We start from the raw sequence: 123398 nt of genomic DNA on the forward strand, positions 1-123398 counted from the left end.
ATGACTGAGCTGGTAGACCAATGGGAAAACAGTGAATGTGTCTTTTATGCATAAAGACATTTTCTGAAGTACGAATCTTGACTTACAGATTTGTGGATCTCAAGGTGTGTATTTCTATATCTCATTCCATGGATACAAATCCTCCCATGGGTGGGAAAGTAAAAATTTCACATATATTAGTTTATGTATTTTATGTGAATATTTGTGCAAAATCACATTTGTAAATTCTTTTTTAGCACAAAGTCATTCTCTCAAGTACAAATCTTGTTTTGCAAGTACAAATCTTGATGTGCAAAATTCTGGATCTCGAGGGAATTCTTGTAAATATTTAAGACTGAGAAAATAAATATCTTGCACATGGTAACAGCAACAAAACGATTTCCATTATATCTATGGCTGCTTTATTTAGGGCTCAGTTGATCTGTGATTCACAGTTGTCAGAGTTAGAGGTGTTTACTGTTTACTCTCTCAGAGATGTATTGTCTTTCTTTTTACAAAGTACTCTTTTAAAATACATGATCTTAGTTGAGCAAATGAAAGAAGTAAAGAAAAAAACAGATTGAGATATTGATATACTGAGGGGGAAGATATGTAATTCTCTTGTCTTTCTCACTCTATATACAATACAATCTCTTTATCCATAATGACCTGCAACCTCTTAGGTTGCAGATAAGTTAAACCTTCAAGGTTTTAACTTATTTTAACTTATTTAACTTAAGTTGTTTGTGTTCACATATTTTAAATTTTTCTATCAAACAACACAAAGGTAAACAGCAACACAATATTTTATGTTACAAAACTTCTGAAGCAATGTTGTGGTTAGTAATATTAATAAAACAACGTAGTGCACCTCATAGAACAGTATTTGACAGAACATATATTTTATTTAAAATGTGTTCACTGCTCCACATATACATACATACAGAAAAACACACAGTGTATTTCTTTACTGTACATCTCAATGAAAGAAATCAAAAACACTTTAATAAACAAAGAATAAACAATTGACGTCTCTGTAACTCACAATTCTGTTTTCCTAGCACAAAATATGTCAGTTATGACCTATGACCTCCAACACCATCAAACACTTGACATGAAAAATAGTTGATGTTTTTTATTATAATAAAACAGCCAGCCTTATTGTTTCTGTTGGTGAAAATACACTAATTAAGTTATAGGCACAAAGTTTCAACCTTTTAATGTCAGAAGCTTTAAAATGTTTTAAAAATGTTTTGTTTTTGCTCACTGTAAAGTCAGGCTATTTAGTCTGAGAAAAAACAACCAAGTCATCTTTTAATAGTGAAGTAAATCTACTGAACTGAATCATGTTTTCTTTATTTTTGTAAAGAAGTAACATATCATTCTACATAGTTCATAAATGATACAGGAAACAAAAATTTATTAATAAAATAGAATTCACAATGCAGCTGCTATATTCACATGCTCATTCATGTCTCATTTCTACTGGACAAAACTTCATCAAATTTGTGAAGGAAAAAAATCTATAAAACTAAGTGGACAGTGATATTAGTGAAACAACAGGCAATGTACGCTGTATCTAAGAAGAGATCAAAAGACTTAGAACAGTAATATACATTTAATTTGGTTACACAACTTATTGTCTGAAATCATGTCACATAAATTATCTGGCATCTATTTAAACTCTGAACAATTGAAAAAGAAAAAGAAAAAGAAAAAGAAAAAGAAAATAATTTAGTAGCATATAGTAAATGCATTTAGTTTTTTAAATTGACAAAGGCAGCAAAAGACAAATGTATTGTCATCAATCATTCAGTCAAAATGCAGTTATTATTTTCTTTCTTTTCCTTTTCTTCTCTTTTGAAGAAACAGAAACACCCAGGAGTTTTGGTTTTTTCCTTTGTTGCTTTGGTTTTTACTTTGCTGTTTTTCCTCTTTCTGCTAAGCTTGAAGCGATCCTTGAATTGCTGCCCTTTCCTTTCCTTGTCACCTCTCTTGTCACTTGGATGTGTTGTTTTATCAGCTTGTTCTCGTACATATATGTCACCATCATTTAAATGAATTATACTTTCATTCTCTTCTGCTTTGTCAATGTTTCCCTTGATTCTTTTATTCTTTGGATTTGACTTAATTTTTAACGTGCTGACCCCTTTTACCAAAGTATCTGTGCTTCGATCACTAGCAGAAGAGCTTATCTGACTCCTTTTCTTCTTGTTGCCATGTGAGGTTTCCTCCACTGTTTCTGTCTTTCTCTTACATTGGTGCTTTAAATGTGCTTTACTTTTTATCCCTTCTCCCAATGTGGATTGTGCATCTGGTTGAGTTTCCTCTGGTTTTCTCACATGTTCAATGGCTTCTTCCCAGTTGCCTACGCATTCCCTGCCTTCTCTCACTCCTTCTCTTCCAAGAATATGTTCATTATCTTCTTTCTTTTCTTGTTTGTTATGTTTCTTTGAACCAAGATCTTTACATCTGATGATATTTACATCCTGTTGCATTTGCTCATGTGTCCTGTCTTTTCTAACATCATCCGGACCCTTTACATCCTCACCACAGTATCTTTCTGAAGTTCTTCTCCTTTGTTCATCATTTCTCTTACCACCCTCTTTTTCTTCTCTATACCCGTCCAAACATTTTCCTGAATCTAAATCACTGATTTCTACTTTGTGGTCCTGAATATTATGCAAACAATGTTTATTAACTTTCTTAATTTTATATATTATTACATCTTCCTTTTCCCTCTGTTCTTCACCAACACATTCAAGTGTATTGTTTCTATCGTGTTGATTCTCTACACCTTCATGACAGTGAACCTTTAAGGTGGACTTTCCTCTCCCTGGTTCATGTCCATTTTCTTCCCTAACATCCCCCGTGTCTCTCTGTTGTTCATGGTTTCCATGAGCTTTCAGTTTTCCATCGGGATCTTTATTTGTGCTCTTTCTATTGTCATCTAATCCTTCACTGCCCTGTTTCTTTGGATCCCTGTTGAGATTTTCTGTCAAAGGCTGTTCATCTCCTACAGTATGTCCATATCTGACTTTGTTCACATCAATTAATCTCCTCGGTGCATCACTCAGCTCATCTGTTTTATTAAGAGGATCAATATTTTGAAGCCTGTTACTGTTTTCCTGTTCAAAATCATGCACAATATCCATTCTTCTCTGTCTATTATTATATAGTCCTGTATTGACATTGTGCTGGCCCTCTACATTCTCTTCAATTTGAGTTATTTCAGGGAAAGTTTCTCTCTCTAATGACTGCTCATTAATTTCATTTCCTTCCATTTCCTTATCATATCTGATTATTTTCCCTTCATCTATCTCTTTTTCATGAGTATGTTGATGAGCATGCAAATCATTCATTCCCTCATTAGACTCCTGAGGATTTTGTTTTTCACTCTGTCTGACATTAACTCCATTGTTCTGATCCTTTACATTATGGCATGGATCAGATGTTTCTTCAGTGTCATAAACCGCTTCTGCTTTTTCCTCACTTTCCTGACTCTTCAAAATCTCTTCAGTATCTTGACTTTGGTCATAGTTGCCACTGGTAGCAGGTAGGAGACCTTCACAGGTGGACTCATTTCTGATGTTTTGACTCCAAGTGTCTGTAGCTTGGGACAAAAGTTATAGGTATTAATTAAATTCAGACAAAGTGTCAAGGAGTTGCTGTAGTCATTATTGTACATGTGAGGAAACATAAAGAAAATACTTCTTACTTTTCTGCTTCCTGTAAAAAAGAAGATGAGCAGTCTGGGATCTAGTCAGAAAATATGAAAGGAAAAAGTAGTTTGTTTTTATATTGAGGAAAATGTATGGTGGGAAAAAAGATAGATGAAAACTTACTTATGAATGCTATCCACTTGGAATAGCTGGTAAGTTAGCTGTTAATAAAAAAACAAAAAAAAAAAACAATAATTGTATGATTAAATCTTTTTATGCATTCAACCAACATAGTGTTTTTTAACTGATCATTTTAAACAATTTTTACAACATCACCAAAGCAAAGCTGATCAATCTTACCAATGTGACAGTGGTATCATTGAAGTTATACCACTGCTCATCATTGTCATCCTGCGACTGGATTGTTGCAGCATAATGTCCACCTCTAAGATCTCCATAATGATCCACAACTGCATATAGTTCATATGTCTGATTCTGATCACCAGAGGAAAAATTACAATTATGTATTAGGATCAGGCATAAAAAAGAAATGTGTTATAATATCATACTCAAATATACAGTAAATATACCTTTGGAATCTGTATAGTGTGGGGGACATCCACAAAGCGGTTGTTTTTGACATATCTCATGTAACTGTAGTGAAACTCAAACCTCTTCAGCAGCAGCACTAAAACCTCTGGATGATGTTTCACTTCACATTTCTGAATGAAACACAGAAGCTGCCAAAATTGTAATTGTGTCGTTTTGATCCTGTCATTATAAAACCAGTCACGTTAGATGAATAACAAAGAATCTCGTTACTCACAATAGTTACATCAACTTTCTCATCACACTGGTCACAGTACATCTGGTCTAGTCCACTGAAATGGGAATCTCTGAAATAATCTTCAATGCCATCCACCTGAGAAGTATACATTTGGTATTTACATCAAAACATTTAAATAACCTAATGCTAAACATGACAGAAGTAATTTAAATGAGGCAGCCTCATTAAGGTCCATCTCTTTTAATAAATCTGAGAAAAATATTTGCTAAGCAAAGGACCAGAAAACAAGAACAGCACATAGACTGACAGCACAGTAAAAAGCCCTTTAAAAACCCCTATACTGTTAAAATGAGACAAGAAAAGCTTTAAATGGAAAGAGCAGTGCATGTTCTTAAAAAGGTACACAGTACCTAAAATTAGTCAACTGCCAAAAGTAACGGATAAATATATAGCATATCTGAAGTACTGGATCACATACTGTAGTTGCAGGATTTATATAAATACCATGCGTGGATTATTCCTACTAGTCAATAAGGAAGTTTATCTAAGTGTAAGGTACAGAGTGCAGTGATAATCAGTCATAAAGTGTAACACAGTGTAATAAACAGGTTTGACAGAAAAATGATTACGCAGTGTTATACAGTTTCAAGTGAGTTTGAAAACTCAGCGTTAGTGTTACACTTTAAAAGGCAGCCTTGAGTTCTTTCAGGATCTCTGTGCTGGACTTCTCTTTCCCTCTTCTCTGTCAGTGCAGAACTACAGATGAATTTAAAGTCCACAAGTGCCTTGCCTGTCTTTCAAGTGGAGATGTGGTCATGTGACATCGTGGATGGTGACATCAACTATAAAAGCTGCTTGACATACTCTGAACCATATTTTACTATTTATGTTGTCATCCTAATATTCCACTTTGTAAGTTTTTCTGTTTCCATGTTCTGGGAAGTTATTCCTTATTTCAATCAAGTGTCTAAGGAAAGTGTGTTTTCTATGGTGTACAGATTGCAGAGTAGGCTGAATAAATAGATAAAACTGACTTGGAGAATAGAACATTTAAAATTGTATAATCTCAAAAATGGATGTTGAATTCTCGTATGAAAGAATACTATTATATTGTATACTGACAAGCAAATAGGAGTAGACTAGTAATACTGTAGGCCTCTGTGACCAAGTCAGTTCAACATGATCTACAGACCGTACAGTTGTTTAAGCAGTGTCCCAGCAGGGTTTCATCATGTGTTACATCAAAACACCTGCTGACACAACTGACCAATAAGGTGCCACAGGTTCAACACATTGTAGTGAACATAGCAGCAACATTTGTCAGTGGGCCTCAGCAAGAAAGGCCACAACTTGGTAGAAGTTTTGTTAAAAAACATAATACATCCCTGACCCACACTTGTGAAATAGATCTGTTTTTCACAACCTTGGTCCTCAAGGCCCCCTGACACGCTTGCTTACCACTAGCTTACTTCAGATTATGTTCAAATCTCAATCTCAGTCTATGCCTAGTTAAGCTTTTAGATACACTGCAAATCAGCTGACACTGTATATGATGATATGAATACTCCTGTTAATGGTGTTTAACTCAAACTGATGAGATCTGTGACTCAAATGCTAATCTGCAAATAGCATGTGGTGTTTACTCGGTATTTCGGGGCAAGAGAAAAATGCTGTAAAGTTTGCAGGTTGTCAGATCTTACCACACTATATTGTTGACTGTAGGAATCCATCAGTGAAAGGGGAAGATGCCACATTGGCGCATCGTTGGTTTTCTCTATTTTACATTGAGAACAGATGGTCTTGTGTGTCAACTGTACGTGAAAGATCTGAAAAACAGACAAGTATAGAGACCAGATGTTTACATACACTGCATAAAAAGACACATGACCATTTTTTTCACTGTCTGACATTAAATCAGAGTAAACTTTTTCTGTTTTAGGTCAGTTAAAATTATTACAATTATTTCTACCTGCTAAATGCCTTTTCAGCTCTGCCTACAAATTTTCTATAGCATTAAGATCAGGACTTTGTAATGGCCACTCCAAAACATTGACTTGGTTGTCCGTAAGCCAATTTGTATTTCGCAGTATTCTTAGGGTCATTGTCCATTTGGAAGACCCAATTGCACCCAAGCCTTAACTTCCTGGCTGGTGTCTTGAAATGTTGCTTCAATATTTCTACATCATCTTCTTTTCTCGCGATACCCTGGCCTTTCACACCATGTCGGTACAGGACTTGTTTCACTCTGGATAATGACACTCTCTTATCAGCTTCACCCAGCATCTTTACGAGTTGTTTTGCTTTTGTTCTGGGATTGATACGCACATTTGACAAAGCACGTTCATCTCTGGGACACAGAACCCATCTCCTTCCTGACTGGTATGATGGCTAAGCATTCTCAGTGTTTATAGTTGCATATAATAGTTTAAACAGATGAACATGGCACCTTTGGGCATCTGTCAATTGTACCCAAGGTTGAAGCAGACTCTTCCTGACAAAAGGAAGCAGTGTGTTTGAGGTGTGCCCTAAAAATACATCCACAGGTGTGCCTCCAATTAATTCAAATGTTGTCAATTAACCTATCAGAAGCTTCCAAAGCCATGACATCATCATCTGGGCTTTTCCAAATTGTTTAAAGGCATGGTGATCCTAGTGTATGTAAATTTTTGGCCTTGAAGAATATAATAAAAAAATTCTCTCTCATTATTCTGGCATTTAGCAAATTGAAATAATTTTTAATAATTCTAACTGTCCTAAAACAGAAAAAGTTTAGCCTGATTTAATGTCAAACAGTAAGAAAAAAAGGTTATGTGTCTTTTTATACAGGGTATGTAAACATCCAGTTTCAACTGTTAGCATGTTCTGTTTTTTATGTAATGCACAGATTCTTTGATACTCATATCTTTACCTTTGAAGCTTCAGGACTAGTCTGAGTTAAAATCTTCTCAAAGTACTCAGCGGCATCACGTTGTTCATTCACTGAAGTATAAGGGAGCAGAAATCGTTGTGGACTTCACCAGCAGAATAGATTTTAAATAGTCATATGAGTTTTAGTATAAGGTAAAATATAAAACACTTAGGGCACTCTCAATCTTTTTGACTGCATTTTAACACTTGCACAGAATACAAATCAGAATCACAAAATATTATAGTAGGACATTTGTCTGTATAAAATCTACTCAATATAAACTGAACAAATTATCCTAAGAATCTATTTTGGTCTGCATGTAGCCTCTTCAGAGAATCCATGTTGTTCTACAGGTATGTCTTAACATACTGTACCTGTGTCGATGTTCAACTTGTTTGTGATGTCATAAGTGCGTGCTGTGCAGCTCTTTAACTGATCAAACAAGGTTTTAAGATGATGATCAACATTGTCAGGGTTGTTACAGGGGTTCCTAAACAAAAGTGTAGGCATAATGGTCAGCATTAAAAATGGGCAGTTCATGGCCTCAATTAAGTTTAAACCTGTTATATTGTATAATATTCCGAACCTTTCCAAGGCCTCTCTGAAGTCTTTGGTCATGAACAGCACCTGCAGTACGCTGTTCAGGTAACATGTCGCTCCTTGGTTAAACAAGCCGTGGTATTTGATATTTCCTGTTGGGTAGAGATTCGCAATAATTAATTTAGGTTTCAGAATTGTCTACATAGCACTATTCTGTATGATAAACAGGAAAAACGGCACGTACCCGGAGAGCATAAAGAAGTGTACATTTCTCGACCATAATGCAAAAGATTCATTGTAAGCTGTAAAGGATTTGCATTGCGACATCAATTGTTAAAAATCAATCAATGGCAGTTGTTTTGAATGCAAAAGCAAGAAGAACATTTTAACCCACCAGTAGTTTTAAGAATCAAAGTTTCGCGACATTCCGGTAGATTCTTGTTAAATTACTCCTCTGTGTTTCTTATAAACTCACACAAGCAGTCTCTATGTCTTGCGCTGTTATATCCTCGTAAGACTTTCTCTTTCTCTTTAGGCGAGTCTGTTGGAGTGCTGCAGTCAGGATGTGCCGGAAATTCCCCCTAACTAGTGAAGGTCATCTAAAAATAATACAGTAACTAAACTAATTGCAAGATATACAAATCTGCAAAAGGTACTTTTTTAATATAGTTCAATTTTGACATTCTGTAAAATTTGATTTTAAACACTTTTTGAAGGTTTAGGTTTCACACATTACAAAATACATAAGGACATCACATAGTGAAGTGATAAGTAATGGTTTCACAAGTTGTACACCCGTTGAAAAGAATACCAAAGCCGTGCCCCACTAGCAGCTGTACAGCAAATTCCACGTCAGATTTTTAGTGATGTTATTCTTATGTTTTATGTGGGTGCACCTTATCGCTGTCTCCAGCTTCCCGTTTTATTCAAGGCACTAATCCATTCATTTTAACAATTGCTTTGCAATATTTTTTATTGTCTTCTGAAATGCTTCAGTTTAACAAAAACTCGTTTGACTGATTATTTTCCTTTTTTTTTAAAGGAACAAAAGTCTTAGAAGTACTGTGTGAGAGGTAAAACTCTCCACTGAATCTTCCCTTTGTAGCTTGAAGAAAAACTCATTGAGTGTCTTTAATACATGTTCTTTTTTTTCCACAATAACAGTGAGGTTTGCGTTTAATTCCCCACCTAACACCAAACCTAACATTTTATTAAAGTTATTGGGAGATGCTTAACATGAAGTCTTTGCACAAACTCAAGCAGGACCAGCTGTGAGTTCATTGTGTCAAATAAACAATATGCTTCCTTTTCTCTGTTTGAAACGTTATATTCAAGCTTCAAAATCTACATAACCAGAACTTGTTAAATAAGTAACTTTTATTCAAACACAATTTTATTTAAGTGGCATGACACAAATTTATTAGTTCAGACATATTCCTAAGTAAGTGAAAGTGAAAAAATAAAAATAAACCAAACAAGACAAACATTTACACAACATGCAGCATGTGAAGTACATATGTAGATGTATGTAGTATGTACATGTCTCTTTATTTTGGCAGCCTTTTTACACTTTTAAGTTTAACTATCAAGTTGTAATTTACAGCGCAGAACCATTTGATCTTAGGTAGCATAACAAAATTGAATGATTATTGCGGTAAAACCCCCCCAAAAAGCAACTTTAAGATTTGTAAACAGTGTCGGACGTCTTGCTTTTATACGAAGCAACACTGGCAGCAGAAGGAGATGTCTCTATTAATCAGTGAGTCCTCCAGGAACTTTCACCACCATGTGGATGACGGACATGTGCTGGATTCCATATTCAGACAGCAGCTTGTAGTCTCCATCCAGCATCTGGTCTGTGAAGATCAGACGCAGAGCGTCTTCTCCTGCACACACACAAAGAGGGACACAGAGACAAACAGACAAGAGTTAGTGCGGTTTCTCCTCAGAATGATTGGTGGCAAATTTACCTCTTCAGCTTTTACGCTTCAAATAAACTTGTAATTAATCGGTGGAGGAAAACAACTCCGTAAAGTAACTTTGTACTACAGTACTTAAATTTTCATTCAATCTTCCTTCATTTGAAAAGATGAACAAATAACAATATAACATTCAAAATTCAAAGATATCAATACTAACTAGACTATTGTTGTTAAAGCATCTAACAAATAAGTCAGCAGCTTATTTATCAAGACATAGAAGCCAGAAGGGCGCCGTTCTGCATAGTTTCACTTTCGCTGATTTTGCTGGCAAAAATTTATAATAAACTATGAAGCTTTGTCATATAGATAAATACCTTCACTGAAATTAAAAACAATTTTGTTTGCACGTCTCCTGACAGGCAAACAAAACCGAAGTTCCAAATATATATATATATATATATATAACGTCACTGACTATTGCAAATTTGTTATGGCTTACAGTATAGTATGACAGTTATGGCTATTTTCATTTCTCACTCCCTTTACCTGCGGTGTGGGGAAGCCTCTGTGCGATCTTTTCCTTCAGCTGCAGCACTGTCATTTTCTGCATCTGCTCCTCTGTGTTGCAGAGGTCGATTATCATCTTCTCACTCCGCAGACCGTGAACAACAACCTGAAAGATTTTCCCCATATCGTGCCGTTTCTGAGCTCACTCTGCTGCTGAGTGTTGAAGACTCTTCAGGGGGAATTTGTCTCTCATAAGGGTCTGACGTCAGGGCCCAGGATGCTTTCACTTCCACTTTACTCCTATTATTATCCTGTTATTATCAAGTGGTAGGATTATTTTTCACGCGTTGCCTTGTTTTTGTGCAGGTAGTGTATCCTATATTATTTTCATTTACTAATATTGTAGACCACAATGTCTACCACTATTACTACTACTAGCTTCTCTATCCACGCCTTGTTAAAACAGCTGTGAATGTTCCAAGCCAGCAGCTACTAACAAGATGTCTATTAAAATGAACAATGCAATAAGAAAATACTACAAAATTGATCTATCAGTCAATGTAATAAAATAGACAAAATGAAACATAATAATACAGATTTGCCAGATCACATTCACGTGACTTCTTGAAATCCCCGGGTGCAAAACTGAAAGCGTCCAAAAACAAATGTGAAAGTAACACAGCGGACTGATGCAGTGTTTATGCCCATATCAGTACGAAAAGTTTGAGGACGGAGAGCAGATCTGTTCTGACACAACATGACCACACAGGGTCAGGACGAGAAGAGATACGATCCCCGAGACACTACTCTGAAATTTGTCAATAGACCAGATGATCTGGATCCGCTTCGTAAGTCAACCTTTGATTGTAAAGCCTTTATATGCCGAGGCTTTAAAAATGGGACGTGTGCATTATGTCAGTTATAAGACAGGTTGAGATGTGATGTAGGTGTAGGTCCGTTTTGTTCCAGTTGTTTGTGACTGTACTACAGTTTTATTTGTTCTTATTATTGTTGTCCTCAGCCCCCGAGGATGGAGACCAGGGTCTCCGTGCAGAAATGTCCTGCGGTCACGCTGTGACCCCAGAGTCTCTCACCGGTTGGTGTCGCAGTCTGCTTGATCAGGTACTTTCCATCCTCTCATCCGCAGCGCACAAAGATCTGTTTTCAAATTCATGGACAATGTTAGAGAGATTTGTCCTCAAACATTCGCCGACAACTTCCTTAATCATGGCGCCAGATCTACAATGCAGCGCTGCCTCATTCTCATCTGCCTCTGGTATAAAGGCTGATGCACAAAGTCCCCTCAACACAGATTTCCTGCCCACATCAGGTGCATGTGTGCGTTTGTGTGTAATAAGGATTGCTTTTTGTCGTGAGCAACAAAAAATGATCACCTTGATCTGCTTTTGTCTTGTTCTGTCCATCCTGTCTTTCATTTAGTTCTCATGAAGCTCAAACGTGTATTCCCATAACACTGTGCTTTAATGTTTTCTCCTATATTTAGATTTGTACCTCAATTGTTAGTGTCTTTGGATGAAAGCATTTGCCAAATTACTAAATGTAAGTGTAATGTGAGCGTAAGTCATTACAATTTTCTCAAACCTAGATTCAGGGAATTTATTCTGTTTTTCCTGACAAAATATCTCAAGCTCCATCTGTGTAACTGAGTTTGGCTGAATTGCCAACACTTCAATGAAGTTGTACACATGTAAAAAAGATAAAATAAAGTAACCGAGTTTGCCCACATTCTATACTGAAAAGCAACCTGTCCTCTCAATTTCAGGGCCAGCACAAGTTTAAATGTCCTGCTTTGAAGGACGGCACCTTGCAGAAGTGTGATAAGGTGTGGTCTTACCAAGAGGTGCGCAAACTGGCAGTACTGACAACTGAGGAGATGCAGTACTTTGAAGAAAACATGGCCCGTCTGGCTGCTACAGAATACTGTGAATTTAAAACAGTGAGTGTCCCAGTGTCTGGTTCAGTAAAAACATAAGCAGAGTATGTCTGTTTGCATATGTATAAAATAATATACTAAGGAATGTACTTATTCACTACTTGCATAGTTAGATGAAATAATTGACATCACGCTTGTATCTGTCGAGTAGCTTAGTTTAACACAAACACTTGAATCTTATGTACAGGTGTCTTGTTTATTGAATCCATACATATAAAGAGTAACATTGGAAAGAATATGTTAGTGGTGACTGATGGAAAGAAACTGGCAGAACAGGACGTGGGGCCCTGGTGTTGTGGTTTAGCACAGCCTCTGAGCCACAGGAGATTCCCTTTAAAAAATTACACTTGTAAGAGATGCATTCTGAGATGTAGATCTTCATCATCACTACACTTCAAAATATGATATGGGGGTGATGGATCATTCCATCTGCAGCTTCAATTTGCTCTAATTCTTTCTATTTTTGCATAAAGGAACATAGACCGGTTAGAGAAAAGAAACCCAAATAAATATGAGACAAGAACAGAAAGTGGTTTATGCAGAAATAGTGACAAAAATGAAGTTTGACACAGCACTTTGATCCAGCGTTCTCAGACAGAAAACCGATGATTATGTTTTTGTCATGTCTCTATTCCTTTAAATGGTTCTTACACCTTTTTCCTATAGTGTCCTGGGTGCAAAACCTATTTGGAGAGAGAGGATCTGACAAACCTCAATGTTCAGTGCATAGTCTGCACTGCAGATAAGAAGAAAGATTACAACTTTTGCTGGCAGTGTCTGAAGGACTGGAAAGGTCCAGCTCCCCGCTCTGATCGCTGTGACAACGATGGCTGCATCAACCACGACCTCGAGCTTCTGAAGAACTGTAAGGACACCAACCTCCCACAGGTAGAGGGGATTGACAAGTGTCCCTCCATCCGGGCCTGTCCCACCTGCGGTCAGAGAGTGGAGCACGACAAAACAGGCTGCAAGAACATCATTTGTCCTCGCTGCCAGGTCGAGTTCTGCTTTGTTTGTCTGAAGCCCACTCCTGAGTGTCTGAAGACGAGCTCGTACTTCATCCCCTGCAGTGCTGGTGTGGCCCCCAGACAAACCTCTATACCTGTGTGGCACAGAAACTAATTCACTTCCCAACTTGTATGCTAATAGTCTTATTCTGTCACATTCTATTAGTTCTTATACTCCAACAGTCTTGAAAATAACTATCATATGCTCTTACAAGTTTAATTTTCAGTGTTTGCTTCACAGAAATTATCTCTGCTTAGTGATGATGATCATTAACACCTGCATCATCTAATAAAACTTTACCTTTATATTAATGCTGAATGTCCGTTTGATATTTTACCTACATGTATGTGTGCAGAAAAAGTCCATCTGAGTAGCATTTATCCATGCAATAAAAAAAAACTAACCTAACAAAGCCTCTAGCACCATCTATAGGTTGATCTTAAAATACCCCCACACCCTGATGATGCAACAGACTTTCCTTTAAGTGGAAAAGTGGTTTAACAAACTAAAGGAAAGAAAAGAAAAGATACAACTTTTAATATTCTTATCAACTCCAAGATAAAAACAGTAGCTTTAACCACATATTGGCACATAAAAATAAATGAAAGTTTCTAAGCTTAATATGTACATTAATATTTATATTAATATTTATTATATTATATAATATATATGTATATAATATTTAAACATAATATTTCAGAAAACACAGGAAATGTGTTAGTATTGATATTGAGGCCCAGGAAATCCAGCTTGTGTAAAGCAAAGGACATTAACAGAAGACCTGGCACAACCTATTTCAACTATTCAGCGTAGACATGCCAAAAAAGTTCTCAAGTTTTTCTTGACACAAACATCCTCAGCCTGCTGTAAATCATTTAAAGAAACTGTGGGGCCATACATATAGGGGTGTGGTGGTTCATATTCAAATGGATGATCATTTACTTTGCAGCCAAATCAGTTGGTCACACATCAGTTAATATAACAATAAACACTATTTAACACTGCATAAACACAGCTCGCTCCTAATCATCTAAAATAATTTACTTTACACTTGGGTTGCTGAAGTGCAGCTCTAGGGTGTTGCTAACAATGTCCCAGGTGACATATATAAATCAAATACTTTTATCATCTAACAACGTTTCCAAAAACCTTTACTCTCTAGATTCTAGCTATTGTGGACTGTTTTTGTTGTGTGTGAACTGCTGTGCTATAGACTGAGGAAACTTATCTTTTTACTGTCAACATGTTCAATCCATCTGCATCTTTACATAGTGTCACTGACATTTGATATCCTGTAACCCACATGTTTGACATGACAGCAGAGCAGTGTTGTTTAGAGAAGATTTTATTTTCTATTTTGTTCTGCAATTTATTGATGATTCTTTAGAAACAACAGGTAGTGAATATTGCAGAGTGTAAACCCACTTGAGACATATTATGTAAAGAGCTTTTTTTTTCAATTTTGGAGGTAAAATAGATTATTGAAAGAATCATTGCGCCAAAATATCTGTGTGAGGTGTGAGGCTGCCCTCATTTAGTTGATGTAAAGTAAAATTAAAATCTACATTTAAATGTTTGTTTTATTGATTATTTATGCCAATATTTGAATATGTTTAGTTTAGTATTATTTTTTTTATTCATATGATTTCTGATAACTAGCGACAATAATGAAAGTGAAATCTAGCAAACAGGCAGTGTATGCACTACCACAAAGGGACTATGACTTATAAAAATATTGAACTTCCGCATGTTTCCACGGTGTTGCGTTTGCGTGAATGGGTAAAACTCTACTTGATATTACACCCTGCAAATGTTACACATCCAAAACACCATCTGCGTTTATGTTCTCAAGTTTCGTTGCATAAATCTTAATATTTCAACCATTTAGTAAATTGCAGCATTAGCTTGACCATTTCAATTATGTTGAAGCAGTTTAATGAGAGACAAAGACAGAGCCTCTAATAACTGAGACTACGGATTATACCGACCATCTTCATCTCGCGACCTTGATGAGACTGTGCATTTATGCGTCAAAAGCGCAACATTCAGCACCAAAATTCACAGAAACACATATGATGCACATGATGCTCAAAAGGCAAATAAAGTATGTCTGAAACTTTCATTCTTTTATTTTATGATCTTCTAACTGTGTCATTAAATGCAATCTCTCGTTATGTTGTGCCGATAAGGACGTGATATTTCGTAAAGGTCCCCTGACTGAAATTAAAAACAGCAGACTGTTCATGATGAAAACTAGTCCACATGAAACCGAAAGTTCTGATTCTGTTGTTTGTTAATGTTTCACATAAAAAATGAACACAGCGCCATAACATGGGCTCACATCTGACAACTACACAGGAGAAGTGTTATGATCCTCGGGACTCCACACTTACATTTGTGGACAGAGAGGATGAGCTGGATTGTAAGTAGCTGACTCCTCGATCAATTCCTTTCCAAATTCCGCAGATAGGTACATTTCAGAAATACACATTTTCAGTAGATCTACTTTTACATTATACCGTATTGGTTTATGAGGACCCATTTTCTAACATCATGCCATTTTGTTTTAGCTTAATTTGATTTTTTGTTTCTTTGTTTTATTAGTTTTGTGTGAAGGTTTCCAGTCTCGCAGAGCTTTGATGTCCTGTGGTCATGCTGTCACGCCGATGTCTCTCACCAACTGGTGTCGCAGGCTGTTGGACGAGGTAGGTAATTGTCAGTGAACAGTGGACTATGACCTTTATTTACTGTCTTTTCACAAGAGATGTTTTACAAAATTTCACAAAACAAAATCTATTTTGCTGCTTTATTTTCAGGGTCAGCAGCCGAAATAGGTCTATTAATAAAGCACATTTAGTTAAGTAATGAAATAATCCTACACACTCCACCACATGTAATTGAGAATTACACAGGAGCAAATACCTTTGTGGTTTGCCTTGAGTGTGTCCAAGTGTATTTTTCAATTATGTGGCTCAGGGAACACTAATTTAGGAAATCTGTGAGAACAAGTAAAGAGGGTCTTTTTAAGTTTTCTTACACAAAATTCAATAAAAAAATGAATATAGGGAGCTATTACATGATTGTTTATTTGGCTGCATGTGCAACTCAAAAATATTTTTGACAATATTATGATTATTTTTTAAAGTACCAATAACATTTATAGTCTTCAGAATACCGTTTTGTTTATTTAACTAAACTACAGCTCATCCAAACTTCTAGGATGCAGCTCTTTGAGGCTAACAGGTTGGAAGTGGCCCTGTCTTTAGGAGTATTAAGAATTTGCACAGTGTCTAGTATTTTGTTTCCAACCAGTGACAGTGATGAGTAATTTACTCTCCAATGTTTCATAAAGGGGAAAAGCAGGTTTGTGTGTGGCCAAAGTGGCTGTAACGTTGAGTGGCCTTATGCTGAGGTTTGTAAAATGGCTCTTCTGACCCCTGAAGAAATGAAGTACTTTAAAAAAGCCATGGCCTCCAACTCTACCAGTGGTTACTTTGAAACAAAAAGAGTAAGTGTCTCAGTGAACATTTACTTGGAAACTAAATTGACAAACAATTTTCTCTTCATGCTAATAAAATGGTGAAATAGAAAAAATAACAGTTGCTTCTCCTTTCACCATGTATTCTTCCAGCAGTGTTTGAGGGAGAGGATGCGTCAAAATCCACATTCACACCACTATGGTAACACCAAGGAGTCACTAAAAACACTGAGAAGCTGTGCGGATATCACCCCTAAATGTGTGAGAGGTTTCACTGCATGTCCCTCCATTCGAGCCTGCCCCACCTGTGGCATATTGCTGCATTATGACAATACTATGTGTAAAAACGTTACCTGTCCCCGCTGTAAGGTGAAGTTTTGTTTTGTGTGCCTGAAGCTCACTACAGAGTGTATGAAAACAAGTCAAAATTACATGAATTGTTTAAGTGGTGTCGCCCCCAGACAGACGTCTATACCTGTGTGGCAGAAGAAATAATATGAACTGTGAACTATGTTGTTCATTGTTTTCTCAAGTAAAATTGATTTTTTTTTTCTTTTACCTGTGGGAAAAAACTAATAGTAAAATAATCTTCTTTCAGACATATGTAATCATAACAACATGTATGTTTAAAGCACTTACGAGTACATGTGAAAATAGGTCTATGATCTAATATCTTTTCATATAACATTTAGTAATTTGTTAATATTTTTTATGTCAGTTTTCATTTAATCTCAATAATGCCACACAAAGCTGTGTTTTCTTTTGTCTTGTGCCATCATTATGCTATTGCTTGGGAGACTTTCTTGTTTGAGGATATAATATGTTTTACAGTGTGTAAAGCTTTTTGAGGCAAATTTGCGATTTGTGACACTGCATTATGTATGTAGTACAAACAAAAAAACTTCATGGTCATTAATGCTTGAGAATTTGTTATATTGAACATACTGGACCACTGAGCAGAGAAGAGCAGAGGAGACCCCTGAAGCTCTGACCGAACCAGAGTTAAAGCCTGTGCATTTTTTCTTAAGCATTTCCAAATATATGCTATAATAAATTATTCAATATCTTCATCTTCACGGTGCTGTCATCTCATATTCCAATGTTAATACTGAGATCAGAGCAGTTTTTGTGAGGAAAAGATGGTTTTATCTTTTCCAATGCAGTGTTTGCGAAGCATGATTCATTTGACATAAAGCAGCAGAGGAGCAAAGAGTAAGTAATTATACTTCATAATTCAGTAATGCTTTCAGAAATGTTTGCAATGTGTGACTGAATCTAAAAATATAGATAAGTCCAAAACCAGCCTATATCTTCTAACGCTGGCGTTTAAGTATTTTTCGCAAAAGAAGCAAAAGGCTTTTGTTTGAAAAAGACTCATGGGCTGATATGTTCAGAATAACTATGCTCATGGTGGGAAACAGAAGTTGACGCGCCTCTGGAGACGGAAACGCCGTCGGGACAGAAACAGAAACTACTTCTTCAGCTGCCACAATACTTGTCCGGAGAGTGAAGCTGAGAGGAGACTCGCCGACAAAGCGAAGAAAATGTGGAACAGGTCGTTTATGGTCAATAGACCAACAGGTGAGAAGAAGGAGAACGAAAATGGGCGAACACACCTGACACGGTTGAACTATAAGATTAAAGTTAATGTTGTGTTTCGTCTGTGATGATCGTCACTTCTTCCTACTGTGTGTTGAGCTTTATTCAGTAGCTGCATCTTAAGTTATATAAATGTTCATTGCACATATTTGAGTATCTCTCTCACCAACTCTATCCTCCCATTACATTTCTGTGTAGGACACCGTGTGGAAGATTTTCCGCTGATGTTCGGGGCCAGGACACGGAACGACGCGGAACGACCGTCTGTAATTAGAGTCCTGCCTTTGCCCGTCTTTCAGTATGTTCAGCCTCTGTACCCGATAAGACCTGATTGGGGTAAGCGAGCTGATATGATGTTTTCAAGAAGGGTAAATATCTGTTAGCAATGCTTTATGTTTTAAAAGAAATGCATTTTTAGATCTGTTAACTATATTGCACACTTCAATAACACACAGAGCTGCACTTCAACGGGCAAGAGTCTTTTTGTTATACTGGTGCATTCAAAACATCAGGGAAACATCCCGGCTTGCTTGACTTTGCTGAATTTATTAAAACTGATTTATTGTTTAACACAAAATGACGACAGTACAATGGAAATAGCAGGAATATATTGCAGTGAATGTGTAAAGCAACAGGTCAAGAGATGATGTTAAACAAAACAGACCAGAGCAACTGCAGCAGGAGATCAGACATAAAGCTCCTGGTATAAAGGAACAAGTCAAAAAGAAAGGAAAGAAGTAAATTACATTCAATATTGACACTAATGTTAAATTAACCACTCTGTTTTACCTGCTGCTCTTCCTTTTGTTATTTCACCGTAGAAATCCACAAAGCAATAAGCACAACTGCCCAGGAGAAATGCTACAACCCTTATGACCCCACACTGGCATTTGTGGATGCAGACGATGATTTAGATTGTAAGTAGAAGAGTGTTTTCAAAATGCCATTGATAAAGATCATGCATTACAGTGATTTGGGTTAAATTGTAGGTTTTGCATGATAAATTATTTTACAATCAAACACAGAGAAAGTCTGATGCCATTTATTCTCATTTAACATTCTTTTTATTTCTTTATGCGTTTCTCTCAGTTTTGTGTGAAGGTTTCCAGTCTCGCAGAGCTCTGATGTCCTGTGGTCATGCTGTCACACCGATGTCTCTCACCAACTGGTGTCGCAGGCTGTTGGATGAGGTAGGTTGACACATGCATTATATAAAAAATATGGTTCATCTTCTTTTTTGGACATTTGGAGTTTTATATCTGTCTTGGGTCAGGATCTGTTCCCCACTGAGATGTTTTTCTACCCGACTCTATCATTATCTTGTGTTTCTGTAGCATGTTGGATTCGTTTCCAACCTTTGACTCTATAGGAATAATTCATTTTTCAATGTTTTCATAAAGGGTAAAAGCCACTTTGTGTGTGGCCAAAGTGGCTGTAACATTGAGTGGTCTTTCGCTGAAGTTTGTAAAATGGCTCTTCTGACCCCTGAAGAAAAGGAGTATTTTGAAAAAGCCATGGCCTCCAATGCTGCCAGAGGTTCTACTAAATTAGTAAGTGTTTCATTGAAATTGTAACATTTATTGCCTGTACCTGAAAACTACATTTCTATCAGAACCTGATAGAATGCAAAACAAAAAAATAAAATAAAAAAAAAGACAGTTTTTCCTCTATTTTCTCCACACCAGTGCCCCAAATGCAAATCTTCTGTGGTGAGAAAGAACCCATCTAATCTGAGAGTCCGCTGCACAGTGTGCCCCACTAAAAAAAGACGGTACTACACATTCTGCTGGCAGTGTTTGAGGGATTGGAAGGGTCCAGCTCCACGTTCAGACAGCTGTGGAAATGACGGCTGTACCAACGAGTCACTAAAAACACTGAGGAACTGTCCAGATATGTACCTTTGGTCTGTGAAATGTCCCTCCATCCGTGCCTGTCCCACCTGTGGCATATTGCTCCAACATGACAACATTTCATGTAAAAATGTTCACTGTCCTCGTTGTCAGGTGCCGTTCTGTTTTGTGTGCTTAAAGCTGGCCAATCCTTGGTCCACCACGTGTTCATATATCGCATGCAGTGTTGCCGCTCCCAGACAGACATCTATACCTGTGTGGCAGAAGAAATAATATAAACAGAAGACTGTGCTCTTCAGAAAAATGTTTAGCTGAAAATAATAATAATTACGATTAAAAAAATCATCTTTGTGTTAGCGGGACATTTTCAGCCATATTTCATCATCATAACAACATGTATGTTTGAAACCCAATTCATATATTAATATATCAATCATATATCAATTTAGATGCAACATACTGTGTATTTATACTCAGTATATACTCAGTTATACTATTACATGTAGGTATTTGTTCATCTTTTGTTATGTAATGTCAGATCATTGGTACTTAGCCATTGTGACCTTAATATTGCAACCCATTTTTTTACTGCATTTTTACCCATTCTTCTCTTGTTTTATCATTACGATGTAATGTTGTTTTGTCCACTGGAGTTTGTCCAATAGCTTACATCATAATGCCTGGGCAGTGTTTCTGTGTGAACACATTTCCTTATTTGAGTTCACCAAGTATTGTTGTCTGTAATCACAGGAATGATAGTGGGAAATTACCTGATGTTCCACCAGCTTTATTTAGCAAGTAACTAGTCGACTGTTTGTATAAGACCTTCTGACACCCTGTTGGTTTTATTCAGAGCTTCTGTGAAACAATTTATCAATGAAATTGGAAAAGACAGGTAATTAAATATTCACAGTATTTTCAAGTGAATATATTGAGCTTGTATATTGAAAACAATGCAGACATGAAAATGGTCAATACAACAGTTCAATAAGGGATAAAAACCTGGGTTGTTAACAGCATTATAGTGTTGAAAGGTAAATCAAATCAAATAGAAATATATAGATGGGGAGTTCAGATGCCTTCACGTGACTTCTTTTAACTGCCAAAGTGAAACTGAAAGTAGGCACCCACAATGTTAACAAGTCCCACATCTGAATCAAGTGTTCAGAGTCATGTATATGATTGTCTCGTTTGTGTCCTCTTTTTCGTACAACATATCATCATCATATCAGTGTAGTTCAAGAGTTTTTACTAAGCACAGAGGATATAATTGTAAAGCTTCTAAGTCAGATCTGTGGTTTGTGTTATTGAAGTACAGTAGGTTACATCAGGTCGTACAAAAAAACTCTATGGTCATTAAGGTTGACCAGTTACGCTGTCCCTAATGTGTCAGAAACTATATGTTCGCATCATCCTGCATCAATCCATGTTCACCTCTCACAAACTTTGAGAGAGTTAACCTGTCTGTCATTCATACCACACACCTCACTGCTGTTATACATCTCCTGTACCAATCTTACATACTTCTCTGCCACTCCTGACTTCCTCATGCAGTACCATGACTCTTGTCTCATCGCTCCCTGTACATCAACACTCTCAAAGCAAACATTGGTGCTCTTTCTTGGCATGAAACATATTGCAGATAACTGGTGGTCACCTCTCTTCTCAGCCTAACTTCCACAGCTCTTTCCCACAGTTTCATGGTTTGGCTGATCAACTTTACTCCTCTGTAGTTGCTGGATTTCTGAAAATTGGAACAAATACACATCCTCTCACTTTGCAGAATTGTGTTAAACAATCTGGTTAACCACTCCACTGCCATTCCTCCTCAGCATGTCCACGCCTCCACTGGTGTATCATCTGGACTGCTTTCCTGTTTTCATCCTCTTTGTTATTTTCCTAACCATATTTTACAAATTGCCTGCACTTCCCTGTGCAGCATGTCTGCTTCCTCTAACCTTCTCTCTCTCTCTCATTTTCTACATTTATTAGGTCCTCAAAGTTCTTAAAGTCAGACAGTAGACCACCATCCAGTGCTGCTACACTGTCCCCTGCCACCACTTTATAGTCTCTGATCTCTTTTGCGTTGCATGTCCTGCAAAGAATGTAGTCCACCTGTGTGTAACTTCATCCATCTTGTAGGTCACCCTGTGGTCCTCCCTCTTAAAATATGTTTAAAATATATTTTATCATATCAGCCAACTCTGCCATTGTAATAACTTTCAAGGTTCCTATTATTACCTCAACACTTCTGTTTTTTGCTAACCTTGTTGTTGACTGATCCGGTGTAGTAATCTCATTAATGATCTGCACATTTGGTTTGGCACATTTTACGCTGGATTCCTGTCACAATCCTCCACATCCATCTGGGGTTGGTACCAGCAGCAAGGAGTGCACTGGCTTGTGCAGCTCTAGTGGCTGAGATAAAGACTGCAGAGGGGTGAGGAGTATAAATATTGATAAAAACTATTTGACCCATAATTCCTGGATACGTATGCATTCCTCCTCTACATGCATCAGGCTATAATTAGACGAAGAATCGTGCATTTTTATTCTGATTTTTTGAGAGTTTGCACATATAGGTTTTCCCCATTTTTGAGAAAGCTGTTTTAGAGGAGTCAGTCTACAGCAAGAATCATGCTAGACGTAGCATTATTGAAAATGTTTACATTTTATGTCCTATATTTGTACTAGACAATTGCTTGTGTTATGAATTGTGCAGATGGATAAAAAAATATTTCTAAATATAAAGTCCATAATTCCAGCCAAGAAAAAAAAGTTCTTGTCTAGTGGAGTCACACAAAGATATCATTTTTGACAAGTTTGGAATTTAAAGTCCCAAATCAGTCAGTCATTGGTTCTGTTATGAAGGTTTGGGCACTGTGGTCCATAGACCACAGATACAGAACGAATCAAACATTTTTAATGTATAATTCAATTTTTATAGCCCAACACGTGTACTCAAAAAGTCCTTCTTTTATGAATTCTGGGGCAAGTTAAAAACACATTCATCCATAATTTCTGGATGTGACTGACATATGTGTATTTTAGAGGAGTCAAACTGCAGGTGCAGAAATTATCAAATATTTTAGTAAAATGTAATGAAAATTTGTTATATATGATTGAAATATCATCTTGACCATGTCCCCATGCCTAAATGCATTCAGATGCTGCCATGTAATTTGCAGAATTGGATATTTGAATTAACAAGCAGTCAATCAACATTTCTTTAAGTAGCACCTTTCCTGCAGTTTAATGTAAATAAAAGTGCTTTGCATATGATACAACAAACAAGCACCAAACAAGGACAATAATATAGTAATAATATAGCACACAGAAAGAAGAATTTTAAAAACCTATGTGAGAAGTTGACAACAAGACACACCAAACAGGGCAAAAAGACAACAAGACTAATAGACTAAAAATAAAATTAAAATAAGGATTGTGACAAATAAGAAAATCTAAATATGGATTGTTAAATATAGATAAAAAAATATACAAACAATGATAAATAAAACATCAGTGAAAAACCCCATAAGACTCATATGGCCACAAAGATAAATAAGAAGGGGTTCTCCTGAAGTGTTTATCCACACAGGCTTTTATTTAGTGATGAGAAAGCGATAACGAAAGTGTAATTACTTCACTGAAGTTCCTGTTTATAAAACAAATAGATGATATTCAGCTCTCATAACCCTTAAGACAGCGAACCTGAAAGGACCCTTACAAAGACTGCAAACAATATGTGCGACAGAGACGGACAATTCTGGGCGTATGGCTCCACTGGTGAGTAGACATGGATCCACCTATAGGACAACATGAAGACGGTAAAGCAGCTTAAGGAGAAAATAGTGGAGCAGTTATCATGGACACATTTTAATAACACAGAGATCTGATCTAAAATGGACCACAGTTGTCATGTTATAGTTGTGCATTACATTTATCAGGGAGGTAGGAGAATGGTAGGAGTTACAACCAACATGTTCTCATATCACAGCATCAAACTGTGATTTATTTTACACCCTTTATGCATCATTATGGGACGCCCCGAGATTGCGTCTCCTTGTCGGACCCCTCACCATGACATGCTCTGCTACAGTTGTGTACAGTTGTGCTACAGTTGTTGGGTTTGGTTGACTTTTCGCACAGACAGAGCTTTAGTAGTCATCAGCATCAGCTCAGAGAGGGATGAGATGTTAGACAGAAAATAATTTAAGATCAATAACAGAAAACTACACACAAGAATTGCTTACAACTAATTTTAATGTTAAAACAAAAAGTAGACAGCACAATAGCGAATAACAGGAATATACTGTGGTGCATGAGTAAAGCATCAGATCAATAGAGATGATGTTACACAAAACAGAAAGGGAACAAGTCGAAGTGAAAGAAAGAAAAGAATTACATTCAATATTGACACAACTGTTAATTAACCTGTGTGTTTGTGTTTGCCTTTCAACTGCTGCTCTTCCAATAGAAGTCTTCGGTTTGACAACTGCTCAGAAGAAATGTTACAACCCTTCTGACCCCACACTGAAATTTGTGGATGCAGATGATGATTTAGATTGTAAGTAGAAGAGTGTTTTTAAAATGTCCACGTTAAAGATCATGCTTTACGGTGATATAGATGAAATTATAGGTCTTTTGCATGTGGCACGGCTTTGTTCTTTGTGCATGTTTCTCTCAGTTTTGTGTGAAGGTTTCCAGTCTCGCAGAGCTCTGATGTCCTGTGGTCATGCTGTCACGCCAATGTCTATCACCAACTGGTGTCGCAGACTGTTGGACGAGGCAGGTTGTTTATAATAAGTGTTGAGCCTTTCATTTAATTTCATTCTTTCGACATCTTAATGTCACATTAGCAAAGCCCATGTCTTACCAAATTGTAAAATAATGACAGTTTTGAGACCAATATTATACAAAGGTTTAACCACAAATGAATTTATAGTATGATCAACATTTTGCAATAAAAGTCTAGATTGCCTCTAAAGATATTTTAGTGTGTGACAGTAACAAAGTCCATGTGTTGCTGGATTGTAAAATGATAGCTACTTAAGGCCCTGTTACTGTGCAAAGGTTTAGAACTTCGTAAGTAAATAGGTGCACTACTAATTCCAGCAGTTAGAAATCATTCTATTTAATTCATTAACCGGGAAAAACATACACAAGTTTTATATAAAAAACCAAATGGTTCATCTTCTTTTCCTGTCATTCCCAGTTTTATACCTGTCTTGGGTTGATATCTGTTCCCCATTGTGATAAGTTCCCCTTACATTACCTTGTGTTTCTATAGCATGTTGGATTGTGTTCAGCGGTTCATTTCCAACCTTTGACTCTATAGGAATAATTAATTTTTCAATGTTTTCATAAATTGTAAAAGCCACTTTGTGTGTGGCCAAAGTGGCTGTAACGTTGAGTGGCCTTACGCTGAGGTTTGTAAAATGGCTCTTCTGGCCCCCAGAGAAAAGGAATATTTTAAAAAAGCCATGGCCTCCAATGCTGCCAGAGGTTCTACTAAATTAGTAAGTGTTTCATTGAAATTGTAACATTTATTACCTGTACCTGAAAACTACATTTGTAACTTAAAATCCTTCTGCATGCTAAAAAATAAAATAAGACTGTTTTTCCACATCTTTCCCCATGTACCACACCAGTGCCCCAAATGCAAATCTTCTGTGGTGAGAAAAAAACCATCTAATCTGAGAGTCTGCTGCACAGTGTGCCCCACTAAAAAAGGACGGTACTACACATTCTGCTGGCAGTGTTTGAGGGACTGGAAGGTTCCAGCTCCACGTTCAGACAGCTGTGGAAATGACGGCTGTACCAACGAGTCACTAAAAACACTGAGGAACTGTCCAGATATGTACCTTGGGTCTGTGAAATGTCCCTCCATCCGTGCCTGTCCCACCTGTGGCATATTGCTGCAACATGACAACACTTTATGTAAAAACGTTGACTGTCCTCGTTGTCAGGTACCGTTCTGTTTTGTGTGCTTGAAGCTGTGTTTGTGTTTCACATGCAGTGTTGCTGCGCCAAGACAGGCGTCTATACCTGTGTGGGACAAGAAATAATATAAACAACAGCAGACTGTGTTCTCTTAAGTCATACCTTAAATCTTTTTCCTTGAGAAAATTATTTGCCTGGAAAAAAAACGTTATGTTAATATTGATTTAAAAATCATCTTTGTATTAGTGGGACATTTTTAGCCATATCTCATCATCATAACAACATGTATGTTTGAAACACCCATCAGTTCATAAATTTTAATTTAGATAGAACATACTGTGTTCTACTGTTCTACTGTACTCTAATATGCTATGGGGACGGGGAATGGTCTCCACCTGTACACTTATTTTAGAGTGTCTACTAACCTCTGTAAGTTATTAATTTAGTAACAATTATTAATCAATACAATTAATCAAAGTGTGAGCCCAGACATCAGAGCTAAGTGGTGGATATCTACTGACCCTATGACCATATTAGAGGCCACATGTTTGCTAATATTACTGCAACCAGCCAATGCACTTGTTCTAATTACAAGCAGACATGCAGGTGTATCACTCCAGGTAAATTATGTTTGAAATGAAAATTCCTTAAAAACTATCTTTGACACTGAAAAGTTTCACAGCAGCACTGAATCATATCACACCAAAACATCACTTACCACTTACATACCAGATCCACTGGAGTTTGTCCAATAGCTTACATCATAATGCCTGGGCAGTGTTTCTGTGTGAACACATTTCCTTGTTTGAGTTCACCAAGTATTGTTGTCTGTAATCACAGGAATGATAGTGGGAAATTACCTGATGTTCCACCAGCTTTATTTAGCAAGCAACCAGTCGACTGTTTGTCTAACACCTTCTGACACCCTGTTGGTTTTATTCAGAGCTTCTGGGAAACGATTTATCAATGAAATTAAAAAGACAGGTAATTAAATATTCACAGTATTTTAAAGTGAATATATTGAGTTTGTATATTGAAAACAATGCAGACATGAAAATGGTCAATACAACAGTTCAATAAGGGATAAAAACCTGGGTTGTTAACAGCATTATAGTGTTGAAAGGTAAATCAAATCAAATAGAAATATATAGATGGGGAGTTCAAATGCATTCACGTGACTTCTTTTATCTGCCAAAGAGAAACTGAAAGTAGGCAGACACAATGTTAACATGTCCCACATCTGAATCAAGTGTTCAGAGTCATGTATGTGATTTTCTCATTTGTTTCCTATTTCTCGTACAACATATCATCATCATATCAGTGTAGTTCAAGAGTTTTTACTAAGCACAGAGGATATAATTGTAAAGCTTCTATGCAGATTTGTGGTTTCAAAAAACTCTATGGTCATTAATGTTGGAGGACTTGTCGGGATGTCCTTAATGTATCAAATACTACTGTATATATTCTCTAAAGTTAGTATCAGATTGATGTTTTTCTTCTGCATATGATCCTGATTGATCCTGATTGTATTTCCGAACAATGAATGCAGAACAAAACAATGAAATGACGTGTCCACATGACCAGCTACCTACTCCAAAAAACAAACAAATCCTTCATGTACTCCAGATAAACCTGATAAAGTTTATGTATTGTAGATTGAGACTTTATTTGTATCTTGCTGATTAAGGCTGCAACAACTGAGTCTTCCTCAGTCGTGGGGATCAGGTTTTGCAGATTAAGACCAGAGACTTTAACCAGTGCCGAAGACACTGTTCTATACCCCAGTTCTGGCGTTAGAGGTGTAAGTATGTGTATTTAAATCCAATTGAACCCAGGACAGGTTTATAAAATTTAACTTACATATCACGACATTAGCCAACACAAAAGACAGGGGAAATACCTACTGGACACACATTTTTTATTCTGAGCACTTCCATGTGCTAAGTAACAGATGTCTTTAACTTCCAAATCTTGTCAGCAGATATTCGAATGTTTATCATGAGACCAGAACAGTGTTTGATTTTAAAAGATGATTTTATTTTCTGTCACAATTATCGTTGCAGGATTGTTTACAAAACATATGAATGTGAAAATTGCAGTCTGTATCAAGCAGGTCTTAATTCATGTGATGTAAGAAGGCAACAGAAGAACAAAGAGATGATGATTATAAACAGCAACTGACTTTTAATACATTTGTAGAAGCATAAAGCAACATAATATAAATATATAATTTCAACAATCTTATATGAAGCAGGTGAGATGGAGGGTCTCGGTCAAGCTGTCTACCCTCCATGAACCTTCAAAACCAGGTGAATAGTAGAAGTTGGCAGAAATTTACAGTCAAACAACGGGGTGGATTCCTCCAGCATCCTGCCATCTAAGGTCAGCTGGACATTGTCCTCACTCTGTCCTACACGCAGATACAGTGGAGAAAAGACAGAGACGGAGTCAGATATCTGCGCATAACAATAAACATTAGTATCACTTAAAAAGGATGGAAAATCATTTTTGGAGGATGTTGGTGATAATCTGTACACTAAAACTCCAGAGACTGATAACAGAAAACATGATTAGCTAAATGTAAAATATGTAAAATATAAAATTATACATATTGTAAGACTTCTGGTAATTTAGTGAGGGAAATACGTTTACACCTTTAGGTTTTGTTTTTATCTTGTTCATGGTGGTTTATTTATTACCTGGGATACAGGGTAAATTCTTCACTGCTTTCTCCTTCAGCTGCTTCACCGTGAGGTAGCTGATGTTGATGTCCATCATTTGGATCCACGTGTGTGCACCTGTGGGTCCGAAAACCTGTACCGATCCGTTGCTCATTTTCTTTGCTCTATTCGAGACGCTCCTCTCAGGCTCGCTGTCTTCAGGGTTTTGACGAGTGAAGGTGCTTTATTTGCTTATTAGGGGATAAACTTCCACTTTCGTTATCGCCTTATCAGCGTGATGAAATAAAGCTGTGGAAAGCACCAGCATGTTCATTTGTTTCCTGTTTGACATACTAACATTTTTAACCCCACTTAAATATTGTTTTAACTGCAATATTTAAAAAACAAAAAACAAAAGACAGTCTGTCTGTAACATTACTTCATTGATTTTGAAATAACTGGGTTTTCTGTACAGTTTCAAAACAATCCAGCCATAAAATTACTACAATCTACAAAATAGCGTCTATTAAGGGCTTTTTATATGTAAGCTTACTCACAGATGCGGTCGAAGAATTATGTGGAGAAGATGCTGGATTACTCACAATGATGGCTTGGCCAGCTCAATCAGCAGATCTTACCCCACTAAGCTGGTGTGGGAGAAGCTTAGAAGAGTGGGAGAAGAGTTCATCCAGCACAGCAGGCTTTTGAGAAATTATGCAGAACTCTTGGGATGACATCACACCTGAATAGCTGCAAAAACTGATCAGTAAAATTACACAGATTTGTCAAGCAGATATTGCTGCACATGGCAGTTTTTGATGAAAGTAAAGTTTAACATGGAAATTATTCTGTCTTCAAATATCCCTTTTCTTGCCAATGAAATCCATGGATTTTCGTTTTGTTTGAGCGCGTCACAGTCAGTACCGAGTGGACTTAACATGGGCTGATATGTTCAGAATAACGCTAATGGTGTAATGGTGAATACCGCTGATAATGCTCGTGGTGGGAACAGAAGTTGACGCCCCTCTGAGGGCGGAGACACTGTAGGGACAGAAACAGAAACAACAGCTTCAGCTATCACAATAATCGTTAGGAGAGTAAAGCTGAGAGGAGACTTAAAGACAAAGCGAAGAAAATGTGGAACAGTCCAACAGGTGAGAAGAATGAGAATGAAAGGTGGTTAAAGTTACCGTACAATGGGCGAACACACCTGACAATCTTGAGTGTTAAAGTAAATGTCCTGACGACGTTCGCATTTTATTGTTTTAAGCGTAGCAGATAAATTATGAACGACCCAAGAAGAACTATTACATGTGGAGTTTTGGGAGGTTGTCTATGATGATTTTCACTACTTGCAGGATTTTCAGACAGTAGGAGAGAGTTGTTCAGAGTCCTGCATCGGCATATTCACCGGAGAAGACTTGATGAGGCTAAGAGAGCTGGTATGATGCCTTAATATATTTATGCTTTATGTTTTAAAATATACCCACTTTAAATGTGTTACCTCCTGAGACACGGCTGCACTTCAGCGGGCCAGAAGGCTTTTAGTGCATACATTCAATACATCAGGGAGGGGCCACCATTGCAGGTTTACAGCCTGCAAACATCGATAACAGGAAACCTTACATAGTTCAGAGGATCAAGATGATATTAACCTTGACAGAACACAGGGAGCATTATCTTAAAAGGTGAAAAGTGAACTCAGTGGTTCCTTAAAAAAGATTTTAAGAAAACAAAACATTAGATGATGTTAGACCAAACAGACCATGAATGTGTTTGTCCAAACTCACCTGCTGCTCTTGCTTTTGTCATTTAATGGTAGAAATCCACACACCCATAAGGGACTTCAGTTTGACAACAGCCCAAGAGAAGTGTTACAACCCCTTTGACCCCACACTGACCTTTGTGGATGCAGAGGATGATTTAGATTGTAAGTAGAAGGATGTGTTTAAAATGTCAATTTTAATGAGTCACAGACTGTAAGATGTGGATTGTCAAACTATTTGAAAGTCAAATTCCATTTGTCAACAGGCCAATAGAGAAAACACACTGTATCAGTCTTATTTCACAGTTGTTTCATGTTTTTTTAGTTTTGTGTGAAGGTTTCCAGTCTCGCAGAGCTCTGATGTCCTGTGGTCATGCTGTGACGCCAATGTCTCTCACCAACTGGTGTCGCAGGCTGTTGGATGAGGTACAATACGTTTTTTTTATTAAGTGGTTCATTTCACAATAAAAAGCTTTAATGTCACTTTAACAAAGCCTATTTGTTGCCAAATTGCATAACATTGACAGTTTTCAACCAAATATTATGCAAAGGTTTACCAACTAAGTATCTATAAATACAACAGTTAGCAATGATTCATGTAAAATGATTAATTAGGCTAAAATTACACAAGCATTAAATCAAAAAATATGTCCTGTTCTGGCCATTCAGAGTTTTATACTTGTTTTGTGTTGATATGTGTTGAGATGTTTTGCACCTTTAACTTTTTTTTCATGTACTGTAGCGTGTTGCATAGTGTTCAGTGGTTTGTTTCAAACCTTTGACTCTATAGGAATAATTCATTTTTCAATATTTTCCTAAAGGGTGAAAGCAGGTTTGTGTGTGGCCAAAGTGGCTGTAACGTTGAGTGGCCTTACGCTGAGGTTTGTAAAATGGCTCTTCTGACCCCCGAAGAAAAGGAGTATTTCCAAAAAACCATGTCCTCCAATGCCACCAGGGGTTTCACCAAATCAGTAAGTGTCTCTCATTGAATTGTAATTATTATTATCTGTGTTTGAAAACTAAACTTTTTATTTTCTCTGCATGTCAATAAAACTAAATAACTAAAAAATCCTCTGTTTTGCCTTTTCTTTCTCCAACTCACATCACATCAGTGTCCTGGATGCAAATCTTCTGTGGTGAGACTGAATGAATCTGATCTGAATGTTTGTTGCACAGTGTGCACAGCTAACAGAGGACGGGTCTATGAATTCTGCTGGCAGTGTTTGAGGGAGTGGAAGGGTCCAGCTCCACGTTCAGACCACTGTGGAAACTTCGGCTGCTGCAATGAGTCACTCAAAACTTTGAAAACCTGTCCAGATGCCATCTTTGGGTCTGTAGAATGGGTCACAGGATGTCCCTCGATCCGTGCCTGTCCCACCTGTGGCATACTGCTGAATCATGACAATACCGAGTGTAAACATGTTGTCTGTCCCCGTTGTAAGATGGAGTTCTGTTTCGTGTGTCTGAAACTCAGTGAAAATTGTTTGAAAACAAGTGATGAATACATACGATGTTTTGGTGGTGTTGCACCTAGACAAACCTCTTTACCTGTGTGGCAGAGATAAGCGTTAAATCAAATAACATAAAAGTACTTATATTTATGTTTTTTCTCAAGTAGGATCTGAAATCTTAATTCTTCACAGAAGTAACTACAGTATCTGGCTATATCTAAAAGGATAAAAAAGAGGTAATTCCTTTTTTTTTTCTCTTTACTTTAGACCTTGGTACAGCAAAAAGCATATGACCAAAGTGCAGTAGAAGGTGATTTAAGAGATGTAGAAGGTCACAGATTTTAATCAAATTTGAACAATCTTAGTTTTGATTTCATTTAAGAAAATTTACCTCCATGCTTTGATGTTAGCCCAGTAAAATATTGATAGACTTCTTAATATGCTTGTGCCTCTGTGATAAGTAAATATGTGGGCAGTGTACAGTGAAAAAAGATGCCATCTTTGTTTTATTATATACCATAAAGGAAGCATAGAGGAAACCAAGACAAACCAGCAAAGCTGGTTTAAAAAGTTTTGTTTATCATAGGATAGAAACCAGTTTAAAGCAGATCACTGGATAGCACAGGAAATAAGAATGCAGTGGTCCACAGTATCAGTTACAGCACTGAGCTCTACAAGCAGCAGAGTCCCTAGAGTTGGTTATTGAAGAAAGACAAATTAAAACTCACTTTATAGCCAAGATCATGGACACATGCATCTTTATGCATGGGTAGTACTTCTGTGGGACTATATTTGGTCATTGTGTTTAACTTAGTGAAGTAGGAATGCGATCAGCCCAGTTTACCAGCTTCTTATCATCTTGTTGTTCTCGTTAAAAGCTTCTTTGAATGAAAAAATAACAATACAAAACAACAATGCAATAACAAAAATAGTACAGTAAGGAGTCATCACTCTATGAGTAAGGAAATAAATACACTGAATATAAAAGTAAATAAAGTGAAATATGAAATTGTACATCCAGATCCAAGAGACTTATAATTTTCAAGTAGAAAATTAAAGTTTCACAGAAAGAGAAAGTATTTTCCTTATCCAGGTGAAGGTGTACTGCTGATTCTGGTCTTGAGGTGTTGCATCTCTCGTGCAGTCTGTCCTTCTGTGTAGACACTGTTTAGTTTCTCTGTTGTATAAACTCTTCATGGCTTTGGACAGTGCATACACCATTTGCTCTTCTTGTGTTTTGCTGTGCCGTCTTTCAAGTTGACGAGTGTCTGTCACAGTGTGTTAGTGTTTGAAACTAACATAAAGGTTTTTCCTTCGACACTGTCCCGGCTCCGGCTCTTTTTTGCTGGATGTCAATTATGTTTGAGGCACACTTAGGATAACCACCGGTCTTGACAGATGTCCCCAGCTACCTGTCTTGCTTCTTTTTGGTTTCAATGGAGGCGGGGGTGTTTTTTGCCTTGTGGTGCAGGATCCTGATGACTCCTGGTTTGTGTTGCAGTGAGAGGTGGGAGGTGGTGGTAACAATATTTAAAAGAATGAGGTGGCCAAAACATTAGAACATGTTCTTATAATGCACTCCAGTATGACAGTTTCAACCTAGATATTGAGAAATTATAACCTTGTCAAAGTACAATTCATGGCAGACCTGGTGTTTTTGATCGCATTAAGTTTTACACGTGGTCATAATGTTATGCCTATTGGTGTATGTCCACTGTTTTTATTTGGTCAGTTAAAGCCTTTACTTATAAATCTTAATCTTCTGCCAGGTGTCATCTACATATCTGAACAACTGTTTGGGAGGGAGTTGAGCGCTTTCTTCACTTCCTGCACGTACTGTACAGGTTGGCAACAACAGGTGACACTGGGGAACCGATGGCATAGCCATGTTTTTTTCTTTAAAAGTCTTTAGAAGTCCAGTATTTTATATTCTGAAACTAAGCTCATGGCTACTTTATGTGGAATGGCATGCTGATGAGAAAGTGCCATCTGGTCAAAGCTATTGTGTGCATCCCATTCTTCAGATTTGGAAACTGAAACTTCAACTCTGCTGCACCTTGCTGAAACTAAACTGAACAGCCTAAATGTCGTCTAAAGGTCACAGTGTACATCTGTAACAGGAAAACATTTTTCATATGCAGCAAATGGTCAGAATAAACATAGTTGATTATAGCTGCAATTTTCCATCACAACACCACCACAGATTATACATGCAGGGTCAAAACTACACATATATCCACTCTAATTGTTCAAAGTGCCAGAATTTGCAGGTGGGGTTTGATGGTTCCAGGTTGCTGGATGAGGCTGTAGGTGGAGGGTTGGGCTAAAGGCATTTGCCAGAATCTGCGTTTTAAATTGGCATCTGCAGTTTGAGTAATAAATAAATAATATAAAAATTATTATGTACATTTAAGGTGTTTTCATCAACAACAACAAAAAATACATACTCTATACTTATTAAATTAAATAGATGATGGTGGTAGTACTGTTGTCAGCAGATACCTCAACATGTAGCCAATAATCAATCCCCAGGGTTGCCAGGTTGTTCTACCCACTTATCCACAATTACATACTTGTCATTTTTTACATATGACAAACACTTTTAAATGCATATTATTGTTGTTGTATTATTCTATTACATCAAGTAATAATAATAATATAAAGTTTATAGGAAAATGTTGTTAAATTTTATTTTAAAATCTGATTTTCAAAATGCACCACCCTATTTTGAGTTTGTATCCCAGTCTTGTCCAGATCTGCCTCTGTGAGAACGAAAGTGGAAGTCTTTCTGTGAGGGCGGATACTGTTTATAGACAAAAAGTTCATCTTCACTTCCTATAACCATTGAGAAAGCGAAGCTGAAAGGAGCCTCACAAACCAATCAAATAAAATGTAGCGTAGATTGAATCGCTGGTTTGCAGATGATCAGATGACGAGCAACAATGTGAGGGCGCAGGGGACAGCTGTGGGGTTGCCCAGGATCCCAGGTAATGAAAAGCTTAAATTACACAGCTGACCAACCTTTCTATGATCAGCCCAAGAAGAAGCTTGATCTGTTAAGATTTCCTGTGATAGATTTTACAATTTTTTCCTGAGGCTTTAAACAATTTCTCACATTGATGATTTTCATTGCCCACTCTAGTCTCTGGACCCTTATGCAACTTTTAACTTGCAATTTAACAGCAAGAACAATTTTAACATATGAATCTACATTCGTTGCAAATATTTGATTTCCTCTCTCTTTACGAATCGTGTCTGTGCAGGACAGAACATAAATTATGTGCATTTGGCTTTAGAGGACAGAACCCTGGATGACCCTCTGTTTGAAGGAGATTCTTATTTCAAATTGCTTCGAAGTGGACATGATGGAAGACATAACCTGGGTAAGGGATAGGATGGATAACTAGATCGGTAAAAATTTAAGTATGGTAATGTTCGACAGGGGGGCATTCCTTGCCAAACTTACGAACCAGTTAATGACCTTAGACCTGGTTGTTTTGTGGGGAGCAACACAGAGAGCCCACTCTCAGGTTTGAAGGCAGACAGAAGCTGTAAACATAAGTATTTCTTTGATGCATAGGCTTTTCACCTGTGTGTGTTGGTTTACAGTAACAATCAGGCAGCTTTGAAAATAAAATATGACCAGTGATAAAAAGCTGCAAAGATAAAAAAAAAAAACTAAAAGCAGCAGTTGGAGGTGTGTGTTGTGTCAAAAGTTTTCAGTCCTTGGTCAAATCAGAAGTTTCTTCTCAAAAGCAGTCAAAATTTTAACATAATTAGACAGCAGACAGAATAGCTCAACAGTGAAGTAAAGTTTTTTGACAAGAGATAGGGGAGGCTGTAGCTCAGTTGGTAAAGGCAGTTGTCCACGGACAACAGTGTCTTGTCTCTGGACAAGACACTGAACCCCAACAGCCCATTCCCCTCCCCAGCTGTGCAGTGCCGGTCCAAGCCCGGTAGAAATTTGGGAGAGTTGTGTCAGGAAGGGCATCCGGTGTAAAAACTGTGCCAAATCATCATGTAGACAATGATTCACTGTGGCGACCCTGAACTCACGGGATAAGCCAAAAGGACAAAAAAAAATAAAATAAACAGAGACAGAGGCTGGTCTGAAACCCTGTGGATGGTGTTGGCTTATTTATATTGTTTATTGGGTCATACCATAACTCCTCCCTTAATAATCGACACTATTTGACACTATTATTTCCAAATTATTCAATTATTCATATTATGTTATATGTCCAATTATCAATAGAGCCTATTTATTTTGACATTATTATCTCAAAACTGTTCAAAAGTACATTTCTAATAATAAACTCTATCTTAATGCAATGATAGTGATCTGACACCCCAACCCAAAAATGGCCCTGAGAATCTGTGACAAGCTTTGAGAATTGCTGTTCATTGCTCTCCATCCAATCTGACTCAGCTTGAGAGAGAGAAACAAATCCCCAAAGACATGCAGCTGCATCAAAAGGTGATTCTACAAAGTATTGTCTCGGGGGGACTGAATACAAATGTATACCACACTTTTCAGATATGTATTTGTAAAAACATTTTAAAGCCATTTATAATTTTACTTTCACTTCACAATTATGTACCACTTTGTGTTGGTCTAACACATCAAATCCCAATAAAATACTTTAAATTTGTGGTTACAACGTGACAATAAGAGGACATTTCCAAGGGGTATTAGTACTTTTTTAAGTCACTGTGTGTTACCTCCAGGTGCTGTGTTTTACTGGCTCAAAGTCCAGTTGGTAACTCTAAATTGCCTATAGGAGTGAATAGTTTAGTGGTCTTGGCGTAGACCAGTGGTCTGTCCAGGTTGTACCCTGCCTCTCGCCTGATGACATGGGTCTCGGTCCAGCCCCAGCATAAGCCTTGACAAGATAAGGGTTTTTAAGATAATATTAAGTAGGAGCATGTTACTAAATACAACAGTTACAAATCCTTCATTAAAAATAAATGTATGCAGGCATTATATCAGTCAGGTTTCCTAATAGGTCTGTTTCCAACCTTTTTATGCTATATGAATAATCTACTTTTGAATATTTTAATTGGGGAAAGCCAATTTGTGTGTGGCCAAGTGGCTGTTGAGTGGCCTTAAGATGAGGTTTATAAAATGGCTCTTCTGACACCTGACGAAAAACCAAAACATCAATTACCACGTACAGACCCACTGGAGTGTGTCCAATAGCTTACATAATAATGTCTGGGCAGTGTTTCTGTGTGAACACATTTCCTTATTTGAGTTCACCAAGCATTGCTGTCTGTAATCACTGACATGACAGTGGGAAATTACCTGATGTTCCACCAGCTTTATTTAGCAAGCGACTAGTCAACGGTTTAAGACACCTTTTCTTTGTTTTTTTATGTCAATGAGTCACAAGTGTCACACACAAAGACACAGGAATCGCTTCATTAAACCAGGCACAGGCAGGTTCAGTGTCAGGTCATCGTTCGACGCTCTTTAAAAGGCTTATTTAACACATTAGCAGTACTTACTTTACGTGTCTGGATTCACTGCGCAGGAGCGCACACAGCTGAAGCGAAAACCTCTCGACTAATGCACTAAAAGTTCAAAATTCATAGTAAATAGTGCCTTCAAATAGGATATACGTGGATCAAACAATGATCAAACTACGAACACTGCAAACTTTTCCTTAACATGAACTTCGCGGTGCCTCCCTCATCTTCTCTCCGTGCCATACGCGCAGTGAGGGGCAGACTGAGAGCTGGGACAGAGCTGGTCTTGACCCAGGAGAATTCTTGTTGTTCTTTCTTTCTGAAGGAGGGAAATCGTCCACTTTGTTAAATCAGGTGCAAATGACAAAATAACGCGACAAGAGAACCCCGTACATTTACTCTCAAAATTTAGAAATAAAACTGAAAGAAGCATCAGATCATAAAATGGCTTACATATATTATATTGGATATTGGACAAGCTTCTTACTCCTCAAAATATGCCTTGTACTCCAGCAACTCACATCTGTCCAAATCTGCCCATTTTCAAGCTAAAAACAGAGCCTAAGTTTCTGTGCTGTAGTTTGACTGATTAAGGCTGGAACAACTGAGTCTACCTCACTCACGAGGATCAGGCTTTGCAGATTAGAGAAATACCCTCTGGACAAATAAAATCATCAATCAGATTTAAGCGCCTTTACTTGTCCACATAGGTTTATTTGGTGTGCACACAAAGCAGGTTAAAGGACACGTTTTTTTATTCTGAGCATTTCTATGTGTTGAATAACAGATGTGTTTAACTTGAAAGTGTTGCAGCAGATATTCTAATGATTATCATCAGACCAGACTTTGCTTCGAGAACGTGGTTTTATTTTATTCCAAAGTTATTGTTTGAAAACAAACAGATGTTCTGAAAACTGCAGTGTTGGTTATGATTCATATGATGCAATAGAAAAACAAAGTGATGATGATTATCAGAAGCACAAGGTAATATCATATAGAAACAACTTTCAAATAAAGGTTTATTATTCGTGAAGTTTTAAAGTTCTTATATGAAGCAACAGTGGTGGTGATACGGAGCGTCTCGGTCAAGCTGTCTACCCTCCACGGACCCTCAAAACCAAGTGAATAGCAGAGGATGGCAGGAATTTACAGTCAAACAGTGGAGTGGAGTCCTCCAGCATCGTGCCATCTAAGGTCAGTCGGACATTATCCTCACTCTGTCCTACACACAGATACGGTGGAGAAAAGACAGAGACGGAGAGGAAGTAGTCAGATACGTGCGCATAACAACAAACATTAGTATCATTATAAAAGAATGAAAATCATTTTGGGATGTTGGTGACAAACATTATACTCAAACTCTACAGTCATAATAGAAAGCATGATTAGTTATGTTAAAATTAGTTAAATTAGTTAGTTAAAATTCTACATATTGTAAGACTTTTGGTAATTTAGTGTGTGAAATATGTTCACTCGTGACAGAGACCTTTAGTTTTCGTTTTTATTTTGTTGACTGTGGTTTATTTATTACCTGGGATCCAGGGTAACTCCTTCACTGCTTTCTCCTTCAGATGCTTCACCGTGAGGATGTTCTCCATAATTTGGATCCACGTCAGAGCACCCGTGGGTCCTTGAATCTTGAGCGGCCCTGCACTCATTTTCTTTGCGCTGATCGAAAGGCTCCTTTCAAGCTGGCTTTCTTCGGGATTATGCCAAATGAAGGTGCTTTATTTGCTTAGTAACTATAAACTTCCACTTTCGTTATCGCCTTGTCTGCGTCATTGTCACTGAAAAAAAAAAAAAACGCCGTGGAAAACACCAGTGTGCTCGTTTGCTTCCTGGTTGGCGAATTAAAATATTTAACACCACTTAAATATCTAAACACTGTAGACTAGAACATCATAGAATGCCCTCAAATTTAGAGAAGTTCACATGTTTTAGGTGTACTTGTAGTATAATGTATCTTCCAATATTTTCAATAAAAACAGGTTGTGTGTACAAACAAACGTGTGTCTCTTGACGTTTCTTGACAGTGTACAGTGGCTTTTACATTTTGTTTGAGACCGTCACAGTCAGTACCGAGTGGACTTAACATGGGCTGATATGTTCAGAATAACGCTAATAGTGTAATGGTGAATAACGGTAATAATGCCCGTGGTGGGAACAGAAGTTGACGCCCCTCTGAGGGCGGAGACACTGTAGGGACAGAACCAGAAAGAGCAGCTTCAGCTGTCACAATAATCGTCAGGAGAGTAAAGCTGAGAGGAGACTTAAGGACAAAGCGAAGAAAATGTGGAACAGTCCAACAGGTGAGAAGAATGAGAATGAAAGGTGGTTAAAGTTACCGTACAATGGGCGAACACACTTTACAATCTTGAGGGTTAACGTAAAAGTCCTGACGACGTTCGCATTGTTTTAAGCGTAGCAAATAAATTATGATCGACCCAAGAAGAACTATTACATGTGGAGTTTTGGGAGTTTGTCTTTGATGACTTTCACTACCTGCAGGATTTTCAGACAGTCGGCGAGAGTTGTACAGAGTCCTGCATCGGCATATTCACCGGAGAAGACTTGATGAGGCTAAGAGAGCTGGTATGATGCCTTAATATAGTTATGCTTTATGTTTTAAAATATACCCACTTTAAATGTGTTACCTCCTGAGAAACGGCTGCACTTCAGCGGGCCAGAAGGCTTTTAGTGCATACATTCAATACATCAGGGAGGGGGCACCATTGCAGGTTTACAGCCTGCAAACATTGATAACAGGAAACCTTAGATAGTTCAGAGGATCAAGATGATATTAACCTTGACAGAACACATGGAGCATTATCTTAAAAGGTGAAAAGTGAACTCAGTGGTTCCTTAAAACAGATTTTAAGAAAACAAAACATTAGATGATGTTAGACCAAACAGACCATGAATGTGTTTGTCCAAACTCACCTGCTGCTCTTGCTTTTGTCATTAGAAACTCACACACCCATAAGGGACTTCAGTTTGACATCGGTTCAAGAGAAGTGTTACAACCCCTTTGACCCCACACTGAACTTTGTGGATGCAGAGGATGATTTAGATTGTAAGTAGAAGGATGTGTTCTTACAGTCACAGACTGTAAGATGTGAATTGTCAAACTATTTGAACGTCAAATTCCATTTGTCAACAGGACAATAGAGAAAACACACTGTATCAGTCTTCTTTCACAGTTTCATGTTTTTTTAGTTTTGTGTGAAGGTTTCCAGTCTCGCAGAGCTCTGATGTCCTGTGGTCATGCTGTTACCCCAATGTCTCTCACCAACTGGTGTCGCAGGCTGTTGGATGAGGTACAATACGTTTTTCTTATTAAGTGGTTCATTTCACAATAAAAGATTTAATGTCACTTTAACAAAGCCCATTTGTTGCCAAATTGCATAACACTGACAGTTTTCAACCAAATATTATGCAAAGGTTTAAAAACTAAGTATCTATAAATACAACAGTTAGAAAAAAATGTATGTAAAATGATTAATTAGGCTAAAAGTACACAAGCATTAAATCAAAAACCATCTCCTGTTCTGGCCATTCAGAGTTTTATACTTGTTTTGTGTTGATATGTGTTGAGATGTGTTGCACCTTTAACTTGTTTTCCATGTACTGTAGCGTGTTGCATAGTGTTCAGTGGTTTGTATCAAACCTTTGACTCAATAGGAATAATTCATTTTTCAATATTTTCGTAAAGGGTGAAAGCAGGTTTGTGTGTGGCCAAAGTGGCTGTAACGTTGAGTGGCCTTACGCTGAGGTTTGTAAAATGGCTCTTCTGACCCATCAAGAAAAGGAGTATTTTGAAAAAACCATGTCCTCCAATGCCACCAGGGGTTTCACCAAATCCGTAAGTGTCTCATTGATTTGTAATTATTATTATCTGTGTTTGAAAACTAAACCTTTTACTCAGAATTTTCTCTGCATATTTCAATAAAACTAACTCAAAAATCCTGTGCTTTGCCTTTTCTTTCTCCAACTCACATCAGTGTCCTGGATGCAAATCTTCTGTGGTGAGACTGAATGAATCTGATCTGAATGTTTGTTGCACAGTGTGCACAGCTAACAGAGGACGGGTCTATGAATTCTGCTGGCAGTGTTTGAGGGAGTGGAAGGGTCCAGCTCCACGTTCAGACCACTGTGGAAACTTCGGCTGCTGCAATGAGTCACTCAAAACTTTGAAAACCTGTCCAGATGCCATCTTTGGGTCTGTAGAATGGGTCACAGGATGTCCCTCGATCCGTGCCTGTCCCACCTGTGGCATACTGCTGAATCATGACAATACCGAGTGTAAACATGTTGTCTGTCCCCGTTGTAAGATGGAGTTCTGTTTCGTGTGTCTGAAACTCAGTGAAAATTGTTTGAAAACAAGTGATGAATACATACGATGTTTTGGTGGTGTTGCACCTAGACAAACATCTTTACCTGTGTGGCAGAGATAAGCGTTTAATCAAAATACATAAAAGTACTTATATTTATTTTCTCAAGTTGGATCTGAAATCTTAATTCTACACAGAAGTAACTACAGTATCTGGCAAATATAACTGTTGTTGTGATGTGTTAGAAGCAGCTATTAGTGTGCTTTCTAATTAGTCAACCTCTATTATGCCAAATAGTTGATTGGCAACTCTATTCTACACATTGTCGCCCAATGTTTAGTTGTTGTATCTCACTATGCTACTTTGCTGCTCCTTTTTCCTAAATGTATGTTTCCCTTTTCTACTGCCCACAGCCTGTAATGTTCTCTTAATAAAACTGCTGTTTTTCTAATTACAGAACCACGCTGGTAAAACTAATTGCTGAAATTGTTAGAGGCTAAGGCTTAATGTCAGTTGTAATAAATGACTGTACTTCTAAAGATTCAATGTGTTCAATCGACACACAAAGAGAAAAACGAGTCATTCCTTTTTTTTCTTTACTTTACACCTTGGTACAGCCAAAAGCATATGACCGAAGTGCAGTAGAAGGTGATTTAGGAGAAGTTGAAGCTCACAATTGTAGAATTTTTATTAAATTTGAACTTGCTTTCTTGGATCAGATTTACAATAAGGTGCTGACGTGGCAAAGTAACCACACAGAGAACCAAGCAAGTTGGCAGGTCCAAAGGCAACAATCTTAGTTTTGATTTTGCTTAGGAAAATTGATGTACATGCTTTGATGTTAGGCCAGTAAAATATTGATAGAAATCTTAATATGGTTGGTTATTGATGAAAGATCATTATAAACTCGGTTTATCGCCTAGATCATGGACACATGCATAATTATGCATGGGTAGACATTTAATTCAGAAAGGGAAATAACCTGAAGTTCCTTAAGTTGGAATATGATCAGCCCAGTTTACAAGCTTCTTACCATCTTGTTGTTCTTGTTAAAAGCTTCTTTGAAACAGTTTAACAATACAAAACAACAATGCAATAACAAAAATAGTATGATAAGGGGTCGTTGATATGAGTAAGAAAATATATACACTGAATATAAAAGTAAATAAAGTGAAAAATGAATTTGTACATCCTGATCCAAGAGACTTATAATTGTCAAGGAGAAAATTTAAGTTTCAAAGAAAGAGAAAGTAATTACTCTCCTGTGCAGTCTGTCCTCCTGCGAAGACACTGTTTAGTTTCTCTATTGTAGAACTCTAAAGTCTTCATGGCCTTGGACGGTGCATACACCATTTGCTCTATTGCGCTATTCTATTACATCAAGTAATAGTAATAATATAAAGTTTATAGGAAAATATTAAATTTTATTTTTAAATCTGATTTTCAAAATGCACCACCCTATTTTGAGCTTGTATCCCAGGCTTGTCCAGATCTGCCTCTGTAAGAACGAAAGTGGAAGTCTTTCTGTGAGGGCGGATACTGTTTATGCACAAAAAGTTAATCTTCACTTCTCATAACCATTGAGAAAGCGAAGCTGAAAGGAGCCTCACAAACCCAACCAAATAAAATGTTGGGCAGATTAAATCGCTGGTTTTCAGATGATCAGATGATCCCTGTGAGCAACAGTGTGACGGCGCAAGGGACAGCTGTGGGGTTGCCCAGGATCCCAGGTAATAAAAAAGTACACATCTGATCAACCTTTCTATGATCAGCCCACGAAGAAGCGTGATCTGTTAAGTTTTTCAGTTGTTTTTTTTCGGAGGCGTTAAGGTATTTCTCACATCGATAGTTTTCATCGCTCACTCTAGTCTCCGAACCCTTGTGCATTTTTCTACTTGAAATATAAGAGCAAAAACTATTTTAACAGCATTTTAAGTCATATGGATAAACTATGTTCGTTGCACATGTTTGAGTTTCTCTCTCTCGCTCTGAATCGCGTCTGTGCAGGACAGAACATGGATGATGTGCGTTTGGCTTTAGACAACAGGACACTGATTGAAAGGAGATTCTTTTTTCAGCTGCTTCGAGGCAGACATGATGAAAGACGTAACTTGGGTAAGAGACATATGGGTTGGAGGATGGGTAACGAGGAGGTTGTATTACTCTGATGCACAAACTTTCCACCTGTGCATGTAAAGTAACAATCGACAGGCTTTTGAAGGTAAAATATGACAAGTCATGAAAAGACGCAAATGTTTCCATAACATAAATAATAAAAATTAAAAAAATAACAGCAGTTATTGCAGAATGGAGTTTATGCCAAGCCTTACATGAAAAAAAATACTTTAGGAGAGTGTAGGGGATAAGGACAGCCTGATATTAATCGGACTGGAGCAGTTAGAAAATCCAGAATTAACAAAATTATTTCATAAGGAACTTGAGCTGAGTGAAGGATTAGACAACACGTAATTGAAGCTCAGCAAATGCAAACTGCAGCAAGAATTAGTGGATTGAGAAGAGATTCTGAGGTTAACATAAACAGAAAAAACTGAGATATTGATGATAATGATCATGGTTTAGAAGGTCAAAACAATACATTAGAGAACGATAGACTAATGTGTTGGAATATTTTCTAGATGAATTCTAAATTGGCAAGAGAGATGATGAAGATGTAGGAAAGACCATGTGAAAGAAACTGTGGCGAAGGTGTAGACCATCAGGTCAACAAAAAAACAGACACAGAAGCCAAAGAAAATCAGAAAACAGAAAATCACCTGACCATATACTGAAACTAACTGGATATTGATTTGGAAGTGTTTGTCTAGTTTGGACTCACATGCTCTCACTTGTTGTTATTTCACAGCGACAGGTGGTTTCAATTTGACATCTAAGCAGGAGAAGTGTTACGACCCTAATGACCCCACTCTGAAATTTGTGGATGCAGAAGATGATTTAGATTGTGAGTAGAATAGTTGGTCCAAATTTTCAACTGATCATGTGTTACAGTGTTATAGATCACAGTAAATTCTAGTGTATTGAATTTCAAACTATTTGAAAATCACATTACATCCAACCAGGCCAATAAGAAAAATCAGGCTACTACCATTTGATCTCTAATATTATTATTAATAAATTTGTTTGTATGTGGCATGGTTGCATTGTCAGTAATTGGAATGTTTCTCTCAGTTCTGTATGAAGGCTTCCAGTCTCGCAGAGCTCTGATGTCCTGTGGTCATGTTGTCACACCCGTGTCTCTTACCAACTGGTGCCGCAGGCTGTTGGAGCAGGTATAATGATATGAATATATGAAAGGGATTACAATTACCAAAAAGTCATAAAATTACAGTTACTAATCTAAGTAATGCCGCATTACCTGAAAGTTTTTCCTGAAGGGAATGTTAATATCTGTGTGTACAGACAAGGCACAAATGAAGAATGTAGGATGAGGGAAAGTTTGCTGAAAGCATTGTCAGTAATTTGAGTTTGAATTTGTCTTAAAGATGCAAAGACAATACCTGCAAAGAGTATCAACAATTACCACACACAAATATGTTTGCTGGCTACCTTTAAAACAAATATAGAATTTTTTTCCCACACAGCTTTTTCAGTCTTTTTAAATTATTTTGACATGTCACAGTAACAAAGCCCATGAATTGTAAAATAGTAGCAACAGTAAAATAATTTTAAGGTGCAGTGGTTTAAGAACTAACATAGGTCAGCATGGCTGTAGAGTGGTTACCGCTGCCACCTCATAAACCTCATTACATAAAGTGCCTTGAAAAAGTAACTTTTCCACACTTTGTCAACTTACAACCATAAACATAAATCTATTTTATTGGGATTTTCTGTGATAGACCAACACAAAGTGGCACATAATTGGGAAGTGAAAGGAGAATGGTGAATGGTTTTCAAAAGTTTTTACAAACATAAGCATGATGCACATTTGTATTCAGAACCCTTTACTCTGATACCACTAACTAAAATCCAGTGGAACCAATTGTCGTCCAAAGTCACCTAATTAGTCCACCTGTGTTTAATTTAGTCTCAGTAGTAATAAAGCTGTTCTTTGAAGCCTTCAGAGGTTTGTTAGAGAACATTAGTGAACAAATCTGGCTTTTATGGAAGAGTGGCAAGAACAAAGCCATTGTTCAAAGGAAGCCATAAGAAGTCCATACAAGTTATGTGGGGGACACAGCAAACATGTGCAAGAAGGTGCTCTGGTCAGATGAGAACAAATTTAAACTTTTTGGCCTTAATGCAAAACGCTATGTGTGGCAGAAACCCAACACTGCACATGACCCTGAACACACCACCTCCACCATGAAACATGGACACAGGGAAGCTGGTCAGAGTAGAGTCTGCAAAAGACTTGAGACTGGGGAGCAGGACAATGACCATAAACATACAGCGAGGGCTACAATGGAACGGTTTAGATCAAAGAATATTCACATGTTAAAATGGCCCAGTCAATGTCAAGACCTAAATCCAATTGAGACTTGAGAATTGTTGTTCACAGATGCTGTCCATCCAATCTGACTCAGTTTGAGCTATTTTGCAAGAAGACTTCCATCGTAGATGAACAAAGCTGGTAGAGACACACCCCAAAAGACCTGCTGCTGCAGAAAAAGTTGATTCTCTAAAGTACTGACTCGGGGGGGCTGAATACAAATGTATGCCACAGTTTTCAGATATGTATTTTTAAATAAAGTTTGAAAACCATTTATCATTTTATTTTCACTTCACAATTATGTACCACGTTGTGTTGGTCTATCACATCAAATCCCAATAAAATACTTTAAATTTGTGGTTACAACGTGAAAATAAGAGGACATTTCCAAGGGGTATTAATACTTTTTTAAGTCACTGTGTGTTACCTCCAGGTGCTGTGTTTTACTGGCTCACAGTCCAGTTGGTAACTCTAAAGTGCCTATAGGAGTGAATAGTTTAGTGGTCTTGGCGTAGACCAGTGGTTTGTCCAGGTTGTACCCTGCCTCTCACCTGATGACATGGGTCTCGGTCCAGCCCCAGCATAAGCCTTGACAAGATAAGGGTTTTTAAGATAATATTAAGTAGGAGCATGTTACTAAATACGACAGTTACAAATCCTTCATTAAAAATAAATGTATGCAGGCATTATATCAGTCATGTTTCCTGATATGTTTTTTTCCAACCTTTTTACGCTATATGAATAATCTACTTTTGAATATTTCAATTAGGGAGAAAACCATTTTGTGTGTGGCCAAAGTGGCTGCAACGTTGAGTGGCCTTATGCTGAGGTTTGTAAAATGGCTCTTCTGACCCCTGAAGAAAAGGATTATTTTGAAAAAACCATGGCCATCAATGCCATCAGGGATTCTACCAAATTAGTAAGTGTCTCATTGGAAGTATATTATTTATTATCTTTGTGCTGTTAAAAATGTGAAATAAAACTGTCTTGCCTCTTCTCTCCCCACATCACAGTGTCCTGGATGTAAAACGCCTGTGGTGAGACAGAATCACTCTGACCTGAATGTTCGCTGCACAGTGTGCACAGCCAACAAAAGACAAATCTATGCATTCTGCTGGCAGTGTTTGAGGGAGTGGAAGGGTCCAGCTCCACGTTCAGACCACTGTGGAAATGATGGCTGCGCTAATGAGTCACTAAAAACACTGAGAGCCTGCCCAAATATCATGTTTTACACTGTGCAGGGTCCTACTCTATGTCCCTCCATCCGAGCCTGTCCCACTTGTGGCATACTGCTGCAGCATGATACCAAGTCCTGTGAAAAGGTTAAGTGTCTCCGTTGTAAAGTGGGGTTCTGTTTTCTGTGCCTGAAGCGCAAGTGTAACATTTGTGATAAGGGTGTCGCTCCAAGACAGACATCTATACCTGTGTGGCAGAAGAAATAATGGAGACAACAGCAGATCGTGTTCATTAGATTATCTTAATGGGCCTGTTCTCAAGTAAGAAAAAAAATTAAACATTTTATTTGTTCATAGAAACATTTATCTGGAAAATATAAGAATCTTCTGGTTTTATGGTGAGAAGTTTGCAGCCATATGCAGTCATCTTAACAGATGTACATTTGCAGCATTTATAAATTTACATACATATTTAAAATACATTTATCCTGTACTTGTCCTTTCATATCACATAGTTATTTGTAAATCTCTGATTAAGTAATACCAGATCACATAATCTGTTTCATTGTCTTATGTTGTCATTGTGTTACTTTACTGCTACAAACAGTCTGATAGATCCATTAAATATTAGCTTGAATGTTACTGGCTTTTGCTTAATTACTGTTTGAAAACATGACTATTTTTATATATCCAAGAGGTGTTAGATGGACTCAGTCCTGAAAATGTAGTCTGTTTTTTCAGCGCTTTGAAGCTCTTGCTCTCAGCCATGTTCTTCTTCAGCTGCAGCACAGGTATGTTCTGCTTCCACTTCTTGTTACAGACTGTCAGCCTTCCCTATTTATCTGTCAACATTTGATCTCAGTCTCATTTAAAGATTCATGGATTTACACTGAGCAGAGAACCACACTTGGTGGAGGTTAGAAGGACTGTAGATTAGCTTTATTAAAGGATGTTTCCAGTGTTTTGAATATCTTTTACTCAAAGAGACTTTTGATGTCTATATGTCTCTGGATTTTTCCATTATAGTAGTAATATTTATTTAAAAAACAAAGCTGAGTAATGAAAATAATGTAGCTAGTTTGAAAAAATATTGTTGTGTGGTAATGCATGTACATAATTTTTGGGGCATGGTTACTAAACCCTATCTCAAGAGAGTGTGGCATTCATCTAGGTGCTGAGAAAAGTTGTAACACCTTTAATATTGACTAAATTTTGAACAAAGCATTTGTTCACAATATAAAGTGATATGCGCCACAATTCTGCAGAAAAAAACAGGATTTAAAATATTAACTAACTTAGTAATTTGAGGTTGTGTAATCTTCTTTTCCTTTCAGCTTTTCCTTTCAGGGGTCACCCTGAATATGTATATAAATGTTAATTTATTTAACATACACAAACGCAAACCAAACAAAGACTAACTTTATTCTAGACATTTAGTATGTATAGAGATTTTGTTTGTTAATTTAGTTTATATTTACTAAATACATATATTGAATAGTGTTATTAAATCCAACACATTATTGGTTTATTTAGTATTGTACTTTACTTTTATCACTATAAATCTACAAAATTGTAATTTGTGTCACTATGTCGCCACAATTTCTAAATAAAGGTCACATTTTTACTGTGTATATCATCATATGAGTTATTATTACAACAACAAAATCATGACAAAGAAGAAGAATGTAGTTGTTTATAATATTGTCAAAGCAAATGCAGCTGTTATAGATTGTGTTTGAGCCTATAGTTCACATATTACACAAAAGCCTCACTTCTACATCATGAACATCATGAACACTCATTCATTCACAAAGCCTTGTTGTCTAATAATTCAGAAACAATAGCAGGAAATTACCTGAACTGCCACCATCATTATTTGTAATGTGACCAGTTTATTACCTATATCTTGTTGGTTTAAAAAAAAGCGCTTTAATATGTTTATCAATCCAAAACACTGTGAACACAACTAAATAAAGCAATAAATCATCAATTGCTCTACAAATAAGGAAATACATCTGGGTTAAATGTCAAACTAAATAAGATAAAGAAAGGACTTTGTTTATCCAGACCCATGTCGATTTTTTTTAACTGTGACTATAAAAACCTGAAGTCACACACTAAAAAGTTCCAGGGAAAGTTTTGTTATTGAGCCTTCAGCCTAGTTTCCCTAGTGTTCTGAAGAATACACATTTGATTTCTTGCAGTAACTTCACAATTGCAATGATTACAATTACGTTCATGTCGTATAACATTGGATATCAAACAGATATGTTAAATATTGCATTGACTTGTAGTCAATCGTGAAACTGGTCAATTTTGCCCGTAAAATGTAATAATGTAGACTCAGTTTTGTAAGAATCCATAGCACTTTTTATCCTACTCACAACATAATACATACAGATAATAGAGCTCATTTCCACAGTGGGAGCACAGATGTGAAAAAACTTTAAATTTTGGAGGGAAATTTTATTTTTTTATTTCCAGTAACAATGCTTATTCATTTATTATCTGTTAGTTTGCAGCCATGTCAAATGTAGCTAATTAACAATAGTTAATTCAATGGTATAATGAATAGAACAGCTGTGTTTAGAAAATAATTATTTATATATATTTATATATAACAAGAATTACTGCTGTTGAAACATACAAATGTGATTATTACAATGCATGTAAAACCTCATATGATGCAAAACAACAGAAGAAAAAAGGAGATATTTAAAAACTGAATTATGTTTGGAGCATAACAAACATAATAATGGTAACTTATATGCTACTAAATTAATATGGGCCTAAATGTTTGTATATGACGTGATGTGAAGATTGATTAATTTAACTGAGAATAATAAGCTCTTAGCAGCAACGTCAAGGACATGAAGAGAAGGTCTGTGTCCAGCTGTCTAGCCCCCATGAACCCTCAGCACGAGGTGGATCACTGTAGAGGGCAGGATCCTGAACTTGGACAGTGGGGAGGAGTTTTCCAGAGTGCTGCCTCCTAGTGTCAGCCGCACATCATCCGCACGGACACACTTAAAGCCTGAAGCAGAGAGAAAGAGAATCAGATTTGTGCTCATATCACACATTTCCCTTTAAATTTGACCCTGGCCCATGAATGGGAAGTCGGTTCTCTTCAACTGAGTTGTATTACTGACAAAGATATTAAGATAAAGATATTGTTGTTGTTGTCGTTGTGTTGTTACATTGCACTAGAAAGTTGCACAGTAAGTTTAATGCAGCGTGACAGGGGGAAAAAAGAAAAAACGGAACGTGCCTCTTCATGGGCTGAAATCTCGGTTTATTTATAGCTACATTAAAACAGGCTACAAAACGAATTTAATTTGATTTGGCTTTACTAATAAGTCAGATGTGGTCCCTGGTGGCACTGCAGATGCTCTTTTCATCTGTTTTATTTTTCCTTACCTGGAATCCTGTGTGTCTCGTCCACAGCTTTATCCCTCAGCTGCTGCACCGTCATGCCGCTTCTCAGGTGGATCCTCGTGGCCTCACCTGTGGGCAAACACACCGCCACCGACATGTTGATTTGCTTTGTTGGTGATGATCCTCTCGTGTTCAGTCTCTTAAAGCTTAGGGGAGTTGACAATATTCCTGTGGTTGGTAAACAGCAGTCCGAAACCAGGGACGGGCCTTTCATTTTCACTTGTTCAGGGTAATGATTAAATATGATTTCATAGGTGGAAAGTACCTGACATTTGGTCAACGTGACCAGGTTGTTTGGCCTCCTGTTTGTTGTATTAACAGACAATCTTCAGTCACGTTTTAAAATATATGAATTGTATTTCTTCCTGTCTGGTATACCATGAGCTTCACGGTTTTTGTGTTCCTACTGTAGATAATAGAAACACACTATTTCAAAACCATAGTACAGTCACAAAACAGTGAAACAACAATTCACTTCCTCTCCCCCCGCCGCAGATAGTCTTCAAATGTTTTTTTGAATTTTTTTTGTGCCTTTCCTGTAATTGTGGTGAAAGTGAAAGCTAATAAACAGCAGCTTTTGTTATGTTTCTTTAACCCATATGTTCTCTGAAAATATTTAACGTCACATTTGCACAAGCACAATATCTACGTATTATATGTTTTGTCTTTATTTTTATTTTTATAAATATTAAAGTGATTATGACTTTGACTTACTGTAGTTTGAAGAAAATATTTTTTAAATTATATAGCCTATGACACATATTTTAGTTCCTGCCTAAAATGGAGACACAAAAAATGACAGGAAATGACTGATTTGGAGTTTGTAGAAAGTCTCCTAAGCTCGTGTCTGCTAATTTCTGTATTTCCTATCTAAAAATATTAACGACATTGTGTGAAAGACCCGTGTGTGATTTGTAAATAATCGCGCTTTCAGATCACGTGGTATGGGCTGTGCATTAGGAAACAGAAAGTGTGAGTCCCGACTCGCCTGTTGTTCGTGGGTCTCTGCGGGGCAAATCCACACAGACACATAATAAAATGGCCTCAAATGTGAAGGCTACACAAGAGAAGTATTATGACCCTCACGACTCCTCACTTAAATTTGTGGACAGACAGGATGATCTAGATTGTAAGTAGCGAAGTGTCCTATGTCCTCAGCTGATGAATTACCGTGTAGTCTGTGTGGATTAGTCTGTGCTACAAGTCTTTGCAAATCAAACAAGTTTCATGCATTTAACCTAATTTCGTGTGTCACACTTTGTTGTTGTTGTTTTTTTAAATTTGCTGTAAAGGTTTCCAATCTCGCAGAGCTCTGATGTCTTGTGGACATGCTGTCACACCAATGTCTCTCTCCAACTGGTGTCGCAGGCTGTTGGGTCAGGTAGGTTATTGTTATTTATTAACTTTAAATCTACACATATTTTCCCAAAGAGCAATTTAACTTGTCACAGTAGCAAAAGCCAGTTAAGCTCCTATAATTTGAGTCCCAATCTTCAGCAACAAAATAATTACTGCGTGTTATAAAATAATTCTTTATTCGAATCAACAAGAAAACAATTTGTTTTAAATGTGGACGGAGGAATAGGAGTGGTCGAAATCTATAGACTGTAAATTCTAACTAGCTAACTTTATTAAAAACACACAAGCTGACTGTGTTTAAAAAATCAAAATAAATTGGAATCTAATTTTTATAACTTGACATTCTTGTTTTCATTAGGGTGAAAGCAGGTTTGTGTGTGGCCAAAGTGGCTGTAACATTGAGTGGTCTTTTGCTGAGGTTTGTAAAATGGCTCTTCTGACCCCTGAAGAAAAGGAGTATTTTGAAAAAGCCATGGCCTCAAATGCTAACAGTCGTTACTTTGATACCAAATCAGTAAGTGTCTCATTGAAGTCAATCAACTTATTATTTGCACTAAGACACTGAATTTGTTGGTCTGCTAATTAAATGCTAATAAAATAAAATAAAAACAATCCCTCTCTTCTTTCACCATCTGCCACATCATAGTGTCCCAAATGCAAATCTTGCGTGCCGAGAAAGAATCCATCTAATCTGAGAGTCCGCTGCATACTGTGTCCTGCTAACAAAGGACAGACCTATAAATTCTGCTGGCAGTGTTTAAAGAAATGGAAAAGTTCATCTCCACGTGCAGACCGCTGCGAAAACTATAACTGCACCAACGAGTCACTAAGAATGCTGAAATACTGCCCTGAGGCCATCTTTACGTCTGTGGAGGGGGTCACTGGATGTCCCTCCGTCCGTGCCTGTCCCACTTGTGGCATACTGTTGCAACATAGCAACACTGGGTGTAAAAACACTGTCTGTCCCCGCTGTACCAAGGAGTTCTGCTTTGTGTGCCTGAAGGTCACTAGGAAGTGTCTGAGAACAAGTGAAGAATACATAGCATGTTCCAGTGGTGTCGCCCCCAGACAGAGGTCTATACCTTTGTGGCAGAAGAAATTATGTAATAATGAGAAGCAGGCTATGTAATTTAGTTTCTTTTGAGTCTTTTGTATCATGTCAGTTTCTAAGTACAAACCTGTTTGTCAATTTAAATAGAGCACACACCTAAGTAAATGGATATGTGCCACTGAATGTTATTTATAATTTTGTATCAGCTCACCGTTATTAGGCTGCTCTACTCTATAATATCACTAAGAGTTTACTGTACTGTCTGTTTCTGTCTTATGCGCTAAATATGCTTCTTTAAATTTTTCCTCCTTTGTCCTCAGTAAGTGAGACACCTCAGCTCTGCTCACAACAGGTGTAGTGTTCTTATAATATATTCTTCCATTTTTAACTTATCCACATCTATTTTTCTTTTCTGTTTTTTTATATAGTTAGATATAAAATCATCTACAACTAAATAACACACTTTGCTAATATAAACAAACTAGAACTAGTCACACATCCTACTGCTGATTCAGCTTTTACACAGGGATGAACACACGCCACATGGAACTTTTTTAACTTTATACAAAACGTAACAGACTTAATACAAAATATTTTTATACAAAATTCAAAAAGTTGTTTTTCAGAATATATAAAAACACAAGAATGTATGCCTGGATAAAAACAAGCCAAGAAAATCACATTTTTGTTGTTCCTGTCATTCGTTATTGCAGAGGCCCCTCTGTGAACAAACAAGTGTAAAGTGAAATCTGATTTTTCAAATCAGGGCTGTCCTGTATTAAAAACTGTATTACTGATTCTTTTTACAGTTGTGTTACAGTAACTGATTCAGCATATGAGATTATTTTTGGTCTTTATCTTGAGGCAGATCTGACATCTGGTCCAGTGGGTTCATATACATAAACCAGAAATTGTGGCGATGATGCTTGACAGAAAGAATCACAGTAAAGTTTCTTTCTTTTCTCTAACAAGTTTATTCTTTAAACACAGAGAGTTTTGATTATTATTACATTGTAAATAAAGTCTCTTGAGAATAAATGGTAAATGGTGTAATTTCTTTCTTGAGATTTGACATAAAACATAAAGCATTTAGTGATAGTATGTCTTTCTTAAGCTTTCTGTCCTAAAACCGTGGCACTGATCATACAATAATGTCATCATTGATATTATCTTAATACTACAAAAGAGTTCAGGTTTACATTTATAACCTCCTGCAGGTACTTCTGATTTAAGAAATGGTGTTTACTCAATTGAAAACCTCTCAAAGTCCACAAACCTTTTGGAAATTTTCGGGTTTTCCTCACTGGACATTATGCACTGTTCTGGGATTTTCCAAGATGACAGTGCGTGAGCAGCATTGAACCACAAAGGTATGATAGCATTTCCTTAAGAAAAGTCACAAGTATTATTTTCCATTTGTTCAAAGAAGCCCTGAAACAACTCAGTGTTTGTTTACTGATCGGTTTAACATTCTAAGTGTTTTATAAGGAGCTGCTGCGAACAAAACAAAACAAACCCAAAAACAAAAATAAATTAAGATATAAAATAAAATATGAATTCATTAATCAAGACCCATGGTGCATTCATGTGACTTGTATGAATTTGCAGAGAGAAAGTGAAAGTGAGCGACATAAAGTTAAAAAAGTTCCATGGGGCCTTTGTTCCTCCCCGTGTAAAAGCTGAATCAGCAGTGTTAACATCAGGATGTGTGACTGGTTCTAGTTTGTTTATACAAGCACAGAGATGTTATTTAGTTGTAGATGATTTTATATCTAACTATATAAAAAAAAAACAGAAAAGAAAAATAGATGTGGATTTACTGGATATCCCAAAGTGTCATTCTACTTGCTTGAGTTTTCTGGAGGCGTTACACATTTCATCCAAAAGGCCTCTTCATTTTAGTTGCGATTTAACCTTAATACTCAGTATAATCGTGCATGTGTCCATGTTCCTATTTTATCTGTACCATTCCTCATAACGATGGATCATATTTGCTTAAGATTATACAGTCGTAGCCATTCAGATCTTAATGTCTCTTCCTTGAAAGGGTGTCCACAGTGTCTGTAAATATCAGTGTCCAGGTCAACTGCATATTTCCTCAGTGCAGACAGAGACAGGTTTGCTAAATGGAGGAGCTGATCTGAACATGTTCAGCTGTTTCAGTAAGAAATTATTCATACTAACTTTAATCAAAAACATAGGTAGAGAGTTAATATTAGACTTGTATTCATCAGGTGGACCCAAACATTGTTCTAAATGAATGATTGTGTTGTTCTACAACTGCTGAGCAAATGATTAACCTAAATGTTTCTATATATTAATATTCAATATCTTGCAGTCAGCAGTGGTGTCAGCAGTGGTTTTTATATGTAACATACAATTCAACAAATGGATATTTTACATAAAGAGTAAACATAGTAAATGTGGTTTGTGCCTGTGTAGCATAAAAAATATGACCTCAACAAAATCTAGAGAGAATTTTTAGGGCCAGAAGGTGCTGTAGCCCCCTCCACCCCACTCACACCATGAATAACTTATCTGTCGGTTTCTTAAGAGCGGAGACAAAAAAATATACCCATGTGGAAATACAACACACCCATGCTTATGGGAATGCTTGGTTCATGAACTGCACACAAATCTTAATTCAACACCCAACACCACATTATTTAAAAGGGTAAAACAACATTATTCATAAAGAAGGGTGAAAGTGGGTCTCACCATCTCTGGTTTAACACAGAACAAATACAGGAGACTCATAAGACTGGAGAAGTGGTGTAATTTCAAGATAAAAAAAATTGATTTGAACAACATGTCCTTTAGACTAAATACATGTCTCATTGTAAACATGTCTCTGGGTCTGTCTGAGTCTAATGATTAACCCAAAGATTGTCAAACAACAAATGTTTTCACCACACCTTGAGCGCTTATTATTATTTACAGTATTCACAGATTAAGCCACTTTTTTCAACAAGTGCAGTTTAAAAATATGTCAGTAATTGCTGGTATTCATCTGTCACTTAATCTGTCTGCAGTTAATACAGAAGTTTATTAAAAATCAGCAGTTTTTAAAGATTGGTGTTGAAGCCTGTTGATTAGTGAAACGAATTTGAGATCATTAACATACATAATATAATATTAATATATGATATTAGTCATATGTATTTTAAAGCTAAAGATTTTTTTTTAGTTTTGTTATGAGCCCTTGAAGAAGCAGTAGTGGATTGAAGAGAAGGTCTGTGTCCAGCTGTCTAGCCCCCATGAACCCTCAGCACGAGGTGAATCACAGTAGAGGGCAGGATCCTGAACATAGACAGTGGGGAGGAATTTTCCAGCGTGCTGCCTCCCAGTGTCAGCCGCACATCATCCGCACGGACACACTTAAAGCCTGGAGCAGAGAAAAGACAAGTGGAGAGAGAGAAATAGAATCAATTATGCTCCTCTCACTCGAAGTTTAATTTGAATTTAGACAATGTTGCACATGGAATTTTGCACATAAATTTGAATGGAGCAAGACAGTGAGAGTGAATACAATAGTTCAAAGCCACTAAAAAAATTCTTAGAAGATTGTGATAATGAAACTCAGTAAAAAATTTCACAGAGTATCCCTCATTATGAGTGGATTATAGACTTTTATAGCTAAGCTTAATATAATTACATTTAATTTGTCTCAAGTGTTTCAGGTGTGTTCAGGTATTTTTCCTTTTTCTTTCTTACCTGGGATCCTGTGTGTCTCATCCACAGCTTTATCCCTCAGCTGCTGCACCGTCATGCCGCTGCTTAGGTGGATCTTCGTGGCCTCACCTGTGGGCAAACACACCGCCACTGACATGTTGATTTGCTTTGTTGGTGATGATCCTCTCAGGTTCAGTCTCTGGGGAGTTGTGAGAGCTGGATGCCTTGTTTCTCATTTATAGAGTCATTTCTAAAGTCTGACATCAGAGAAGAGTTTCCACTTTCTTTTTCTACTGTTAAGAGTTGTGATTAATAAACATTTTCACTGGAAAGTACCTGACACTCAGTGTGGTGTAGCAGAGCACGAAGTGGAAGGCGCAGACAGAGGCTGAATTGATTTGACCCATAAGCTGTGGTACTGTTGTTGTATGGGGAAATACATAGAGTAATGCAGTAAAGTGACCATGTTTATGCTCACTACCATTTTAATAACTTACAGTAAGGAGATTGTGTTTATTATTATTACAGTTTAACAATGTAAAGTGAAAGTAAATTTCTTCTCTGTCAGTGGTGGATGTTTTTAATAGACGTGCTGTTTTAGGTCGTGCAAATACTGTCTGCACTTAAAGCAGCTATATTCACATCTGAAGTCCTGTTATAGACTCTTCTTACATGTGGACACTGGATAGTTTATCAGCTATAGCAATGAAGGCAGAATCACTCTAAACAATAATTTCTAAAACCCTGAGTGCGTCATTTTTAAAAGAAAGTCTGCACTTCCCCAATATTCAGATAGTTCGTGTTGTGCATTAGCTGTGTGCTGTCCGCGCTGTCACACACACACACAGACACACACACACACATCTCACACTATTGAGATACATTCTGTGCGCCAGGCTTCCAAAATAAGGCGGAGGAGAAGTTATTCTTCTACTGCAGGTATAAGTGGATTTCCCGTAATCAGGGATCTTTAATTACCGGAAAAGCACAGAATAGTTCGTAAGCGAATGACTCTAAACATTATTTTATTTTCTTAAAAGCTACATTTTAAGGAGAGGAAAGATGCCATATAATTTTATTAGTCACTGTTTTCATTATTATGCTTTAGTCTGGTTAAGATCGGTTTTTATGTATTTAATTATGTGATTTCCTGAACTGTCTGCTAAAGGCGAAACCAAGTAATGTACACAGGTGCTGTGTTTTTCTAAATTCATGCCAACTGCCTGAAAATGTTGAATTTCCGGGTATTTCCAAGCGCCACGTTTCATGATTGCAATTCCAAAAACAACATTCTAGCACTGCTCCAAGTCCATTGAATTGAAGAAAACTGTTTTATTCATATCATTAGTTTAACATAGAGAGAGGCCAACAAAAATTGCAAAAACGCAGTTTACATTTGCTATTAAACGAGTTAATAGCAACTGTAAATTATATGGTTGAATAGAGACCGGATCTTCTTTTCCTTTCGGCTGTTCCCTTTCAGGGGTCGCCACAGTAAATCATGTGCCTCCATCTAACCCTGTCCTCTGCATTCTCTTCTCTCACACCAACTAACTTCATGTCCTCTCTCACTACATCCATAAATCTTCCTCTAGACCTCCTGGCTGGCAACTCCAACCTCAGCAGAGATAGGATGTTTGTCATTATTGGTGGCACGTCCGTTTCTCTGCATCCATCCATTATTCTTATGCTTACCTGTTTGACTGTGTCAGTCATATTGTCTTGGTCTTCAATTGCGGAGCACAAAGTTTTCGTAGTAAAAACACGTGACCGAATATAAAAAAACGACAGACGTTTATGATAAAAAAAAAAAAAACCCCAGATGAAAACCGAAAGCACCTGACACGGTGTTGTTTGTGGTTATTTCATGAAGACATCGACTTAAAATGTGCTCAGATTTGACAACTACATTGGAGAAGTGTTATGACCCTGAAGACTCCTCACTAACCTTTGCTGACAGAGAGGATGATTTGGATTGTAAGTACCTGAATCCTGTTTTGATTCACTTCACAATATGAACGAATGACTCCAAGTGATACAAAGCTTACGCTTTGTTTATTTATACAAATACCTTTTTCTTTTTTAAAAAAAACACCATTTCTTTTCGTTTTTCTCTCAGTTTTGTGTGAAGGTTTCAAGTCTCGCAGAGCTTTGATGTCCTGTGGTCATGCTGTCACACCGATGTCTCTCACCAAGTGGTGTCGCAGGCTGTTGGAGCAGGCAGGTTACGGTTTTTTTATGACATCTCATTCAGTGGAAAGTTATTTCCAAGAGAAAACAACGTGCCACAGCAAAACTCATTTAGTAAAACAACTAATTCAATTAGCTAGTTCAGTCCTCATTATTCTGGAAGGTTACTAAATACAACATGTAGCCTAAATAAAGTCCTATTTAGACATTAGGTTAAATTCAACCAAGCCCACACAAATAACATAAGGTATTATCAGCTAAATATGGGCTATGTGCTGCAAAAGTAAAAATACAGTAGGCACTGTACATTTTAAATAGAAAGCAACCAAATCATTGTCCCTAATTCTGAGCCCAGGCATTGAGACTAAGACACTGAGACAGATTTTGTCCTTAACCAACCTTTAGCACTGTCACAACTTAAAGCATTGGATTTTGGGATTTTTGTGTTGCAGTTTATCTTTAGCACATGTCCAGCCACTCTATAGCATTGGGTGTCACCTCCCCCCACTTACTTGTTTATGGCTATTTATGGCTACAGTATAGCATTTACTATTCCCTAAAAGCAGGGTTTTATATGTTCCAGTATACAAATGTTTTATTAATAAATTTTAACCATGTCAAAGGACTCCACTTCTAGGATACAAATATTTGATGTTGACATTGACTAAATGTCTGCGATCATTGCAGAGTCTCACAATTCAGTGTTCAGTGGTTTGTTTCCATTCCGTGATACTAATGAAACAATTGTTGTCAATATTTCCATCAAGGGTGAAAGCAAATTTGTATGTGGCCGGAGTGGTTGCAATGTCCAGTGGCCTTATGCAGAAGTTTGTAAAATGGCTCTACTGACCCCAGAAGAAATGAAGTACTTTGAAAAAACCATGTGCACCAATTCTATGAGTCATTATACCAAGATAGTAAGTGTTTCATTAAAACTCTAACATCTATAGGCTATGTTATTTAAAGATCTCTCTTAGTTTTCCCTCTCTTCTTTTCCCACCTACATCACAGTGTCCTGGATGCAAATCTTCTGTGGTGGGAACAAAACGATACAATCTGAGAGTTCACTCCACAGCTCAGAAAGGACAGGCAAGTGATTTATGCTGGCAGTGTTTGAAGAAACCGAAGGCTCCAGCTCCAAGTTCAGACCGATGTGAAAATGAGAGCTTCACCAACGAGTTGCTAAATACACTGAGAATGTGTCCAGAAATCAGCCTTGACTCTGTGAAGGGAGTCACTGGGTGTCCCTCCATGCGTGCCTGTCCTACCTGCGGCATAATGTTGCAGCATGACAACAAACACTGTAAAAAGGTGGTCTGTCCCCGTTGTATGAACGGCTTCTGTTTTGTGTGCCTGAAGCCCACTGCCGTGTGTTTGAAAAACAGTTCTCCATACGGCCCCTGCTCCAGTGGTCTCGCTCCTAGACAGACGTCTATACCAGTGTGGCAGTCATCGTTTGAGTGAAATAGAAAAAGGTGAAATAAAATAATATAAAGATTTGTCTGGAAAATAAATACATCTTTTTGTTTTGTTTGTAAGAAACTGCCAATTGTAACCAACTGTTATTTGTCTGAAGTATAACGGTGACAATCATAAAATACGTTTCTAGACATTAATCATTTTGTAAATTAAATGGAACACATATGTATATCCACCACATTTTGATTTTTTAATTGTAGTTCTGTCAGTTTATGATTTCTGTTATCATCTAATTCTCTTTTGTTCTCAGTGTATGAAACTACACCCAGCAATAAAGTACACAAAAAACAATGTTCACAAAGTTCACTATTGTTTATCATGACTCAAATGATTGCAGGAAATCACCTGAAGTTCCACCACCAGTGTTTAGCATGTGAGCAGCCCTTTATCACCTTCTCAACTTCCTGTTGACTTTATTAAAGACTCTTGTGAAACCATTTCCAGGGGCTACTACTCTGCAATTACTGATGTCTTCTCCATTCTTGGCTGGATGTTCATGGTGTCTGTAATTATACTCAGTGTGCAGGATCACTTCACTTGCTCATTGCAGACAAAGACAAACAGGGCCTGAACTTGGCAGCTGAAAAAACAAAAACAAAACAGAGCTACTCTGCAAATAGTGAAATATTTATCAGGAACACATACTGTACATAAATCTTAAAGACTGGTTTTGTTGCTTTAACTGCCAACACGTTCACCTTATCACCAAAATGTCATGCTACTAACCTGTTTCTGTTGCTCATAGGAGGATAAAATCAGACAGGTTTAGGTCTACATGTAGATCTACATGTTTAGGTCTACATATTACCTGAGAATACAAATATTCATCTCTATGACTTTTTTCTCACTTTTGTTAGTGATCCCTCAGAAACTTGCACAATAAAGAGTGTCATGGTCAGCATGTCAGCAGGTAGCACTTCTGTGAGCTCTTTTGTACTGAGAAACAAAAGCAGAGAATTAAGTCATGTATCAAGTCATGGCCAAAAAAACAGAATCACCATGGTGTGTATAATTTGCAGGGTGAGCCCGAGATAAATTGTAGATTTAGAGTCCCAAAGAAGGCTGGAGGAAGCTACAACACAGCATCTGATTGGTGATGTGTTGCCAGTCAGTTCGCTCTCATTGGCTGTTGCTGGTTTCTGCTCAGTGTTATATTACTGTTCCTTTCATATTACAGGACTTCAAGTTGTAAATATCAAACATGTTTGATATAAATATTAAACATCATTATTATCACTATTATCACTATCATAAATTAGAGGACTCGTTGCAGCTTTATGTTTTCTCCCATGAAAAACTTTCCCACTCTGAGTAGCCTGTTTTGTAAGCCAGACTTTTTTCATGTTACATTTAAACCAAACTGGCCTTACATGGATCAATGACCAATAGTTGCAAGCTATGGAGTCAAATAGGCTTTCATTAGACACCGACTGTGCACCTCACTCAACATAATGACACTTGACAATTAATTATTTAATTGTAGTGAACTAGTTGATGGTCACAGACATAAATGATGGGTTGAAGCTGATACTCATGTTGTAACATCACATAGTGACAGTATTAGCCTACAGCAGTATTTGCACTGTAATGTCAATAATAAAACACATCGATAAAAATTCAAGCTATTGAAGGTCAGGACGCATAGAAAACATGAGGGTAAATGTATGTGGTTTTCTTGTAGCAATTATTTTTCTACTGCTTCCTGTAACAACCTACTGAGTTAGAAAGCAAACGGGGCTTCGCACGCAACAATTGACCATAGCTTAGTTTTGTTTAGACTTGCCCGTTGCCTGAAAAAATACAATTTCCAGATGTTCCCACGATATTACCTTTTGCCATTATATTATATGTTTTAAAATATTGAAATAAATGTAAAAACGTAAAAAGAGAGGATATGAGATATATATGTAGATTGGGTTTTATGTGTGTGGGTCATTGGGTTGGGATGCCGAAGGCCAGGGGTTGGAATCCACTCTATAGGTGCCGGTCAAGAGCACGTATAAAAATGGAAGGGTCGTGGCAAGAAGGGCATCCGGTGTCATTCTCATGCCAAATCAACATGTGAAACACATTCTGCTGGCGACCCCTAAAAGTACAAGTCAGAACTAGACTACTTTATTATTTTTAGATCTTTATTGTTTAACCTAACTCTGCCAGGTACCTTTTGTATGTTGTTGTGCCAGTCTGAAGCTGCTTCTCATGCACTGTCAGTAGCCAAACCAATCAGCCTATAAAGATGTTGTGACACAAGCTGTCACACTTAAGTGAAACCAAAAGCATTTGTCTCTACTCACTTGGTGTTTGTTTTACAGGGGGCATAAAGACAGCAATATAACATGGGCTCAAATTTGACAGCTACACAGGAGAAGTGTTATGATCCTCAGGACTCCACATTTACATTTGTGGACAGAGAGGATGAGATGGATTGTAAGTAGCTCAGTGGGTCCTTGATGAATTCATTGAAACGCTCAGAAGTAGAGATAGACTAAAACCTTTTAACAACAAGGAAATGTGTTAACATTTACTGTCATATAGCATTGCGTTTTGTTTTTGGTCACATTGTTTTCTTTGTTTTTTCTCAGTTTTGTGTGAAGGTTTCCAGTCTCGCAGAGCTTTGATGTCCTGTGGTCATGCTGTCACACCGATGTCTCTCACCAACTGGTGTCGCAGGTTGTTGAAAGAGGTATGTAGGTTATTGAACAGTTAGGTTATATGAACAGTGGGAGGGACCTCTTCATAGGCCTGCAAGTTATTTAGTTAAGGGTTCACTTCCCCCAAGTCAAGTCACCTTAAAGACCTTAAAGAAAAGGTCGATATTTGGCATCTCAAATGCATGTTAATTTCAGTGTGTTTAAAACAGCATCCTTATGCACATATGAATCAGTGCATATACAGTTTTAATCTGTCATCAAACAATGCAGGGGATAAAGGGAAAGGAAAAAGGTTCTGGTAAGAAACTGCAAAAAGCTTGCATTATGAATAATCTACTATATCATCACTATGTGTTTCTATATTTTATTGAAGGGTGAAAGCAGGTTTGTGTGTGGCCAAAGTGGCTGTAACGTCGAGTGGTCTTACGCTGAGGTTTGTAAAATGGCTCTTCTGACCACTAAAGAAATGGAGTATTTTGAAAAAAACATTATCTTCAATGCTATGAGGCAATGCTCCGATACCAAAATAGTAAGTGTCTCATTGAGACTATAGAATTTATTATCTACATTAAGACACGGAATTTGTTGCTTCAAAATTTCACTGCATGCTAATAAAATGGTGAAAATAAAAAAGATTTTTCTCTGTTTTTCACCACCTACCACATCAGTGTCCTGAATGCAAATCTTCAGTGGAAAGAATGGACATATCCAATCTGAATGTTCGCTGCACAGTGTGCATACTCAAGAAAGGTGAAATCTATGAATTCTGCTGGCAGTGTTTGAGGAAATGGAAGGGTCCAGCTCCACGTTCAGACCGCTGTGGAAACCCTGGCTGCACCAACGAGTCTTTAGAAACACTTCAAAACTGTCCAGATATAAACCTTAAATATGTCGAAGGGGTCACTGCATGTCCCTCCATCCGTGCCTGTCCCACCTGTGGCATACTGCTGGAGCGTGACAAAAAGAGATGTAAGAATATCACCTGTCCTCGTTGTAAAATAAAATTCTGCTTCGTGTGCCTGAAGCTCACTGAAGAGTGTTTGCCAACAAGTGACTATTATATACAATGCGCCAGTGGTGTAGCTCCCAGACAGGCGTCTCTACCTGTGTGGCAGAAGAAGTAAACAACACTTTGACAAGTATAACTACACCATTGCTGTAATTTCTTTCAGAAATATTTTTGTTGTGTATATATGCTGCCTCACCGAATTATAAGGCTGAGTTATTACAAATGCAATGTAATAGGGTAAGAAATCAAAAATATCAAATATCTAACAATTATTTAGGTTTTTACATTCAGTTCCTTATGTATTCCCGGTTCAAAACTAACATGCTGACAAAGCAAAGTCTCTGTTAACTGTCATATGTTATTGCACAGATGCCCTGTAGGCAAAGAGGGGTTAATGAAATGTGATTTTTAAGTTCAGTCAGTTCCCAAACAACACTGTGTTGTGCATGTTTTACTAAATATTTTAAATCTTTACTATATTAGTATATTATATTCTGACAACAGTTAAACTATTTGTTGATTTAAAACCTATTTTTCATCCTGTTATTGGGAATCCGCTATCAGGCCTATAGGTTACTATACATCAACCAACCCCATACTGTAATTGTAAAAGTGCATTTACCACTTTGTATAAAGATACAATGAGATTATACTAAAAACAAGTCCTGGACTTAATATTTAGTCAGGTTATTATGTCAATGTGAATGTATTTACAAAGTGTTGCTCATTATTACATCTATTGTTTCTAAACCATCGGTCCAAAATATGTGAATAGAACAAAACAATGCGCTAACAAATACACGATAATAAGGGATATTAATCTATAAACACAGCAATAAATGCAGGTGGCAAATACCTGTAGATCCACCCTCTTGATGCATTCACATGACTTCTTATAATTACTAGGGAGAAACTAAAAGTAAGCAACAGTCAGGCCCCATTTAAAAACCGAAAGAGCTGTGTCAGCATTGTGTTTAGTGACTTTGTGTTATCCAAGAAACATATCATAGCTCAAGGTTCAATATTTTTCTGGGGGATTGGGGTGGTTCTGATTGAAGGGTCTACAGACAGAGGATGTTGTATAGTGTAGATTGCAAAGCCCCATGTGGCAAATTTGTGATAACTGAACTAATAACTGCCCATTGAAGACTAAAATTAACAGACATTACACCAAATGAGTGATTCTGTTGCTCTATAACTGCTGAGTGTGACAGTTCATCGAAGAAAACATCACCATGGCTGCTGTGAGCTCAAAACAGTAACTGTTTTAGTATCAGGTCTATTTTTGAATGTTTATCCACATGTAATATAACTTTCTGCATAAAATACCAACATGTAGGGAATCTGGAAACTGTTAATGTTTTTCCATGTAGTGAGAATATAGAGTATATTTTCTTCAGATCTGAATGGAACAAGTGATGACACAGACGTTTACCATGAGACCAAAGCAGTGATTTTGCAGAGAAAATTTTATTTTCTGTACCAACAATTAGTGTTGTTAATTTTCCAAAAACAAAGTGATGTGAATCTTGCAGTGTGTGTAAAGTTGTTCATGATAATATGATACAGAGCAACAGAAGAACAGTGAGATGATGATTACAATATACAATTTTAGTCAAACATCTTTGGAAGCATACCAACAAAATAAAACATTGAAACGATCTTTTAATGTTTAATGTAATACAACTTAAACTGAAAGTAAAAGCTTCGTGAAGTGTTCTACGATCATCTATAAAGGAGCAGTGGTGGTGGCGACGACGAGAAGGTAGAAGAGGACACGGTGCCCGTCTACCCTCCGTTAACTTTCAGCACAAGGTGGATAGCTGAATAGGGCAGGATTCCACATTTAGACAAAAGAGATGAGTCGTCCAACGTCTTTCCTTTAAAGGTCACCCGCAAATCATTGACAGTCTGTGCTGGAGGGACAGTGGAGAAAAGACAATATCATCTTTATCACATCACTGGCATACATTAGAACCTTTCTCATTTTTAAGTTGCACATGCATTTGAACGCAACAGTGGGTGACAGGGAAAGTCACTGCTGGCTACAAGAAACATATTCTTAGATCATGATCACAAACTATAAAACTTCATAGATTACCATAGATTACGCTTTTTGGTGAGTTGGTCATATACAAGTCCACATATTTTATTAAGTAGTTGTATTGTTTTTTTTTTCCCATTACCTGAGATCTTATGAAACTCATTCACAGCTGTGTCCCTCAGCTCCTTGACTGTCATGTTGTTTTTCAGCTCGGTCCTGGTTGCCTCACCTGAAGGCGCGTACACCAGCACAGTGCCTTTGCACGTTATTTGTTTTGTTCCTGACGCTCCTCACAGACACAGTCTCTTAAGAGTTATGAGAACTGAAGACTGTTTTGTGATTTTTAGCTATATACCCCCACCCTCAGAGAAAAACTTCCACTTTCGTTCTCAACATATCAACGTCATGATTATTAAACAATAGTCTGACTGGAAAAGTCTGCCATTTTGATCAGGGTTTGGCAGTTTACCAGGAAAGTAGAGCAGGTCATTTCACTTACTGTTTGTGTTATTAAATGCCACTATAAAGTTAGACTTTATTGCAGCACCTTTAATGTTAGTTGCAAGTGATTTAAGCCTATACACCTTACTGTTAGCAGCATTTCCATTTTTCTCATTGGTTTAGATTCTTGTGTTCACTTTAAAGTAACATTTTGAAAACAGTTAACACACAGGCTGAAACAGAACATCACTCACCAAAATGACACATTTGGTTTGCAGAATGCTAATACAAGAACAAAACATTTAAAACATGGGGGGAAAAAATTTTGTTTTACATCAAGCAACGCAACTTGTGGTCAAACTAATCAAACGTCTTTCCACAAGTCATTACACAATGGACAACAAAATCATTCTGGTGTGCAGCTTCTGTCTGCACACAGGAATAATTTTGTTGTCCATTGTGTAATGACATTTAATATGGCACAGCATCATTTTATTGTTCAAACCAAGAACATTTGAACACTGTAAACAACACTGTAACTATACAACCCCAATTCGCAAGGCTTTAGGACGATGTGCAAAATGTGAATAAAAACAGAATCTCATCAACCCATATTTTATTTACAATAGACAATAGATATCCACAACATAAACAACATATCAGATGCTGAAACTAAGACATATTACCATTTTATGGAAAATATTTTGAATTTGATGGCAGCAGCACGTGTAAAAGATATTTGGAACAGAAGGAACAAAAGGCTGGAAAAGTAATTACCACAAATCAAAAACAAATGGAGGAGTATTTGACAACTAATTAGGTTAATTAACAACAGGTCAGTAACATGACTGGATATAAAAGGAGCCTCTCGAATGTAAAGATGAGCAGAGATTCACCAATCTGTGACAAACTGCATCTAAAAATTCTGGAACAGTTAGAGTTCAAGGGACAAGGTTGAAGGTCAAAACATTAAAAACAGGTGTGATTCTCTACTGGACAACACTGCATGGGCTCAGGAACACTTTGAGAACTGGTCTCCTCACTTTCCTAGACATTTAGTGACAGTTGTTAAAAGAAGACAGGATGCTGATAAACATCACCCTCTTCCAACTTTTGTGAGATGTGTTGCTGCCATCATATTCAAAATGAGCTAATATTTACTTTGAAATGGTAAAATGTCTCAGTGTCAACATCTGATATGTTGTTTATGGTCTATTGTGAATAAATGCAAATCACTGCATTTTGTTTTTATTTATGTTTTACATATCGTTCTAACTTCTTTGGAACTGGGGTTGTACAAAAAGGATTAAATAAAACTAATGAAACCTGTAATACATTGCTGGAAATATCCAAAAAATCAAAATGAAGACTTGAAAAACAACATGTTAAATTTAGTCCATTCACTACTGTCAATTAGGCCACAGTTTCTCGTCAACATTGCACTGACTGTTTTCCCTCATCTTTGGTCCAGACTGGCAAATAACAATACAGATAAGCATCTTTTATAGATGGATAAGGACTGATCACTGATTCAACAATTCTGTCTAGATACAGTACGTTAACAATTTGTAATTTTGCAAGTATTTTGTATGAGGACACGTGATAACATACAAATGAATTTAATCTTATTCTATCTATGTAAGACACCAGACTTATAGATTCATAGATTTGAGGGCTCAACTGACTCTGGATGAGCTAAGGTATCAACTCTGAGTTGGACTTATGATACATTTCTTTTTATTTTACTTAGTTTGGTATTATAACAACATATTGTAGTCATTATTTATAAGCTGTCCGTGTAACAGTGGCAGTTAATAATAATAATAATGTTAATAAGAAGCATTTAGTTGTAAAAGGATACTGTTGGCAACATTTAATTTACTGTTTTACTGTGTCAATGATGTTTAACCCCAAGTTCCTTCACAACCATCTGGCACTGCAAGCTTTCACCACAGCACTGAATCAAAACCTTATTATAGACTTTGCAGACTGTTAGTAGCTTGCAGCATAGTAAGCGGGGAGTTTTTCTGTGTGAATACATTTGCTTATTCAAGACCACAAAGTACTGCCTAATAAATCAGAAATCACTACGGAAAATTCCCTGATGATCAGCGGTTTTTTGGTATGTGAACAACCCAGTGTTTGTTTACGAACTGCTGAACATGGTGGTTTCAGTTAAAGCTTATGTAAAACAGTTCATCATTTCAAACTACTCTAAACACAACAATGCAATAACACAAATACTACAATAAAGGACACTAAGAATAAATAAAGTTGTGCTTTAAAGTAAATAAAATTAAATGTTTAATTATTTTTAAGCATGTGACTTCTTCTAAATGCTGAGGACAAACTGAAAGTAAGTAAACAAAAGTTAAAGTTCCAGTGAAGGTGTATTCAGTCCCACACTATTTCAGCATCATGTTTTCTGATTGGTGCTTTGTGTTTTTAAAACAAATTACCACATACCACATTATGGGACTGTGCAATGTAGGTTAAATGTTTTTGAAGGTGTTTTTAGCTCATCTGATTGAAATTTAATGGGCTTGAGCAGAGTGTGTGAGATTTAAGTTTGTATTTAGTTAGAAATAATAATTGTTAAGATGGCTCATTTGTTGACTACAATGAACATACAATACTAGTCATGCACAGTGGATATTAAGTTAAAGACAATGTGGTTATAAAAGGTGTGTGTATGAAAAACAGTCACACAGAGGTGTCGTCTGGTTTAGCTTTTTTTTCAATTAACATGTAAAAGTGTTTAACAAAGATAAAAAAAATAAAGAAGATGTTCTAGTTATTACTGAGGTCACTGAGTGTTCTGTTCTGAGATTTACAGTAAACTGCGCTGTGATGCTGCTGAAAGCTATAAAGGACCTATTCTGCCTTTATTTCTTTATAGGCCAAAATCAGTTCTTACATAAACTACATTAAAAATCAACATCACATATATTGAACTATACCACCATGTTATTAATATATAATTAATATATACAAAGAGGTGAGAGTGTGTAGCACTCTCTACAGGCCACCTGCAAAAGAACAATGAATTAATGGAAACATAGGTTTAATATAAAAATGTGAAATTTGTTGTAAAGTTTGTTTTTAATTTAGGATTCTAAATATATAATGACACATAAAGAGGCATTTTGACATTTCTCTAAGTCATTCCAAGATAAATGTTTTTCCAAGAACCCACGGCAAGTGTTTCATTGCTAGTTAATAGGAAAAGTCTAACAATCAGTGTTTTCAGTACAAAAATCTTATTGTTTATAGATTATAATAACAACACTATTAGTGCTTAAAGGCCAACTTCACCAATTTTTGACTCGCTCGCTATGGCTTTAGTTAAGGATGTAAATAGACATTAATGTTTTTAAACTTCCCTCTGCATCTAGATGAAAAGCTTCTCCAGGTGACATCACCTGGAGGACTTTTTCATCATTAGGAGTTCAAATGATGTCATCTGGGGGAGCTCTGAAAAAACAGGTTTTACGGCTGGGGTTGGAGTCACCTAACCTGCGTGTATTTGGATTGAGGGATTAAACTGGATCCAGAGGAATCCCATGCAGGGGTCTTAGAGCAGAACATGCTGGATGTTTTGTAAAAGTTGAATTTATGGCAGAGCCACTGTATTGGATTGAATTAAATTGCAAAGGTGGTCATAATGTTATGCCTGATCAGTGTATGTATATACACAAGTTAGTACCCCCTTTGTTTTTAAATGGCAGAATAGTAAATGTTTTCTGACTTAATATTTAATGCTCAATTTAGTTATTTTTCTTTAACTGAAATTATTTCTTGAATAATTTATCAAGGGGATGCAAACTTTTGCACTTATTAAATATTATTTATTTTACTGCAACTTTTTAACATACTGGGCAATACTTGAATGTTTTTGCTGATAAAAGAACCTTTGTACAAGCTGAATGTGGAACATTTTTATGTGATGTGTTTCACTAAAACTGCATGTAGGGGGCTGCAAACTTAACCCGAAACAGAATACAATCATACCGTACATTCAGCTAGAAACTTTACAGTATATCTATATATTTGTCAAAAATGAATACCGTATCACCAACTTCAAAATTACCTATAAAGTTTATTATTTATTATCAAATCCACTATACAAAATAAAGTTAAATTAAGATAAAAATCAGATTTGTTGCACTTGTGTAATGCATTTAACATTAGATATTGATTGTAAATTACTGGTATTTGTCATTTCACTGACAATTATCTGTCATGCTGAAGGTTACTGTAACCATTAATAACCAAACAAATTGATAAATGCATATTGTCTTTTTGGATATTTTACCCATTTGCTGTCTATACATGTATGTGAAATTGTACCTTCTCTTTATGTCGCATCTAACAGATAGGCGATAATAGAACAATAGAATGGGATTTCTCTGCTATGTGAAAACAAAATCATCACAGTGTGTTTCCCACAGCACAGTACAGACAGCCAACAGTGTCAAAATAATTAAAATGCCCAAAAATGGCAGAAAACTGGTTATTTCAAGTAAAAACAAGTCTACAAATGTATTACCTGAGCATACTAGCCTTAGTATGTAGTCATCTCCATGGTGGTCTTTGTAAGTTATCCTCACTGTTATTTTTATTCTTGCTTGGCTTTCTCAGATTTGTAGTTTTCCCCCCCTGTGTGGCCTCCACAAAATGCTGCATCTCTTTGGTTCTCTGTCTGTCATTTCCTTTGTATATGCTGGGGGGGAGGTTGTACACAAAGGGCTCATGCACAACACATCCACTGTGTGAGCACCTTGCCCCGGTTGGAGGGGAACTTGGAGAGCAACCATTGTCCTGTCCTTCCCAGATTGGGGTATTCACTGTGACTCTTTCTTCTAGGAAATTGAGGGTTTGATCAAACCTCCTGTTATTGTGGTGTGCAATCCAAACTTCAGTGGGGGGCCCTCTAGTGGTGACATTGCTCATAAGCGCCTTTGAGTTTCTATCATGCTGCTGTCTCTTAGGTTTATGTTGTTCTTCATCTGTTGAACTTTTTAACTTTTGTGTTAAATAGCTGTTTCCAAATACTTCACATGTCGTGACATGACGTGTCACTCTCCCTTTTGGTAGTTTTTCCACTTCCCCTCCAGAGTGTTTGTGTTTCATCCTAACTTTATTATCATGTATTTTTTGTGATATGTCACCATTGAAGGTCAAGTTTCTCCCTTTATTGTTTTGTTCCTCCTTCAGCTGATGATGAGGAACACAATCCTCTCCTCTTGCTGCCTCCTCAAATCTTCCCTCAGCCCCGACATCTGAATATGCAGATTTAGCTTCATGTTCATCTTCCTCAGAGTTTTCTGAATAAGTGTTCCCTTTCCCCACCCCCCAAAAAAAGAAGATTACTAATGATAAACAGGAGCAGGAGACATGTACAGAAATAGTTTAATGTTGGTGTCAAACTACAGAGAAGGCATTTTTGTACTATTGGATTCCATTTTAAATAGGAATTGAGTTTTCTAACTTACTCTTCCTGTACATTAATAGATATGCTGTACAGGACCTGGGAGGAGAAGAAAAGTGCATAAGAAAAATCACAAGATGATTGTACAGTTGAACTAAAGACAGCTAGTTGAACTAAAGACGGACTGTCGGTATGTTCAGTTCGGTATGATTCACATAAATTAGTTTGTATGTGTATTTTATCCTGAAGAAAGCCCTTCCCTATCCTTCCTATATCAGATACCTTCCTGATCGCTCTTTAATCTGTAGGTTGTGTGTGTTTACAGTCTCTATGTAAGTCTAAGTACTACTGAGACTAATGGGAATGCCATCTTGATTACAGATATCTGTACATAAAATAACATATTGGACAAATTAAACGTGTAATCTGATGACTAAATTATTACACTTAATCCTGAAGTGGAACTGAATTTCTGTACAAAATGTTATGGTTGTTGGGAAGAAACAAACAACTTTTGAAGCAGCTCTAGAAGACTCTAAGACCTGATTTGACCTGCTTTTGAAGCATACTTAAGCCCAAACACTCAGCAAATGAAGTCTGCTGAAAGACGTAATTAAGAGTGGGTAAATTTCACTAATTTCTGTTAAAATGAAGATTACACTTACCTGACAGAGGTGTTTCCTTTTCCAAAGAGTGGCTGGCTCTGCTGTAGGATTTATAAAGTATGACAGTAACGCATTAAAATGTGCTTTGGTAAATGAGGATGTGACTGAATATAGTAAACTGAGGGTCCTCACCATCGTAACAGTGTCATCATTGAAACAATACCACACCCCAGTTTCAAAAGACTTGATTTCAGCAGTATAATGGCCTCCTGCTAGATTGCCATAGTGGTTAACTAACGCGTACAGGTCATAAGGGCAGCTCTGTGGAGAGGGGGGGAAAAAAACAAAGTCAGCTAATCTGAGAAGTTTTAAAACAATTTAATTGTGACTGGGATTATAAATTATACATACAAATAACTCAGAGTGTAATGCCTGGGGTACTTCAACTTTGGAATGAAGCTTGACGTAACACTTCCGCTTGTTGTCAAATCTGAATCTCTTCAGCAGGAGGGTCAAAACCTCTGGATTATGTGTTATGTCACATGTCTACAGCAAATAATGAAAATATTGGCACAAATAAGAGACACAAAGTGACGTGTTCTACTGAAAACTTTAGATTTACAGTATCACTCACAATTTCTGCTTCTCTCTTTTCATAGCACTGGTTGCAGTACATCCTATTGTCCTCAGAGACTGTTTCTCCTTTGAAAAATGTCTCCAACCCGTGTTCCTGTAACCACTGTATATTCAGTCAAGTTGTACTGTAGGTTGTTTTCTCTCTTAATAGAAAAATACAAAACCATAGGTCTTCTTAAAAGAAAACATAATACCACGCTGTGGGTTTGATGATGTGAGTCTTCTACTACAAGAGGCAGCATCCAAAAAAAGCTCCTGGAGTCATTGCTCTTCCCACACTGGAGACATCTGGTTTTATGGTTCAGCTCCCCCTTAAATATCTACACCCAAAGGTACGACAGAGGTTCAATTAGTGGCACTGTTCAAGAAAAGTAATTAACTAGTTAATATTACTACAGACACAACCAATGTTACTATATAACCCACATCTGTAGTGGAAGTATATTTATTCATGCACTGACATTATGTACATATTTCAGGTAGTGTACTTACCTCACAACATTTTACATGGAAACACACGTGGAACAGGCAAAAATGTCAAATGTGTACTACTGGTAAAATCTCCTAATCATCACTCTATCACTGATCCTCATGTACTATATTTATTATGCGTCCGTGTAAATTCTAATATTTGCTTTAAATCTACACAGACACGGTATGCACTCTTAGACTAGTTTACAGTGTTTTATATTTGTTGGCTTGTATTGTTGGTTAAAGATTAACTATGTGATCTGGTTGTTTCTTATTTTTATTTTAATTAACAAATGTTTTTTTGACTTTTTTTTATTACAGTCATTTTTTGACTGTTAGCTCCATCAGGATTATATGTGCAAGCTATCTGTTGTGTAAACTCAGACACTTTTGACCTCTTGTTCTCAAATGTCAATGTTAATGCAGATTGTCCCCTATAAATAAATATATCAACGTGTCCCTACTTTGGATGCTTCTGGACTGGTCAAATGCAGGACTTTCTCAAAATACTCAGCAGCATCGTGTTGCTCGTATACTGAAAAAGAAGACATATTTTGAACAGTATAAACCTTGTACATTGTATTCAGTCTAAAGGATTTAAAAACACGGTCCAAAATCCAAACTCACCATTTGTGATACCCAGCTGTGTTGTTACGTTGTTCGTTTCGGTCCTTTTTGTTTTTAAATCCTTAAACAGCTTTTGCAGTTGTAGGTCAAGGGTTGTTAAATCTTCACGGTGGCTTCTGTGGCACAGTGAAAATATATGAATTTACTAAGCTTGCAAACGGTGAATAAATGTCAGATTTACTGTGTTTACTCTCCACCCATGTGAAAGACAATAATGTAGTATCCTATGCTCCTTTCTAAAAAATCTTACAAATTGAAGGAAAAGCTCAATATAAGAGTTAGAGGAGAATATTCGTACTATTCTCATGTCTGTATGGTCAAAAGGAAGCTTGAGTGAGAGGCCATATACAGTAGTTAGCTGAACAGGAGGAATCTGATAACTGCTAACTAGATGGTGCAGAGATTAAAAATCTCCCTTCTAACAGCATTAAAACATTTATATCTTATTTTCCCATTAAAACAATCAACTAAAAGTAAAAGAGTAAAACTGTGAGTTATGTGTTGTACTCTTGCTTAGGGGCCATTAAATCCAAGGAACAGTCAGTAAGAAAGAGAGACACTTTAACAAGAAAGAGCTGGCTTTAGAAAGTTACACGGGAAAATAATTTTTTTAATTAAATTATTTAGTCATAGACCCACGGAGTGGAAGAATGGGAAAGTTAGAGAGAGAGGCCGCTGTATGTGCGGAAATGTGTTTCTGCATGGAGATTATATAATAAATAAGCAGATTTCCCAAAATATCACATCATTACTGTAACTTGTAGCAAAGAGCTAAATAAACTAATGTTGTTCGGACTTATCTATAAGTATCTATAAGCTGAGGTCACAAACCCTTCTATTGCTTCCCGGAAGTCTTCGGTCATAAAAAGCACCTGAAGCACGCTGTTCAGATAGCATGTGAGACCTGGACTCTTTAGGCCATGGTAATCTGAAGACACACCCGATACACAGTTATGGTAAGAGTCAGTAATACATGAGCTGCATGTTTGGCTGGTGTCACCTCATCATTTTATAGTCAATCACCTGTGAGGTTTATGTTGTCTAGTTTCTCCCTGAAGTTTAGAACTGTATTGTTCATTCTGATGCCTTTAAAATGAGAACGCTGGCATTTTTACATTTTCTGACCTTGTTGTCGGATGTATGGATTCAGCCTGTTGATGTACAGACACAGTATAGGTTAAGGGACACTAAGCATCCACACATGGAATTAACAACAAAGCACATGCAGCAAATGAAAAGGCTTAAGTTGGGCAGACAGAGGGAAGCACTGCAGCACAATAATATGTCTCAGAAAGTCACAGAGTGTCTGATCACACACGTGACCAGACGTGTTGATACTGTTTCATTAGTTAACGCTGCTACAGAGATTATTAAACTCTAAAGGAGGCTAACGGTCTCCAGTATGAGGATAAGGGAGGGTGGCTGTAAAAAGTATACTTTTACTCATTTAGATACTTAGTAGCAATATTTATAACTGCACCACATAAATATACACAAACAACATAGAAGCATGTCCAAAGTAACATCTGTGTTTGGAATCGGGTGCAGATGTGCTGATCTCCGGCCGTCCCACAGTAAGCTACAGCACATCACACTAAAACAGAGTAATAGCATGTACTCTGTACAAAGATATAAATAAAGTTGAGTTCAGGCTTATGAAAAAAATCCAAATTGCAAAGTTTTTACCTGAATTGAAGCGCAGAGGGAATGAACATATTAGTAAAAAAGCTCAGTCTTACAAAAAGTCTCAGCATGTCTAAAAACCCAATAGACACAAATCCCAGCATGAAACCAGTTCGATGTATAATTTCCGAGGATGCAAAGTGACTAATTTCCAGCCTAAACAAAAATTAGACAGAGATTATACAGACTTTTGGCCAAGCTGTTGTCTCTAGGTGTTATGGAAACCACGGCAGCCTCTCGGTCTTCCGGTAACCGCCTTTTCAAACAGGAAGTCCACAGTAACACACTAATAAACCACGCGTTAGTGACCCCGTATAACTGAGCAGCTCGTTAACACACGCGAGGGTGAGTCCGTGTAGAAATGGGAGGAGAAATCACGAGTAAACGGACCGTCGGGATCCGCAGGCTGCACACTTTCACTTTCGCTACGAGGAGTCAGAGGTTAAGACAGACAGACAGACACAGGGGTGGCCACACCGGGACTGACGGACGCTGGAGTCCTGAGCCTAAAAACTATCAAGTACTTAGAGGAAAAGGTGTGTGTGTGGTTTCAGGCGAGTTGGACGTGTTTCCTGTTGCGTACAATAATAAAGAGAAGTTTCTTAAAAACTGCACGGATTGTGATTCTAAGGTAGGACATCACAGTTCCTCTTCCCAATGTTATTTTGATAAAATTGTTTATTTTACCATATCTGCTCCTAAATAATAATCAACAAACAGTTTTTTGACTGGTTAATAATAGGGATATACGATCAGTCTTTTCTGTAGTTATCCATTCTTGTGTGTGTGTGTGTGTGTGTATGTGTGTGTGTCTTAACCATTAGATTAACTTGAATAAAAGTAACTTGTTTTACAAGTTGTTTTTTCCGCCTCTTTAGGCTCGAAACTCCCTGAGTGCTGCTGGTGTGTGTCTTGTCAACACTTTTGAAACTCTATACCGCACATGCTACACAGACATTTAAATACAGCGTGGCTTTCACTTCTTGAGGATTTCATCATCTATGTGTATTGCCAATACACATCAATAAATCCATTTATTAATCTTAAAAATGATTTTCTATTTAACTTTCTATTTAAGTTTTCTTCAATATCAGAGTAATTCAGTCACTGAATACAGTGTTTGTATATGGGTACATCACAAAGACGAACTGTTTATGACAAAGTGTGCATACATTTCAATAAAGGCAAAAAACAGGGTTCAAGTTAGGAAACCATGGGAATGATATATTCCCTGTTTAAATCTCTCAGTGTTCCCATACTGCACTGTATCTTTGAACTCAAAGTCAAATCAAAAGTTCTCTTCATAGAAAACTGTGCACACCAAAACAAACGAGACAAAGAACAACAAGTTAAAATGATACATCTTTAATTACCATTAATATTATTTTTCCATTAAGGCCTCAGAATGTCTTAGTATATACTAAAAAACCCTGATAATGAAAGTAATGAAATTACATCTGTAAACTGGGATAACTTTAAAAAGCATTTATATAGATAGATGTTTTTTCCGTTTACAAGAATGACAATGAGCCTCCAGCAACAAGTGGAGAAGAAATATGACCCACAAGATGCCACCCTGAAGTTTGTCGACAGGAAGGATGACTTGGATCCACTGGGTTAGACTCTTTTCCTTTCTATCTCTGTATGTAGACGGAAGTGTTTTGTTTTTCATACTGGCTTGCATTACTCAAGATTATTAAATGTTAACTTTTCCTTGGCAAGTCACTTTTTCCTTTTCACTTTCTTTTCTTTATTTAGAGTGTTTGGTAAACTGCTAAGTTGTAATTGATACCCAATGTGGTTGTCTTTCTCTAATATTTATGAACATGCGCTGTAGCTAATTAACTTTCTGTTGTGTATTTCAGGTGAGGATGAAGACAGTCTCAAAGCAGAGATGTCCTGTGGTCACGCGGTCACTCCTGAATCTTTAACACTGTGGTGTCGCAGTCAGCTGGATGAGGTATCTCATGACTTTTAAACACACTGTTTGGATTTTAATGAGAGACATGTAATGACATTAAAAAGGGAAAGTAAGTAAACCGAATAAAAGAGTTTGAAACACCTAATTGCCCCACGGCTGTCACTCCAAGTCCCTCAAATGGGCAACGAATCCTCCACGACATATCACAGGCTCAGGTTCAGCTGCAGCTATGTACTTAAAGGGTGACGTCACAGATTTGCTTCCTATGGTTTTATTAGGGGGTGTACATGTATATGAATGATGTTAAACTTCCCTGTGCCCTCCCTGTAATCTCTCTACTTATAGATGAAACAACTCCTCCGGATGACATCATCTGGAAGACTTTTTCAAATCATGTGAAGATCGGGAGAAATGAACCGACCAAAGCAACTATCTGGGTAGCTGGAGCAATCAGAGGTTGTCATCAGAACTAAAACAAAGTGATATTTTAGTAGATGGAAGGCAGAGGGAAGTTTAATACCATTCATAAACATTTTACTCCTCCTAGATGCAAGTTAAAAATTGTTGAGGTTGTCCTTTAAGAAAGCCAACATTCGAAACGTCCTGTTAAAACATTTACCTTTGTTCGCCATTTAATTTGTTGGAAACCCTGCTGTGTTGCTGATTTTCTTTACTTTTTATTGGAGAACATCCTTTTTTTCCCACCACACATACCTTATAAGAACCATTTTACAAAGACACCACTACATTTACACTAAATCCCATCAGTGCATCCTCATTGTTTTCCAAAACCCTATATGACCCTAAATTATTTTTTCTTTGTTTCAAGGGGATATACAAATTCAGATGCCCCGCAATAGTAGAGGGTACCAGGCAGTGTAACAAGCTGTGGTCCTACAAAGAGGTGCGCAGACTGGCTGATCTGTCTGTGGAGGAAATTGAGTACTTTGAAGAGACCATAGCTCGTTTGGCTGCTGCACAGTACTGTGAGATTCAACCTGTGAGTGGTCCAGCAAAATATATTTTCTGTGAACAAATGCAAAGAAATATTCTAGTATATAATATTTTTCCTGTTCTTCGACATCTCCCAATATTCCCTGTTTTCTAAACCAGTGCCCACACTGCAAAACTAATGTAGAGAGGAAGAATCTCTCCAACCTGTGTGTCCAGTGCACCATATGTACAGCTGATCAGAAGAAGACCTACCAGTTCTGCTGGCAGTGTCTGAAGCAGTGGAAAGGTCCAGGCCCTCGATCTGACCACTGTGCCAACGATGGCTGCATCAACAAGGACCTGCAACTTCTTCAGATGTGTAAGAACATCAGTTTGCCTCAGGTGGAGGGGGTCACCTGCTGCCCCTCTGTTCGAGCCTGTCCTACATGTGGAATGAAGGTGGAACATAACAGACAAAACTGCAAAAATATCAAGTGTCCTCGGTGCCACATAGAGTTCTGTTTTGTCTGTCTGAAACTAAAGCGTGAATGTAAGCTCACCAGTTCACCATATAAAATATGTCCAAGTGGTGTTGCACCCAGACAGACATCTATCCCTGTGTGGCAAAGAAAATGAGATTAACCTTACCTGTCTTTATCTACTGAGCATTTCAGCAATAGCACAAAATCTATTCGAAATGATGAAAAATCTGAATCAATGTGTGTGATTTTGAGTGTAAGTGGTTAACAGGGCAGAATGGACCTAAAGGTTTAAACAAAATAAAACTTTTATTTTTATTTCAGAAATCTATATCATTACTCTGTTTATTACTAATATGTTTTTTCCATTTAAGTTTCATACATAAAGTTCTATTTCAAAACCCAGTACATCATTTACTCTTATTATCATATCAAATACAAAATTTACTTTACAGAATGTAGCAATAAATTAAGAAACAATGTCCTTTCTGCTGGAACCCTCACATTTTATCCGGGCTCGGGACCAGAACCAGGCCCTTGTTGGCTGGGCAGGGCCGCACCTGGTGGGGTCAGATTCGAATCCACGGCCTTCTGCATCCCAAGCCAATGCTCTACCACTGTTCCACCAGGCCCCTAGTTGAGAAATAAACATTTGCATAAGTAATGCTGTTTGATTCTTGTTTAAAAACAGGCCTACTGTATCAGTATCTTCAAAATGAAAAAACTGACCAGCATTAGCATTACAACCATCCACATCTTTGCATTTACTATGTATGCAGTGTGTACTAAATAAAGGTTTAGTAAAAAAAATGTGGCTGTGTTTCTGAGGTTTTGTGCACGCAGATTTTGGTTCTATGGGAACGATTTAATATAATGCTGTAATAGAATATTTAAGACTGGACAAGAACCTGGTTTAGAAACCCGAAATGATGTTATTACAGTTGACTTTGAAGATTATACTCATAGCATAATTGCGCCTTGATTTCTGAACCCCCAGGCTACAGCTATTAATGTAGACCGCCTCCTCCTAGGCATATAGTCAAAGGTTCAGTTCAAGACATAGATAAAAAAGACAAACAATGACCAGACAGTCTATTTAAAGCAATGAGCAAAAAGACATTCTGGGACTTTAAGTCAGCCTAAATATACATGCATAAATAACCTTTTGTTTCACAGTGAAGTTCAGGTCACTTGCATGTTTTTCCTGATTTATAAAATGTATGATGTTTTTCTGGGATTAAGTGCGGTTTGCTCTTATTGTGAATGCCAGGGGGTTGCGCATGCGCAGAGTGCAGAAAATAAGATATACATTTTTTAATGTGATTACGAACTTTAATATGACAACAGGAATCAGTCCGTCATTTCCCTGTAAAAACGAATATTTTTTTTGTGTTTTAAATGAAATAGCCTGGTTGAATTAAAGGATGATTCACTAACCCTGCTTCAGCTTTTTTCACTTTCGATCTGGGCGACGAGGATACGCACCGAGTCATAGAGCTTAAAGTAGACACTGGGGACTTTACCCGAGGTACCGAGCAGGCTAAATTAGACCTAATCAATTCTCAGCAGTTTTTGTAGTTCCAGGTGCGGCTGTGCTTTTTGAAAAAGTTAAATTGCTTAATTTGAAAGTAAATACTAGCCACAGATCAACAGACTCTAAGGTAAGGCATGGCATTTTCTCTTTTTAATACTTTTAATATTCAGGCTACCAGTACTCTATGAAGACTTGTGAATGTCTATGAAATAAAACATCAAGCTCACATTTACTCAACCTTATTAAAAACGTATCACAGTGCTTCTACTAAGGTTAATGCTGCTTATAACTAAAAAACTAAAATATGCTGACAACCCTATGTTTGTCATTTCAACACTTTGTCAAAAGGTTATCAAGATGGCCATACTTATTTAGATATTTTAAAATTCAGTGTAGCTTGTACGTCCTATTATCTTCAATATATACACTGCCAACAAACATCCATAAATCATGAATATAGAGTAATTTCCTAATAATGATGCTCCAGAACCTAATAAAGAATCCTCACATTTCTATGTTTTCTTCAGTATAAAAGTAATTCAGTTACACTTCAGTGTTTGCACAAGGATAGATTGCAAAGATTTACTCATGGTGGCTCAAATAGGATAAAATCCTATTTTAAATGACATTTTTCAGGATTCTTATTGCCAGACCTTTTCCGACTTAGAAGTATCAAAAATGAGCCTTCAGGAACAAGTGGACAAGAAATACGACCCACTAGACACCACCCTGAGGTTTGTCAGCAGGAGGGACGATTTGGATCCAGTGTGTAAGGTTCATTCTCAACAACTAGCCGTTTTAGTTTTAGTTTTTATATTTACTGCTGAATTTTATTCCCAGCAACCACATCAACTACAATACTCTAGCTTTTTGTTTTCCTTGCAGGTTCAGAAGATGATGAGGGTGGTCTCAGAGCAATGATGTCCTGTGGTCACGCCGTCACTCCTGAATCTCTAACGTTGTGGTGTCGCAGTCAGCTGGATCAGGTATTTTGACATGAAAACAGCAGATTTAAATGGTATTCTTCCATGACACCTACTGGTGACTAAGAGAAATGTAACTCTGAAAGAAAGTCACAATTTAAGTCCTGTGTTACTGTTACTTTTCATTAAACTTCTAAATAAAGTAAAAGACACGTACATAACAACCTCCTACAAAAAGGATAAATGTTTGCAACACTGGAGGCTTCAGTGACCGCAGGTTATAGTCCATTCATGACCAAAATCCATCCATCTATCACAAAATCCTCTCACCGTTTTCTGTGCTCCTTACATGATTTCTCTGTGGGTTGTTTTAAGGGAAATTACAAATTCAAATGCCCTGCAGTGGTAGAGGGTACACAACTGTGCAACAAGCTGTGGTCCTACAAAGAGGTGCGCAGACTGGCTGATCTGTCTGTGGAGGAAATTGAGTACTTTGAAGAGACCATAGCGTGCCTGGCTGCTGCACAGTACTGTGAGATACAACCTGTAAGTGGTCCAGTGGTTTGAATTTAGACTTTTCAGTGGATTTACTTTATTCAGACATCTTAATGAAAATCAAGTGCACTGACATTCACTTTTAGTTTTTCCCACATCAGTGCCCACAGTGCAAAACAAATGTGGCGAGGAAGAATTTGTCGAACCTGTGTGTCAAGTGCATCATATGTACAGCTGATCAGAAGAAAACCTACCAGTTCTGCTGGCAGTGCCTGAAGCAGTGGAAAGGTCCAGGCCCTCGATCCGACCGCTGTGATAATGACGGCTGCACAAACCACAACCTTGAGCTTCTCAAGAACTGCAAGACCACCAACCTCCCTGAGGTGCAGGGGGTTACTGCCTGTCCCTCCATCCGGGCCTGCCCCACCTGTGGTGAGATAGTGGAGCACGACAAAACAGGCTGCAAGAATGTCGTCTGTCCTCGCTGTCATGTCGAGTTCTGCTTCGTGTGTCTGCAGCTCACTCCTCAGTGTCAGCAGACCAGCTCATACTTCATCCCCTGCAGTTCTGGTGTGGCCCCCAGACAAACCTCTATACCTGTATGGCACAGAAAATAAAACAGAACGTGTGCTTCTGTTTCCATTACCACTCATTAGAGATACAGTGTAGACTGCAGCCTAAAACATCTGTTTGCACTTGTGAATCAAGAGCATTGAAATTTGCTTTTAAATTAATGATAATCCTGTATTGCCTGCCTTTCTAAATGCTGATTCATGAAAAATTTTCCCTGTAAGGCAAACAATTCTGTCACCTCTGTATAAAGAATTTATACACCCCACATCTCTCAAGGTATGGATCAATCATTGTGAATACGATGCACTTTGGTGTTTTTTTTTTAAATTGTGTAATGGATGGAAAGAAAAAAAATCAACAATAAAACATGAATTATTTGTCCAAAGCCTAATTATGATACCATCACCAAAATAAAAATGTTCTGACTGGTTGACATTTCTGAATCTTTGCACAGTCGGTGCTCAATAATCCTGAACGGCTGGGGCTCAGAAGGTACAGAGGTAATTCAAAACTTTTGAGTCGGCAGTTTGATCCCTGGCTCCTCCTGTCAGTATGTTGACATGTCCTTGGGCAAGACACTGAACCCCAAGTTGCTCCCGGTGGATCAGGCAAGAATACCTTGTATGGCAGCTGCTGTCATTGGTGTGAGTGTGTGTGTGTGTGTGTGCGCACTTGGGGTACTGATAAGATACAAATGTTCCAGGTGCTGGGATGGAGTGAACGTCTCAGAGGATCACTGAATGAAAAAAACCTTAGAGTAAGATTAGTGTCAGTCACATGTTGATGGTGCTTGTTGACATATTTTCATCATCTGAGGGAGGAGAAATGTCAGGGTGCAGACACAACCTCCTGTCAGGCCAAGAAACTAAACCTCTGTATCCTTTCATCAGAGAAATTAAAAATAGCAAAGCAAATACAGAAATGATTGAATTCTTACTAATAAGAATCTGTTACTATGTAATATACTTAAACAATCTTGCAGTATATTTGTCACATTAATTTGTACTACATTTATGGAGCACAAAATATACAATTCCCTGCAGTGCCACAGATTACAACTCATGTGTCAAACATATTCACTCAGTTGTTTTACAATAATAAACCTGCACCTACGTCCTGTTTGCATATTTTACATACTTGTATGGCTGATCTGAATACATGATTTTACTATATTTCTATCCTGAGTTTTACTGTTATAAGTCATATTACAGTATTGCAGCTACATTTACATTTAGCTACACACACTATATTTTATAGTCTGGTAATGATGCCATATAATGGTCAATGTTCATGGTCTTTACACAACTTGTACAATAAATTACCATTCATGCTGAGGATCCATAAAATGAGATTAATTACAATTAAATGTACCGGGAAGGACATTTAACAACTAAAAACTAAAGTTGTCGCTGTTCTATGGGACAGACTATGGAGAAAATGTTGTGCATATTTAGGTGGTTAATGGCTGCGTGCATACAGATTTACAGCATATTATATGCTGTTGTGTTACCTGAATGGCTCCTGCAGGACAGTTGACCCATTCAGAACCAGCCAATTTTACTTGGAACCTGTTTGGTGAAAATTTGAAATTAAGTGAAAGAAGAAAAATATTTCTAGCTATGCAAAATAAACCAAAAACTGTTATTTTTTGTATAATATGCAGACTATAGTATTGTGAGGATGAAACATGACTGACTCCATTCTTAAAGAGTTTATACACCCCACATCCCTCCAGGTATGGATCAATCTTATGGATCACTGCCTCTTGTGGAGCTGAAGAAATTGAAACCCAAGTCCACTGAGAAGAAGGAACAAGGCAAGAAAAATGTGATTTATGTTGCACCTAAAGGGATAAGAAGATGTGTTTAAAAAAAAAAAAAAACATTAGCTCTACCCGCCTGTGCAGAAAAAGGACTAGAATTTTCTTTTGGTAGGTCTGCAGGGAACTAAACATGGCTCCTTCACCTATATTAAAAAATGTAAAGTTTTCAGGTTGACAGTGTACCAGCCTGTGTCTTGTAAAGCAGCTAAGGTAACTGGGTCGATCCAGACTGGAGTTGAGTCTTCCAGTACTGCTCCCATGATGGAGCACTCCAGCACCCGGGACTCCTAGTGAGAGGACACTTCACCTGTACCTACATCCTGGAGGAAAAAGATCAAAATACAAGGTAGATAAGAAGAGTTTCACTGAATATGAATTTGTTGAGAGTTTCACTGAATATGAATTTGTTGAACTGAACTGCTCAGAACCAGATTCTCTAGATGATCTCTGAGCTTCAGCTGAGCGGATGCCACATGCTTCTGAAATGACAGACTGGGTGTAGATCCCCATCTGGCCTGATCCATCAGGGTGACACTTTGCCCCAAACACACACATAATGATCCAGTCTCTCATCAACACTTTTCATATCTTCACAGACACCGCCTATAACTGAAAACTTAATAAGAAACCACACCTCTACTGTAATCATGTGATTATATGTTTTGTCTGTCAGTCTGTTCATGCAGATCACAACCACCCCAGCCACAGGTTGGGTTAAATTTTTTTCTCATAACATCACTCCTATAGATACAAGAATAGATTAATTTGGGTAAAATACAAACTTGCAGGTCATTTTAAAAGTAGTTTCTGAACATTGTAGGGCTCACACTGACAGACTACCACAAGCTTGCTAAATAAGTTCATACCTGTAACTGTGGTGATGTCAATGCTGTAACAAATTGAATTTTATATTAGCTCTTATAGTTTGTGCAGATTGTTTGTAACCTATACTTATCTAAGTAATTTTAGTACCATTATATAAATTAAGAACTATTGAATCAATGCATCAATACAATATATTAAAAACGTCATTGTCATAAAACAACAAATGCAAATGTGTTTTTTTTTTTAAATATAAGCAAATCAAAATCCAGCTAAAAGAATGTGTTTGAAGAACAGAAGTCACAAACACAGATACACACTGGTTGTAGTTTAGAGTGCTGATATTCCTCCAAAGAAACTTATTTGTAGAGTATTGAAACAGTATTTCTTGATATATCTGCTGAGGAGCAAAGGCCCTGGTCCCCCGTTTACTGTTAAAAGGTTAACAGTTTATCCAGGTCTGGATCCTAATGTGCTGTGGAGAGGCAGGAAATGGAAAGACTCTGTCCTCTACGCTGCTCTTGAGCTTCATTAACAGACCACAAACAGGTGACAACCTCCATCCTGGGTCACTGGCTCCATTCTTAGAGGTTAGTGAGTCTCCAAGTCTGGACTTAGCGGGAGAGCTGTCGAGGTGGATGATGGGTGTAGCTCGGACTACTGTGATCTGAGCCCAAAGCTCCCAGAAGGAAGAGAACATTTTCATTTCAGGTAGGACTCATGTGGACCTTCACCTATAACCTCAGTGTTTCTCAAATCCTGTCTGCAGGTATCCTTACAGTGAGTTGTTAGTAAGGTGAATTACTGAATTAAAATTACTTTGCTCAGAAAATATGAAACTAAATGTTGACAATGTAAAAAGTTGCAGTTCTTATTCCAAAACCAAGCTTTTTAAAACTGTTTAGCCCGCTTGTCTGTAGTCTGTTGTAAACACTCATTACTAATCAACAGTAAAAAAATTTGTAACTATGTAAAATTATACATTTTTCATAAGTCACCAATAATCTATACAGTGGACTTTTGACACTGTATAGATTTTAATATGTGTACTGTACTGAACTCTAGGATGACCACTTGTCTATGCATTTCAGAAGACATCAAGATGTAAAAATGTTTGACATCATCTCCCTGGTTTTGAAGAGCAATTTTTTGTCTCTGTGGTCTGACTATATTAGAAATTAGTGCATGTGCCAGCAGCAGCGGTTAAATGCAGAACAAACATCAGCTCCAACAGTCATGTTGCTGGAGCATTAGCATTTATCATTTTAATAAATACTGTAATAATTACCTTGTGGGTGTCAGTTGTATCAGACTCTCCATGAAGCCTCAGTAAAGAGCTATAAAAGAAGCTTGATGTTGTCTGCATTCACCTTTTCTTCTGTGCACCACAGTGATGATCTGAAGTTCTGCCTTCCTCCATACCATTGAAGAGTTTCTCTCAGGAGTCTGTGTGAAAAGAATTTCGAATACAGCACAATGCAGCACCTGTGCTACTGAGGCATCAGACGCTGCTCACACACTACACTCCCCGAAACAGAAACACAATACAAAAAACCTAAAAGTGCAAATCGTTTAATCTCAGCCACATTTTTACTTATATACAGTGAACTTGACCCAAATAAAATCATAAAATTACTTTCTCTCTTATTTATCTCACTATGTGGGAAATTTAAACTTCTGGCCACTCCACATGGACCCTAATACATTCAACAAAGCAAAAACAACAACAACAACAACAACAACAACAACGTAGGAGAAAAAAGCCGAACTAAAAACACAATGTACAATAATACAAATGGCACACCACAAGTCGGTTGTGTCAAAATGTGAAAGAATGCTAGATATTCCCCTCAGGGGCTGAAGATTCAAGTTGAGGTTATTTTGTGATTTCAGGCCCTTTTTTCAATCATTAGGGCACCTCCTCTTCCTGTGCACACTACACACACACACACACACATACACATCCTAAATCAGGCACTAAGATTGTCATTTGACACATTTGCTATTGTAGGTTACATACATTCATTAGGGTTGTGTGTATTTACTTTATCGCAATTATGTCACAATCAACACGCTAATATAGGAGTCCCAAAAAGTTATTGCCAGCTTGCAAAGTAAACATGCATTTGTTCATGGTACAATAAAGTCACTGATGTGCTGACGCGTGCTGGGATGTGGGAAAACATGCCTGTCTGTCTCATGTGCAGTGTGTATCTCAGGAATCATCACAACTGCCTCAAGCCATCTACAGAAAACTTGTCAAAAGGCACTTAAATAGGGAAGTGTTTTTTTTTTTTTCATCTGTGAAATAACAAGACACTGGATGAAAGTGACACCAGAATGTGGAGAAAACTCACTACAAACATACTCCACTGTCTATGTAAGACTAAAATGCAAATGCATTCACACAATTGCAGTCATACAATAATTTCACTTGTAAAAACTCTAATCATTCAATGTGACAGCCTGCCTTAGTATCTGAATAGGGAATATTCTTCTGTGCAAAAGTTTACCTTCAGTGTGCAGCCTGGCATTAATTAAGTACACATCTAAAACTCACACTTCCTTTCCAATGTACATCAACCAATTATTTTAATTCTAAAACTTATACTTTTTTAAGGAAGTCTTTAAAAAAATAGTCAAAATACTTAATTCCATTAGTCAACAAGTCAAAGCAATTTCAAAAGGCACCAGACTGGCACAGTGTGTGTCCCCATGAGTCACTCCTGTGCTTAAGTTCAAACAAATATGGAAAGACTGTGTTTCAGTTTTTAGTGAGGGCATAGAGATGGGGCGTGGGATGTTGGGTGGGTGTGGAAGTCATTCAGGTGAGCATGGGCACATCATCCTCTGAGGTGGTGTCTTCAGACAGGGGGATGAGCAGCACCTCGTCGTCGGAAGAGGACGACGAGAAAGAAGAGGAGATGGAGAGGGGCATAGAGTTGGAGGAAGAGGGCGAGGCTCTGAAGAGGGAGATACTCAGGCCTAGCGTGTGGAAGATAGAAGCCAGGGAGGGGCTACTCGGGGGGACAGTGACAGGAGGAGTTTGGGGAGTTGCAGGGGGTGGAGCTGGAGGAGCATACGGAGGGGGAGGCGGGGAGGTGACAGGTGGTGGTGGGGGCAGCAGTGGCAGTAGAGGAGCCAATGACTCCTGCCGCTGTTGTTCTGACTGAGCCAACAATCCGAGTTTTTGAGGAACCGGCTGGTTGACTGCCTCCACTGCCGATGAGGAGCTTGTGGGACCAAAGTGTGCTTGTTCCTGACCAGCAGTAGCGGAGTCTGACTGCTGCTGGTTGGAGCTTGAGGACTGAGTTGGCCTTGATGTAGATCTGGGGATTAGGCCCCACCTCCTCATGCGACGAACCGCCCGGCGGACAAACCGAGGCCTGCGCCTGCGGTGCGGGGAGTTGTGAGCATCGTGACGGAGGAGCTGGAGAATTCCCCTCAGAGAAAGAGACGAGGTCTGACACAAAGAAAAGGAAAAAGTGGAATTAGTTTAAATACTTACTCTAAAAGTACGAAAAAAATCAATGAAACTTCAAAGCTTCAACTTTAAGAAACATGGAGGCAGCTTGAGTAAATCCCATCAGACAGAGCGCTCTTTGTTTTACAGAGTTAATCCCTCCGCCTCCATCACCTAAGCTGTCCTCACCAGCTAATAATAAACAACCTTACTGTGAACCTGCATGGTAACAGCAATTGTTAATGCTCTTCCTACTGCAGCCCACAGCCTGCTGGGGATTAATAAGGCTGCTAAAGTGGAGCCAGATGACACAAGGGCTACTGTAGATTACACTGTGCTCAGTGACTGAAGAGTCAAAAAAATGAACAACATAGCCTCACTTCCCATGAATGAATCTATTGTTAGTGCCAACCAGTTTCAGTTTATGAGGGATCTGAGGTTTTTAAGCTTTTCACTTGTTTTTTCAGACTTCAGAGCATTCATTTTTTGAATATTATGTTAACACAGTTTACATTTGTGGTTTGATTTCAAGAGTGGGTTGTTTTTACCTGAGTGTCAGATGCTTGATAAATATGACTGTGTTACAGTTGAGTGAAAAAGTTGAGGGCAAAGAATGTTTTTTTCCCATAAGCATAATATTTAATGTACATTCAGCTAATACTTCTAATGATAAATGAACATTTGTAACAAGAAAGGTATAGTGACATAATGAAAATTTTAAAAAAGCATTCCCCTTTATGAATTGGTCTCCAATACTCTGCATGTCCTCATTTAACCTTTAAACCTCCTCTGGCCTCTTACCCTCAACGGTGGTTGTATCTGGTTTAATTTCCCCCCCATTCTTCAAGGCATAATTGTACCAAGTCTACCATGTACCGCCTTCTTTCTCAGGTTCTCAATGATCTTGGAAGGACATGTTAAAACATTCACCTCATTATTTTTATTTTTTCATTGCTGAGTTGACTTTGCTTTGTGCTACTTGTCTTGTTAAAAGGATCCACTGCCTCATTTTTACTTTATTGACTGACTATGAAGATGCTCTGATATTGGGCTGCATTCATTCTTTCTTCCAGTTTATGCAGAGCTCCGCAGACTTACATTTCCAAAACATAACCAAGCCTCAACTATTTTTGACTATGGGAAAGGTGTTCCTGCCCCTGGAAATCTACCCACTTTTACATGTTTAATTACCTGGAAGGGTTATCAAACCTGTGCACTAATATAAATTTCCAATACGTTGTTGATCAGGTAATTAGTATCAGGCGACAGTTGGTTTGAAATGTGTGACATGAGCTGGGGGAAAATGTTAAAAAAAAATTAGACTAAAAAAAATAAATAAAAACATTCAGAATCATCCTGACAGTAGCTACTGCTTTAGCTCTTTTTCTGCCCTTCCCTCTTACCTCATTGGGGTTTTCTGTGGGAAAGTCCTCCACAGGGGGGATGATGCCCTGAGCAATCAGCTGACCATAGGACGGAGGAGCCTGCTGTTGGATTAGTTCCGCTTCCTGGCGGCTTATTGGAGCAAACATACTGCAAGAACATAGACATATGGAGATGCCTTCACACATTGAAACTTGGGTTTTCTAACAGATTCATATATCGCATACAATATACAGAATATACAGTACACAATTATATATTTATTTTAGTTTTGTCTTCTTTAGTTGAAATGTTAGAACACACACAATGTGACCCAAGTCAAATAACATGCAGGAAGTTCTCCAAAAAACAAACAAACATCTGCATCTATTATTGCATGATGTTTAAAGGCAGTGTTGTGGGGGAATGTGCCGACTTTGAGATGTGCCATCTGGTAGGGCTTTTAGCAACTAAAACTAGCAGTCAGAAATTAAAGAAACCGTAGATTATTGCCAAATATGAAGTTGTGCTTCAAATTGTAATTACCTGTACTCCCTGGTCCTGAGCGAATACAGTTTGCAGGTGCAGCCCATAGCAATGACCAGCAAGAGTCCACAGACTAGGCTGCCTACTGTTGCTGCAGTGATGACCTTGCGGGGCAGGATGACAGTGCAGTTGAGCTCATCTGTGCCATCCTTACAATCCACTTGACCATCACAGCGCCAGCTCTCGAAAACACACCTGCAAATTGAACAATAAGCCATTTGTGTGTTAAAGTGTCCAAGAATATGAGTGAGATTTAGTTTCATTTCATTTAGTTTCATTGCCTGAGGAACAAGAAAACCACAAGATTGTAAACTAACAAAACAGAAACACAGGGATTCATCTCTTGTTCACAATACAATGTTATACCTGTTGAGCTGAGATCATTGTGATTTGTCAGGATGTTGGTTGTTTTTTGTAAATTTTAATACTACTTAGGTTTTATGTATGCTGCTACAAGTCCTTGTATTGATTTACAAGTTTAAAATGACAATTTTATTATTCTGAACAATAAACTGAAAACTACTAACATATCACACATTATCTTGCAATACTACTGAACACACTGCAATGTACCTAGTATAAATTTAGTGTGGGGTTCCCTATAATTAGTGCAATATAATAAACATTGTTCTAAGATACACAGAATTCAGGTCCCATATTCCAGAGAAAAATAGTTTCAACACTTAGATGGCAACATTTCCGTATACACCCTATGACTCACATTACATAACCAAGACACATCAAAGCGGGAAAAAAAAACTTCAGTCCATGCCTACTGTAATTGCACTTAAAATAAAAATACACAAATAAAAATGACACATGAGTATGTAGATATCAGTCATACTCACTGACCTGTCACTGTCACAATGAAAGGTCCCTGGCTGGCACATGGTGCAGTCCCTCTCATCGCTGCCATCAGCACAGTACAGCTGGTAGTTGCATCTCTCCGTCACTGGGTAACACACTGGCCTGCCAGCAAAGTGACTGGATGCTACTACTCTCTGTCCTGTCATGCCACAGGCAAACTGATTCAAACTGCAACCCCTACATCCCTCCTCATCCTTCCCAGTCTCAGGACAGTCCCATTTCCCATCGCAGCGCTGCTCCTGGGTGAAGCAACCTCCTGCTGCTCCGCCACACCGTCCTTCCCATGGAGGACAATAGCTCCCCACATGGAATGTTGCATTGAAGCCGCTCCCCAATGAGCCCTTTTTTGTCTCATATGTCAACGACATCAGACCAGTATGGGACTCAATTTGGACCGATTTGTAATTGGAAGTGCTGGTTATCTGTCAATATGCAGAAAATCTTGTTAAAACCAAAACATTTATTCAATCTATCTATAGCCCCCAAATGTTTTTTTAGCCATATACAATTTCTCTAAAATAAACTCACAATTTTAAGAGTATCTCCTTTCCCTCCTTCTCCATTTTGGATGGTGAGTTTATCCTCAGACCCCAGTACTAGCTGCTGCAGGTCCAGTCTCAGTGGTCTGGAGTCCTGAGGGTCCAAAGTCCAGACACATTTCAGTTCACCACCCCGAATGACAGGAGGGGAGAAAGTCCCATAAAAGGTCTGAAGGAGTCCTCCACAGGGCCATTCAATGGGAGTGGGTGTTAAATCTTCAATCACCTGGTCTTTCACCTTGGCCCGCTCCTTCAACTGATTGCGGTCAATGCTTCTCTCAGTCGTTCTATTTAGGCTCGGATAATCATCTACAATATCATTTCTCTCTGAAAACGTCTCCCCTTTGGTCTCTTTCACCTGTGTGCTGTAAAAATGTGGGGGCTCTGTTTCCATTTCTGGATTGCAGTTCTGTTCATCTGCACCAAGGCCAGGACCTTCATTAAGACACTCCACTCGACCATTACATCGCCAGGAAAGGGGAAGGCAACGGCCTCCCTCACATTTAAAGGAAGTCCCTGGGCAGACACCAGAGTCTAGAAGAGCAGAAACAAAGAAAGAGAAGGACAACCTTTATTTTCTTTGGACAACAAAAACCTTGCAGCAAAAATTCTGTCGTCTGTTTTTACAAAAAGCTAAATGGAGATGGTATTTTACATGTTTTAAACACACCACACTATCATACCTCGGGCGAAACTCAACAGAAAAGATGACACAGGGAACAGATGTGGGAGGAATTGATGCATCACTGTTATATTTCCACCTGGGAATTCAATGGGCTGTGGCAACTCTGAGCCACAAAGGACAACTGGCTCACCACCAGCTGATGACTTTATTGACACCCATTCTTTTCTACACCGTACCGAAAACTGTGAAAAGCTGAAAAAAGAAATAGAACATAAGGAAAATGGAGAATTGATAACAGAAGGGAGATATATATATATATATATATATATATATATATATATATATATATATATATATATATATGTTTTTTTTTTTGGTATTTGATCTGCCAGCACTTAATTTACTGGACTAGTCGAAAGCAAACCTGTCACCATTATTTTAATCTATAAATAATTCATCACTCTTGTTTACAGTAAATGTATTGCAATATTTTACATGTACTACTATTGAACATTGTTTGAAAAAATAAATAAAAATCATCCACTTCTTGACCAAATATTATCTCATATCCTAACCCCAGATAATGTTCACAAAAGATTAGGAATTAGAAAATATTCAACTCAAAACCCAACTTGTTATTGAATCTTTGCATGATATATAGTTTAATTCAGTATTTTGTTATTTCATCTGATATGCAGAAATGAATTGCAATCACATTATTTAAATAAAATCTAAAATACGAGAACGAAAGTACATTGTTTTCAGATTCCCTCAGCTTCCGTACCTGAGAACAATAGGTTCCCCTTCCAAACCCTTGATGACCCAGCAGTCATAGGTGGAGCCAAAGCGGTAAGACCAGCTGTGGTAAGCTGAACTCCTGATCTCACCCACTTTGCTGTCTAACACTTGAAGGAAATCCCCACAATGGGCTGGGAAATAGAGAGAACAGCAGAGGTTATTTTTGGTGTAAAGCCAGGCAGCTAAGTCATTTCTGCTTGAACCCATATTTCTCGACACCAATTTAGCTTCATGTTTTCACACTACAGACAAAGCTAGGTTTTTTCATAAGTTATGTGCGATTAAAATGTGAAGCTAATGAAAATACATTTAAATATAATCTCCCAGAAACACAACATGAGGAAAAGGTATTGTCCTATTTCTTTCCTTACCAGAGCAGAGGGCAAACTCTAAATGGCTGCATGCTGCAAAAAGAAAAAACAAAGATATTTTATCACCATGGATGGTGCAGAATAAATGTTGTATGACATAAAAAGTGCAAACACGACCTTTGCTTGATAAACATGTAAATTAGACACATTAAAATAGATTTCCAGTTTCACTTACCAGTTACAGTGAAAACCAGGAGGGCACAGAGATTGCAAGCGACTTTCATTGTGGTAACACTTCTCAAACTAAATGTTGTAAATTAAAAAAATTAAAATAACTGATGACATTAACTTGTAAATTAAGAGAAGAGCATCAGAAATAGGGCCATTTCAGGAGGATGTGTTCAAGAAGACTTCACCTGGAAAGAGAAATTACAATGTTTGACCTGGTTACCGGGCAAAAAACTTTCAAATCATTATCCTCATAACTAGTCATCAAGCATTGTGATAATAAAGTAATAATCTAAGTAGCAAGAAGTACATTTTGAGAAACAAAATTGCCCAATAATGCTGATTCGTTTTCCACAACAGTTTCCTTCATTTTTTTTAAATCTGGTTCTTTTCAGTTATCTGCTCCGCTTAGACATTTCACAACAATATCCTCGAAATATTTTTGATAAAATTGTTGTACTCCAAAAAATATGTATCATACCATGTATTAGCCCTAACTATTCTTCTAACAACCCAATTGTGTTAAATATGCGGAGAGGGAAGTAATGCTTCAGTAAACACGATCCGGCTTCTTCAATGCTCAGGTTATTTTTGATCTGTAAGACACCGTTTACGCACTCACACTGAGCAATTTCCTTCCCGTAACGTTACTCCTCTCGGCAATGACGCCAGGGACTCTGGCATTGGTGATAATAAATCCTTAGCCAAATTGTCATTTTATTTCCACTAAAGTATAACTATTAGGACTTAAAGTTTAAGCATATTAACGCCATATTCTGTCACCTATATGTTTGGACAATGTCAAGAAATAATATTATCGGATAGTTTCGGTTTGAAGGAGGAGGGAGCAGCTGCTCACCTTTTTTTAGTCACAAGAAATTTAATAGCTAGCTAGCTTCCTGGCGAGCTAACTGCTAACATCCTGACTTCTCTCTTCGTTTAGTCGCTTTATATAGGCCGCGACACTGAAAGTAAAGGTTTCAACTAAGACACAGACGGCTATACCACCCAAACATGTCATAAAATGCAAGCCAGGCGCGAAATCAAGAATCTAGAACGATTAAGAAAAGAACAAGAACTAAGTACGTTACCACGTCAATCGGCCTCTCTTGTTGACAAGTCCTGAGCTGCTTCCGTATATTTTGGCCCATGACGTCAGGGGGTGTGGCGCCAGCTGTTAAAAATATGTGTGTTTCATTCATAAAGAAAAGAATACTCTGCCTACAACTAAAACATTAAAATCTTGGTCCAGACCTCATAGACCCCATTGTGAAATTATATTATCATATAGGCTGATGCTAAAGTCTAGAAGGAGTCGAAGGGGGAAAATATATATTTCTTAACACAAGGTGTCAGTGTCCATCATCAATTCTAACTCACAAAAATGTAAAAACCCACACAGCCTCATTTGAAAAAACATACTTTTTACAAGAGATAATGCGATTATTTAATATAGTTAATATTCTGGCCATAGTAACTTAGTATACTAATAACTTAGTGATTTCAAGTCGTGGCATTCTAATTCTAATAATAATCTGATTTTAGAAAATGTTTTAACAACATCCTTTCGCCTCATCCCGTGAGTTTAGAGTCACCACAGCGGATCACTGTCCACATGTTGTTGGGCACAGTTTTTACTCCGGATGCTCTTCCTGACGCAACTCTCACCAATTCCTACCGAGCTTGGACTGGCACTGCACAGCTGGTGATGAGAATGGGCTGTTAGGGGTTCAATTGTCTATAATTTAAAATAACTTTCAGATTAGCATATATCTAATGGTGGAATATAACTAAGTACATTTAGCCCAGTACAGTAGATAGTTTAGGTAATTGTACGCTGCCTGCACATCTGGAGGAGGACCTAGGGGAACTCTCTCTCTCTCTCTCTCTCTCTCTCTCTCTCCGTCTCCAACCACGTCCACACAGACAATCCTGCCAAAGGGAAGAGTAAGTCAAACTATGATTTAGTCCATGACAGCTGAGGGCCCGATGATTTGACCCGTTTTGTTCGTTTTACCTCCGTTTTGACGCAAAAAGAGTCGTTTTTGTGCAGAGAGAAACTGTCTGCTGCCCCCAAGTTGTCGACGCGGATGCAATAAAGTTTTATGCTCGGTTTTAAAGGCATACAGGAGTAGCATCGATCGAGTTTTCATAATTTTCTTCCCCCGTTTTTCTCAGGACAGTGTCGAGATTCCTTTTCACGAGCTTCTTTTTTGGGGGAGGCAGTTTGCAGACACAAGAATGCTGCCCCAGCTCCTCACCCTGGCCTGTGGTCTCTGCTGCTTTGGGTATAACTCCGTCGATGCAAATGTACTACAAGCCGAGGTAGGAGGCATGGAAATTGGTTAATATACTTTAAACAACGTATATTCATACACATGGCTTTATTATACATGTTATAGTGTATAAACAGTGGGCCTTCTATTTTTGTACATTCTCAAATGTGGTTTACATTAATCATTTTTACTACAGTATTCCTTTGATTTACAGTGTTTTAAAATTCTGCATTTCACAATATCACTACATCATTGTGTTTTAATGTCCAAGTGTTGATCACCACAGGGAGCTGTAGTTTACTCACATGTGTGGAGTTTTTGTGGTAACAAACAGTTTTTTTGTCTTTTTGCAACAGTAATGGAGGAACTGTTTATATGCCCAACATGTTTATTCTCCCTCCCTCAAACACTCTTGACCTTTGTTCTGTACTGAGAGCTGTTTAAAATAGTCCAGTTAAAACAGCCAAAACCTGAATCATGAAAATCATCAGACTGAAGGTCTGTGGTTTGTGAAGGGAGAGATCCAAATTTGTGGGGTTATTGCACAGTTTTGAAAACTTCTGTTGAGCTGCTTTGTTCTGAGAAAAAGGGGGCAGTGGTTGGTGGTGGTGGTACGGGGGAGGGGGTTAATTGTTTTCATCTGCTTGTGTAGACTGCACAGACAGCAGGCCAGAAAGCTGGTCTGAATTCACAAGAACCTAGACTTGAGGCACTCTGTCTGTTTATGCCTCAGGTATTTTAACTGCGATCTAAACAACTCAGTAGGTCCTGTGCAGTTTTGTAAATGATTGTTTATACAACCGTGTTGGGCACCTCTGGTCTCAGTGCATTTTAGATACTCTAATGGTAGTTTGTCATCCCCAAAGCATCCAAGTCATAAATAAACTGTTTGAAGTTACCATTTAGAGAGTGACATCTGTGTTTGGTCACAGCTAGGTCATACTGCCAAGAACGTGTTTTCCCACAAAAGACAGGATACAACACTAACAGTGAGAAATCAGAGATTTTAAAAAGCCTCTTTTGTTACTGGATCACCGGTGAGCAAAAAAGTCCATAAGACCTTGTGTGCTGCAGAGGAAGCGTGAAGGAGTGAAGGAGGACCTTAGTCACTGACCACAAGTCGCTGGCATATTAGTCAAGCTAGACATGGTGGATAACTCAGAGTAAGACTGTTTATAAGAGGCCACAAGCAGCCTCCCTCCTCTGGCAAACACACAGTAATTAATGTCTGTCAACAAAGAGAGAAAACACGACTGTGTACTACAGTATCATCTTAGCAGCTGTAGCATGATAACACTGTTGCAGAAATATCAGTTTAGAGCTAAAATCAAAATGAGCGTTAGTGAGGGGTTTAATTTCAGACACATCAGATGGAAACCGTGTACACGGTTCTATCGACAGCAAGATGGTGCTGAGTAAGAAATAACTGTCAGTCCTGATGCAAAAGGAAGATAAGCTTTAATTATGGGTTCAGCGTTACATCACCTGAGAGCTGTATATGAACCCTGTGATCAAAAGATAGACTTGTCTGGATTGGAAGAAAGTAGACAAAACTGGAGCAGCAAAGACAGAGGAGACAAAGACAAAGCAACAATTGAGTGACATTAAAGTGGATGCAACTCGCTTTTAGGGGGCTGGGAGGATCAAAAAAGTTCATCTCAGTCTAAGGGCTCAAGTTAGGAATTTTGTGGTTTATCAGTGTTGCTCAACATGTAAGCATCCCCCTCTTATTTGACTCAGATAAATTGAACCCACTTAATCCAAGGAAAAACTTTTCTGTGAAATCAAACTTCTTCTGAAGTCGAGTACCTTTTTGGCCTCCAGCATCTGTTTCCAGTCTCCATTTTTTTTTTTTTGTATCGTCTAACCTTTGTTTACTTAACTAAAATGCTTAGTTGGACACTGTCAGCAAAGGAAGTGAGCCGCAATGAAAACAACAGGATCTAAAACTGGATCTCTCCACATCTGGCTAAAAAAAAGAAAATCTGTAGATTTCCCCTCGCCATCTGGAGACACATGTCTCGTGATCCCAGCAAAGGGTTACAGATCTGGTCCGAACACATCTGGGTTCAGTTCTCTTTATCATGACTAAAATGCTGTTGATGTAGCATCAAAGAAAAGCCTCGCTCAAGATCTGGTGCACGATGCTTTGACAGGCAGCAGCCATCACTTAATAAGTCAAAACAATCAGCTGGATTGTATTTAATGAGAAACTGATGAAGTTTGAAGAAGAAAGGGAGTTTGTCTTTGCTCTGTAGCTAAGAAAATAGTCTATCAATATAACAGGATACCTCAAAGACAGAATGTTTCCACGAGTGCAGAGTCAAGAGCTTTTTTCTTAGACTGATACATTTTTATCACTGTTTTGACCAAGATTTATTCCCTGTTGTTTTTGTCTTGGCCAGTTTGATTTGACAAAAGCAGAGGGCCAGATGACATAAAGTCTGCCTTAAAGGCTTGGATGACTTTCTAACTCAGTGCAGTGTAAAGTCATTGAGTACACTTACTAAAGACTTTTACCAAAGTACATTTTTTGAGATATGTAGTTAATTTTGGGGTTTCGCATATAACATTAAAGCTTATAAAATAAAATGCATTAGTTTGTATAACAGTGTATTAAATGTAAGTATTCTTATACTAAATACAACCAGTCATGTTTTTATACATTTTCTAACACAGTTTATACACATATTTATAGCTCACTTAAGAAATGATACAAAATTTATCAATACATTATAAATATATTTTCCTATATAGAATCCACCTCTGACATGAGGTCCAATAGAGGTACAAGTAAAAAAATGGAAATACTTAGGTAAAAGACAAATACCTCTGTAAATAAACTGACATTTTCTGATGGCATTGATCATGCATCAGTTAACAGGAAGCAGGCGATCATATTAATCGACATGTTTGACCCAGCAGAAATGTAAAATCACGGCACTGGTGTGAGTGCTAACTGGGTCAGAGACACCAAGAAATGAAGGCAATGTGAGATTCAGACAGTCATAAGCGCAATTCTCATTTTTTTCCGTTGGCACAAAGCAAAAGGAACAACTGAGTCAGTCCCTCAAATTTAAATTCAGCCAAACTTCCAACCTCTCTCCATCTCTCTCTACACTTTTCTGTTACCACTCTTCCTTCTAATGTCTTTGCCTCTGCTGCACTAATGTAATTCTGCACTTTAGATCATCTTCTGCTGTCTTTAAAAATTTTGTCTGTCCTTTTTCATCTCTCCACCCTGGCGAGTGGGAAATAAAGTATCCAGTTAATTTCTCTGACAGAAGAAAACCAGACTTACTGTGTAAAGACTGGTTTTCACGAGGCAGCTTGAGACAAACTGTTATACATAAAAAGACTGTTTACCAGACAAATTACTGCACTAAAAAATAAATGCATGATTAAAGATGTTTTTTCTTTTTTTGGTACATTGTAGGTTTTCTTTTTGAATATTTAAATATAGACAGAGCAAAATTTATTATCAGTTTCACTTCCCATAAGACCGTCATCTTTCCTGTTTCTTTGCACATAATGCAAAGGGGATTTTTCAAATGCTGTTTATAATTGTTGTAGGAACTTGTAATTGGGTTTTTAATAGTCCAACAGGAAAACACATGATAAGTCAGAGTCACAGGGATGTGTCTTGTGATGAAATGGTGAGATGTGACATGCATGCATTTATTTGAATGTTTCAACAGATATGTGCAACACTAAAGCAAACTTTAAAGCAACATGATGATGGGTCCTGTTGTATTACCTGTTCATAACCCTATATTGATGAGCATGTCTATGTCTATATCTGACTTTTGTACTTATTGTATAAGTTGCATATGCCCAGATTGATGTGTTTAACATTTCCCACGGAACTAATCTGGGGTCAGGTAGTCTGATAGAAAAACACATTGCATAGAGAGCAAGAGGACCGAGGTTAAACAGGATTATCTATTTTTAGTTAAACCAAATTTACAGCAATGTAGCTTTCCTAATATTTAGATTTTGCTGGGTTACGTTTTGATATCCAGTTGTGTTGGGGGCGCTATGCAGTGGAGTTTCAAAGGGCACTATTCTCTGTTTCTGCATATTTAAAGAGATTATAATAGAAATGGAGAATGCTATGCAGGTGGTCTCAAAAATTTAAAAAGCATTTAATACATTTTTACCACATGACCTGCTTTAGTAGTCACATTTTCACTTATAAGTATGTATGTAAGTGATTGCACAGTTTATCAAATTTAGGGCTACATTTAGGCATCATTTTCAATGTAAATACATTGTTTTCACAATTAATCAATAGATCTTTTGCATCACACAGTTAGTGTATCTGTTTTGACAAGTTCAAAAACTGCAGATATTCAGTTTACTCGAATTTAAGACAAGAAAACCAGCAAATCTTTGGATTTAAAAGTCGAAATTGAAGTTTCTTGATTCAAATATGGCATAGATCATTATCAGATAAAAAAACAAATTATGATAATTAAGAGTATAAATGCTACATAGCACAGTAAGGTCACTGTGGGGTCACACCATCCATGTATCATATCTCACATCTCCACCAAAACTACCTCTTCCCCCACATTTATATTCTGTTGTGTCTCAGGGTCTGTCCATTGTACATTTAGATCTTACATCACTGCATAGACACACACACACACACAAACACACACACACTGCACAGACCCAGGAGTGTGTTTACCAAACCAGCTGCCAGCCCGTTGACCACACATGGCTGTGGCGCAAGCTACCGAGCTACCCCAGCCATGTACAAGTCTTAATAAATAGAAGCTTTGATGGTGGCTGCTGGGAGTTCCATGATGGAAAGGTGCATGCTGGGATACCTGGCGTCGCAACCGGAGGTGGTGGTGGTGTGTGGAGTAGTTTGGGACTGGAGGTAAAAGCAGATTTCTTGACAGTGTGGGGGAGACTTTTCATAGGAGTGTTTTTATAGAAGCAGACGCGTCACCACACTGGAGCCACAGGACACACTAGCAGCAGTCAGCAGAGAGCAGGGAAAGTAAATTTGGTTGTTGTTAGAGGCAGGTTTACTAAGACAGGGTCATGGATAAATTAAATTAAGTAGAAACTTAAAAAATTCAGAGAAATCATGATGAAGAAATTTTGAGGGGGAATATGCAGAGATGGGAGAGAAGGGGCATAAATTGCCTCTCTGCAGGTCGTCATAATCAAACCTTGTTCTTGGCCTCTCTGCCCACTTGCTTGACTAACAGTAGCTATGTGTGCACAGCCAGTATATGGCCTGATAGTCCAGCCCAAGTTCTTACATTTCCATCCCCCCCCCCCCCCCCCCCCCCTTCTTTTCCCTTCACTTGTTGGATGCTGGATTGAAGAGAAATCCAGCAGTAATGGTGGAACAGGAGAGATATCTGAGGTTTAGATGAGGCTAACAAAGGAATCTGGGGTAATTCCACCAAAATTATTATGTGGTGGCCATGAAAATGTGCGTTAACGCTCCATGTGCAAATACATAATTGAAAACACACGCTTCAAGATGCACTTAAACCTCGAGGGGCCTGGAGGAGGACAGATTAGATAGTTTAAATATAAAACTGAGACAGATTAGATAGTTTAAATGAATAATAGGTCCATTAGAATGTTATTTGTTTTCTTGGTGAGTATTAGATCATAAGTTCTAGACCACTCCTATGCTTGTCTGTTCATTACTGTATGTTAGAGCCAGATTAAGCATAAAGACAGGAAACATGTGAAAATGGCTATGCTAACACTAAATATAGCCTGCTAACATTTGATTAATTCAGGTCATGTTTAAGGTCAGGTCATGTAAGTTCATGTCAACAGATGAACATTACGATGTCTATTAGTACCAATGTTCTGGCTTATTTCCCAAAATGTTGAACTATTCCTTTACCAGTGTCTTACCAGTGTTAGACCACCAGCAGTAGGCAGTGGAAAGAATATGTTGGCCTTTCATGTGTGAAGCTAAATATCAGTGGTTTTAGTTGGCATGAGGACAGACAGAGTGAGGAGGACAGACATAGTGGCATGAAGATCTTCACCTTTGAGGAACACAAATGTTGCTGAAAATGTTACTTTTTCCAGTGTTAAGGCCACCAGTTGTGTTTGTCTGCCATCGTCTAGACAGACTTAAATGACATCACTGTTTAGTTTGTGTGTTTTATTTGGCTTTCATTTCCTCTCCTACCCCTCCGCGTGACCCCACAACACACTTTCCCGTAACAAATTCAGCCTCAATAAAGAGATCGTGATTGGGTGTTATTTTTAAGTAGTAGTTATTTTAAGAGTTTATAAATGGGATAATGTCTCAGTCACATGAAAAAAAAGACAAAAAATGTAACATGAAGATTTAGCTCAGTGTGTGTTCGCTGCTGTACATGAGAGTCAGCCTGGTGGACAAAACGAGCACACACACACCATACAATTTGTATTATATAGCTGAGAGACAGGTCCAAACAGGCTCCTAGGTTGACAAACACCCATGAGCTCACACTAGTGGCCAAGCCCTACATTTTTGTTAACTAAGGTGTTTTCTAAGATGTTTTCAGGTGTTTTTTTCTGTTGTTTCAGGCATGTCTGAGTAAGACTCGTCTCATTGACTGAGAAACTCACGGAAAAGTAAAAGAAATAGAAATGAATAATAATTATGTGTTGAAAAACTCTACAATGTAATGCCTTGTATAAATCAAAAGCCTCATATTGTGTCGCTATCAGTACTAATAAATTTCATATGTCATTTAACAGCATAAAATAAAAGATAAGACAGCGGCCTTCTGCAATATAGGTTTAGAGGAACCATACCAGCCTGTATGTTTTGCATTCTCATCACTTTTTGTTCATTCTTACTCTATTTATGGAATCCCTATTTATGGAGCACTCGTACTAAAACGTTTAAAACAGCAGATAAAGTGTGGAGGGACCTTTTATTGTGACAAGACAGTTCAACTTTTTTATTAGTTAAGGAAACTGACCAGCTCTAAATGACTAGTGATTGTCCACCTTTAACTTTTAGTTATAACATCTTACAGTTTTAAGAGTACATAAGAAACTATGAGAATACAATAAAATATCCATAGTTTACATTTTGCTCTTTCTCATAGGCTTGGCTGCAGAAGTATGGGTACCTGCCTCCTGGTGATGTCAGAGCCCAGGCCATCCGCTCACCGAAGTCCATCGTAATAGCGATAGCAGCCATGCAGAGGTTTTATGGTTTGACTGTCACCGGCTCCATAGACTCCAACACCATAGAGTGAGTCCTGATTGACTTGAATTAACAACACATAATTGTATCACACTCCACGCACAGATTTTTTGATGTCTAAAAAAACAATGTTCTAATTTACAGAAAAAAAGCATTTAGTCATAATAATTAATATAGTTGAATTACAATTTTCATTTTCTTGTTGCTAGGGCAATGAGTAAGCCACGGTGTGGTGTCCCAGATAAGTTTGGTCCAGAACTGAAAACTAATCTGAGGAGGAAGAGATACGCTGTGCAGGGACTGAAGTGGGACAAATCTGAGGTGACATTCAGGTCAGGAAGACACTCGCTACACCTTCACTGTCTACTAGTTTGACATAGCTTGTCTGATAGCAAGTCCAATACCGCAAGTGAAGTTGCATCATGCCTTGTTAACTGTTGGGGGATGTGTGTACCAACTTGTGATCTATGTGGCCTGTTTACCTTGTTTGGTGTTTAAATCATCTAAATTTGCTGGAGATGGTAAGAGATGAAGCGTAAAAAAAGGCTAAGATAAATAAAACCACACAGCCAGAATCTAAGCTTTATAGAGTATATGGTACCGATAATGCCAAAAATAATAAACATTGTTCTGCGATTAAATTTTTGTCCAAATCTTTTTTCAAGCACACTAATAACTTGTTTTTTAAAGTACTAAATAGATGAATATGGAAATATAAGTATAAATAATTCTTCCAATATCATTTCCTGACTCTTTAAATGTCCTCTGTGGTGTTCTTCACTTTTGTTGTTCCTACAACATTTCCAAGACTAAACACCAACATCCTGTTTGTTATTTGGCTATAAAGACTTTTATTTTGAAGTAAAAAAATTACGAGGTAATTTTTGAAAATTACCTAGCAAATACTAGCGTGCTTTGTTTTGACTTGACTTTGGCTTTTCGTTTTCTATAACAGCATAGAGAACTACAGCCCTAAAGTTGGCCAACATGCCACATTTGAAGCCATCAGAAAGGCCTTCAGAGTGTGGGAGAGTGTGATCCCTCTTACCTTTAGAGAGATCCCCTTCAGCCATATCAGGGGAAAAGTTGACAAGTATGCAGACATCATGCTTTCCTTCTCTGAGGGTTTCCACGGTGACAGCACGCCGTTCGATGGGGAGGGCGGCTTCCTGGCTCACGCTTACTTTCCCGGTCACGGCATCGGTGGAGACACACACTTTGACCTCGCTGAACCCTGGACCACAGGGAATGTCGACCAGGGGGGTAAGAGAAAGAAGGTTCAACAATGAAGTCTAGGCCTGGTAGAAACTACAACAAACTCATGTATAATTTTTCGTTTTTTCTCTGAAGGTAATGATGTTTTCCTGGTTGCCGTCCATGAGTTGGGTCATGCTTTGGGTCTAGAGCACTCCAACAACCCCTCTGCCATCATGGCCCCCTTCTACCAGTGGTTTGACACAGAAAACTTTCAGCTCCCGGATGACGACCGCATAGGCATTCAGGCAATCTATGGTTGGTTCTCGTAGAACAAATTTGATGAAGAGATACTTGGACTGATATTAACCAAGTCTGTGATTAATGATGTACCAGCTTGAAATGACTTTCTAATTCTAATTTTAATTTACAAATCATTACTTCTAATCGTAGCTATGACATTTTGCTTGAATACAAACATGTAATATACAGCATGTACTCGTAGTCTAGAAACTTCTCGCCACTCACACAATAGTTATTCCACAGGAACCAAGTCTGGGGCTCCACCTCCCCCCCCTCGACCCACAAAACCGTTCACTCCTGACAGACCGACTCATGGCCCGGACATCTGTGAGGGACACTTTGACACCATTGCTGTCCTCAGAGGGGAAACGTTTGTATTTAAGGTATAAGATCTATTTTTAAAACAATCCAATTTTCTTAGAGTCTGAGGTAAGAAGAGTGATAATATGCGGCAGTAGCCAGCAGCTTATCTTTGTACTGACTGGAACGTGGTTTTATTCCAAGCCCCCCTGTAATCTCTGCAAAACCACAACCTGTCATAGTTCCACTTCTTTTTTTGTAACTTAAGCAATTACAAATAATATGCTGCTTAGTGAGTAACAACTCACCAAATAAGCAAATATTTTATATTGCTGAACTTTTCACTTAAAAAGCAACTTCACAGATTTTCAGCTTCCTATGGTTCGCCCCGTTATGCATATGAATGGTGTCAAGCATCCTTATGTCTTCAGTTTGTTAAATATGTCTCAGCTTTTAAGTGAAACATATACGATGTCACTTCGGGGAGTTTTTCCCTTTTATATGATGTTATGTGGTTGTTCGTGCTACAGAGGATGTAGTGTTGGTTGTCCAGAACTCCCCCAGATGACATCATGAATGAAAAATCTCAGAATTACATCACTGAAATGGAAAAACACCTCCAGATGACATCGTTATAAACTCCTCCAGATGACAATGTCTGGTGGACACTAAATATAAAACTTCTGTTTATCTGATAAACCCCAGATGATGTTTTACTGAGGAGTTTTTCAGATAAAAGCAGACTGATATATTAATATAAGGAAGCCAGAGAGAGGTTTAATGCTATTTAAGTACATGTAATCTATAAACCAGGACCACAGGAAGTAATCTGAAAATTGGTGAAATTGGCCTTTAAACATTTCTCACTTACTTATTTGCACAAAACAGGTTTGAAGAGAGAAAGACCTAACAATATCTGGAATAACTACAACTGCTGCTGGACAATATGTTTGTATGCTTAGATATGCTTTTGGGCTAAGTACAGGCTAGTGCAGGGCCCTCAATGGGGGTCTGATGTTGACCAGTGCTTCAAACTGAACCTACATAACCTGTGAATCAAAAACCTCCCATCACGGTACATGTTCTCATCTATTTACATGTGTGTGTTTGTAGGACAAGTGGTTTTGGCGCTTGCGTAACAACAAAGTCCTGCCAAATTACCCGATGCTCATAAGTCACTTCTGGAAAGGCCTTCCTTCAAACATCAATGCTGCTTATGAGAGGAATGATGGGAAATTTGTCTTCTTCAAGGGTGAGTTCAGCATGAGATGACATTGCATTACATGAACAATTACTTCTTTTTTGTTTTGTTTTTATTCCTTATTTTCAATCTCACTTCTGCTCATCTTTCTCTGTTTTTCTTCCATCTCTAGGTGATAGGTACTGGCTTTTCAGCGAGTCCAGCATGGACAAGGATTCGCCTAAGAGCCTGACAGACCTGGGCACAGGCCTACCCAAAGACAAGCTAGATGCTGCTCTCTTCTACACACCGACAGGACAGACATACTTCTTCAGAGGCAACAAGTGAGTGCCTACTCTACCCTGGGATGAAATAAATTACAGCAGATTGAGCCTGAATGTTTACATTCCCTTTACATCATTCACATTACTGCAGCATTCGTGCTTAGATTGTATCTCTTCCTCCTTTGCCCAGTGTTTGAACTTTTTGTGCAGTTGTAGTAAGCTGTCATAACAGGTCGTGTATCATACTTTTATTTGCACTTGTCAAAACTAGAATCCAACATTTTTATTCTCTTACTCACACTGTGTCCTTGCTCAATCAACAGCAACAGGCGATGTGAGAATCACTTCTCACAAAAGTAGACTTTCGTTTTTAATATTCTGTTTGGAACATTTTATATTAGCAGAAAGGGGGATTTTAAACAAAGGTCCAAAACTAGGGCTATTGCACAGTCAACCACTAAACCACTTCCTAGTACTCATTTTGTAAACGGATAAATGTTTGTGGTCAAAAATTTCCCGGGCCCAGTAGATTTTTCCAGGTAGTCTTCAGTTACAGCATATTTTTGTTTCCGTTTTCTGTAGATTTTAATTACTCACATGAAGGTATACATGTAGTGTTAGACGCAAACTGCCCAATTTTATACAGTAAAAACAGTTTGCAGGTGTTTTTGGGAAAAGTGTATTTAAGTGTTTTGTGACTCCAGGATGAGCTGCATGACAAATGATAACTCATTCAGCAAGATAAAACGGATTTGACCAAAATTCCGCTGCTACTATCAGCATAACAATTAAACTGTTTAAGTTCCACTGTGGCATCACAAGTCCAACACTGTATATATTTGATAAATAAATGTTGTACTCATTTAAACCTTTACACAGTACAAGTAAAATATTTTTGTTGAGGCGCCAGATACGGCCTAACTTTAATCGATTGACCGATTGATTGAACACAATGTCTGCCTAAAAACCTGGAGTATACAAAATCAACAGTAAATGCTTCTCAGGATGTAAAAACCGCACATTCACCAAAACAGCACTGAGGACTTTTTACAGTTATTTTTTCTCCATCTTTAATATTTTCCCTTCTTTCTGTCTTGTGCAGGTACTATCGGTTTAACGAACAGACTCGCACGGTGGACAGTGGTTATCCTAAACCCATCAGCATGTGGAGCGGAGCCCCTGACAACATCAAAGCTGTCATCATGAGTCAGGATGGATGTAAGCTTTCCTCTGAATTAGACTGATCTTCTGGCTGTTTATTGATGATATTGTTGATGTTATTTAGATGTGAACAAGCAGCTGATTATGGACAGAAACTAAATTGGAAAGGGTTTTGACAGTTGTTTATATATTAAATTCTGACAAATATTAACAGGCTAATGAGGAAAACAGCCCTATGTTGTTAGAGCATTTCTGTGTTTAAAGTGAAACTCAGAACTGAAGCAACTTATAAAACTAACTTCTTATTTATCTATCATACTCCTCAGCTTACACCTATTTCTACAAAGCTAACAAGTACTGGAAGTTTAACAACCAGTACATGAAGGTGGAGTCTGGCTACCCCAAGTCTGTGCTCAGGGACTGGATGGGCTGCGAAAGCGAGGACCCCAAGAAGGGCGAGAAGGACGAGGTGTTCATCACCGTGGTGGACGAAGAAGACAGTGGCGCAGGCATTGTGGCCGTAGTGATTCCTCTCCTCCTACTGGTGTTGGTGGTGGTCACTCTGGGAGCACTTTTGTTCTTCAGGAAGTACGGCACACCTCGACGCCTCCTATACTGCCAGAGATCCCTCCTGGACAAGGTGTAGACAGAGACGGGTGATTGACAGACTCACAGAGAAGCATAGAGGCGGGAAGAGAGAACAAGGCCCAGGGGAAGAAACTGAGAGGGAGAAGAGAAAAAGGAGGATCAACCGAAGAACAGACAGATAAAAAGAGGGATGATGCGCTAGGTTTTGGGTGGTTTGTATGTGCCACAAAAGAGAAAAACAAATGAGGTGCCCCAGAAACTGAAATCAGGAAAATGTGTATTTGTATGTTAATTATTTACATGTACTGTTCTGTGCTCAGAGATTAAGATTCAGTCCTCTTCATCAATGGCTTCCTCCCCATCTCTCCTGTTTTTGCCAGGTTTTTAAAAAAATCCCTCCTTCCTTCCTCTACTTTAACTGGACGACTTCAGCTGAACTGCTGTGTGATTCATTAGTTTCAACACAGGAAACTTCTCTTTTAGATGAATCTGTGTTTGACTTTGGTTTTTGCTCAGACATTCATCATCTCTATTAAAATCTGTTGCTCTACAACATTTCCTGTTAAATCTGTTAGGACTTTTTGGAAGTTTTACTCTAAAAGTTATTGTTTTGATGTGATGTGTTCCAAAGTTTTGAAACTCAACAATGCAGTATGTTCCTGTGTTTGTTTGATATTCTCCTACCACTGCATATAGTTAGGCATTACACTTTACACCCACTGCACACCTGTCCATAACACTGGGTGGACCAGTCATGTTTGTAATTATGGTTGCTCTTTCTTTGGTCACATACATCAAGATTTAAATTAAAATTTAGATGATTTTAAACAATTTGACACATTTGTGTTTAACTGGGAAATATTGGGTTTTTTGTAAAAAAAAAATAGGACACAAAACCAGCTCTACATTCAAGAGTATTTTCTCCCAGCTGCTACATGTTGCATTTTACTTATTATTACAAGTGTAGTTTATCGGATAATTTTCATGCAGCTGAGTATAGTAGCACTTCCCTTATGCACAGTGTCAATGTGGACTGGTGCAGACTTTCAAACATGCACAGCTAAGATTTATTTTAACGGTTTATCTGCCCAGAATTATGTCACAGAGAAGTTGGACTAACATTAGACTCTAGGACATATTTTCAATCAAGATGTTTAAAAACAAAGATGGTCCTTGTCATATAATCAATTACTTTTTTTAGGTATTTGCACACTATACATAACGACAACTCAATCTTGTTAAAACCTACAGGCAAAATGTATTGGGTGCAAGCAGTCAGACAGGAAAAATGTATTTTAATTATGATGTTTTATCCCACAAACGACCATTTTGAAACATTCCAGTACATGAGCAGAGCTACTTGTCCACATGTGTAAGTAAGCGGTACAGTTTTCAATAATTTGGTGCAATTTTTTATAATTATTTTTCTTATGGAAAATTATTGTTATTATAAGTATGGTTATTGTTATTATTGTTCTCCTGGTAAAGTTCTTTTTTTCTTTTTTTTTTTCATTGTCATTTGGAGTCCTGCTGGACAGAGGCATAACATGACAATGATGGAAATGACTCCCAGTTCCCATTCAGCATGTGGTTAAATGGATCAGGTCACAAATAGAAATGTGGGTTAAGTTTCTTTAGTTCTGAAAAAGAAAATTACACCAATGGTGGCAGAGAACAACAAATAATATTTATGAACACAAGTGGTGCTCATTGTTCTTTCTTTTCTTTTTTTACATAAATCCAAATTGAAAGTGAATTGATTTCATAACAATGATAATGGTAATGATATTTCTAATGATGATCATATCAATAAAATGGAATAAGATTTTTACCTGCCTGTTTTCACTTTCATTTTTCAGAAATAAAAGTCAAATTAAACTATTTTTTACAAACATACATGTTTTTAATAGTTTCCTGTCTTCACCAGTGTCTGAATAGATTCAAGATTCAAACAACTTTATTGACCCCATGGGGAAATTGTGTAGAAATTATGTGAATAGACACACATTTAGTAATTGAAGACAGATCTATTGAATGCAGAAAGTTTATCATGGAGTTGTTTTTTATTCAAACAGAATTCTAGGACCTTTATTATTTTGCATACTCTTCAAGGCAAGAACAGCTACATCTTAAAGTGACGATAAGGGGCATCTGGTAGTCCAGTAGTTAAGACATATAAATATAACCACAATGTCCACAATTTTAGTCATTGTTGTATGTCATACACTACTTTCCCAACCTACTGCTGTTTTATGTACCATTATACTGTCTGCTGTTATAATAATCATAAAAAACAACAGTGTTCACAAGTTTTTTTCTGCTATGCCCAAGTGGCCATAAAATCCGGCAATCCAACTTTAAAATAATGATATTCTACTTTCGAATGTCTCTTTCTCAGTTCATTTTTACTCTAATCTTGGTACTGTGATCAGCTGCGTATGTTTTTTGTGCCAGAAGTCATGACTGAAAATTAAGAAGGTTTTCCAGCATGTTCTGCTAAATAATAAAAATGTGTGTGAGATCATCGGATCATTGAAACCCAAACCAAAATAAAGTAACAATCTCTTTACAAGATTTGTTACTTGTTGGAGATTTTTTTATTTATCCTTTCGGCTTATCCCGTGAGTTCAGGGTCGCCACAACGGATCATTGTCCGCATGTTGATTTGGCACAGTCTTTACGCCGGATGCCCTTCCTGACGCAACCCTCCCAAACTTCGACCGGGCTTGGATCTGCACTGCACAGCTGGGGCCACTTCGATCCCGGGCCCTGGCTCGCGGCCGTGTGCTAACCACTCGAACCACTCACCCGTGCTCCGTCGACGTCTGCCTTTACCAACTGAGCTACAGCCGCCCTGGAGCTGGAGATAATCAATAGTTATTTTTCAAAATCTAAATTTATTCAATAAATTTAGCACATAACATTCACATGCATATTATCGAGAATGTATTAAATCTTACAGATGTAACAAAAAGACTAAAATGGAAACAGTCCTCTCACAAGATGATAAGAACTTTTACATTCATGTGAAAAAATAAAACATCTTTTTAAGCATAAGGTCCATTACATGCAAATATGATACAATATTTAAATACTAACTGGATTTACAGTAATCTTTTCTTTTATGTCCCTGTTTGTTTGCCTTGATGTTGTGATGTGAAGTGTTAAAGCAGAGAGCATGAGGGAAGAGGGGAAAGAAAGAAAACAGCAAAAACAGACCAGAGATACTTGTGGTGAGAGGAGGAGTGGTCTGAGACTGAAGCCTCATAAAGGGAACAATTTTACAGAGGGTGAGGACACAAGACTGGAGGAGGAGGGAGCGGGAGGCTGCTTGCACAAGGACTTTATAAAGTATACTGAGAAAACCCTATGGTATAAAATAATTTACTGCCTTTCTCACTTCTCTCACTTCTCTTTTCGACCTCGCACTTTCTTTTCTCAGTATTTTCTTTGCACACTACTTTTCTTTACACACCTTTTACTATTAATTTTCAAAGGAGAGATCCAGAGTGAAAACTTTTCCTAGAATAATCATGAACACACATGTATACACATACAGTAAACACGCACACATACACAGATTTAGCCAGTTCTGGCCAGAGCTGCTCAGATGTTTTAAGAATACCAGATGTTCAGTTGGAACCCACGTCTGTGAAAAATGTGACCGTTCCATCATTTTTTCCGACTCGGTCCTTGACACATGACTGCTGGCTCCGTGTCCAAAAACAACCAGTTGGTGAAACTGTATCCAGACTGCTCCATCTGTGGCCCTTTAGCAGAAATGGTCTGTCCTGGCATGTCAGAAGGTGCAGACCTTGACTTTTGACACATATAATCTCTCTTTGTTTAATCTCCTTTGTCTTGTCTGTGCACAGAAATATGAATCCTCTGCTCCTCCTTAACATACAAGTCAGCATCAGTCTCCAGTGTTAGACAAGACCAATTATTACCCTAACCAAGGAGCAACTGAGTAAGAAGACAAAAAAACGTAGAGAGCCACATTTCACTTGAAACATCAGCCATTACATCTAAAGATTCTAAAAAGAAAAGCAACTAAAGTTTTTTTTCTTTGATGCTGGTTTTTGTTTATCTTAAATTGGTTATTTTATTAGGTAGACATTGCTTCAGGTAATGTCTTTATAGACTGTAGGTACTTTAAATGTTTGTAGATTATGATGCGCTTTGCTGTAATGGGTTTCCAAATAAACAATGAACATATTGGTAGTATGTAACTGCACACTTTGAAGGGAGAGAAGCATTGCAGATGTTGCAGCCAATGATGTAATCATCCCAAGCAAACAACATGCTTTCCAACACTTTCTTTTTCAGCAAATATGAATCAATAGGGAAAAGCCGGTTTATCATCAGCTTGGACTAACCCTGGTGGTTTTGTGTCGAAATTAATAAACTTGTTGTGGGTAAAGCTAAACTTTTCTGTATTAAACCAGACCATAGTCTTTTTCTGACCTCAGTCAGTGTTTATTGTCAGCACAGCATCATGCGAAATTGTTGCAGCTATGTCTCCTACAAAAAGTATTGGTTACAACCTTTTAGTTTTATAGCACCATCTATTGTATTAGCTACAAAACTTTATTACGTTTTGGATGCTAACCAATAAAATAGTGCATGGTTATAACAAAGTACATTGTACATTCAATAGTTTTGTTCCGTAAGCCTGGAGTTTGCTTTCACTTAAAAACACATTTAGTTAACCAACCTTAATATGTTGTGCTTTTATGAAGGGTTAACAGTGTTCACGAGCATCTTTGAGTTGAACAAACTGAAATATGTCAAGCATTAGCCTGGACCGCAGCCTTTTTAGCACATTTCCAGCTTCTGATTGGCTCATTTACTTGTCTGGGTATGACCTGAGCTTGGGTCAAGATTTGAAATAATAACCCTCTATGTTCTCTCCACTGTTAAAATGTTTTTATGTCAACATCAGAGTCAATTGTTGACAGTACTGCAGTTTTCTGCTTTAGGCATTTGAATGTATATCACCAACCACCAATAGGCCACGAAATTCCATAATGATTGTGACATCAGCCATGACATTAATACCACCTGGTTGTTTTTATAAAAATAGAAAATTATTCATAATAGTAATGTATTAATTACTGTACACATTTAGCCTCAATTACCATAATTAGTATTTTATTTGTAAAATTATTAATTAATTTAATTAATTAATTATTAATTAAATTATTTGTAAATAATCTGCTTTGTAGTTTTACTTGAGTACAGGATTCAAAATGGTAATAATGAAGAATGCTGACTGATAGTTTTACTTGAGTATACAGCTTGTGTACTTGTAGAGAGTATCACATTTTGCTGCATATAGGGAAGTGCAGCCACAGACTACTCAGGTTAAAACTAAGCCTATTTTCTTAAGAAGCAGGAAGAACTTTGTGATTCAGCTCCAAGCCTGATAAACATCCTGGAGCAAGACTCTACTGATCAGCTAATATTTTCATACTGCAACAGACAAAAGTGGATCTATGCTATTTACCTAATACCTGTAATTTTATCATTTTCAGATTCAGCTCCTGGTTAATGAGTAATTGTCTCTATAAGCTCCAAAAATGTTTCCCTATTAACAAATTTACATTACAATTAAAACAATCTGAAATCCCCTTCAATTTAGCCCCTCTGCTTTAAATATTTAGAGAGACCAATGGGGAAATTTCTCACCTTTATTATGTAAATCCCTTGTACGTTTTAGGTACAACTGTACAATCTAATGTAATCCAATACAGCAGCTCTGCCATGAATTCTACTTTTACTCGGGTATAATATCTCAGTTTCTGAGTTGAAAGTGTCATACGTGATAATTCTGTGTGTTTATTATTGAGGTCATAGTGGGTGGTGGAGGCGTAATCAAGTGGACTGTTAAAGGAGAACGTTTGGATGTTTTGGTCATCCTATTTAAAATGGCAAGGGGGCCTAAACATTACAACCACTAGCATTAATATAATGGACTCCAGTCTGACTCCTTCATCCCCAAAACAGTATTGATGTAAAAGTGTAATGTTATTTGGAAAGTATATTGCAGAGATCATTTGTTGTGAATAAACAGATCATTTTAAAGTAAATTCCTTGTCAGGAGACACAAAACATTTTTTATGTACTCTATGCTGGTTCCCCAAGCTCCCCAACTGGCTAAAATGGACAGGGCACCTAGTACTACTGTGAGTAAAATGGGTGTAATATTGATGTTCTGTAATATTATTGCAGTCAGTCACTCTCTAATTTAGAATTTTAATTAGGCAGAATTTAAAAAAAAAACAAAGAAATAAACAAAATTTGATTAAATGTAGGTCCATTTCTCCAGGTGGGATTTAAAAAAGTCTAGAACTTAATGGGCCAAAGTTACCTCAGTATCCACCTCCCATATACTGAGGAATCGGTTATTACAACCCTTTAAAGTACCTACAGTCAATTTATTTCTGCATGGCATAATAGAGGTCTAAAAAACAGATCAACTGTATGATCACTTTAACATGATGTGGCTGCTCTTGCATTGAGGAATATGCAAAAGAATAAAGCCCAAAAGGCCCAAAAGAGGGCCCAAAAGATTTCCGGTCAAATTTGCGTATTTGGAGATGGCACAATTATCTGCCAAGGACAGACAGATGATCAAAGTTAATACATATACATTCAGGACATTTTCCAAGTTTTATATTGTGTGTAGTAGTTTACTTATAAGATGGTCTATATGTCTGTTTCAATAATCAACACATGATGAAGTTGTTAAAATTGTTTTTTCTGAGTTAAAGGTTGAAAAAAATAATGCACTTATGATAAACAAAAACTAGGTAACTAAAGAGGGTAACATCCAATAAACAGATACTTTAACATTTAGTTTTTGAAGGGCATTTTCTCAGTAATACCGCTGTGCATTTATTTTTTAATCCAGGACTTCTACATAAATGCATTTACTAATTTAATAGATGTTTTTAGTTAAGTAAAAAGAATTATGAGTGCTTTTTCCGGTTCTGCTGACTAGCCTCTAGATCCAATCCACACAAATTCCCACTTAAGCAGAAGCATTTTGACAAACTGAAATAAACCCAGAGTCAAAAAGATATGTGCTGATGGGCAAAAATGCTAATTCAGCTGCATATAAAGCAAATAAACATCCCAAATACAAGGAAACCACATGGTTTACTGTCCAACTAGCAACAAACAAAGATAATTGCAGTCTGCTGAGCCAGTTCTCATACAGTCATGTGCAGTTCAAATACTGTGCTCCATACCCTAGAAACACCCCCACTAGGTTGGGAACTGGTCTTACTCATACCTGCCAGGAAACCCTCCATGTCTAGTCCTGGTTAAACTACAGATGCCTGTCAGCTAATGCTCAAAATGTTTCTCATCCTTTGCCCTCCCTCCTTCCATTTATCCTATATCCTGGCCTCACCTAGTGCAACCCCCCCCTAAATATCCGACCCTCCCCTCATCGCTGACTTCTGCACAATAAGTAACATCTGGTTCTCGTTTCCCCAAAAACCAGCACAACATGAGAAGGAAAGGAAGGGAGAGATGGGGCAGGATGGGAGGAGTCGTCGGAGATGTTGTTAGGGAGAAAGACATTAAGAGAAAAGCAGGATGTGAGAAGATGAGTGAAGAATGAGGGGTTGCATTTCTCACTGTTGGTGCAGTTGGAGGTCTTTGATGGTCCAGGTGTGAGGATGTGTGTGTGAATAGGATGAATTCTAAAGCCTTGTTAACCACTTTGACATTTCTAACAATGTGTCTTTGTTTTTTTTTCACACTCACTGTGGTCTGCTCAATGTCCTCCCACACGTCTGTAACATGACAAATAGTCAGCTCCTCTGGTCAACTGTATAAAAAAAACTTTAAGACAAGGAGGGGAGGAGGTGGGGGAGAAAACTCCCATCTCCACAGAAAAGAATCTGCAATTCAGCGGCTAGCAGCCCTAATTACAGTGAGGGTTTGCTGAAGTCTGCAACAAGACCTGGGCAAAAAATTAAAAAAAAGGAGAAGAAAGCAAAAGTGAGGGCAATTGGAGGGGGTAGAGAGGAGAAGCTTACCTCATTTTATACAGTATGTTTATAAGTCACAGTCACAGTAAATTAGTGCTGACTTTACAAAGGCACAGCCGCTCAGCTTTTCTGCTAAATGTCCCTCTACACCGTAAATGTATAAGACAAAACGTAAAATTTCAATACAAGGTTCCATCATCAACATCACTCACAATAACTTAAGCCCCTTAAAAAGAAAAAAGAAAAATCACAATTTTAGAAACTGCAAAATATCAAAGTGCAATACAATTTCATGCCATTACCTCAAAGCCAATTGAGTTTTTGTTGAAGTTGAAGCAAAAGATAGGTATTTCTGTGGCTTAATTAAGGCTTCAACAAGCTTGCAATGCAAGGTGATACCAGAAAATCACTTTGTGTGGCATGAAACCTTCTTTAACTTGGCTGCAGCAGTCTAATCACATTTCCAGACACGAGGCTGCAACAGGGCTCCACGTTTTATGTTGGTAGAGATGCCCCATAGAAAATAATAAGTATGTTGCCTTAAAATAATGCAAAGCAATGACACAAACTTCTGCCAAAAGCAAATTTCATCCAATAATGGCCCTGTACTTTTATGTTATTCTAAATGTTTAGTTTCACTCTTGCTTCTAAAGATCAGTGCATTTGTGCTGTTATGTGGCAATGATGCTGAATTTATCCAGTACACCAGAGTATTAACCCCTGTGCGCACTAAGGTCCTGAATCAGTGCTACTTTATGTTTTCCAGCTCCGCCCTTCCTCTGTCAACTCCTCTTGAGTTCAGCAACAGACAAAATGGGTGTTTGAGTCCTCCAGCTGCCTTATAAAAGGAGAAATGCTGCATTCTAGTGGAACTGAAAGACATGGACTCAATTTTATATTATCACTGGATGGAGCTTATGTTTATGTTACAAGCAAAACCACAAATCAAAGAATGTAACAGCTTCAAATTCAAGTTATAAATGAGACGAAATGCATTTAATTCATCAATGTATATTGAAAAACAAACTATAAAGCAGGACAAACCTTTTAAACAGGCTGAAAATCAACTTACTGCTCAGAATAAGGATATCATAACATAATAACAACAATAATAATAATAATAATAATAATAATAATAATAATGACAATTCTAGCTTTGGGATAGTTTCTTCACCAACAGTTTTCCTTTAGGTTTGAGTAAAAGAGACTTTTTGTGCTCCTCTATTCTTTTGGTCTCTTCCTGTTTCTGGCTCCACCTCTCTATCCCTCTGTCCACTTCTGAGTTCAGCATCACGATACGTCTCTGTGGGAAAGAACGCCGGCGTTACAGGTTCAAAGATGTGACTCAAAATAAGAGATATATACAAAAGATTCATGTTTGCCACTCACTGCTAAGGCTTCTCTCTCTTGCTTTCTTCTCAGCTGGCCCTTCATTGGTGGAGCTGGTCTTCCATCTGCCAAAAAACGATAAAGTCAACACAACACAAACTAGTGGGGTAACAAATTACAATTTCAATGTGTTAAAAGTATGAAAACATTTTATGAAGATGATCGCAGCCCAATATCATATTTTATACTAAAACATATTAAATAAATCAACATCAGTAAGAGTGTAAACATAATATGGAAATCTAGTGCAAAACTCAAGTATCAGGAGTACTGTAGACAGTATGGCTTTGAACTAGACTTAAATTGCTTGTAATAACTTAAAGTAAGTTCTGATTTTTTAACTCAATATAAAAGACACCTGCAAACGACCAGTCAGGCAGATCGGTCAGAGGTCCATATTCTGTGCCACTTCGAGCAAGTCCATGTCTGCAGACAAATATGCATGTTATAAAATTTTCAGTCTTTCAATGTTTTACAAGTTGCAATGTGACTATGACTTACTGATAATGGTGGTTTTACCTTGCATCTAAGACAATGATAAATAACTGATGCTATTTACAGTTCTTTATGACCAGGGGTAATTAATTATAGATACAACATTCTTTAAGCTTTCCTTCATTTTTTAAAAGCTTTCAAAACCTAGCTACATATCTAATTTTACGAGCATTTTACCCTTTACATATGCAGCTGCTTAAAGAAGTTCTTGGGATGTTCGCCACCCTAATCTTTGTACTTCATACATTAAATAATCTTTACAGTTATGTTTTTGTGTAATTTTTGTAATTTTCCTTCAGTTAATGAAAACTACCAATTAAATGTGACCTTTTCAACTGAAATCTTTGTGTCTTTGTTAGCATTTGGCTCAATTCTTGTTTTGGATATTGATAATACAACTATAAAACCTCAACCAAGTTACTTCCAGTCAATCAATTATTGTTCATACTGATGGACATTTGCACAAAATAGTCTGTGGCTGTATCGAATTTCCACATTACATACCAACTATGCATTATTGTGTACAAATTTTCCCAGTATGCAGTTTTTTAGTTAATATACCATAAAGTTATATTGCGCTAATAAGCCCTTAACTCAGTGTTCCTCCAACCAGTTGTAAAAAGGTTATTATTTTCTTAGTTTGCCCCAGGTACCATGTCTAGTAATGTGGTTAAACACTACTAGAACAGCCAAAAACTGAAATTATGCGTCTTCTTCCAAACTCTCAGCAGAGATCTCGTACATTGAAAGTGGAAATCACCTGGCAGATTACTTTTTAGAGTAATGGTTCCCAGCCTGGTTGCCCAGGGACCCTTACCCTACTTGTTTTCCCTACACTAGTGCCCTACCCATTGCTGATAACCTGGATCAAGTGTGTTCAGTCAATCATGAAGAAGTTGGAAGACACCAATATGCTTTGTCTTCCCTCACGCAGCCCTAATCTAAGGTGATATCTGTAGCTTCTGATTGACCTAACATACCTAGTCCATGGAATACGCAGCGTGTATAGTGCGGGGAATCCGTACGTATGAAGCTGTCAAGTTTGTATGTGCACTTACTCTTTCCTCCATTTTTCTCCAGCCTGTACTCCACACATTGTGCTGAACTGTCTACTCGACTGTTTCAACACTGAAAGACAAAAAAGACAAAATTCAGAATCTCTGAGGCTACTTCTCACGTTACACACGAGCACCATCAGCCTCAAATGCTGCAGGTGAGAAATAGCAGGTGATGATGTGAATTCTGTGGGATACATTGGATCTGTAATATTATTTTGTCCTAAGTACGTCGTTCGATCGACTACCTTAAATTATGTGCTCACTTCAGACACTCAGCAGCATCAAGTAACATGTAACTTAGTTTACATGTTAGCATTAGCATTGCTAGGCGGCATTACCGCAATTAAGATGTCTATTCACACAGACGCTGTTTCAAAGGCAGCAACTGGTATGAGCAGATATTTACAGCCGTGAGGCTTAACCTTAAGTTTCCAACGTGTCTCTGACAATTAGTCGATAACCTCTGTCTCACCCGAACAGCGTAATGTCCTCACGATGGCCGCCATGTTGTCTGCAGTACACCGTGTTGGCCATCTCGAGGAGCTAAAGGTAGAAATGTTTCGTCGTCTTCTTCTGCTGTTCTGCTATTTCTTTTTCTTCCTCTTTTTATCATGGCGGCGAAATACTACGTATTGACGCAATACCGCCACCTAACTATATTGGAGAAATACAAAGGTATGATCATGGAAACAAACTCCCAGTTTAATGACTTTATACATCTGTTTTTGTCTTTTTTGTTCTCTGGGTTTTTGCCATTAAAACTGTTGTTCTTTGCATGTGTCTGTTCATTTAAAACCCTTTGTGACCAGTATGTGTTGTTTTGGTCATTTTTGGTTTCTTTGTAATCATTTTGTGTCTCATTGTGGTCATTTTGTATCTTTGACCTAGCTCTGTGACTTTTAAATACAAATATACACTTCATACGGATGCTCTGGGCCTTGAGTTACCTGACAGTCTGGTGCCCCTGGTAATGTATCCAGTAGATTAAGTCAATAACATAGCTATTGTATAATTGGGATATGGTTTAAATGTTTTTGAGTTCTATGAACACTAATCTTTGCTTCATGATTATTCACTGGTCAGGTGTTTTATGAAAATTAATTTGTATTACTTTAGCTTTCAACCAAAAAGTTTTTGGTACTTTCTTTACATTAGACTAAAATCCAGACCACTGAAAGATATATTTTAATAACAGAACCAAAGCCCCTGGAAGATTAAACAAAGGTTGTACCATCACTGTCCCAACTCATTTCACTCTTGACATTCACTCATTACTATCCATATTTCTGTTCAAGTGGCCTTAACAGCTATAGTTTATAGGGCTTTTACTGGTTTTTGTGCCAAGCAAAACAAAAAAAAGCTCTTGCTCAGCCATATGTATGAAATGCTGAGTGGTGTCTAACTAATCAATACATCCAGCGCTACGGGAACCACCCTGAAACCTCTTAAACCTTCAGAAAGTTCTACTCCCATATTAGGGACTTTTTTTAATTGGGTAGAAGTGCAGTCCAGAACTTAATTTAAACCCTGCTCCTCAGGTGGAATTGGAGGTAGAAAAACTATGTACAACAAAATGTTCTTGGCTCTGGAAAAAAATCAATTTGACATGTCCCACATTGAATTCTAGTTATATTTAGAGGGGCCCATTTGTCAAAACCTTCTTTTATTTGATTTAAATTATTATTTTACTAATTATTTCACCTTGGGTGATTCCACCTGCACATTATACATGTGCTAATACATGTTATTATGTGCAGTCGTTGTACATATGCCTTAAATGGTTGATACGGCAAGGTGTTTTATTATCATGTCATTGCAGCAGCACTAGCCTAAGAAATTTTCCCCTAAGGGGACAATAATTATATTGTGTTGTATTGTATGAATGAAACACACTTTTTCACTAGACATTTGGACATGTCCTGGCAGGAAATGTGCAGGTGTAACTAATAACATTAATATGTTCCATGTTGGTAAACCAGTTATTGTGCAAGCAGGTTAACTAGTATGACTTAGTGAAAGATTTATGTACTGTATATACAGCCACTATCTTTATAGATCATTACATACATTAGCCTTTCCCGACATATGCTAAACTCAAAATGCCAGGGGGAAGGGAAAGGCCTTTGTGTTTCTGATCTAATTACTGAATATTGCTGCCAATGAAGGTCTGTTAAAGTCATCCAATAAGCTGATTAAAGTTTTGTGGAATGTTTAGCAGACTTACTCTTGACTTTTTTCTTTGCTTTTAAGCTCACATCATGTCTGTTTTCTCTACAATTCAGTGAGACCAAACCGGTCAATGTTTTTTTTACAGACGGGAAAATACCTTCCAGATCTGCTAAGCCTGGTCCTTTAATCTTTAACAAATTTCATCAAATGGTATTTATATGGTTCAAAATAAATTTAAAAGCGCCACAAGATGCTTCAGACACAGCTAAACTATTTTCTCATGCATGGAACTGTTTACTGATAAGTTGCTTGTTTTTGTTTTGTTTGTTTTTTGTATGTTGATCTACCTAATATATTTAGGAGATGCATCTAATCTATTTTACTTGGTTTGTTTTTCTTTTTCTTTGGTTAATTGCATTGCATTTAATTCAATCCTTAATAACCATGGTACGGATTCTCTAATTATGATAATGTAAAACAAGACTATAAGAATATCATGATATCATATTTTACATGTCAAAATCACTTTAATCAAAAATGAGTACTGTTTTGCTGATCATCATTGTCATCTTCAGTGTTGGACAGTAACTTTTTAAAGAGAAAGCCTTACAGATGTTTTGAGATGTAAAGCTATAGAAATCGTTTTAGATAACAACGTCTTATTTGTAGGACTATTGCTTGTGACCTCTTAATAAAATTTAAAGTTTATTCCTCTTTTTACAGGTTATTGCCCATGCAAACATGACTTTTTTAACTCATAAGATCAAGGATTTTCAGAGACCAAAGTATTCAAACATCACCGGAAATACAAAAATGTTTGAAAAATCACACAGAAATAAGTGTTATCATCTTGAGCTCCTTCCAGGTTATTGTGGGTCTTCTTGATCACAGCCTCTATTTGGAACCATTGGTCTAATTACAGATGTTGGCATTAGTGTGGAGCCTGTGTTTTGATGGGTGTTTTGATCGTGAACAATTCTAGAAACATCAAAGCCTTTGTGGTTTTTAACCATTCTTTACAATCTCTCTTTCACAAAGGATGTGCAATAATAAAACTTCTCTATTAACAGATCAAAGTAATGCTATGCACAATGCTGTGTAATTTCCTACAATGTGAGAAAGCTTGCGATGCATGGAGAGCAGGTCTACTTCGTTTGTTGCCGACATTGCCGTAATAAACAGAAAGGCAGACAGAGCACAGCCGCTCTCGGAGCTCTTCAAAGTATTGTTTTCGTATGAACTGCTCCGACACTAAGCCCCGAAGAATTTCTCTGTTAGCTTTGCAGACAAGTTCCCACTCGCAGCCTGTGAGGTAAACGCCAGAGTCTGCAGAGGCTGCTGCA

At 37.6% G+C, this 123398-nt stretch overlaps 18 protein-coding genes and 3 long non-coding RNA genes across 40 annotated transcripts; 13 read left to right on the forward strand and 8 right to left on the reverse strand.

Annotated features, from left to right (window-relative positions):
* Positions 1 to 887: 887 nt before the first annotated feature.
* On the reverse strand, positions 888 to 8412 carry si:ch211-212k18.13 (uncharacterized). Of its 3 annotated transcripts, none has more exons than XM_067525323.1 (12): positions 8271 to 8412; positions 8121 to 8178; positions 7923 to 8028; positions 7711 to 7826; positions 7337 to 7407; positions 6129 to 6254; positions 4468 to 4563; positions 4232 to 4363; positions 4002 to 4136; positions 3825 to 3862; positions 3698 to 3738; positions 888 to 3592 (listed from the first exon to the last, which is right to left on the reverse strand). In XM_067525323.1, the coding sequence occupies exons 2-12, from the start codon at positions 8170 to 8172 to the stop codon at positions 1788 to 1790; spliced, it is 2718 nt and encodes a 905-aa protein (XP_067381424.1). In that variant the 5' UTR covers positions 8173 to 8178; positions 8271 to 8412; the 3' UTR covers positions 888 to 1787. The 3 variants fall into 3 exon arrangements, with proteins under 3 accessions (XP_067381424.1, XP_067381422.1, XP_067381425.1); XM_067525321.1 differs by having other exon boundaries at positions 4232 to 4381; XM_067525324.1 differs by lacking the exon at positions 8121 to 8178 and having other exon boundaries at positions 4232 to 4381.
* An 835-nt stretch (positions 8413 to 9247) lies between these two features.
* On the reverse strand, positions 9248 to 10557 carry zgc:194655 (uncharacterized protein LOC794380 homolog). Its single transcript, XM_067525251.1, has 2 exons — positions 10345 to 10557; positions 9248 to 9762 (listed from the first exon to the last, which is right to left on the reverse strand). The coding sequence occupies exons 1-2, from the start codon at positions 10487 to 10489 to the stop codon at positions 9629 to 9631; spliced, it is 279 nt and encodes a 92-aa protein (XP_067381352.1). The 5' UTR covers positions 10490 to 10557; the 3' UTR covers positions 9248 to 9628.
* A 405-nt stretch (positions 10558 to 10962) lies between these two features.
* On the forward strand, positions 10963 to 13679 carry LOC137138217 (probable E3 ubiquitin-protein ligase RNF144A-A). Its single transcript, XM_067525250.1, has 4 exons — positions 10963 to 11153; positions 11327 to 11427; positions 12089 to 12262; positions 12926 to 13679. Exons 1-4 carry the CDS (start codon positions 11063 to 11065, stop codon positions 13379 to 13381), a joined length of 822 nt encoding a protein of 273 aa, XP_067381351.1. The 5' UTR covers positions 10963 to 11062; the 3' UTR covers positions 13382 to 13679.
* A 1809-nt stretch (positions 13680 to 15488) lies between these two features.
* Positions 15489 to 17815, forward strand: LOC137136877 (uncharacterized). 2 transcript variants are annotated; one of them, XM_067522644.1, is made up of 4 exons: positions 15489 to 15689; positions 15872 to 15972; positions 16620 to 16775; positions 16902 to 17815. In XM_067522644.1, exons 1-4 carry the CDS (start codon positions 15599 to 15601, stop codon positions 17238 to 17240), a joined length of 687 nt encoding a protein of 228 aa, XP_067378745.1. In that variant the 5' UTR covers positions 15489 to 15598; the 3' UTR covers positions 17241 to 17815. The 2 variants fall into 2 exon arrangements, with proteins under 2 accessions (XP_067378745.1, XP_067378744.1); XM_067522643.1 differs by having other exon boundaries at positions 15492 to 15689; positions 16899 to 17815.
* Positions 17816 to 18130: 315 nt separating this feature from the next.
* Positions 18131 to 22981, forward strand: LOC137136878 (uncharacterized). Its single transcript, XM_067522645.1, has 6 exons — positions 18131 to 18326; positions 18543 to 18680; positions 19166 to 19261; positions 19434 to 19534; positions 19745 to 19894; positions 20030 to 22981. Exons 1-6 carry the CDS (start codon positions 18290 to 18292, stop codon positions 20465 to 20467), a joined length of 960 nt encoding a protein of 319 aa, XP_067378746.1. The 5' UTR covers positions 18131 to 18289; the 3' UTR covers positions 20468 to 22981.
* A 1009-nt stretch (positions 22982 to 23990) lies between these two features.
* Positions 23991 to 28328, forward strand: LOC137137142 (uncharacterized). Its single transcript, XM_067523081.1, has 5 exons — positions 23991 to 24021; positions 24672 to 24761; positions 24882 to 24986; positions 25544 to 25713; positions 25846 to 28328. Exons 1-5 carry the CDS (start codon positions 23991 to 23993, stop codon positions 26260 to 26262), a joined length of 813 nt encoding a protein of 270 aa, XP_067379182.1. The 3' UTR covers positions 26263 to 28328.
* A 1026-nt stretch (positions 28329 to 29354) lies between these two features.
* Positions 29355 to 38651, forward strand: LOC137136876 (uncharacterized). 3 transcript variants are annotated; one of them, XR_010915643.1, is made up of 7 exons: positions 29355 to 29951; positions 30156 to 30239; positions 30620 to 30727; positions 30888 to 30988; positions 31384 to 31533; positions 31675 to 32249; positions 33783 to 38651. XR_010915643.1 is itself a non-coding variant. In XM_067522642.1 (6 exons), exons 1-6 carry the CDS (start codon positions 29961 to 29963, stop codon positions 32125 to 32127), a joined length of 909 nt encoding a protein of 302 aa, XP_067378743.1. In that variant the 5' UTR covers positions 29355 to 29960; the 3' UTR covers positions 32128 to 38651. The 3 variants fall into 3 exon arrangements, 2 of the variants coding, with proteins under 2 accessions (XP_067378743.1, XP_067378742.1); XM_067522642.1 differs by having other exon boundaries at positions 29355 to 29973; positions 31675 to 38651; XM_067522641.1 differs by having other exon boundaries at positions 31675 to 38651.
* On the reverse strand, positions 38328 to 39588 carry LOC137136879 (uncharacterized). Its single transcript, XR_010915644.1, has 2 exons — positions 39014 to 39588; positions 38328 to 38704 (listed from the first exon to the last, which is right to left on the reverse strand). It is a non-coding gene; the product is annotated as an uncharacterized lncRNA (long non-coding RNA).
* Positions 39589 to 39646: 58 nt separating this feature from the next.
* On the forward strand, positions 39647 to 42272 carry LOC137136875 (uncharacterized). 2 transcript variants are annotated; one of them, XM_067522638.1, is made up of 6 exons: positions 39647 to 39791; positions 39991 to 40074; positions 40448 to 40555; positions 40699 to 40799; positions 41195 to 41344; positions 41484 to 42272. In XM_067522638.1, exons 1-6 carry the CDS (start codon positions 39773 to 39775, stop codon positions 41934 to 41936), a joined length of 915 nt encoding a protein of 304 aa, XP_067378739.1. In that variant the 5' UTR covers positions 39647 to 39772; the 3' UTR covers positions 41937 to 42272. The 2 variants fall into 2 exon arrangements, with proteins under 2 accessions (XP_067378739.1, XP_067378741.1); XM_067522640.1 differs by having other exon boundaries at positions 40000 to 40074.
* Positions 42273 to 43337: 1065 nt separating this feature from the next.
* On the forward strand, positions 43338 to 48077 carry LOC137136880 (uncharacterized). Of its 3 annotated transcripts, XM_067522646.1 has the most exons (6): positions 43342 to 43543; positions 43821 to 43928; positions 44677 to 44772; positions 45000 to 45100; positions 47030 to 47179; positions 47274 to 48077. In XM_067522646.1, exons 1-6 carry the CDS (start codon positions 43441 to 43443, stop codon positions 47700 to 47702), a joined length of 987 nt encoding a protein of 328 aa, XP_067378747.1. In that variant the 5' UTR covers positions 43342 to 43440; the 3' UTR covers positions 47703 to 48077. The 3 variants fall into 3 exon arrangements, with proteins under 3 accessions (XP_067378750.1, XP_067378749.1, XP_067378747.1); XM_067522649.1 differs by lacking the exons at positions 47030 to 47179; positions 47274 to 48077 and adding an exon at positions 46330 to 47017 and having other exon boundaries at positions 43338 to 43543; XM_067522648.1 differs by lacking the exon at positions 44677 to 44772 and having other exon boundaries at positions 43339 to 43543.
* A 1809-nt stretch (positions 48078 to 49886) lies between these two features.
* On the reverse strand, positions 49887 to 51369 carry LOC137136881 (uncharacterized). Its single transcript, XR_010915645.1, has 2 exons — positions 50853 to 51369; positions 49887 to 50469 (listed from the first exon to the last, which is right to left on the reverse strand). It is a non-coding gene; the product is annotated as an uncharacterized lncRNA (long non-coding RNA).
* Positions 51370 to 51662: 293 nt separating this feature from the next.
* LOC137136882 (uncharacterized) lies at positions 51663 to 55333 on the forward strand. The gene is made up of 4 exons (XM_067522650.1): positions 51663 to 51999; positions 52163 to 52251; positions 52588 to 52743; positions 52876 to 55333. Exons 1-4 carry the CDS (start codon positions 51909 to 51911, stop codon positions 53356 to 53358), a joined length of 819 nt encoding a protein of 272 aa, XP_067378751.1. The 5' UTR covers positions 51663 to 51908; the 3' UTR covers positions 53359 to 55333.
* A 292-nt stretch (positions 55334 to 55625) lies between these two features.
* On the reverse strand, positions 55626 to 58662 carry LOC137136884 (uncharacterized). The gene is made up of 3 exons (XR_010915646.1): positions 58648 to 58662; positions 56995 to 57209; positions 55626 to 56665 (listed from the first exon to the last, which is right to left on the reverse strand). It is a non-coding gene; the product is annotated as an uncharacterized lncRNA (long non-coding RNA).
* LOC137136883 (uncharacterized) lies at positions 57782 to 60912 on the forward strand. 3 transcript variants are annotated; one of them, XM_067522652.1, is made up of 5 exons: positions 57782 to 57891; positions 58826 to 58929; positions 59072 to 59172; positions 59910 to 60059; positions 60154 to 60912. In XM_067522652.1, exons 2-5 carry the CDS (start codon positions 58839 to 58841, stop codon positions 60604 to 60606), a joined length of 795 nt encoding a protein of 264 aa, XP_067378753.1. In that variant the 5' UTR covers positions 57782 to 57891; positions 58826 to 58838; the 3' UTR covers positions 60607 to 60912. The 3 variants fall into 3 exon arrangements, with proteins under 3 accessions (XP_067378753.1, XP_067378754.1, XP_067378752.1); XM_067522653.1 differs by having other exon boundaries at positions 57783 to 57891; positions 58849 to 58929; XM_067522651.1 differs by lacking the exon at positions 57782 to 57891 and having other exon boundaries at positions 58815 to 58929.
* A 1980-nt stretch (positions 60913 to 62892) lies between these two features.
* On the forward strand, positions 62893 to 65596 carry LOC137136889 (probable E3 ubiquitin-protein ligase RNF144A-A). Its single transcript, XM_067522665.1, has 4 exons — positions 62893 to 63048; positions 63204 to 63304; positions 63646 to 63801; positions 63941 to 65596. Exons 1-4 carry the CDS (start codon positions 62958 to 62960, stop codon positions 64394 to 64396), a joined length of 804 nt encoding a protein of 267 aa, XP_067378766.1. The 5' UTR covers positions 62893 to 62957; the 3' UTR covers positions 64397 to 65596.
* Positions 65597 to 65732: 136 nt separating this feature from the next.
* LOC137136885 (ubl carboxyl-terminal hydrolase 18-like) lies at positions 65733 to 76570 on the reverse strand. Of its 4 annotated transcripts, none has more exons than XM_067522656.1 (13): positions 76408 to 76567; positions 75560 to 75687; positions 75368 to 75464; positions 74537 to 74652; positions 74374 to 74444; positions 73633 to 73758; positions 73437 to 73541; positions 73214 to 73348; positions 72995 to 73123; positions 72863 to 72903; positions 72262 to 72296; positions 71316 to 72108; positions 65733 to 66197 (listed from the first exon to the last, which is right to left on the reverse strand). In XM_067522656.1, the coding sequence occupies exons 2-12, from the start codon at positions 75612 to 75614 to the stop codon at positions 71342 to 71344; spliced, it is 1677 nt and encodes a 558-aa protein (XP_067378757.1). In that variant the 5' UTR covers positions 75615 to 75687; positions 76408 to 76567; the 3' UTR covers positions 65733 to 66197; positions 71316 to 71341. The 4 variants fall into 4 exon arrangements, with proteins under 4 accessions (XP_067378757.1, XP_067378756.1, XP_067378758.1 ...); XM_067522655.1 differs by having other exon boundaries at positions 76223 to 76567; XM_067522657.1 differs by having other exon boundaries at positions 73437 to 73532; positions 76223 to 76564.
* Positions 76520 to 80414, forward strand: LOC137136886 (E3 ubiquitin-protein ligase RNF19A-like). Of its 4 annotated transcripts, XM_067522662.1 has the most exons (6): positions 76520 to 76850; positions 77098 to 77122; positions 77738 to 77835; positions 78085 to 78179; positions 78970 to 79140; positions 79254 to 80414. In XM_067522662.1, exons 3-6 carry the CDS (start codon positions 77739 to 77741, stop codon positions 79707 to 79709), a joined length of 819 nt encoding a protein of 272 aa, XP_067378763.1. In that variant the 5' UTR covers positions 76520 to 76850; positions 77098 to 77122; position 77738; the 3' UTR covers positions 79710 to 80414. The 4 variants fall into 4 exon arrangements, with proteins under 4 accessions (XP_067378763.1, XP_067378761.1, XP_067378762.1 ...); XM_067522660.1 differs by having other exon boundaries at positions 77098 to 77835; XM_067522661.1 differs by lacking the exon at positions 77098 to 77122 and having other exon boundaries at positions 76522 to 76850; positions 79254 to 80410.
* Positions 80415 to 80663: 249 nt separating this feature from the next.
* LOC137136887 (potential E3 ubiquitin-protein ligase ariadne-2-like) lies at positions 80664 to 83553 on the forward strand. 2 transcript variants are annotated; one of them, XM_067522663.1, is made up of 5 exons: positions 80664 to 81213; positions 81723 to 81855; positions 81972 to 82072; positions 82385 to 82555; positions 82651 to 83553. In XM_067522663.1, exons 2-5 carry the CDS (start codon positions 81765 to 81767, stop codon positions 83119 to 83121), a joined length of 834 nt encoding a protein of 277 aa, XP_067378764.1. In that variant the 5' UTR covers positions 80664 to 81213; positions 81723 to 81764; the 3' UTR covers positions 83122 to 83553. The 2 variants fall into 2 exon arrangements, with proteins under 2 accessions (XP_067378764.1, XP_067378765.1); XM_067522664.1 differs by having other exon boundaries at positions 80671 to 81213; positions 82666 to 83545.
* A 3724-nt stretch (positions 83554 to 87277) lies between these two features.
* lrp10 (low density lipoprotein receptor-related protein 10) lies at positions 87278 to 95695 on the reverse strand. 2 transcript variants are annotated; one of them, XM_067523220.1, is made up of 10 exons: positions 95552 to 95695; positions 94468 to 94648; positions 94293 to 94325; positions 93908 to 94052; positions 93182 to 93375; positions 92488 to 93032; positions 91945 to 92381; positions 91093 to 91287; positions 90588 to 90717; positions 87278 to 89184 (listed from the first exon to the last, which is right to left on the reverse strand). In XM_067523220.1, exons 2-10 carry the CDS (start codon positions 94514 to 94516, stop codon positions 88546 to 88548), a joined length of 2367 nt encoding a protein of 788 aa, XP_067379321.1. In that variant the 5' UTR covers positions 94517 to 94648; positions 95552 to 95695; the 3' UTR covers positions 87278 to 88545. The 2 variants fall into 2 exon arrangements, with proteins under 2 accessions (XP_067379321.1, XP_067379322.1); XM_067523221.1 differs by lacking the exon at positions 95552 to 95695 and adding an exon at positions 95320 to 95461.
* A 435-nt stretch (positions 95696 to 96130) lies between these two features.
* Positions 96131 to 110769, forward strand: mmp14a (matrix metallopeptidase 14a (membrane-inserted)). Its single transcript, XM_067523222.1, has 11 exons — positions 96131 to 96407; positions 96639 to 96785; positions 103828 to 103976; positions 104138 to 104260; positions 104884 to 105191; positions 105279 to 105440; positions 105669 to 105808; positions 106839 to 106977; positions 107099 to 107249; positions 108292 to 108407; positions 108677 to 110769. The coding sequence occupies exons 2-11, from the start codon at positions 96702 to 96704 to the stop codon at positions 108994 to 108996; spliced, it is 1692 nt and encodes a 563-aa protein (XP_067379323.1). The 5' UTR covers positions 96131 to 96407; positions 96639 to 96701; the 3' UTR covers positions 108997 to 110769.
* A 7048-nt stretch (positions 110770 to 117817) lies between these two features.
* Positions 117818 to 120508, reverse strand: mrpl52 (mitochondrial ribosomal protein L52). 2 transcript variants are annotated; one of them, XM_067525327.1, is made up of 5 exons: positions 120359 to 120508; positions 119887 to 119956; positions 118692 to 118759; positions 118334 to 118398; positions 117818 to 118247 (listed from the first exon to the last, which is right to left on the reverse strand). In XM_067525327.1, the coding sequence occupies exons 1-5, from the start codon at positions 120390 to 120392 to the stop codon at positions 118095 to 118097; spliced, it is 390 nt and encodes a 129-aa protein (XP_067381428.1). In that variant the 5' UTR covers positions 120393 to 120508; the 3' UTR covers positions 117818 to 118094. The 2 variants fall into 2 exon arrangements, with proteins under 2 accessions (XP_067381428.1, XP_067381429.1); XM_067525328.1 differs by having other exon boundaries at positions 120309 to 120400.
* Positions 120509 to 123398: the final 2890 nt, after the last annotated feature.

This window comes from Channa argus, chromosome 12, assembly GCF_033026475.1.
Source record: "Channa argus isolate prfri chromosome 12, Channa argus male v1.0, whole genome shotgun sequence".
Classification (NCBI taxonomy): Eukaryota; Metazoa; Chordata; class Actinopteri; order Anabantiformes; family Channidae; genus Channa; species Channa argus.

What these genes read in the sequence shown, in the direction of transcription:
- LOC137136876 (XM_067522641.1), top strand. An exon ending in TGCAGAGGATGATTTAGATT is followed by an intron (nt 30,728 to 30,887) that starts GTAAGTAGAAGG and finishes ATGTTTTTTTAG; the next exon opens with TTTTGTGTGAAGGTTTCCAG. An exon ending in CCAGGGGTTTCACCAAATCA is followed by an intron (nt 31,534 to 31,674) that starts GTAAGTGTCTCT and finishes ACATCACATCAG; the next exon opens with TGTCCTGGATGCAAATCTTC.
- mrpl52 (XM_067525327.1), bottom strand. Translation starts at nt 120,392, where the DNA reads ATGGCGGCCATCGTGAGGACATTACGCTGTTCGG. An exon ending in GCCTGACTGGTCGTTTGCAG is followed by an intron (nt 118,399 to 118,691) that starts GTGTCTTTTATA and finishes GTTTTTTGGCAG; the next exon opens with ATGGAAGACCAGCTCCACCA. An exon ending in AAGAGAGAGAAGCCTTAGCA is followed by an intron (nt 118,248 to 118,333) that starts GTGAGTGGCAAA and finishes TCTTTCCCACAG; the next exon opens with AGACGTATCGTGATGCTGAA.
- LOC137137142 (XM_067523081.1), top strand. Translation starts at nt 23,991, where the DNA reads ATGGATCCACCTATAGGACAACATGAAGACG. An exon ending in TATAGGACAACATGAAGACG is followed by an intron (nt 24,022 to 24,671) that starts GTAAAGCAGCTT and finishes CTCTTCCAATAG; the next exon opens with AAGTCTTCGGTTTGACAACT. An exon ending in CCAGAGGTTCTACTAAATTA is followed by an intron (nt 25,714 to 25,845) that starts GTAAGTGTTTCA and finishes GTACCACACCAG; the next exon opens with TGCCCCAAATGCAAATCTTC.
- LOC137136875 (XM_067522638.1), top strand. An exon ending in GTCGCAGGCTGTTGGATGAG is followed by an intron (nt 40,800 to 41,194) that starts GTACAATACGTT and finishes ATTTTCGTAAAG; the next exon opens with GGTGAAAGCAGGTTTGTGTG. An exon ending in CCAGGGGTTTCACCAAATCC is followed by an intron (nt 41,345 to 41,483) that starts GTAAGTGTCTCA and finishes AACTCACATCAG; the next exon opens with TGTCCTGGATGCAAATCTTC.
- mmp14a (XM_067523222.1), top strand. Translation starts at nt 96,702, where the DNA reads ATGCTGCCCCAGCTCCTCACCCTGGCCTGTGGTCTCTGCTGCTTTGGG. An exon ending in AGGCATTCAGGCAATCTATG is followed by an intron (nt 105,441 to 105,668) that starts GTTGGTTCTCGT and finishes GTTATTCCACAG; the next exon opens with GAACCAAGTCTGGGGCTCCA. An exon ending in GGGAAACGTTTGTATTTAAG is followed by an intron (nt 105,809 to 106,838) that starts GTATAAGATCTA and finishes GTGTGTTTGTAG; the next exon opens with GACAAGTGGTTTTGGCGCTT.
- LOC137136887 (XM_067522663.1), top strand. Translation starts at nt 81,765, where the DNA reads ATGAGCCTTCAGGAACAAGTGGACAAGAAATACGACCCACTAGACACC. An exon ending in GTCGCAGTCAGCTGGATCAG is followed by an intron (nt 82,073 to 82,384) that starts GTATTTTGACAT and finishes GGTTGTTTTAAG; the next exon opens with GGAAATTACAAATTCAAATG. An exon ending in AGTACTGTGAGATACAACCT is followed by an intron (nt 82,556 to 82,650) that starts GTAAGTGGTCCA and finishes ATTCACTTTTAG; the next exon opens with TTTTTCCCACATCAGTGCCC.
- LOC137136885 (XM_067522656.1), bottom strand. Translation starts at nt 75,614, where the DNA reads ATGAACAATACAGTTCTAAACTTCAGGGAGAAACTAGACAACATAAAC. An exon ending in CATTACACTCTGAGTTATTT is followed by an intron (nt 73,124 to 73,213) that starts GTATGTATAATT and finishes CCCTCTCCACAG; the next exon opens with AGCTGCCCTTATGACCTGTA. An exon ending in AAAGGAAACACCTCTGTCAG is followed by an intron (nt 72,297 to 72,862) that starts GTAAGTGTAATC and finishes TTCTCCTCCCAG; the next exon opens with GTCCTGTACAGCATATCTAT.
- LOC137136883 (XM_067522652.1), top strand. Translation starts at nt 58,839, where the DNA reads ATGTGCTCAGATTTGACAACTACATTGGAGAAGTGTTATGACCCTGAA. An exon ending in GTCGCAGGCTGTTGGAGCAG is followed by an intron (nt 59,173 to 59,909) that starts GCAGGTTACGGT and finishes ATTTCCATCAAG; the next exon opens with GGTGAAAGCAAATTTGTATG. An exon ending in TGAGTCATTATACCAAGATA is followed by an intron (nt 60,060 to 60,153) that starts GTAAGTGTTTCA and finishes CCTACATCACAG; the next exon opens with TGTCCTGGATGCAAATCTTC.
- lrp10 (XM_067523220.1), bottom strand. Translation starts at nt 94,516, where the DNA reads ATGAAAGTCGCTTGCAATCTCTGTGCCCTCCTGGTTTTCACTGTAACT. An exon ending in GGGGAACCTATTGTTCTCAG is followed by an intron (nt 93,376 to 93,907) that starts GTACGGAAGCTG and finishes TTCTTTTTTCAG; the next exon opens with CTTTTCACAGTTTTCGGTAC. An exon ending in CCACAGAAAACCCCAATGAG is followed by an intron (nt 89,185 to 90,587) that starts GTAAGAGGGAAG and finishes TCTTTGTGTCAG; the next exon opens with ACCTCGTCTCTTTCTCTGAG.
- zgc:194655 (XM_067525251.1), bottom strand. Translation starts at nt 10,489, where the DNA reads ATGGGGAAAATCTTTCAGGTTGTTGTTCACGGTCTGCGGAGTGAGAAG. An exon ending in GAGGCTTCCCCACACCGCAG is followed by an intron (nt 9,763 to 10,344) that starts GTAAAGGGAGTG and finishes GTGTGTGTGCAG; the next exon opens with GAGAAGACGCTCTGCGTCTG.
- LOC137136878 (XM_067522645.1), top strand. Translation starts at nt 18,290, where the DNA reads ATGTGGAACAGGTCGTTTATGGTCAATAGACCAACAG. An exon ending in GTCGCAGGCTGTTGGATGAG is followed by an intron (nt 19,535 to 19,744) that starts GTAGGTTGACAC and finishes GTTTTCATAAAG; the next exon opens with GGTAAAAGCCACTTTGTGTG. An exon ending in CCAGAGGTTCTACTAAATTA is followed by an intron (nt 19,895 to 20,029) that starts GTAAGTGTTTCA and finishes TCTCCACACCAG; the next exon opens with TGCCCCAAATGCAAATCTTC.
- LOC137136877 (XM_067522643.1), top strand. Translation starts at nt 15,599, where the DNA reads ATGGGCTCACATCTGACAACTACACAGGAGAAGTGTTATGATCCTCGG. An exon ending in CAGAGAGGATGAGCTGGATT is followed by an intron (nt 15,690 to 15,871) that starts GTAAGTAGCTGA and finishes TTGTTTTATTAG; the next exon opens with TTTTGTGTGAAGGTTTCCAG. An exon ending in GTCGCAGGCTGTTGGACGAG is followed by an intron (nt 15,973 to 16,619) that starts GTAGGTAATTGT and finishes TGTTTCATAAAG; the next exon opens with GGGAAAAGCAGGTTTGTGTG.
- LOC137136882 (XM_067522650.1), top strand. Translation starts at nt 51,909, where the DNA reads ATGGCCTCAAATGTGAAGGCTACACAAGAGAAGTATTATGACCCTCAC. An exon ending in GTCGCAGGCTGTTGGGTCAG is followed by an intron (nt 52,252 to 52,587) that starts GTAGGTTATTGT and finishes TGTTTTCATTAG; the next exon opens with GGTGAAAGCAGGTTTGTGTG. An exon ending in GTTACTTTGATACCAAATCA is followed by an intron (nt 52,744 to 52,875) that starts GTAAGTGTCTCA and finishes GCCACATCATAG; the next exon opens with TGTCCCAAATGCAAATCTTG.
- LOC137136880 (XM_067522646.1), top strand. Translation starts at nt 43,441, where the DNA reads ATGTTGGGCAGATTAAATCGCTGGTTTTCAGATGATCAGATGATCCCT. An exon ending in TGCAGAAGATGATTTAGATT is followed by an intron (nt 44,773 to 44,999) that starts GTGAGTAGAATA and finishes TGTTTCTCTCAG; the next exon opens with TTCTGTATGAAGGCTTCCAG. An exon ending in TCAGGGATTCTACCAAATTA is followed by an intron (nt 47,180 to 47,273) that starts GTAAGTGTCTCA and finishes CCCACATCACAG; the next exon opens with TGTCCTGGATGTAAAACGCC.
- LOC137136889 (XM_067522665.1), top strand. Translation starts at nt 62,958, where the DNA reads ATGGGCTCAAATTTGACAGCTACACAGGAGAAGTGTTATGATCCTCAG. An exon ending in GTCGCAGGTTGTTGAAAGAG is followed by an intron (nt 63,305 to 63,645) that starts GTATGTAGGTTA and finishes ATTTTATTGAAG; the next exon opens with GGTGAAAGCAGGTTTGTGTG. An exon ending in AATGCTCCGATACCAAAATA is followed by an intron (nt 63,802 to 63,940) that starts GTAAGTGTCTCA and finishes CTACCACATCAG; the next exon opens with TGTCCTGAATGCAAATCTTC.
- LOC137138217 (XM_067525250.1), top strand. Translation starts at nt 11,063, where the DNA reads ATGACCACACAGGGTCAGGACGAGAAGAGATACGATCCCCGAGACACT. An exon ending in AGATGATCTGGATCCGCTTC is followed by an intron (nt 11,154 to 11,326) that starts GTAAGTCAACCT and finishes TGTTGTCCTCAG; the next exon opens with CCCCCGAGGATGGAGACCAG. An exon ending in AATACTGTGAATTTAAAACA is followed by an intron (nt 12,263 to 12,925) that starts GTGAGTGTCCCA and finishes TTTTTCCTATAG; the next exon opens with TGTCCTGGGTGCAAAACCTA.
- si:ch211-212k18.13 (XM_067525321.1), bottom strand. Translation starts at nt 8,172, where the DNA reads ATGAATCTTTTGCATTATGGTCGAGAAATGTACACTTCTTTATGCTCT. An exon ending in CACTTCTTTATGCTCTCCGG is followed by an intron (nt 8,029 to 8,120) that starts GTACGTGCCGTT and finishes TCTACCCAACAG; the next exon opens with GAAATATCAAATACCACGGC. An exon ending in CTAGTCCTGAAGCTTCAAAG is followed by an intron (nt 6,255 to 7,336) that starts GTAAAGATATGA and finishes TCTGTTTTTCAG; the next exon opens with ATCTTTCACGTACAGTTGAC.
- LOC137136886 (XM_067522660.1), top strand. Translation starts at nt 77,718, where the DNA reads ATGTTTTTTCCGTTTACAAGAATGACAATGAGCCTCCAGCAACAAGTG. An exon ending in GGATGACTTGGATCCACTGG is followed by an intron (nt 77,836 to 78,084) that starts GTTAGACTCTTT and finishes TGTGTATTTCAG; the next exon opens with GTGAGGATGAAGACAGTCTC. An exon ending in AGTACTGTGAGATTCAACCT is followed by an intron (nt 79,141 to 79,253) that starts GTGAGTGGTCCA and finishes TTTCTAAACCAG; the next exon opens with TGCCCACACTGCAAAACTAA.